At 42.8% G+C, this 144,179-nt stretch overlaps 3 protein-coding genes and 1 long non-coding RNA gene across 4 annotated transcripts; 1 reads left to right on the top strand and 3 right to left on the bottom strand.

Annotated features, from left to right (window-relative positions):
• Nucleotides 1-38,467: 38,467 nt before the first annotated feature.
• LOC148517706 (uncharacterized) lies at nucleotides 38,468-132,380 on the top strand. The gene is made up of 4 exons (XR_015879256.1): nucleotides 38,468-38,534; nucleotides 112,164-112,257; nucleotides 131,244-131,554; nucleotides 132,284-132,380. It is a non-coding gene; the product is annotated as an uncharacterized LOC148517706 (long non-coding RNA).
• LOC148517709 (hepatitis A virus cellular receptor 1 homolog) lies at nucleotides 40,862-63,671 on the bottom strand. The gene is made up of 5 exons (XM_088478321.1): nucleotides 63,598-63,671; nucleotides 61,967-62,305; nucleotides 58,794-58,883; nucleotides 49,387-49,448; nucleotides 40,862-40,969 (listed from the first exon to the last, which is right to left on the bottom strand). The coding sequence occupies exons 1-5, from the start codon at nucleotides 63,668-63,670 to the stop codon at nucleotides 40,862-40,864; spliced, it is 672 nt and encodes a 223-aa protein (XP_088334447.1). The 5' UTR covers nucleotide 63,671.
• On the bottom strand, nucleotides 73,541-93,540 carry LOC148517708 (hepatitis A virus cellular receptor 1 homolog). Its single transcript, XM_088478270.1, has 4 exons — nucleotides 93,492-93,540; nucleotides 86,878-87,213; nucleotides 75,811-75,886; nucleotides 73,541-73,669 (listed from the first exon to the last, which is right to left on the bottom strand). Exons 1-3 carry the CDS (start codon nucleotides 93,538-93,540, stop codon nucleotides 75,849-75,851), a joined length of 423 nt encoding a protein of 140 aa, XP_088334396.1. The 3' UTR covers nucleotides 73,541-73,669; nucleotides 75,811-75,848.
• On the bottom strand, nucleotides 103,598-129,673 carry LOC148517707 (polymeric immunoglobulin receptor-like). The gene is made up of 6 exons (XM_088478269.1): nucleotides 129,631-129,673; nucleotides 116,690-116,780; nucleotides 114,504-114,836; nucleotides 112,782-113,087; nucleotides 108,587-108,919; nucleotides 103,598-103,876 (listed from the first exon to the last, which is right to left on the bottom strand). The coding sequence occupies exons 2-6, from the start codon at nucleotides 116,733-116,735 to the stop codon at nucleotides 103,842-103,844; spliced, it is 1,053 nt and encodes a 350-aa protein (XP_088334395.1). The 5' UTR covers nucleotides 116,736-116,780; nucleotides 129,631-129,673; the 3' UTR covers nucleotides 103,598-103,841.
• Nucleotides 132,381-144,179: the final 11,799 nt, after the last annotated feature.

The raw sequence follows: 144,179 nt of genomic DNA, 5'->3' as shown, positions 1-144,179 counted from the left end.
AATAGGGGTAAAAAAATTGCGTAAGGTTCTCCCTAATTTTTAAACCAGCACAGGAGTCAATTCCAGCCAGGGTGTAATGCCACAGCCAGGGGACCCTTTCACCAGGTCACCCTGGCCAAAGCATTATCGCCCCAAGCCGATCTTCCCAAGCCAGGGATCTCAGGGGAGGTGGGGATCCCCCCAACACCTTAAGCTGACGCCTGGGGCTCTTCCCTGCGCTGGGCGGTTGGTGCAGGGGTAATAGTGGGAAATTAGAATGAAAACTATTGTATTTTACAGTGGAACTACAGGTGCCAGTATGCCTGCACTTTGGTACTTGTGTACTTTAGTACCCATACCCCTGCTGTACAAAAAAAATAGTTAAAGACAGAACACACACTGTAGATTTATGCTTTTTTGGGGGGGGTCCTACATAATTTTTAAAAATAAATGTAACCATTTATTTAACTTAAAGGACAAACAAGCAGCCTTCACATATCTCACTGATATGTGCAGGCTGCTTGTTCGGGAGTGTTTGCGGTCAGACACTGAAAACTCGGGTGAGAAAACTCAATCGCATACAGTCAGGGGCGTAGCTAGGGTAGTGCGGCCGGTGCCATCGCACAGGGCACCACAGGTCGGGGAGCGCTGTTTGGGCCTGTCAAATTTCAGTTTTTTATCATTCTCACTTGTAGCTTCCTCTTATTTCATCCCCAGCATCTCCTGGCCTCTCCTATCTCTTCCCTGGCCCTTCCCCATGAAGCCATGGCCCTTTTTTGGGTGCTTTATGTCCCTTTGAAAAATGAGGGGGGCGCCAATGCTCTTTCTGGGACAGGGTACCAAAAAGTCTAGCTACGGCGCTGCATACAGTACACCATCGGCAAACATGATCTCAGCTAAACACGTGGTAAATTTCAGTGTTTCAGAAGCTTAAAATTAGTTTCAGTGATGCAAATCGAGTTTCTAATCAGCAAAACTCGACCAGACACGATTCTTCGTAAATTTACCCCTTAGGCCCGTATTCAGTTAGATGCGAAAAGCCAAAATCCGTGGAAAAGTATCGCGGATGACGTAATTTCGCCAGTTGGAAAGTTTCCTCCACATTCAATTCCATATAGTTTTCGCGTACGCGTAATAGGTGAAAAACATTTGCCTATGAATAGGTGTCAGAAAAAAGTGCAGAGTTGGGGTTTTGGGGTGCAAACCTCCGGAAACCACCTAGCACCCTTAGGACAGCCCCCCACAGGTAAACTGTGTCAAAAAAAAGTTTAAAAAATACTTCAGAATACCCCCAAAAAACTTTCATTTTGGTTGTGAAAAGGACCAAAGTTGGCGGACAAAGCTAAAAACTAGTGAAATCGACTCCAGGGGCCCCCCAAGTATGACCCAGGTGTTTTTAAGTTTGCAGGTGGATTTTTCAAGTTTTTTTAAAACTTCACTTTATAACTTTAAAATATACTAGCACCCATTTTCATGTACCCCAAATTTGCTGGGACTAATTATTTTCACCAAAAAAACACTTCTAAATGCTATTCTTCACCACTTATGAAAAGACGCTAAATAGCAGCTGAGATAATTCAAGTACCCCAAATACCTTCAGCAGGGCTATTTGTGGGGATCTATAGTGATCCCCAATGTCAGTGCCTCTTTTGGGGGGTGTCAGACTGATGTCCCCAAATCTGACAGTACTTTTCGCCTGTTACAGTTTCACCAGGTACCGTTTTCGCTGATTTCTAATTGAATATGGGGAAAAGCGGGGACGAGCACTTTACTTTTTCGCATGGAAAACCAGCGATGTCGGCGAACAGTGCAGCATGCGAAAAGTACGGGACTTTTTGTTCCGAATTGAATACAGGCCTTAGTGTTAGATGTGGAAATAACATATCTATTATATAATGGGCGTAAATTCTGTCTAGCAGTTGCATATCTGACATGAGAGGAGGAGCCCCTCCCCCCCCTTCCTCAGAGCTCTGTGCTGCTAGACCAGGGGTTCCCAACCACGGTCCTCAAGGCACACTAACAGTCCAGGTTTTGAGGTTAGACATACCTGAGCAAAGGTGTCTTAATTAGTGCCTCAGATATTTTGATTTAACCATCTGCGCTCAAGCATGGATATCACTAAAACCTGGACTGTTAGTGTGCCTTGAGGACTGAGGCTGGGAAACACTGTGCTAGACAGATATAGACGGAGGTAAGGGGGGGGGGTATCCGGCCACATAGCCAATAGTAATCGTGGGGGCGGACAGACATAAGGACCATCATACTGTAGCTGTTTTGTAGCTTAAATAAATTGTGTGATACAATAGTAGACGAAGTAAGCTACCCCTCACTTTAACTTGCAAATCACACACCGTTATCATACCCAGTTTTTTGGGAACATATTCAAATCATTGGCCAATACTTAATGGCGTGCAGTTCCAGGCATATAAATTGCAGAACTTGTAATAAGTGTACTGTAGTCTTCCATAATATGAGGAGACAGACCGTAACAATAGAATAATATGACACAGATTATCATAAGTACATGCGTCATACTGCTGGGCAGAGAGGAGGGGGACAGAAAACATGGAGAGGAGAAAAACTAATAACCAAAACCACAGAAACAGTAGTAAAACGTAGAGAGGAGGAGGAATAATATGCTTTGGGCCCCCCATACCTCTGGTTACGCCCCTGCTCCATAGAATTGTAATTGTTCAGTCCCTGAATAGTTGCACTCTGTGAGATCATAACATGAGACCCATAATACCATCACTCATTAGTCATTACATATATATGTACTTAGGGCCTGATTCAGAGTCGTACGCAAGTGGATGATCGCTCGTTCGACGAACGAGCGAGAAAATGTAAGTTCAAGCGCTCGCTCGTAAGTTCGCTCGTAGCTAATCTTCAGCCCCAAAGTCTCCCAACCCCTCCTCTAGCTAACGAACGAGCAAAATTGCGACCATCCATCTCCAAATTTGGTTGCAGGGAACGCTCGCACAAGTCCAAACCGGAAGTGGGCCTGTCAGATTTCGATTACCTGCTCGTTCATTCTGCATACATACTTTAATCGTATCATGCCAATCAATCTATTAATTAGCTTAATTGCTCTTCACATGTTTGCAATCCGGTTTTTTTTTCATTTTCAATAAACTTTATTCTTGTCCGTGTGTGTCATTTTGCCCGCAGAATACGTACGGTTTCACCAATGGTTTACTTTTTCAAAACTACATGTTGTAACCAATGATCCTATTGTTTTCATGTGTTTGTGATAGGCATATTTTAGTTTATTAATTTCTTTATTTAAATTAGCTTACGCATGTCACTGCATCAAGCCTATCATAACTCACATTATATTTTTTAGGCTGGAGGACACATGACTCATACAATAACCAATAGAATGGTTCCTGTTAATTTAACAAATACATTATCCAATAACATTTTTTCTCAGGCCTTTATTAAAACTGTTTGGTGTAAAAAAAAATCATTGCCATCATGAGAGCCTCTGCGTTTACCAGGCGGAAGTTTTCGGTGCTAACGGAGGTGATGGACTGGCGGATCTCCAGCCAGCCTCCCCCCATCAGCAACCGCCAGAAGCGATCCGACTATGCGGAGGTTAGCCGCGGTCTGCGCTCCTTCGGCTCACGCCGAAATATCGGTCAGCTAGAGCGCAGGTGGTCGGATCTGCACTGCCGCACGCCAAGCTTGCTGGCCTGTTTTCGGCAGCGTATAGCTGAAAGTAAGCATTTGCTTATATTCTGGGCTTTTTTTGCGGCCCTATCTGCGTGTGCATATTTTTAGTCTAGCCCTGTTTGTTTATTGTGGTCCTATCTGCGTGTACATGTTTTCAGTCTAGCCCTGTTTGTTTATTGTGGTCCTATCTGTGTGTGCATGTTTTCAGTCTAGCCCTGTTTGTTTATTGTGGTCCTATCTGCTTGTGCATGTTTTCAGTCTAGCCCTGTTTGTTTATTGTGGTCCTATCTGCGTGTGCATGTTTTCAATTTTTAAATGTTATAACATTTGTGGAGTTGCTAATTTGTGGCCACCCCCCCCCCAAAAAAAAGACTAAACATTTTTCTAAACTCATTTAGGGGCTGAACGCAGAAGCCGACATCGCCGCAGTCGCAGACGCCGGGCTCGGCCCCTCAGTCCGACTCCCAGCACAGCATCAACTCCCCAACCTTCCCCCAATTCCCCCTCCACCCCTGACTGGCCTCTACCTGAGGCCCCTCCCTCTGGAAATTTGCCCCCCCAACATAATTCACCCTCCACTCCACCCCCCCTTCTCTTTTCTTCACCCTCCCCTCCCCCCCCGGCACTTTTCATCATCATCCAGCAGCTCCGAGATCTCCCCTCCGTGTAACCTAGAGCACTGGCCCACCTCCGAGGATTAGGAGGATGGAGGGCCTCCAAACACCCAAATCCCTATGACCGGTATGTTTCCCTTTAAAATTTTTAAAATTTTTTAGTGGTGACATTTTTATTTTGATAGACAATGTATTGGATTTTTACCAATGATACATATCACACATGTCCAAACACTCATACTTAGGTAGTTATTGTTTACCCTAACAAGGGTACTTTGTCCTTTTTGTGGTCGCCTTTTTGTGTGTTCATTTGTAATTTAGTATTTATCCCATCTTTGCATTTGCCAGTACTTTGTTTTTTTCATCACAACTGGATCTTTGATTACACTAGATTTTTTTTTTGAGTTTGTTTTGTAAACTTACAATGTAACGTATAATTTTTTTTTCCAACAGAGGACCAGAGGCGGATGCATTGTATGCAGGAAGGATTGGCCGCCTTGCGTGGCCACATGATAGCAATGTTAGTGGTCCTTGACCACATGGCGCCGGCCCTTCGGAGCTGATTTTTTTTTCAAATTATTTGTTTGAAATTAAAATTTCTTTGTATTTTAACGAGTCTCATTCCTTGTCTGAAACAATTACATTGTTTAACCTTCCATAAGTCCACTATTTGATCATGTTCTTTAAAGTAAGGTAAATTATATTGTACAAAGCGCTAGTAAGTATGTAAGCTGCCACATTAAACACCTCACCATACCAATAGGTTATTAGAAATTCAAACATTTTCTGGTTTTTCTTTGGGTGGGTAATGTAAATTTTCAAAAAAAGCTGCTTAGGCCTAGTTTGGCAAACCTACTGAATCAACATAATACCTTTGATGTTTTTTGAAAGCCACAAAGCATGTTCAAAGACTTAAACATTTCACACATTACAGGATTAGGCATTACGAAAGTTGGCCTTTTTTGTGCCAGGTTACACATGATTCTAATTTAGAAAAAAACAGTCTTTTTAATGGCAAACAAATATTTAATACACACCAAACACATACAAAAAGTGAATTGTGACAAGCAATTCACACAGTGAAAAGACACTCCGAAAAACAACCAACACCAAAAGCAAACAACAAAAGAAACAATCAAGAACTGATGAAATAAGTAGCAGGCCAACATAAATCCACAAATGAGGCAATGAAATAATTGATTCCAAAGTTAGACCAATGTGGCCACATGTACACAATTTAGTGGAGCAGGTAGTAGGCATCGTTTTTTTGAGGTTTGTAAAGGAAGACAAGAAAAATAAAAAAAAAAATTAAAAATTAAAAAAGGCACATTACAATGGTACATGTCGACATTGTGTCAATTAAGTAAATGTTTGACAATAATTACCTGAAAAATCTGGCCACCACATCATCGCGTATGGCCCCCCCCACATACTGACCTCCGACCAACCTCGGGGGGGCCATCCTCAGGCAAGGCATCCTCTGGCTGCATTGGGACACCACTCCTTATGGCGATGTTGTGAAATATCCCACACAGGACCACTATTTTCGAAACCATATCCGGCAAATACATGAGCTCGCCACCAGAGCGGTGGAGGCATCTGAATCGGCCTTTTAAAAGGCCGATACAGTGCTCCACGACTTACCTGGTGGCTGTGGAATTATACTCACTTTGTGGCCCTGGTGTGGGAGCCAAATAAGGAGTGAGCAGCCAGGGCGTGCAAGGGTAACCACTGTCTCCTGTGAAAAAACAAACACAAACATCAGGACCATTGTGTAACAAGCTTTGCATTGGTTGCCATGGAAGGTGTCAACTTACCCAGAAGCCACGCATCACCAGCTTGTAGGTTGTCTAATTTTTGCCAATCCCTGATTGCCAGATGACGAAGGAATCATGTGCACTCCCGGGGAATTTGGCATTCAGGGACAGGATCTGGAGGGAGGCATCACATACCACCATTACATTCAGTGAATGAAAGTGTTTTCGGTTCCTATAAATAGCCTCCAGCCTTGCTGGAGGCTGAAGTGGTATGTGAGTGCCATCCACAACCCCTATGATGTGTGGGAAGCCAGCTATTTGGTAAAAATTGGCCTTTGCCACACTAAGGGAACCCATATCCACTGGCATTTGAATAAAATGATGGAGGTGTTTAAAAAGGGCCTCCATCACTTCCCTCAGGATCCTTGAAAAGGAGGATTGGGAGATTCCTGCAGCTATTCCCACCGTGGTTTGAAAGGATCCTGAGGCACAGAAATGTAACACCGACATTAATTGCGTATGTGGTGGTATTGCTGTAGGACTGTCAATTTGCCGTTCAAGATCACTCTCTATTAATGAGAGAGTGTCTAGGATGATTTGTGGAGGAAGATGGTATCGTCTTAACACCTCATCATCTGGCATTCCAAAAAGGGTGACACGTGTTCTATATATCTTGGGCCTTGCACGCCTACGAGGCCTATGCCTGGGACGAAGTTGAGTTTGGTCGGGTTCGTGCAACATGGCCAAGATAATACGACCAACATCAACCTGAAATGGTAAGCCAGGTAGTTATTGTTTGAGACAAATGTGAACATAAAAAACAACTTATCTTTTCCAATCAATCCAAAGATGCTTACAGGCCGGGGTATTTTCATGATGTCAAAATCCTACATTTTAAAAGATGAAAAAATTTGTAATTTATTTTTCAAATTAAAAATTATTCGCAAAACAATTTTAAAACCATAAATATATAGAAGGGAGCACACATTAGTTAGGAAATGCACGCTACATTTACAGTGGTATTCAATATGGGATAGATAAGTCCCTTTTTGCATTAATTTCGCAATTCAGACGTCATTATCTCAGGTTTTACTTTTACACCGTAGTCAATATCAAAGACTTTTTGCATTTTTGTAAAGGCGAAGTGATAAAATGGGGAGAAGTTTTCACCATTGAATAGGTGTGGCAAAAAAGTGCAGATTTGGGGTTTAGGGGTGCAGACTTTAAAAAAATAGCCGGCACCCCTGAGATTGACATTTAACAAAGAACTGTGTAAACCAAAAAAATTACACAATAAATAGGGACACCACCCAAAAAAAATTTAAAATTTGGGGTGATAAAATAAAACATGATAAAAATTTGCTAAATAAAATGCAAATATGTTCAGGGCTATTCTGCATGTATGCGGCAGGTGTTTTGAAGAATAGAATTATAGCGGCTGGTGCACAAATGCTGAATTTTCTAAACACTTACTTTAGGGACACCAAAATATGCTAGTACCCACTTTCATGTTCCCCAAATTTGATGTAACCACTTAAAATATTTTTAACAAATTCCAAAGTGCTCTTCTGCATCACTTACTCAATGTTTGTAAAAAAACACCTGCTGCGTCAATTTAAATCCCCGAGTTTCAATTAATGGCTAAAACGGGGGTACCCACAGTGTGCCCCCATTTTTTTTTACCAACTTTAGGGGGGTCTTACAATTTTTTAAAGGAAAACTTCTTAATTTTACGCAAATCAAACTAAGGAGTTTCCCTTTTTAGCTAATTTTATATTGAATAGGTGGATAAGCGGGAGCGCGCACCAGACTTAACGATAAAACATATTGCCTATTGTTTTACATTTTTTATGTTTTTTTTTTTTTGGGACCCCCAAATTTACCAAAATTTTTTTGAGGTATCCCTATTTTAAAAACCTTTTTTTAGCACAGTGCTTTTTTAAAGGACATTCTCAGGGGTGCAGGCTATTTTTGTTAAAGCCTGCACCCCTAAACCCCAAATCTGCACTTTTTTAAGACACCTATTCAATGGTGATAACTTATCCCTGTTTTTTTACTTCGACTATGCAAAAATGGAAAAAGTCTTTGATATTGAATACGGTGTAAAAGTAAAAACAGTGATATTAATGCAAAAATGTAAAAAAGTGCGATATTAAGGCCAAAAAATACTTAACGCACCCATATTGAATAGCCCTGGTAGTGGTAAAACATGATTTGAAATTTGTTACAGGCAAAAAACATTACTGCGCTAAATAGTTTGCATTTTTGACTGGTTAAGAAGGAAACATTACTGCGCTAAATAGTTCGCATTTTTGACTGGTTAAGAAGGAAACATTAGTGCACTAAATAGTTCACATTTTTGACTGGTTAAGAAGGAAACATTAGTGCGCTAAAGAGTTCGCATTTTTGACTGGTTAAGAAGGAAACATTAGTGCGCTAAATAGTTCGCATTTTTGACTGGTTAAGAAGGAAACATTAGTGCGCTAAATAGTACGCATTTTTGACTGGTTAAGAAGGAAACATTAGTACGCTAAATAGTACGCATTTTTGACTGGTTAAGAAGGAAACATTAGTGCGCTAAATAGTACGCATTTTTGACTGGTTAAGAAGGAAACATTAGTACGCTAAATAGTACGCATTTTTGACTGGTTAAGAAGGAAACATTAGTGTGCTAAATAGTACGCATTTTTGACTGGTTAAGAAGGAAACATTAGTGTGCTAAATAGTTCGCATTTTTGACTGGTTAAGAAGGAAACATTAGTGCGCTAAATAGTACGCATTTTTGACTGGTTAAGAAGGAAACATTAGTGCGCTAAATAGTACGCATTTTTTAAAAATTTAAAAATGGAAATATATTTCGCAAAACAGTACGCTATATTTAGTGTTTATACATGATTTTTAAAATTAAAAATAAAACATTACTTGGCAAAACATATGCGAAGACCAACACATCAAAATTGTAAAATCATGAAACAATAAAAACTTACCGAAAAGCGACAAATAAGTCACAGTCCAAAAACTTCAATGGGGCACTGCCTAAATAACTGTTAAAAAAAAAAAAATAAGTAAGAACATTTGGTTAGTAGATCCATTAATTTTTCAAAGAGTTTTTAAAAAGACTTACTCAAAAAATAACCAAAAAAAAAAGCGAATGTAATATCCAAAAATCAAACACAAAAAAACAACTCCAACAAACCGCCTCAAACCACTAATCACGCCAACAATCCACTCCTCCAAGCTAAACCTCCAACATTCATCACCCGCCACCTCGACTCGAGTTGCAACAAGCCATAGTCTTTATTTTCCCGCTCAAATTTAGGACGGATCATAGGAGCGCACAATCAGTGATGCGGACGAATAATGAGGACGCATGTATAAATACATCACGGAAAGTCACAAACGGTCTGCTGTAGTTCAATTTGAGGTGCTCATAATGGCCACAATTCACAAGAAAGGAGATGGAGGTTTTGGTCCAAATGTGTGTTGACACCCGGCCACAGGCAGAAAGGAATATGGGTGCAAGCCAGAAGTGGAGAATGTGGGATGAGATAGCCAGTGCTGTCAATAGGGTGGGTGAGTTGGACCGTCTAACCCGGGATGTCAAACGCCGGTACGTAAAAACTACCTTTTAATAAAAAGTGGTTACAGGGCCAAATACTGCAGGAATAATGCCAACTTTTTCACCCACAGATGGACCGATTTTAAATATCGCCTGAAGCAAAAACTGGCTGACAGGGCTAGGCATGCAAGGGGGACAGGTGGGGGTCCCACCCCTGTGTCATTGGAGCTGAATGACTTGGAAGAGCTGGCACAGGGGTGTGTGCAGGAAGAGGAGGTGTTTGGCGTGTCCAACATGGATACGGACATGCCAGACTTTGCGGCTCCTCATGTTGTCCCAGGTAAATGTTGTTATGTTACCAACTGTGAAATGTGTTTGTGACAATATGTAGATTCTAATGTTCCTCTTTTCTCTTTTTTCTCACAGAGACACAGGCGGATGAGTCTGCTCCAGAGGGGAGCCTTGGCCGCAGAATTTCTGCTGGCTCTGCAGGAGCGGAAGCAGTAGATCCGGCTGGGGACCCTGCAGTAGCCAGTCCAGGGCAATCCCCCTCGCAGGCAGTGGCCCTCCTCACAGATCTCAATTTTAAATCGATCACCACACGGAGATTCTGCTGAGGATGGACGCCAGTCTGCTACGGGTGGCTGAGGCCATGGAGCAAAATGCTGCGGCCAACGTGACCATTGCTCAGGCCCTGGCCGAAAATACCGGGGCCAACATCCGAATTGCCAATGCCCTGGAGCAGCTCGTTCGCCAGCACATGGTGGAGCCGGCCTCCCTTCCTGCCGGAACATCAGGATCCTCCACCTCTGGCACAACAGCCATCCCTCCAAATGTGCCTAGCCCTCTGCCTAGTCCAGAGGCCACAACATCTGCCTCTGGACAGGCCAGCCAAAGGACATCCGGGACCCGGTCAGGCTCCCACTCTACCCTGGCCAAAACGGGGCAAAAAGCGATGACAGCACTGGCTAATTTTCCCACAATCCTTCTGTGCTTGCCCCATATTCCTTAAGGGCCAAAACTTCCCTCTCCTTTCTTGTGAATTGTTTTTAATGTGTGTTATTTTCTTTTGGGCAAATGCCACTATTGTTGTGTTTGTAATTTTAATTTAAAATTTTTTTACGTTAGCCAGAACTGAAAACTGGCAAATGCACATGAAAAAATAAAAATTTGTCTAAAAAATAAAAATATTTCAAAATCTGCTCCATTGTATTGTGACATTATTCTAAAAATGGTTTATAGGTAATCCCGGCCACAAAAAAACAAAAAAAACCACATTAATTTTAATTCAGATTCCAAAGGGTTAAAAACCATTTAGGAGTTTTAAGGAACACTTTGCCAAAACAAAATGGATGCGAATTTTCCTGGCCCATTAAAAATGTTGCTAAAACATAAACATGATGACAATATTGTTGCAATAACACAAAACCCCCCAAAAAATGCAAAAAAAAAATAAAAATGTAAAAAATTGGTACGCTAATTGATTGTCTAATCCAGAAATAAGCAGCTGAGTATTTCACCTGCGTACGGTTTTGTGCTACTAAAAAAAAACTATCTGCTAAACACATTACAAGCTTGTTTTCAATTCTAAGTTGATTGCTTTTCGGGCAAGAAATGATAAATCGATTAAACATCGAAGAGGCACGGGAAGGAGGACGAGACCATCGTCATTGTGGTAGAGTATACCAGACCACAAGCTGTGCGAGCAGTTTGAACGGAAAGTGGATCCGACAGTGACGTATGACTTGTTCCGATCACATTGGCCATTCGCATGAGATAATTTATGTACGCCCAAAAAATGCCTCGACACGCCTGCGTTTTCCCATCTCCACCCCGTCAACGCCCAAAAACGGCCTGTTCTGTCAATCACATTTGACATGTCACTTCCTGTTCGCTATTCAAAGAACGACTAAAAAAAAGATCGCAATCAGCCGTACGCACATGCGCAGTGTAACACCGGCGCATGCGTGGTTTCACAACATCGGAATGCTACGAGTGTACTGCCGCTTACGAGCGGCTCTGAATGAGGGCCTTAGCTATAGGAATTCCTACAGTATAGGTCCTTTAGACTGTAAGGTCTCACGAGCAGGGCCCTCTACCCTCATGTGTTTTTCCTTCCCTCACTTATCATTTCCCATCATCTCCTCCCCACTGCCTACAGCAGCACCTATCCCTTGGGTTCTGCCACCCTGCTGCTTATTTGGGTATAATGACCGCTGATGCAGCAATGTTTAAACACTGTGTCCATGTCCTGGAAAAGTTATTTTTCATCCAACTATGTACTTTAGTTTTTAGGAGCTGCAGGGCCCTTGTGGCACCATATAAATAAAGGATAACACAGTACTACTCACATTTCTGTATCTGCACAGTCACGTCCCCCCGTAGGTCACCGAACCAACCTGGGGCCTCCACACAGCAGCAGTAAGTTCCCCCATCTTCCTCGGTCACCTCAGTGATGATCAGGAACACGTCCCCCTGTAACATGTTCCCCAGTAACTGGTATCTGTCAGGGTATGCAGTCGGGAAACCGGCTGCCTTAATACCAACAGCCAGCTTCCCGGCTGCTTTATCCCGGTATCTATAACTAGACGCCTGTCATTTACCCGACACCGGGAGACCGGCGCCCGGCATCCCGATCGAAGGGATGCCGGGCGCCGTGAGCGGACATCCGCGGCGGGGAGGGTTAGGTTTAGGGCACCCGGGGGTATTTAGGGTTAGGCACCCCCCCGGGAGGGTTAGGGTTAGGCTAGGGGAAGGGGGGGTTAGGGTTAGGTACCCCCGGGTGGAGGTTAGGGTTAGGCACCCCTAAGGAGGGCTAGGGGGTTAGGTTAGGTTAGGTTATACTTACCTTAGGGATGATCGGGATTTCCAGCGCTATCGGGCTTCCGCTGCCGGGCTCTGCTAATCTGTCGGGCTGCCGCTGCCGGGAATCGAACTGCCGGCCATGCGGCAGCTGGGATTCCATACTGATTCCATGGACAGATATATCTGCAGATATATCTGTCCATCGGCAAGTGTGTATAAGCGATGAGCAGACCGGCCAAAAACATGCAGCGGCAGCCGAGGGGAGGGAAGCAGACGCGTCCCCGCGGCTGCCCCCAGGCCTGCTGGACCCGCAGCTGCCTGGAAGATGATGGTCATTCAGTGTATATGAACGACCATCATCTACAGATATATCTGCTAGGTGTGTACCCACCTTTACTCTGCAGCTCCCATAATCCTCAAAGGGCTCACACTCCCATAATCCTCAAAGGGCTCACAATGTACAGACTCATTCACAGGTGTGCTAATAGGCCTTTGTTCAATAGTTTTCTCCCTGGTTACTCCTCTGTGATGCATCTCGCTGAAGCTCAAGTTCACTAACTCATAGCGGCATAGCCAACTGGGGGTGAGGTTTAGCGAGGTAAAAAACCTCACATCCCTCGCGCCCAATTTTAGATTACTGCGGGTATGCGTGCTCCTGATACCCGCGGTATCTAATAAAAAAAAGTTGTCACATAAAAGAAGAATATTATACTTTCGTGTCTCCCCTCCATCTTGTCACTGGGGAGGGGGCTGCTGGGAGTCCAGGGGGCTGCTGGGAGGCTCCAGGGACTGCATGGAGGTGCAAGGGCTGTAGTTCTCCCAGCGCCCGCTATGGGGGAGGTATACACTTACACGAGGAGGGGAGGGGGGGTCACTTGCACACCCACACTCACTCATACACACTTACAAACACTCACACATACTCACCCTGCTGCAGAAGATCCGGCTCCCCACGCTGGATGCAGAAGACACAGCTTCGGAAGGTGAGGAATTAAGGACTAATTAAGCTAAGGGGGAGTCCCGCCGGGGTCCCAGAGCAAGTCCAGCTGATTTTTCCTAAAATTAATGATTTTAGAAAAAATCAGACTTGCTGTGGAAGTGTGAGAAGAAAGACGATGTGATTTCTATAGTCGCCTTATTAAATAGCAAAATCCAGCGGCTGCGGGAAAAGCCCATCTGCAATTGGATGTGCCCCATAGCCTCTCACTAATGCTGGGTACACACTGGGACAATGTCATTCTGATTTGGGAGTTTTGCGGTCGCATACGTCCCTATTTATGTTAATGCAGGACAGACTGAATTATCGTTCCGTTGTTCATTACATAGTTCTGACGTGTACCCACGGTACGATATGATGGGCCGGCATACTATATCAGCCTGGTACACATGGTCTAGTGTGTACCCCTCCTTTAGTCTTTGCAGCACCTCCACTCACATTTTGAGGCTTTTCTGCTGCCTTCTTGTTAGGGCTTTTCCCCTCCTTTACTCTATTATAGAGCTTCTAACTTCCTTCTAGCCATGGTATATCCCTTAAATAATAATTGATAAATAGTCCCCAATGAACCACCCTCTTTTTTGAGGGGGGGGGCTGCAAAAAAGAAGTTTTCCCCAATGCATCTACGGTGAATCTCAGCATATACACTATCTGAGATATCTGATGCGGCAGTGTTGGCTCCAGGTTGAGCTGCGCCCTGTGCCAGTAACGGATGCTGCCCCCTCACCCCCGGCGTGTGGTGAGGCCGCGTGCGATCGAAAAAGAGGCAGGGGCTAAGTTCCATAGACCACGCCCCTATATGACATCATTTGGGCGTGTCCGTATGCAGGGTGACGGTTGCCCCCAGCCGTCTACCTGCACTGAATGGACGTCGCGTGCATGCTCGCGGCATCCATTCAAATTCACCGTCGATGCGCGTCCCCAACTTCCCGCAGAACACTTCAGTCTGTAGGTGGAACAGCGGGACCGTGCCCAAACAACGAGACTGTCCCGCTAAAATCAGGGCGGTTGTGAGGACAGCTCCTTCTATGGAGTGGCGCCCCTGTTCAACCGCACTGGTCAAACACCCCAAAAGCCAGCCCTGTATTGTGGTTCCCCGTTTACTATTAAAATTATTTTAATCAGGCACTCACCAGCGAGGTGAAGAAGATATAGACAGATTGTAGTGGAGATCCTTCTCATGTCTGTGTATTACATTACCTCTCACACTTCAGTATACACGTAGTTCCCTTATCTCTGTGTCTACACGAAGGCTGCCAGTGGTGAGACACGTTCTGCAGCAGACATTACCTGACACAATATTGTGGGGACTTATTCATTCTTTGAGTGATAAATATGAGACCAAAGTAACCACAACTTTTCACAAGTACGTCAGGTCATCTTGTATCACTATGACTGTCAGCTATTATTCTGGTTTTTGGTCACATTGTGCACTCTGTAAATGTGACAGCTGATTCCCGCACTAATAACACATATAGGCATATCTATAGTTACTAGATATATTCAGAAATTGAAGCCCATAAATCCCAAAATAGTTTTTTGAGGTAGTTTTCTTTAATAATTATCTTTTATTTTTTTTGGTAAAAAATAATCTGCCCCCTTTATGGCATCCATATGAAATGTTTCAAATCCAAAGTGAGATTAAACCCTATGTTATGGGCACAAAGTCTATATGCACCTGTATTAGGCTGTGAATAGTGATGACCTGCAAAATCCAGGAATTATTCCACTCAGAATGACTTACTTGTCACTGTAGTCAAGCAGTTGCCTAGGGCATTACTGGCATGGGGGTGCCCAAAAACTAGTTCTGCCCTCAAAACTGAATTATGTATCTTTAGCACAGATGTACTGGGAATGGATGTACAGTATACAACTCACCTGATTAGCGTAATAGGGTTTATATGTGTCTCTGATAGGGCAGTCCTTCCTGACACGGAATGTCAGCTCAATAACCGAAATTGTCTCGGCAGCAACTTTTTGTTTTTCACATTATTTCATGATCCAAATTGTCATCGACTTATCAGAACTGACAAATTGTCCGTAGTTGGCAAATAACATTCCTACTCACAATGTCCCAGATGTGTTATTGTGTTATGTAGTGCTGATTGTATATATATTGCACTCTGTGCTTAATTTAAGGATTAATAAGTTAAAGGTGGTTAGAGGAGGGGGGACAGAGAGAGACGGGGGGCAGAGAGATGGGAAAAAGAGAGACACAAGGAAAGGGTTGTAGAGACCGGGATAGAGAGGGGGTTATGGCGGTATAGAGACCAAAAAGACAACCATGGGCGCAGTAGCTAGCAGCCCGGCCAATACTGTGTCAAAAATACTAGTATGCAGTAAACAAGTTATTTAATAAATATTACTATTGTTTGCTGTAGTTGTAATAGAAGTCATCTATGAACACTCTTGATATACAACCCTGTAATTTTAAGTCACGTGTGAGCAGCATAATTCAATTAACAGGGAATCTCTCACTGACTAAACATCACATAAAAAAAAAATGGGATGTAGTCAGAATATCAACCTCACAGTGTCAACGGTTATGATGTCATTGTTGAAATGTCGACATTGAACACAGTATTCATTCTAGCACCCTGCACCTGTCACAGCCCGTGCAGTTCCTCTTTCCTGCCTGGGGTGTCGCTCTCTTCTCTGGTGCTTCTAGCACACTCTGGTCTGTATCTCAGCAGTTTGTTGCATCAGCTGAGTGAGCTAAAAACAACAGAGCATAGAGCGACACACCAGGCAGGAAAAGGGATTGAATGAACACTAGAACATATCAACACCTGCAGAATGTCGAAATGCGAAATGTTATATGAAATGTCGACATTCTGCATGGACCGACAGTGGCGAGTTAGATTAACTATCTATGGGGGAAGTTTAGGCTACGGGAGGGGAGGCTTAGGGTTAGGCAATAGGTGGAGGGTTAGTGTTAGGCTATGGGAGGGGAGGCTTAGGGTTAGGCAATAGGTGGAGGGTTAGGTTACAGGAGGGGAGGGTTAGGGTTTAAAATGATCAAAACTCACTGCCAGATGTAAGGCCCTAACCACCAGACAGAGAGGACAATGCTGGAGCTGCCAGACCCGCTGGACCAGGTATGTCACCACTAGATCACCAGGGACATTTTGTCGACATTCAAATCATGTTGATACTTCATTATTGTTGACATGATGAACGTCGACGTGGTCAATGTTAACACGCCAAGCATGTAGACATGGTGCATGTCGACATTATGACCATGTTGACGTTCTCATGTCGACATGATGAATGACAACATAATATACCACATCTGGTCAATACAGCCGGATACCAGATGGGAACTCACAGGCTATATATCTTGCATTGACATATTTGTAAAATTAAGTGGAGTCTATTCTCTAGTTCTTTATTGTAAATGAAGATGCACTCACTAACGTTACTCCAAGGACTGATAATAATGTCACCTCTTTATTGAGAATACATGTATCAATATTGTGTCATTCTGATTATATACAGTCTGGGGGGCCTATTCATTAAACCTAAAAATTCTCTGGAGATAATTAGCTTTAGAACTCGCATGGAGTTCTAGCTAATTATAGGTGGAATTCATCATTCCACCTCTCCATAAGTATCTATTCCGAAAAGCTGTCATTTTTGCGATGACAGCTTTTCGGGAAATAGATACTTTTCCCTGCCTACACTAACTTATCGCATCTGGAAACAGTTCTGCGCATGCGCTGTTACATCTGTAAAACCAGCGCATGCGCAGCACTGCCTACAGATGCGTTAAGTTTGTGTACCCCCACGACCCCCCCCAACCCCCTCCCCCCTCCACTCACCTCCCCCCACCCCGACTTACCTGTCCGCGCAGCAGCCTCTGGCTCCGTCCTGCTGGTCTGTCATGTGGTTTCCCAGCAGACCACATGACAGATTAGAAAAAAAAAAAACTTTTTTTTTTTTGTCTAAACTTTCTTGTGCTCTGCTGGGGAGCACACATGTCCGACCAGCCTCCGGAGCCTGAGGACGGAGCAGAGCGCCGGAGGGACTCGTCGGGGGACCTGCACACGCGGATACAGGTAAGTTTCACCTACAATTCGCCACCTCACAGTGGCGAATAGTAACTGCATCAAATTCCGAAAATTGATAATTTTCGGAATTTGATGAATACCACAATTTCCACATCCCCATACTAATGTATGGGGAGTGTGGAAATTAACGCAGGGGAACTTAGCAAGGAGATATCTGTGATATCTCCTGTGCTAAGTGGCTACATGAATACCAAAATAACGTTATTTAAGGAAAATGTCCTTAAAAACGTTATTTTAGTGTTGATGAATAGGCCCCTCGGAATGGTGATGATTGGTGAATCAGTGGAGAAACAGGTGATTTCACACTGGACTGTGATGTCATTATGTTCAGCACCATGGACAGAGTAATCAATTTACCACTAAGGAAGTGCAACCAGACACACTCACAACTGTCACTGAACTACACCTCCCATGATGCTCCACCAGTCAGTATTATTGCTTATAATATATGTAGTGATATTACGAACTGATTCATATATCAGTTATAAGCCAAGTTTACCTTCTGTTGTGGAACCAAAAGTTCCAGCATGTTGGAAAAACATGAGTTATCTTATTCTGTCTTAGGTTACATTAAGAGCTGTATCTCTTAGGCTCTGCAAAGTGACATCTGTGCATTTGTTAGGGTACACAATTTAAAGAGCAAGAAAGTTATTATAGTCTACATTTGTCACTTAAACTTACTTGTTCAAGACATGTGTTATTATGTATCCCATCTCATTTACAGCCTCATTTATCAACGAGTCTATCACTCAAAACTAGTGATAAAATTCACTTTTTATGATAAATGGTGCTCCAGCCAATCAGCTCCCAACTGTCATTTTTCTGACAGTTGACAGTTGGGAGCTGATTGGCTGGAGCACCATTAATCATCCACAGTGAAATTTATCACTAGTTTTGAGTGATGCACTTGTTGATTAATGAGGCCCTTAGAATGACAATCCTAAAACTATTGTGTCGAGTAAAAGATGAGTCCTGTAATGTAAATTTCAACATAAACCTTCTACATTAATTATCCCCCCTGTTGCTTAAGGAAGGGTTATTTCAAAACGCATTGCAAGACGCATACAAACTTCAGGAAACCTGATTCTACCTGGTTCTGGGCTGCCTGAAGCTCTGCTGTGTGTATCGTCTACAGAAATTGTATGTGCAAAGTTATTTCCAGGCTTTCTATATCCAGAAAAGGGGGCGAGATTCCAGAGAAGCCAAATGATTGCTCATGTGCCCAGGCTGTACCAAACAGGGCACTACTGTAATTGTCTAAATGGCTTAATAAAACAAAATTGACCATTTATTTTTAGATTCGAGAGCCCATCCCTCATCTTGACTCTGAATATTTTTGAGCTGAGAATTCTTTACTATTAGTCCACATGGGCAGTTTTTGGCAAATTTATTTTGCGTTACTAGAAATGCCCCTAATCCAAATGAAGAGGCATCAGCTTCCAAAAAGAAAAGTAGAAAAAAAAAATATATTTTTTTTTGCTAAGGTCGGGGGCAGCCAGTGGGGTGAGTACTATTATCGTACTATGGGCCTGATTCAGAGCCGGACGCTATTTGCGCTCTCTCATTCTGAAAAAGAGGTCGGATATTTTAATAGAGCGCTCGCTCTTTGCGGTCTGTTGGCGCCTCTTTGTCTGAGCGAGCGAACAAAATATGCGCTCGCTATTTTGTAAAAACGCCCCCTGGCCGTTCGCATCATACGTCATCTCCGGTATTTATTAGATTAATCGAGTACATCAAAAAGACGTCTGAACTGCTCGCAGTGCTTGTGGTTGGATTTTCCTACCGCAATCATGCGAGCAGTTCAGGCTAAGAGACAACCAAGTGACGTGGTCGATGACGCTGCTTTGTTAATTATGCACACCCTTAAAATGCCCGTTTTGACCGTTTGGCACGCCTGCGTTCGGATCTCCACTCCCCGTTTTCAAGCACCTTCCCGTTACCACCCACAAACGCCTCATCCTGTCACTCAAATTAGCAGGTACTCGCTATTTTGCGAACGCACGATTTCCGACCGCACTGACTGGTTGGCGCATGCGCATTCCGACCCATACGCATGCGCAGATGTGCGAACGTCGCTCGGAGCGAACGAGCGGCCGCTTACGAGCGGCTCTGAATCAGGCCCTATGTACTATGAGCAGAACATAATTCTGTGTAAAAGAGGAAGTTTGGTTTGTATGGCTATTTATTTATTTTTTTGAAAGGCACATTTCTGTATAAGTAAAATCAGGTTAATAATTTACCTTATGTCCAGTATTCTGTGTATACTGATACATACTACATACATACATACATACATACATACATACACATATATATATATATATATATATATATTAGGGGTGTGCACCGGCCACTTTTCGTGTTTTGTGTTTTGGTTTTGGATCTGGATCTTTCTTCGTGTTTTGGATCTGGATTGGTTTTGCCAAAACCACCCTTCCGTGTTTTGGGTTCTGGGTTTTGTGTTTTGGATCTGTATTTTCTGCTCCTATGCTATTATTAACCTCAATAACCTTAATTTCCACTCATTTCCAGTGTATTCTGAACACCTCACAATAGTGTTTTTATATCCAAAAGGTTGCACCGAGGTAGCTGGATGACTATGCTAAGAGATACGAGTGGGCGGCACAAACACGTGGTCCATCTAGGAGTGACACTGCAGTGGCAGACAGGATGGCAGTTTGAAAAACTAGGCCCCAAACTGTACATAATGCAAAGAAAAAAAAGAGGTGCAAGATGGAATTGTCCTCGGGCCCTCCCACCCACCCTTATGTTGTATAAACAGGACATGCACACTTTAACAAACCAATCATTTCAGCTCCAGGGTCTGCCACACAACTGTGGCTGAAATGATTGGTTGGTTTGGGCCCCCACAAAACAAGCTGGCAATTAATCTGTCCCTGCACAAACTGGCTCTACGGAGGCAAGATGTCATCCTCATCCTCCTCATCCACCGATTCCTCACCTTCTTCAGTGTGTACATCCTCATCCTCATAAAGTATTAACTCGTCCCCACTTCAATCCCCCCACCACAGGTCCCTCTGTACGTTCTGGAGGCTGGTCTCCCTGGAAGAGCTGATAATTCATTTTGATGAACATCATCTTCTCCACATTCTGTGGAAGCAACCTCCTACGCCTTTCGCTGACAAGGTTCCCGGCTGCACTAAACACTCTTTCGGAGTACACACTGGAGGGGGGCAACTCAGGTAAAATAGAGCCAGTTTGTACAGGGGCCTCCAAATTGCCTCTTTTTCCTGCCAGTACAGGTATGGACTGTCTGACATGCCTACTTGGATGCTGTCACCGATGTAATCCTCCACCATTCTGTCAATGGTGACAGTATCATATGCAGTGACAGTAGACATGTCAGAAATTGTTGCCAGGTCCTTCAGTCCGGACCAGATGTCCAAACTTGGTCCTGCCTGCCCTGCATCACTGCCAGCGGGTTGCTTAGGATACCTAAGTATTTTCCTGGCAGCCCCAGTTGCGGGAGAAAATGAAGAAGGAGCTGTTGACGTGTCACGTTCCGCTTCAGCTGACAGTGTGTTCACCAGCAGGTCTTTGCACCTCTGCAGGCTTGTGTCGGCCGGAAAGAGAGACACCACATAGACTTCACGTGTGGCAAGTTCGAAGGGCTGGAGAACCTTGCACAACACGGAAATCATTCTCCACTGCGCTTGAGTCAGGTGCATACCCCCTCCTTTGCCTATGTCATAGGTGGATGTATAGGCTTGTATGGCCTTTTGCTGCTCCTCCATCCTCTGAAGCATATAGAGGGCTGAGTTCCACCGCGTCACAACCTCTTGCTTCAGGTGATGGTGGGGCAGGTTCAAGAGTGTTTGCTGGCGCTCCAGTCTTCGGCACGCAGTCGCTGAATGGCGAAAGTGGCCAGAAATTTTTCGGGTCACCCAAAGCGTCTCCTGCACGCCCCTGTCGCTTTTCAGAAAATTCTGCACCACCAAGTTTATTGTGTGAGCAAAACATGGGACGTGCTGGAATTTGCCCAGATGTAATGCCCGCACAATATTGGTGGCGTTGTCAGATATCACAAATCCCCAGGAGAGTCTAAGTGGGGTAAGCCACTGGGCAATGATTTCCCTCAGTTTCTCTAAGAGGTTGTCGGCGGTGTGCCTCTTACTGAAACCGGTGATACACAGCGTAGCCTGCCTTGGAACGAGCTGGCGTTTCTGAGATGCTGCTACTGGTGACGCTGCTGCTGTTGCTGCGTAAGGTGATACATCTACCCAGTGGGCTGTCACAGTCATATAGTCCTTAGTCTGCCCTGTTCCACTTGTCCACATGTCCGTGGTTAACAGCATTTTTCAGGACACTGAGGACACTTTTTCTGACGTTTCTGTACAGTCTCGGTATCGCCTGCCTAGTGAAGTGGAATCTAGACGGGATTTGGAACCGGGGACACACTACCTCCATCAATTGTCTAAATCCCACTGCACTAATGGCGGATACCGGATGCACGTCTAATACCAACATAGCAGTCAAGGCCTCAGTTACATGTTTTGCTTCAGGATGACTGCTGTCGTACTTCATCCTCCTCGCTAAGGACTGTTGGAGGGTCAATTGTTTAGTAAAAGTAGTGGTGTTCCTACTTCCTCTCTGGGATGATGAACGACTCCCAGCAGCAGCAACAGCAGCAGCGGCAGCAGTAGGCGTAGCAATGCAGGATCCTCCGGAGGAATCCTGGATAGGAGAGTCAGTCATGCCAGTGACATGGCCTGCAGGACTACTTCCGATCCAGACTAAGGAGGAAATTGACGAGGAGGGAGTTGACGGTGTGGTTTGCAGGCGCTTGGATACAACAGGACAACGGGATTTAGGTGTCCCTGGACTGCTTACGGTTCTGAACTTGACAGTAACTTTTTATGAACGCGCTGCAGGTGCCGTATAAGGGAGGATGTTCCTAGGTGGTTGACGTCCCTACCCCTACTTATTTCACCTTTACATATGGTACATATGGCAAGACAGTTGTTGTCCGGATTTGGATAGAAATATTGCCAGACCAAAGAGGTGGAATGTTTGGTCTTCTGCCCAGGCATGACCGTGATGGGCTTTTTCATCCCACGGACAACAACTGTCTCCCCCGGAGCCTGATTTAAACAAACCACATCACCATCAGAATCCTCCTCGCCAACTTCCTCCTCAGCGCCAGCTACACCAGTATCCTCATCCTGTTGTACTTCAACAGTGACATCTTCAATTTGCATATCAGCAAGTGGACTGTGGGTGCTCCTTTCAGCACTTGCAGGGGGCGTGCAAATGGTGGAAAGATCCACCTCTTCCCGTCCAGTGCTGGGAAGGTCAGTCATCGCAACCACCACCACACTTGGACTCTCCTTGGGATTTGTGATATCTTCTTAGAAAGCACAGTTCTTCGCTGTGCTTTTGCCAGCTTAACTCTTTTGATTTTTTTAGTGGGAGGAGGGCTTCCATCGTCATGTGAAGCTGAACCACTAGTCATGAACATACTAGGGATCGACCTTAGCCGTTCCTTGCCACTCCGTGTCGTAAATGGCATATTGACAAGTTTACGTTTCTCTTCAGCTGATTTAAATGTTTTTTTCAAGGTCATTTTCCTGAACTTTGTCATTTGGGATTGTATGTGCCCTCTATTATGACATTGGGCATCGGCCTTGGCAGACGACGTTGATGGCATGTTATCGTCTATGTCATGACTAGTGGCAGCAGCTTCAGCACTAGGAGGAAGTGGTTCTTGATCTTTCTCTATTTTATTTTTATCGGAGAAAGTTTGGTCCTCCATTTATGTTATATCGATTTGATATATACGTGCGGCTAAACACAGAAAGTATTTTTTTATTTTTGCTGGAGAGTAGTGCACTTTGTGGGTTACACCAGCCTTTAATAAATGATCCAGCCGGCCCTTTACTTAAGGGACACAGGCGCACGCTTGGCGCTGCTCCTTTGTTGATGCACGTGCGGCTACTGCGCATACAATTCACAAACACAGAAAATATTTTTTTTTTGGTTTGGTGTGTTCTTTGGGAGTTACAGCACCCTTTAACGGTCAAGCCAGCCGGCCCTTTACTTATGACACAGGCGCACGCTTGGCACTACTTTGTTGATGCACGTGCGGCTACTGCGCACACAATTCACAAACACAGAAAATAATTTTTTTTTTGGTTTGGACTGGAGTGTACTTTGGGAGTTACAGCACCCTTTAACGGTCAAGCCAGCCGGCCCTTTACTTATGACACAGGCGCACGCTTGGCGCTGCTCCTTTGTTGATGCACGTGCGGCTACTGCGCACACAATTCACAAACACAGAAAATATATATTTTTTTGGTTTGGAGTGTACTTTGGGGGTTACAGCACCCTTTAACGGTCAAGCCAGCCGGCCCTTTACTTATGACACAGGCGCATGCTTGGCACTACTTTGTTGATGCACGTGTGGATACTGCGCACACAATTCACAAACACAGAAAATATATATTTTTTTGGTTTGGACTGGAGTGTACTTTGGGGGTTACAGCACCCTTTAACGGTCAAGCCAGCCGGCCCTTTACTTATGACACAGGCACACGCTTGGCACTACTTTGTTGATGCACATGCGGCTACTGCGCACACAATTCACAAACACAGAAAATAATTTTTTTTTGGTTTGGACTGGAGTGTACTTTGGGGGTTACAGCACCCTTTAACGGTCAAGCCAGCCGGCCCTTTACTTATGACACAGGCGCACGCTTGGCACTACTTTGTTGATGCAGTTGCGGCTACTGCGCACACAGTTCACAAACACAGAAAATATTTTTTTTTTTGGTTTGGACTGGAGTGTACTTTGGGGGTTACAGCACCCTTTAACGGTCAAGCCAGCTGGCCCTTTACTTATGACACAGGCGCACGCTTGGCACTACTTTGTTGATGCACGTGCGGCTACTGCGCACACAATTCACAAACACAGAAATTTTTATTTTTTTTGGTTTGGACTGGAGTGTACTTTGGGGATTACAGCACCCTTTAACGGTCAAGCCAGCCGGCCCTTTACTTATGACACAGGCGCACGCTTGGCACTACTTTGTTGATGCACGTGCGGCTACTGCGCACACAATTCACAAACACAGAAAATATGTTATTTTTTTAGCACTTGGGGGGAGCACCCCTGATGGACAGAGCACCCCCTGGACAACACTACAGCACCCCTTTAGGACTGGGACACTGCACAGGACTTTGGAGTGGACACAGCCCCTATGGAGAACTGACTGCACAACACAGTCCAGCCAGCCCCTATGGACTTTGAAGTAGTGGACACAGCCCCTATTAACAACAGCAGCACAGCACAACACAGCCAGCCCCTATGGACTTTGAAGTAGTGGACAACAGCAGCACAGCGCAGCACAGCACAGCACAACACTACTCTGCACTACACTACACTACACTACACAGCCCAGCCAGCCCTAACTCCCACCCTCCCTCTTCACTGTCCACAGCCGAGTGAGAAAATGGCGCCGACGCGGGTACCTTATATAGGGTCCAAAACCCGCGAGACTCGGAAGGCGGGATGATGACGTTTTGCCTCGGTTTCAGATCCGAGTCAGGCGGGAAAAGTCGAGCCTGACTCGGATCTGCCTCAGATCGGGGGGCTCGGGGGGGTTCGGATTTCAGAAATCCGAACCTGCTCACCCCTAATATATATATATATATATACATATATATATATATACCGTATAATACTGTTCATGATCTCTTCTGTTTCTTGCTGTGGATCGCTGTGTGACCTTATCTGGATGTCCTGGGGGCTTGTGATCTGGAAAGTGGTGGTGGTGGGTGATTATAGACTTGGTAGTACTCATTCTGATTAATACAAATACAATATATCAAATATCTAAATTAAATTAAATATTAAAATAACTAATAAGGTAATAAATTACAAAAATACTGATTATTGCAGAGAAAAAGGGAGAATATAGGGAACAATGTAAGCAAGTACAGCAAATGTATAGGACGCTGGTTCCCAAACTTTCTTGCATCACGGTGCCCTAGAGTATCAGCATGTTTTTCATGGCACCTCTAGGCCAAAGGTTTCTTATTGAGAAATTCTATTAAATTAAGTAAATTGTGCCTAAATGTCATCGTTAGGCTCAGTTATGTGGTGGTGTGCTTCTGTTTGTTCAGGCACTGGTTTTGCCTATCACATTGACCATAAATCAGTTGATTTGGTCCCGGACCAACAACTCGTGGAACCCCAGCAAGTGCCCCGCTTCACCCCACGAACCACTGGTATAGGAGATAAAGTGAAATATTATTATTATTATTATCCTTTATTATATGGCACCACAAGGGTTCCGCAGCGCCTTATACCCCTTTTACACCAGAACAAAAACCTGGGTTTTTGCTGGGTCTACCCAGGTCGCAGCTCAGTGTTAAAGGGTCCCTGAAAAATAACCCAGGTCAAGTGACCCAGCAGTCCAACCCAGGTAGCTACCAGGGTTGGACCCAGGATGGACCCGGGTAACGGTGCAACCCGGGTTATCTGACCTGGATCATGCCTAAAATGAGCTGATTGGTGGTTGTGGGGCATTAACCTCACACTTTTTATTATCTCACAGGTTTAGCAGGGCAAACCTGAATTCAGTGTGAACAGGGCTAACCTGGGAGTAACCCAGATCGAAGGTGCAGTGTAAATGGGTCTGACCTGGGTCTGACCATAGTTGGAGCTATGTCCAAAAACCCAGGTCGGACCTGGGTTTTTGGTGGAACAGAGGTATTACAAAGTACACAAGAAATAGTTATTAACAGTACAAACAATACAGGACAAATACATGATTAATAAACATTGCAGCATAACACTTAAATAAGCAGCATTGTGTCAGCAACCAAGTGTTAGGTGCTGTTGTAAATCTACAGTACTATATAAAAGCAAAAATTTGCCCTTGCCCTGTCTGACTATACCAAATTACCCCGGGCAACGCCGCATACTCCAGCTAGTTAAAGTATAAGTAAGGGAAGGAGAAGCACATGAGGTAAGAGGACCCTGCACGTGAGAGCTTACATTCTAAAAGGGGAGGGGGCAGACAAAAAGGGTGACACAGATTGGCTGGATTGAAAGGAAGGAACATGGAGTAGTGGGTTAGGATGAGCGCTGGAAAGCTTTGAGGAAGAAAGGGGTCTTGAGAAACCATTTGAAGATTAGGAGCTAAGAAGCAAAGTTATCAGGGAATTTCGAACCAAGTCCAGGGGGACGAAGAAAGGCAGCTACTCGAGGAAGCTGGAAGAGCCGACTGATATGATCATTGAATGGAAATAATGAAATGGAGAGTTTAGAAGGTAAGAGTAGGTGGGAGTGACCAAACAATAGAAGTACCGCAACACTATGGCAACCTCCAGGCCAGGGAGCGTGAGGCTCCCAAAGGAGATAGCTGCAGGAGAGGTGGTGTCAGATGGGTAAGTCCAGGATTTGGTGATGGCTGGGAGATTCAAGGACTTGGAAATGAAACCGTCATGGATGGGGACCAGTTGATTATAGTTGAAATACTGATGGATATAATAAATCTTGCTGAGTCTGCTGGTATATTCTCTTTTCAGTACTATATAGCTTTAAGGTTAACATTTTAAAATGTATTAGAGATGGTGATGGTAAATAAATTTTAGTATATATAGGAGTACATGATTAAAGGTTGCATATATTGAAAGATAAAATCTAATCAGTACTACTAGTGAACCAGAGAATGTTAAATAAACTGTAAAGGTAATACCATATGCTGAATGATGAAATATAGTGAATGAAAAAGATGAATGTACTGTATATTAAATCTATATTGGTGATAATAAAATTATTAAAATTAAAATTTTTACAATAATGATAAAAAAGTAAAAACAATGAAATGCAAAGAAACTATGAAAAGAAAATTATAAAAAAGAAAAATGTGGATTTCAGTGTTAATGCTCCGTGTTGTTTTCTTTTCTCACCAAACGCATTTCGCCACTGGGGTTTTGCTTCCTCAGTGGGATCCTCCAGTAAGGAATATCCCCTGTGCACTTAAGTGACAAACAAAATTACTGTGTTCTAGTGTATAAGGGGTATATATATATAAAATGGTGCTTTTTCAAAGCCACCAAATTTAAGTGGTTTTTCCAGCAGAATTTGAAACAGCAATAATAATATATGCAAAACCAGACATATATTGCATTTAATATTATTGCTATTTTAACTCTGCTGACCAAACAGGTGACAATCGCTTTTTGTAAAACTGACATTTTAGTAAGTCTAAAATAATCTTCTGGAGGATACCATGTTTTTAGCACACACAACACATTAAGCAGCACAGTCAGGGTTATATATCCCAGTTTTCCCAGGATGGTACCGATTTCCAGCCTTCCATCCCAGCGTCCTGATTACTGCCTTTGGGACACACAAATGTCCCTGTTAGTGGTAGGGCAGCCGCAGAGGCCAGGGCTGAAGAATCGTAAGCCGATGGAGCCATACTGGAGGGTGATGTGGAACCTGGAGGTGAGCTGACAAGAGCAAGTGTTTCCTGGTAGTCTCGTAGCACCCAGCAGTTCCTACTATTACCCTGTCAGTGTGTACTATCCCACACACACTGACACCTAGAGACACAGCAGGACTCCCCCACACTTACAACACGGACACCGGACAACTACTTACTGAGGACTGCTCACCAGGAGGTAATCACAGCAGAGACTTAAGGGTAAGTTTGCGAACCTGGGGGACATGGCCCTCCAGAACACAGCACCCACATATAAACTGAAACATTGTCAATACCTTCCTCATTTTTTGTGCATTCTTTTTTTTTTGGACAATCCTATTATTATGTGGCAGAATTTATGTGGACCTTTTTAACATGGTGCATCACACATCATTGGCACGCCCTGAATTATATGGAGCACTGTGACTCCGTAATAAATTACAAAATAAATCCTTGTCATAGTTTTATGTCCCTTAGAACACCCCAAAATTGTTTTCCAAGCACAAAACCCCCCTCCTCTTTTATTAATGTATCATGTAGGCAAGGGCTTGAGTTCATAGCAGGTCCACCCACCCTCCTCTGGCGGCTCTGGCTTGCGCATGCACCAATGTCTGCTGGCACTTGTGCAGTAACACAGCTGAGGGGGCAAAAGAGAAAGTTATGTGCCAGTAATCCTGCCAGTTGTGGAAAATCTCCAGCCATACCTACTGGTACCCCTACCATACCTCACAAAATTTGCAGTGAATGAGTCGGGACCTGTGCACGGTGAAGGAGCTCGTGCCTGAAAAAGGGCATGGCCGGATCATAAAGAGGGCGTGGTCTGATGACACCCCCCGTTTACATCACTAATGGGGCGTGCCCAGCATCTCCGAGATGCTGGCCTGCCCCCGGGTTTCACCCATACTGTGAATAGATGCTGTGCACATGCGCACAGCATCTATTCTCGCTCTGCATACACGCTGCTCTGCATAGCAGAGCAGCGGTGTATGCTTCTCCCAACTCCCCCCCCCACCGCGGGACACTGCGGCCCGTGGGCAAGACAGCGGAACAGTCCCAGAAAAAAGGGACTGTCCCGCTAAATGCAGGACAGTTGGGAGGTATGTACCTATCATACAGGATTACATGATTGTTTTTGTATTGTTCTTTTCTGTCTGTAAATGTAACGATTGAATAACTTATTTGAAGGAAGTGGTTCTCATTAACAGGGGAGTACTTTTGTATTATTTATAAGTGCCATTATATCTGATACAATTATATATATTATATATATATATATATATATATATATATATAATGAATGACAAGACATGTTTTATGTTAATCATACTTTCAAAGGAAGCTTTATTGACAACCAGCCACTCAGGAAGCAACACAATAGGCTTGCCGTGTTCCACTAGGCCTAGGAATATAATGTTGAAACTTTGGGGAGAAATTATAGAGGGTGCTACACATCTGCTGCCACAGGGTGTTAATATTTTGATTTATCTAATAGGATTATTGGATTTGACAAAGCCACTTTGAGAGCATAAACTGTTGATAATTATATAAAACAATACACCGTACAATACACTACAATACAAGTATATCTTTAATATGACCTTCATTCAGATAGCTGAGAGTGGTAACACTATTTGGCAATGCCTGGGCCAACAAGGTATATGCTATGCCATAAGGCCAATAATGAATCTGTCATTTATAAATGGCTACAAAGTTATAGCATTCACGAGGAGACCAAACCTGTCATGGTACTCTACTAAATGGCAAAAGGATAACCTGATGCCTCCTATGGAGTAGCGGCCTAGTTCGGCTGCTTGGTAGGAACAGCCCTCGAGCTGGCCCTGAGTGTGTGTAATTAAAGCTGCGTACACACCTAAAGTCACCCATCTGCGATTTCATGCAGGCCCTTACCTGGGGCACATACGCGCTTATGAATGTGCAGGGACTGAGATAGTCACTGTCAACATCTGTACTTGCTGAAATAACCATTTGTACGTCTTTAGACCCCACCATCAGTCGCACTGTTGAACCGTGCTCCAGCCCTATGGTAGGTGCTGTTTCTCCCTTCGAGTATGGTCTCCTATGTCTGTGGTTGAGTGTATCTGTGTACAGTCGCTTTCAATGACACACTTGCGACACTCCCATAACACGCCCATAAGACGGTCCATCGCCGTGCATGTGCTAAGCCACCTCCCTCTCACAGCTCAGGAAAGCCCAACACATATTCAAATTATTTCTGAAACCGCGTGTCTCCCGTTTGTTTTAAATGCAAATCCGACTCTGTGCGCACGCTATCTGACCGCAAACGCAATGCGACTGGATTAAAAAACAAATAGCTCCTCTGCGTCCGACTATGATTTAGGCCCAATGCCTTCCATTCTAATACTGTTTCTAATACCTGCTACAATTATAAATTGATTTTGTGCATCTTCCCTTTTGCATATCACTGTTTAATAACATTACATGAAATGAATGGCTGCATTGGCCAATAAAAGGTCCGGTCGCATGAAGTCACTGTCAAGTAATACAGAATATAAACTGAAATAGATAAACAAAATAACTGTATAGGAGTGGAGAGGGTTAAACCTCCTAGGCTGGGGGCGGACCAGTGTGGGGAATCATGTGACAAGTAGGGCCTATGGGTTGTTAGGGTGGTAGGATTTTAGCAGGGATATTAGAGTTTGTTGGAGGCGGAGTGAGTCTCTTTTGTTCCTGTCTTCCCACCCTCCCTCCCTACATTTTACCTTATGTGCTCTCTTTGATTTGGGTTTGGTGATTTCTTCATTGGCTATTAGGCGGGAAAGAACGGCAGATTACCTATTAGCGCTGTGAATATTGGTTTACTCTTTGTTTCGCTCACCTTCGTTGACTCGTAAAGTCTGCTGGACCACCCTGCCGGGGGCAGCATCATCACCTGATCGGGTGGGTAGTCAAGGTAGAAGGCATGAGTGTATGTGTTGTGGTTGGAGTGTTTATAGTGTTAGGCTTAGGCTGTTGTTAGCCGTTCTTTCTTTGCCACCATATTTAAATTAATTTAATTAATTTTAGTAATTAATTCATTATCTGTTAATTAAATAAAATAGCTAACAAGTTCTGCCAAATACATGTCTCTGTGTCTTTATTTCAATTGAGTTTCTTTTATTGTCAATGATTCACGCACTGGTCAATCCTCAGACGATGGGAGGTTTATAATAAATGAATAAAAATATTGCCTATTGAACCAGCCGACTGTTAAAATAAAGGCTCATTTAACTGTCACAAAGGTATGCAGTAACACAATATTGTGCAAATTGTAAAAAAAAAATGATCTTAGGGTCTGATTCAGCAGCGGACGCAAATGCAATCGCAACTGCAATCACCTACAGATCGCAATTGATAAAGTACGCTAATGCCTGCACAGCCGACATACAGACGCCCACTGCTGCCTTCTAATATCCGTCCAATGTCGCACTCCTGCGTAAACATCGGTACCATCCACGCACATCAGTCACACAGCATGTACGGCAGGTCTGACCAGGCACAAACACTGCAACTCTCCCCACACGCAGAGAGATCTCGTGCTGTGAATGCAAGTGCTATGGCTAATTTATGCACGCCCATGTAACGGTCAGACATGCCTGCATTTACTTAACCCCCCCCCGTTACTTCCCCAAATGCTGACCACAAGACCCTTACTTTGTGAATGGATCCTCTTTACATACATAGTCGCAATGCAATCACGACGCGTGCGCAGGGTGACTTACACGCATGCAGAATGCCAAATAATCGCTCACTTTGCTTAAACATCGGCTTTGTGTCCGCTGCTGAATCAGAGTACACACATTAACTACAGTAGTAAAAGCACGGCCATGAAAACTACATTTTCTTTATTAATTCTTTACTATCAGTCATCCACTGTGACAGCTGTTGGACACAGTTCAGGCCTCAATCATGCGTCCTGGTGTCTGTAACCTGGAGTAGAAGAATAAATGAGAAAATTGTATGAAATGGCTGGGCTGGAAGGTAGCACACAAATTAGCAGACCATATGGTTGGCTGGGCGAACAGTACACCAATTAGTGGAATATATAATATTACAAATAGATGCCATTTCTGGCCAATTGGTAAATGTCTAATGAGATGGGCTGCACTGACGGAGAGAGGCAGATTACTGTATCATAATAACAGTCTATTTGCATGGCACAAAATGAGTAACAACATTAAAGCGAATTGTCCTGTCTAATGGAAACGCTGGACGCTTGAGATCACAGTCCTGTAATATACTGTATATAAACTGCAATATAATAGACAAATATGTTATAACATAATAAATTGAGCAGTCTCCCAAACCACCCTTTGTTTAATAAACTTGGTTTCAGATAGCTAATTTTATCTGAGCTTACTGTACACCTTACTATGTACCTTACTGTACACACCTTACTGTATGCCTTACTGTACACCTTACTGTACACCTTACTGTATACCTTACTGTACACACCATACTGTATGCCTTACTGTACACCTTACTGTACGCCTTACTGCACACATTACTGTACGCCTTACTGTACACCTTACTGTACACCTTACTATGCACCTTACTGTACACACCTTACTGTACGCCTTACTGTAAACATTACTGTACACCTTACTGTACGCCTTACTATGCACCTTACTGTACCACACCTTACTGTACACCTTACTGTATGCCTTACTGTACACCTTACTGTACGCCTTACTGCACACATTACTGTACGCCTTACTGTACACCTTACTGTACGCCTTACTATGCACCTTACTGTACACACCTTACTGTATGCCTTACTGTACACATTACTGTACACCTTACTGTATGCCTTACTATGCACCTTACTGTACCACACCTTACTGTATGCCTTACTGTACACCTTACTGTACGCCTTACTGTACGCCTTACTATGCACCTTACTGTACCACACCTTACTGTACACCTTACTGTATGCCTTACTGTACACCTTACTGTACGCCTTACTGTACGCCTTACTATACCACACCTTACTGTACACCTTACTGTATGCCTTACTGTACACCTTACTGTACCACACCTTACTGTACACCTTACTGTATGCCTTACTGTACACCTTACTGTACCACCCCTTACTGTACGCCTTACTGTACACCTTACTGTACGCCTTACTGTACGCCTTACTATGCACCTTACTGTACCACACCTTACTGTAAGCCTTACTGTACACCTTACTGTACGCCTTACTGTACACCTTACTGTACACCTTGCTTACTATTCAAGCACTGCGGATAACTGCTCTGTGTGATGAATGCACAGACAGTATAGTCCTGTAAACACGCTCAGTCCCTAGTACAGGGAATAAACTAGTCACATCACGGAGCAGTGTGCAATGGAATCTTATAGATTAGTTCACAATGGGAGTGATTCCAAGAAGTACACTAATGGCATTGCAGCTGTGTATGTGTATGCAGCTGCTATATGAAAATATGCAAATGTCGCAGCTGATTAGTATTGAAACCCCCCCATTGTTTTGACAAATCCAAGCATCGGCGTAAAAAGTCGCAGCCTCGGTCGAAGATCATTATATTGTCGTAGTCCTGAGTATGTCTATGGTACCTACAACAAACCAAACAAGAAAGGAGTAGTATGTGGGTGCACTAGTTGAGAATTGAATAATAATTCTTAAAAATTAACTTTTATTAATAAATGATTAAAATAGTCCCTCTAAAGATTCATGAATGGCAAAGTATTAAAATATAGATTAAAGAAAGAAATAAAGTTAAAAATGATATGCCAAGGGCTCCGTCACCAGATGGCAGACCTATAATCTTCCTCTCAAGACATCTACTATTATGTCTGTAAATGTATAAACCTTTATTGTCTGAGTATTTTGTGTGAATAAATATTATTTAATTCGATTGTTATTTAATTCATTTATTTGTGTCATCTAAATATAAAGCACTGTGATCACCATCTGCTCCAAATTGATATTTATAAATGCTTATCAGCACAATTCTGCCAAATGAATAATAGTAATCCTGCCGCTATCTAGTTGTTTCAAAATGTAGCAACCTAGATTCTCTCTGCAGAGTTAGTAACAACGTATCAGTCTATCTCTGTTATTCAAATAGTTAATAGTTAGTTGGTATGTCAGTCAGTAGTGTCACTATCAATTTGTATTTCTAATATTTATTTTACTTCACTCTTATAGTGCCAATTAACATACAATCAGATGCATATTGATCTATTTATGACTTACTCCACTAAAAATTATAGACTGATGTCGATGCAGCGTGTATATGGACAGTGCTTCTGAATACTGCAGGACCTCAAAAACGTATATGTATTTTTTCAATGGTCATAGATGCCACAGAGCATCTAAAACTAAAACAGTGTGAAAACCTTGAAGAATTTCAGAAAACTTACCAAAAACACATTGTGGAAGTAGAAAATATGGAAAAACTTATAATAGAACGGAAAAGACGCAAATTCCAACGATATACAAAGGAAATCAAAAATAAGGATGACAAAAACTGATTATAATTATACCACATCAGAGGTGGATTCATCAGACTCTGACCACGGTGATATGTCATCAACTTCAAATAAATACACTCTTGGTCAGAGGGATTTTTTAGGGAGAGGACAAGAAATCCAAAATCCCAATATAAAAGGACCAGGAGAGGGAGGAAGAAATTTAAGAACACTGAATACTGAAGGGAGATGGGAGAAATCCAAAACATACAGGAAGAGATATTAATGGATAAACAAACAGAATTGCAGATTATTAATTTATCTAATAGGATCCTTACAGAACCTCAAAAAAGAATCCTGAGCAAAGGATTATCCTATTCTCCAACGCAAACCATGAATAGATTCGAATTGGAGAAAGATATACATCTTTTTGCAAGGAAACTATTTCTTAAAAAGTTCTTTCTTAACAAAGAAGATCTTCCTAAAAATTATAATCCTAAAGATAACACACTATGTACCAGTGAAGAACCACCCCTCCTGGTACACCAATTTGATACTAGTGAAGAAAGAGAGGCCTTGCAGACCTTAATTGAATTACAGAATAATAATGAAATATCTGACTCCTTGAAAAAAATCTCTGATAAACCCCCCTTAAAGAAAAAATCAACGTTCTTTCCCGATATTAATAGTAATCCACATATCAAATATTCATTGATTTAGTATCACGAGATCTTGATAAGCTAGTAATGAGGAAAGAGAGGATGAAACGCAATGTCAGTAAAGAAGAACAAGATGCTCTCAATGACATACAAAAGTGGCCAGATGTCCTCATAAAACCATCCGATAAAGGTGGAAATATAGGGCCTGATTCAGACCCACTCACGAGCGGCTGTCCGCTCGCAAGTGGGTCGATGTTCTGCACTGAGCATGCGCACGACGGAGGGAGCTCCGTCGTGCGCATGCGCCAGACGCGACGAGCGAAGGATTTTCCTTCGCTCGTAGTGTCTCTTCAAAGGGGGTGTGCTGTCGATGTTGACTGACAGCACGCCCCCTTTGGTGGGCGTGCCGGGGTCGTGCCTCCCTGACGGGGGCGTTCCCACGGGAACGCCTCCCATCAGAAGCCGGCCCACTGACATCACTAGTGATGTCAGTGGGAGTGATTTTGGCTCTGATAGAGCCAAAATCACTCCGAGCCTTGTGGTTGAAAAACTCAACCACAGGCTTTTGTATGCAGTTTCGATGGTCGCGATGGTCTCGACCATCGCGGCCATCAAACTGCACGCTCGTATAGGCTGTGGGTGGTGACCCACAGCTATACGAGCATCCAGGAGGACGCTCCATAGTTATGGAGGACGGCCCTCATTCAGAGCGTGCGCTCTGCTTAGAGCGTACGGCTCTGAATGAGGGCCATAGTTCTTTGGCCTTGTGAAATGTACATTAAGGAAGCGGAAAATCAACTCTTGAAATCTCAATGTTATAAAAAATTAGCATGCAATCCAACAATTGAATTTTTGAAACAATATAACAACCTAATTCAACAAGCAAGGGACATAGGTACAATAGACAAAACTCAGTTTGAATATTTAGAGACAAAGGGCGACATTTTATATGTTACCAAAAGTCCACAAGGCAAATTGAAACCACCTGGTAGACCTATTGTCTCGGGTATCAATAATTTAACTGAGAAGGCGAGTTGTTTTATTGACCAACATTTAAGACCATATGTTGTAAGTCTACCATCATATGTCAGGGACACCATGGACATTCTGACAAAAATAGAAGATCTGACTATTTCTTCTGGGACATGGTTGGTCACATGTGATGTGGAATCCCTGTATACTAGTATACAACATACTAGAGGATTGCATGCAATTGAATATTTTTTAAATATGGACATTCATTCAGAGTTTAATAAATTCCTGCTTCAACTTCTTGAGTTCATATTGACAAGGAATTTTTTCACCTTCAATGGCAGTTTCTTCCTGCAGCAGAGGGGGACTGCAATGGGGACAGCGTGTGCACCAACCTATGAAAACTTATACATGGGTTGGTGGGAAAAAGAACATGTCTTTACAGACAGCAATGAACGCTATACCCCGCATGTCCTCCTCTGGCTGCGTTACATAGATGACCTCTTCATAATATGGGATGGAGACAAAGATACATTTGAGAAATTTACAACTATTCTCAATTCCAACAATTTAAATTTGAAACTCACCATAGAGATGAGCCAACAGTCCATGAGTTTCTTAGATCTATTAATCTCAGTTAAAGAAGATGGTCATTTGATTTCTGATATGTATAGAAAACAGACAGCGACAAACAGTATCCTGCATGCAACGAGCTCCCACCCAAGATTGGTAATATCTGGTATACCTAAAGGAGAATTTTTGAGAACTCGCAGGAACTGTGCTGAGGAAGAAACCTTCAAAATAAGAGCTAAGGAATTGGACCAGAGGTTGATAGCAAGAGGATATAGTAAAAGGTCCACGCGGAAAGCATTTCATCTGGCCAAACAGAAAAGAAGAGAGTTACTGATTCATCCTAAACCTAAACAAACATCAATGGGTCAAGAACAACAAACATTGAGATTCATTGGTACATTCTGTCAAGAGAATCAAAAGATTAGAGAGATCATTCAAAATCATTGGCATGTCTTAAGAGCTGATCCAGATCTAGCCAATATCATTGGAGACAGAGTCCAAATTTCCTGGAGGAGATCCAGGAATTTGAGAGACTCCTTGGTACACAGCCATTATAAATCAGAATCCACTGTTAGATTAACCACCAAAGGATTCTTTAGCTGTGGTCATTGTAAAGCATGCCAACATATGATTAATACAAAACAATTCTCAGACAGATATAATCACACGTGGCAAATTCAGGATTTTCTAAACTGTAATTCACGAAATGTCATTTATTGTCTAATGTGCCCCTGTAATCTTCGATACATAGGCATGACCAGCAGACCTTTTAAACAAAGACTGCTTGAACATGCAGGAAATATTTGGAATGCGGATGCTGATCAGAAGAAATTTAAAATATTAACCACGGTAGCCAGACATTTTTTAATTCATCATCAAAGTAACCCACGTTTACTTAAAGCATTTGTGATGGAAAAAATTAAAACAGTTGGTAGAGGAGGTGAAATAACTGAACAACTTCTCAGAAGAGAAGCATGCCTTATATTTTTGATGGGATGCGTTCATCCTTGGGGTCTAAATGAAAAGAACAATTATTCTGTCTTTCTATGAGTTAATTGATTTTTATCATTTATATATTTTAGATAAACTTAGATTTCTTATTGAACAGTTCAAGAAACTGACATATCATGATATCCTATCTACATAAGGGGAGTATTCACATATTGGATACATTTTATTTATTTCTTAACACACTTTAGTTTAGGGCATGAGAGTCATAAGTTTTATTTTTTTTTCTCTCTCTTATAATTTTCACAATTATTTTCTTTTTTTATCACATAGCACATTATCACTTTATTTATTATTTTTAAAATATAGGGCTATAGATCATATATGAATATTAAAATCTATTTATATTTACAGATGATTTTCAAATGGGGATAATAATTTATAAATTGATATTTCACGGAGAAATAGACCAGAATATACACTTATATAATTTTTATAAAAGATATTAGTCCTAATGAGAAGGACTTCTAATTAATTATTGTTTATTTCATTATAAATTAAGTGTGGGATTATTATATCACTATATAATATATAATCACTTATTACATCACTAGGTTAAAAATAGATGTGGAGATCTGATATATGTACAATAATCAGCATAAGGAATCTTATATATGTGAAAAACATACTCTATTCATATAAATATAATTGGACTCCTGTATAGTATAATATCATAACATCAAAGATATTATGATCCTCTATCTGATCTATGTATGAATTCCATTACAGCTGGAATGCATAAGATCATCTTTTCAATGATCCATTACTTAGGTCTGGTACTAAAATCGGCAATCAACTTGAATTCCTGTCTCCATTTCCATAGAGCACTGACTTGCAGTAAGGAAAGCTGGAATGCATAGGATCATTTTTTCAATGATCCATTACTTAGGTCTGATACTAGAATCGGCAATCAACAGGAATTTCTGCCTCCATTTCCACGGAGCACTGATTGGCAGTAAGGAAAGGTAAGGGTATTTAAACACCCTAATCACCCCCATCTGGTTGATTCCTTGACAAAGCCATAGGCGAAATGCGCATCGGGTCTATGCTGAGGGCCCCGTTCATTTTATGTTTAAAAACAATTCCGATTTCGGCTTAGCTGTTACACGCAGTCTGGGCAGCAACCTCCGATAATTATAAACTGTCTACGTATGCCTGATATTATTACAAGTATTATATGATTCACATTGTGGCGTCCATGAGCACTAATGTAATGTGCTCTGCAAATATGTGCATGTTTCTGTGCCGTCTAGGAGCACTAATCTAATGTGCCCTGAAAAAACATATATGCTGTTTGATTTATTGTGGCATTGATAAGCACTGATTTAATGTGCTTTATAAATATACATATCGATCTGTGTTACTCAATAGAAATCAAAAAGAGTGCCCTTATTTATGAGATAGTGAGTGACAATCCTATTATTGATGAACAAATAATGAGACAAAAGACAGTCTTATAACATTGAGGATCACTATATGAAGCATACTAAGCAGCATATATATTAAATCAATTTAGGTGTGACAGTATTGCAAGCACTACATATACTAAATTGTGGCATTTATAAGCACTGTCATAATATACCCCATGGATATGTGCGCTGTCTGATTATTTGTGGCATCTATGAGTAATAGAAAATATGGGTGCGACTTGACAACTTATATCATCCATATAGTATTAATTTAATGTGTTTTACGAACATACACACTGCTCTGCACTATTGAATGTGACCACAATTCATTCATAAACCTTCTTATATGTGAAAGATTATTAAGAGACATAATCGGATAGAGCAGCATTCACTGGGATTATTGTGTGGATGAATTAATTAATTCGGATGTTATTAAAAGTATCATATGTATTTAATGTGCCTGATTTGATGCTCTGCGGCATCTATGACCATTGAAAAAATACATATACGTTTTTGAGGTCCTGCAGTATTCAGAAGCACTGTCCATATACACGCTGCATCAACATCAGTCTATAATTTTTAGTGGAGTAAGTCATAAATAGATCAATATGCATCTGATTGTATGTTAATTGGCACTATAAGAGTGAAGTAAAATAAATATTAGAAATACAAATTGATAGTGACACTACTGACTGACATACCAACTATGTAACTATTTGAATAACAGAGATAGACTGATACGTTGTTACTAACTCTGCAGAGTGAATCTAGGTTGCTACATTTTGAAACAACTAGATAGCGGCAGGATTACCATTATTCATTTGGCAGAATTGTGCTGATAAGCATTTATAAACATCAATTTGGAGCAGATGGTGATCACAGTGCTTTATATTTAGATGACACAAATAAATTAATTAAATAACAATCGAATTAAATAATATTTATTCACACAAAATACTCAGACAATAAAGGTTTATACATTTACAGACATAATAGTAGACGTATTTCTTTCTTTAATCTATATTTTAATACTTCGCAATTCATGAATCTTTAGAGGGACTATTTTAATCATTTATTAATAAAAGTTAATTTTTAAGAATTATTATTCAATTCTCGACTAGTGCACCCACATACTACTCCTTTCTTGTTTGGTTTGTTGTATGTATAATTAATAGTAGTAGGTAGCACCCCCTTGGTGTATTTAATATTATCAATATAGAATATTTATTCTGCATTTACAAGGTGGTTGTTGAGTTAAATCTGTGCGGTGCTTTATGTTTTTCACTATGTCTATGGTACCGCAAGAAGTGAGACGCCGTAGCCATGTCTCCTGCATATGGGATTGCAGATGCAGGCAGTGACACACCCAGAAAATCGGTGCCTGTGTTTTTACCGCCACTCCCCGTTATACAGCATCCCCCAAATGCTGATGGCCTGTCAATCACACTGCGAGTAAAAAGTAGCTGCGAGTGACTACGGTAAAGTACTTTTATACATGCGCAGTGCAGCTTAGAAGCATGCGCAGTTTACCGATAATCGCTCAACTGCAAATAATCGGCATAGCGTATTTCTCTGAATCAGGCCCGATGTGCCGTAAGGGTCCAGCCAAAAATCATATTAGAATGATGTGTAGAAAAATACAATAATTTATTAATGGAGCAGTACAATAAAATCATGATTCTATAGGTGTCACCTTAATGCTCGCTACTTCTGCATTTATATTAGAGCCTATCAATAAATGCAATGAGGAGACTGTCTTGTTTAGTAGGTAGATGGATATGCTACATCAGCCAGACTTGGAGTGTGATGAGAACTGGCCATCTAGTGGCATGTACTCCTGCAGGTACACAATGACTTTAACATCTTCATGTTGTAAGACGGAATCACTTACATGTGAATAGAACGATGACCAACAAAAAGAATAGGATCAATATGACAAAACCAGCAATTCTATATATCTGGTAATGCGTAAATGGGGAGTCTTTAGTCTTCTGTAAAAAAAAAGAGGCAAATTATTAGAAAGAAAGAAGGATGCAATGAATTTATTACACTATGTAGCGTTCAGATGTGTTCTTATTTGCTACCTATGTGCCTGGTTCAGAGATGGTTGGTTAAGCAGCCGTGGTCACAGCCGTTCTTGAAATAGAGGTAGCGGGAATATGTAAATGCTAATCTCTGCCTTCCCTTTGTGTTCGATAGTGTGATAGAGTGTATGAGCAGTGAGACGTTCACTTTCAGGCTCAACATCGGTCACACCATTTACATTTGTGATGGCTTAGGGTCCACTCATGCTACTCTCCTCAAATGCAACTAAACATGGCCACTGAAGCTATGGATTTGTGATTAGGAATGCAGCAGCATTCTTAGACAGGCCCATGACACTCCTCTAATGGCCATGAGGCAGCTCCTTTTTGCAATCACTTTAGGTCACCTCCCAGTCTCCACCCTGAAACATCAAGGGATTGCAAACTCCTTCTCAAGTGTTAGCGATGGTGTATGGAAGTGCAATTGCCATCAGACACCTGCATTTGCACCTGTGCAGTAAGTGTTTGTGTATATTCGCGCATACACAGTAGCAAAAAAAAATTGATGAACTATGGGAACTTTGAAACTGTGTCCATCTCTGAATCAGACCCTATATACAGTATACTAAAACTCACATGGGACATTGATCAAAATGTCTTTATGGCCTGAATTTTAGGTTTGTGGCATACCTTATAGTGCATGGAATGTACAGGTAACCACCAACATAAAGACAGCACTTGAGTAAATGCAGGATGCGGAATATATTGGAATCCGTTGCATAAATGCAGCTACATAATCAGTATCCCAACATACTTATGGTCAGAGTTGACAGTCAGTGTAGCCCTTAATTGAAATCGTACCATAAAGGCAAAAATACATTGTGTAAAATATGAAATGTTATATATTGTATAAATATATTATTTTATAATTTATATGCATGAAAACTATAATGATATACCTTGTATTCACACTTATATATAGTTCATGTATTTACAAAATTATGAAGTAAAAATATAATAATTTATATATGTATATTATACTTGAAATAATTCTTATGTATATGAAGATTTTGAATGTATGTATGTGTATCAGGGGAACATGTTTTAATTCCAGGGCCAAAATATTATTATTTTTGGTTCCCCTATATATTTAAATCTATTTATCTATCTATTTCTATATATCTACTGTATATATCCATGATTAATATATTTCTTATTATTATTTATTAATAATAATAAAAAAAACTAATTTCCCCCCACATGAAAAATATAAAACAAAACAAACATGTTGTCATTTGCAGAGAAAAAAACTTGTCCCTCTCTGGAAATAAATAAAACTTTATTATTATTATTAATTTTATTATTATTATGAATAATAATAATAATAATAATTATTATTATTATTATTATTATTAATAATAATAAAAACACAAACATTGTCCCCCACAGGAAAAATCTAAAACACATTGACCCCACAGGGAAAACACACACACACATTGTATTCATAGAAAAAAATATAAAACACATTTTTTCCATCAGGAAAAAAATAAAACACTTTGTCCTCTGCAGAAATATATAAAAAACATTGTCCCCCACAGAAAAAACAAACATATTGTTCCTTGCAGAAAAAAAATAAAACCCATTGGACCCACAGGAAAATTACACACACATTATCCCCCACAGGAATGAAGAAAAAACATTTTCCCCATCAGGAAATAAATAAAGCACATTTTCACAAGCAGAAAAAAACAAACATATTGGGCCAAATAAAACAGGGTGAGAGTTTAGAAAATGTGAGAGTTTAGCAGTAAACTCTCACACTTTTAAACTCGGCCAATGTAATGGAGTCCGAAAACATGCTAACTTGCATGTTTTTCAGACAAAAAATCTGGCGATTTTAACTCTCATTCAGATGTTCTCCCATTTTTAAGAGAAAACTCAATCAATGTTTGCTGCTAAACTCTCACATTTTCTAAACTCTCACCCTACATTTGGCCCATTGTTTCTTGCAGAGAAAAAATAAAACACATTGTCCCCCACAGAAAAAAAATAAAACACATTAGCTCCCTCCCTCTGGAAAAAAAATAAAACATTATTATTATTATTATTATTAATAATAATAATAATAATAATAATAATAAAAAAAAACACAAACATTGTCCCACACAGGATAAATATAAGACACATTGCCTCTATAAGAAAAAAAAACACACACATTGTCCCCCCACAGAAAAATCACATTGGCCACCACAGGAAAAATATTAAACACATTGGTCACATAGGAATAAACACACACATTGTTCCCCACAGAAATAAAAATAAGACACAATGACCCCCACAGGAAAAAAATTTGATTGGGGGGCCTCAATGGGGTGATCAAGGGTGCTGCAATTTAGAGGGGTTCCATAGGGGGACATTTGGGACAATTTGCAGGTGAGCTGAAGGGAAGGGGGGGCAGTCCACATGCTGGTGGGAGCAAGTTTCCTGGGGGGAGAAGGGTCCAGAGATGGGCACAGAAGGGCTTTGGGGAGCGAGGAGGGGGAGCAGCCAGAGAATGATTATATCCATCCAGATAGGGGGTGTGGTTGGCAGCAACAGAGAAAAGTTTAGCAGCTGTTGCGCCCTTTTGTAAGAAGAAGGCAATGCAGCATCAGAGGGGCCAGTCTTCCCAGCCGTCATGAAGTGACAGCCGCATAAGTTAATTGACAGTGATCTCTATCTGACAGCAACGGTCAGCAGCAGCTAATTGGAGCCTAAGCAGCAGAGGTTCCCTACTATAGTAGGAGGTGGTGAACTTTTCTATATGGGGATATACACCAGTATAGCACCACTGTAGCTGCTAGCCAAAATTGAGTAAGTAGCATATAATACACCACTAAAGCTTCCAGCCAGAAAGGAGAACTAGGGAGGACATTGAGCAAAGGAAGCTTGTATCTATAGCAGCTATCAGTGTATTTCAGAATATACAGTACTCCCACAGCTGCCAGTCAGAGGGCAGAGATGTGGAAGGTATAGAGACACAGCTGGACCCGGAGGCGAATATTGTCTTATAACAGAGACCCTCACTTTAATGTACATTATATTATAAGGAACTGCAGCTACAACTTATAGGGCCATTTGCCACTGCAGTTAATATTGGAAGCAGAAGCAATTTATATTAAATTCCACTAACCTCTCACACAGCAGTGATAGATTCTGGTTCTACTGCTAGTTAAATTCATGAGATATACGGTTTCTTAATAGAAACCAGAAGTAGAGTTTTTGTATCTGTTTATACCACATTTCTTGGATAAAGGTAAATATGTACTTATCAGCTGCAGACAGGTCTAAGAAGAGATCTTGTCAGACTATAAAATGGTACTTGCAGCTGGCATCCTAACTTTCTCCTTACTACAGTAAGATCTTAAATGAGGAATTTTTACATTCTGAGAGTTTTATAAACAAAGTGTACTCCAACTGTATTGTAGTGTGCATTTCATGGAAACAGTTTACTTCTTACACTTCCCTATGTTGATTCTATGTAAACAAAAGTATATAATATTTGTGACCATAGTATATTACTTCTGTTCATGCTAAATGGTATAAAGAAATGTGTTAAACAATGTAATATATCCCCTTAACTTTAAAATAGCCCGTACCAAAGTTATTTCCATGCTAGATAATTGGAAATTTCTTCCTCTATCTGTAATGGGTTGTGCAGCAGTTATAAATAATATTATATTCCCCAAATTATTTTATGTCATGCAAATGATTCCTCTGCGACTTCTTAGGGCAGATCTGAACCTGAATCCCGGTTTTTGTGGCAGGTTAAAAAACCAAAGATTGCATTATCTAAGCTTATCTACACTCGTAAATTAGGTGGAATAGGAATACCTGATTTTCATTCTTTTTCTCTATCAGTCTGCTATAGATACATTAATGACTGGCTTAAGGCAACGAGCATATATAAACGGATTATAACCTCGACCTAGCATTATTCGCACCCTACTCTCCCAGTGCTTTACTCCATGCAAAACAATCTGAGATACCCCCCCTCTATTCAAAACAATATAATAACTAACAATTAATAAGAAACTAGGCAGATCATTACATAACTTCTCTCTTGTTCCCATATGGGGCACCCCCCCCCCCCAAATCTCTATCCATTTATAATTTTCTACTGTGGCGTGACAAAGGACTCCAATTGACATTAAATGTCTTTGATCCTGGAGGCACTATCCTCCAATTTTCGTCGCTACAGGATCATTATCAGTTACCTAATACTCACTTCTACATGTACTTACAAGTTCGTCATTGTGTAAACTCATTACCTCCACTGGTACCCTCTCTGAATAATCCAGACCCCTTACTTACCCTCTTCAACCTCACGTCTCAATTCCATTTTAAATCACGGTTTCTTTATCCCGGGATGCAGTCAGGAAGCCGATGGTCGAAATGCCAACTGCCGGCTTCCCAACTGTCCAATCCCAGTAAGGTAGTAATGACAGGCGTTGAAATACCGACGCCTGTCATTAGCCCTACGCCGGGAGCCCGACGACCAGCATAACGAATGAAGGTAAGCCGGGCGCCGGGCACGGACAGCCCGGGAGGGTAGGGTCAGCTTTTAGGGCTCCCAAGGGGACTTAGGGTTAGGCACCTCCCCGGGAGTGTTAGGTGTAGGCTAGGGGAAGGGGGGGGTAGGGATAGGCACCCCCGGGGGGGGAGGTTAGGGTTAGTCACCCCTAAAGGAGGGTTAGGGGGGGGAGTAGGGTTCAGCAATACTTACCAAAATAGACGATCGGAATCTTCACCCCTGCCGGGCTGACGCCATGCGGCCAGCGGTATTACATACTGATTCCCTTTATCCCACCCTTATCACCATGTCACCAAACACAAAATGGGATAAATTTATCAAGTCCTGGAACAAAGACATACCTACTATTTCAGACATCTCAATCTTGACCAAGTATTATGATCAGACTAAGAAAATCTTACAGCCTGCCTATTTGTACATGAACGCACCCTTCACAGAGCATATATCTCTCCTAGTCGTCACAGACATATGATAGCAACAGGACCAGGACCTTGCCCCAAATGTCACCATCATGATGCCACTTTCATACAATGTTTTTGGGAGTGCGGTAAAATTAAGAGGTTTCGGAATAAAATATTGCTATACATTAGAGAACTATTTTCACTTCCCCTACCCCCGGATCCTTTGGCTTCTGTATGTGCTGTATTTATAAACTGGGACCTTGGTCCTGAAAAATGTAAGATAATTCCATTAGTTACAATGGCTAAAAAGCAAATCTTACAACATTGGATATCTCCTTTATCACCTTCTCTTTGTGTATTAAAACAGAAAATGTTACAAATAATGTATTTTGATAGAAGGGCTACCCTTCCTGATGTGGAAAAAAGAGTCATACACTTTTATAAGAAATGGGGTTTATTTATTGATAAACTGGATACTGCTGTTCAAACACAAGTCTTCAAGCTCTTCGAGAACACAGAATGGTACTTGCATCGACGTCTCCTAATGGATGAAAGCTAAAGATACTCTACAATACAGAATAATGATAATCTGGTTACCTAGAAAGATATAGACATAATCACTGGTTTCTATTTCTTCCCTCCCCTTCACCCTTCCTATTGTGTATTTCTTCCATGTTTGTTTGTTTATTTGTCGGCCCATTAGTTTGTCTTAATCTCATTGTATTTTTCTATATACTATACAGTATAATGCTTGAGTTTGTTATTCTTCTAGGTCACTTATATGTGGATAATGCTATTGGATATATAATGTGTACTCTTTTATTGCTCACACATTGACTGCTTACTAACACAATGATTTATTTCTATGCAAATTCCTTCTCATTACTTACTACTTGAATATGATATATCTTTGATTATCTTTCTATTGTATGTAAATTGATTTATGAAAATAATAATTAGACTTCAAAAAAAACAAAACTAGGTATTTATATTGTGTATTACCTGGAAAACAGAGGTGGAAGCATCAGCTGAAGTGAGATCCTGTACGGAGATATAGAATGAATTAACGATAAAGTATAAATTGTGGGACGTAGTAACACAACAAAGTAACACATATCATTCAAACTAGATATCTATTTGGGTTTAGCCAAGCAGACCCACACAATAAATATATAAGGAGAGAGTAGCTTGGGTGGAGGCACAGTAAACTATAACCCTATGGGAGGGTTACATCAGTCTTGCGGATGTATCTTGCATGTTTTTGGTAGATTCTTTCTATACATGTTTGTTTGTATGTTGGATGCAATAAACCAAATCAGAGGGATATGCACTATTTAGAGTCTATCCCTTTTGTTTGAGTAACTATTGGAACTTAGGCCCTCATTCAGAGCCGTACGCTCTGAGCAGAGCGCACGCTCTGAATGAGGGACGGGCTCCATTTTCATGGAGCGTCCTCCTGGACGCTCGTATAGCTGTGGGTCACCACCCACAGGCTATACAAGCGTGCTTTGCGATGGCCGCGATGGTCGAGACCATCGCGACCATCGAAATTGCGAGCCGGAGCCTGCGGTTGAGGTTTTCAACCGCAAGCTCCGGAGTGATTTTGGCTCTATCAGAGCCAAAATCACTCCCACTGACATCACTAGTGATGTCAGTGGGCCGGCTTCTGACGGGAGGCGTTCCCGTGGGAACGCCCCCGTCAGGGAGGCACGCCCCCGGCACGCCCACCAAAGGGGGCGTGCTGTCAATCAACATTGACAGCACGCCCCCTTTGATCGGACACAACGAGCGAAGGACTTTCCTTCGCTCGTCGCGTCTGGCGCATGTGCACGACGGAGCTCCCTCCGTCGTGCGCATGCTCAGTGCATAACATCGACCCACTTGCGAGCGGACAGCCGCTCGCGAGTGGGTCTGAATCAGGCCCTTAGGCCTAGCAGGGATTCCATGAGTGACCCAGATAAAGACGCTATCTGATATACAGTGATGCAAGAACATATTGGGACTGATACAAAGTCACATGTTTATGCTAATGCTAGTATCAGCCCCTCCCCTGGTGTACAAGCCGGCGTCTGACTGTGCGAGGACTGAGACGCCCACTTTGTGCACTTGTAGATGCAACAACTGGTGCATCTTTATAGCCAACCATCGGTAGCACCATGTTAGGTGCAGAATCTCCGTCAGAGTATGGTCTCCAATGGCAGCGATTAAGGGTCTGAATTCGCAAGTAGTCATGTGACAGGTTCACGACACCCCCATCAGACAGTGCATCTCTGTGCTTCTAAATAGCCACCTCCCAGTCACCGCCCAGGAATGTCCAACACATCTCCAGTACATGTCTCACCCGCTGCTGCGCCTCTGTGCTTGAACTTAGACAACATTCATCTATGTGCTAAGACTCCGGATCAGGTTTTTGGGGGTTTTCGGCATGCGACCAACATAAGATTATTTCTTCATGTTAATGCCTGAAAGTCCTGTTGTCTGCTCTGGGCATTTGGCATTTGGTTTGGTTACCATGATTAGAGTAAGAGCTGCCAGTAGGAATCTTGGCTGGAGCTGCAGGGAGCGAACGTTCAGCTCTATGATGTCTCATGAGGAATAGTGGTGATGTGTTATGATGATTGTTAAGGTGATGTTAAGGGACAATACCATATAATGGGCAGCTATAGATGTTATATTATTGATTGGTGCCCAGTGTCGGACTGGGGCGTGAAGGGCCCACCAGGGGAATGCAGTGATTGGGGCCCATACTTAGGGATGTGACCAGCCTGCAAATTGGGTCTGGGCCCCTTAAAATATATAGAATATGGTAAATATTGCTAGTGAATGCATAATAATGTACTAAACTAATAACAGCAATACATTGTAGAAAATACACCAAAGTCCTGTGCAATATAATACAAGTGCACAGTCTGGAACCTGATCCCTTGAGGAGGGGATGGGCCCTCAGGCAGTGGGGCCCACTGGGGGTTTCCCCTGTACCCCTGTGGCTAGTCCGACCCTGTTGGTGCCTATGTGCTAGAATGTGTATTAATCTCATATGTTACCCCCACATCATACTTCCTCTCCCAGAACTTCTGGGAGACTTACAAAATACTGGGAGTTCTCCCAGATTCCCAGGAGAGCAGGTCGCCCTCCCCCATCCCGACCACTTCCTAGTGAAATAGGCAGCACAGGGGGTGTTATGACACAATTCCCTTGAATCACGTCACTATGACTCCACAACGGTGCAATGACGGGCACGGGTCACTTGTATTTCCTCTCTGGAGTGGAGATAGAATAAGTAGAAGTATATAGCACGTGCTTTTTGCTTACATTTTTGCAATCTTTATGTTTTGGCTTTTTATTTGGGTACTTTCATACTTTAATACATGAGGCTTTAAGTAAAGACTTATTGAAAAAAAAAAATTTACCTTTAGGGTGAAGGGAGGTTTCTCCAGAGGAACAGTTGTAAGAATGTTGGAAAAATTGCTACCTGGAAACGGAAAGAAGTATTATAATTATATTCGCTTAATCTCTTGCTGAATTTAATGTTTGGCGGACTCCCTATTTAGGTCGAGACATCCGGGACTACCCAGGACAGCAAATAATTCTCCCAAGGGGCGCTACCAGACACGTGGTGGATGGAGAGAGGATGGAAATCACATCATCCATCCCCAATAGGTTTCAAGTGCTAATTAGAAGCACTTCACTCAAGTCTTAAGGGATATAGGCGACGTAGCTTGAGGTATTAGGAATGAGGCATATTGGGCATACTGTATGCCCATTAAAGGTGCATACACACTAGACAATGGCCCTCATTCAGACCCGGTCACAAGCACTGAGCGCTTGCAACCGGGTCGATGTTTAGGCCCTGCACACGTGCAGCGGCCGCAATGCGTGTGCGCAAGCCCCGGAGCGAGAGAGAAATTCTCTTGCTCTGGAGCTCACTACAAAAGGGGCGGCTGTCGATGTTGATTGACAGCTCTCCCCGTTTTGTAGGCGGGGCGGGGGGGGTGGTTTCACAAACGGAGGCGTGCCTGCCATTTTGTGGGTGGCCGCACTGACATCAGCAGTGATGTCAGTGGGGAGCTTCCTGCTCGATCAGAGCAGGAAGCTCCCTGGGGCTTGCGGTTGCCAAGACCCAACTTTAGGGTCTCATCGCAAGCCTCGATGGTCGCGATGGTCTTGACCATCGCGACCATCAAACTGGTTGGTTGCTAAAGCTGTGGGTGGTAACCCACAGCTTAGCTAGCGACCAGGAGGCCGCTCTTGGAAAGGCAAGCGGCCGCCCTCATTCAGAGTGAGCGCTCGCTTCTTGCGACCGCCTCTGATTGAGGGCCAATGTGCTCATGATGCGATATCGTGAGCTATGGGCCTGATTCAGAGCCGCTCGTAAGTGGCCGCTCGTTCGCTCCGAGCGATGTTTGCCCAACTGCGCATGCGCACGGATTGTTATATGCATGCGCGAACCAGTCAGTGCGGTCGAAATTCATGTGCTTGCAAAATAGCGTATGCCTGATAATTTGAGTGACAGGAGGAGGCATATGTGGGTGGTAACAGGGGAAGGTGCTTGAAAACGGGGAGTGGAGATCCGAACGCAGGCGTGCTTAAAGGTCAAAACGGGCGTTTTATGGGTGTGCATAATTAAAACGTCATTGACCACGTCACTGGGTTATTTTACAGCCAGAACTGCTCGCAAAACTGTGGTAGCAAAAACCAACCCCAAGAATAGCGAGCAGTTCATACCCAGGTCGATGTACTCAATTAATCTAATAAATAGCAGACATGACGTAGGATGCGAGCGGCCAGGGGACGTATTTTTTAAAAAAATGACCGCAAGTTTTGTTCGCTCGTTCAGACCTTGAGGCGTGAACAAACCGCAAAGAGCGAACGGTTGATTTGAATAGCCACCCCTATTTTCTGGACGAGCGAGCGCTAATTGCGTCCGGCTCTGAATCAGGCCCTATTTCCCTTGGACTCTCCCCGGCACTCCAGGACACGATGTACAGCAAAAGCTGCACAAGGTGTCACAAGATCTACCGTGCACGATCTATAGATTTGCCAATCTTTAGATCGTGCAGAATAGCAGACAGATGCTTGCACGGATCAGGGAGATCCGTGATGCATGCATCTGTCTGTAAAAAAATTTATATCAAGCAAAAAGGAAGCGCTTAAATGATCCAATGTGACATGCACGTGTGGCCAATTCCTGGACACAATTTGCAACATACGTTATGGAAAAAATGTAGCAACAAATGTAATTCGATGTAACACTGAAAGTGTTATGTGAAAAAAATCTTAGATGACCATCAAATATGTAATCAAAATAAATGGAAAATATAAATAATAAATAATAAAAATGAAAATACAAATAAAATAGATAACGAAATTAAAATGAAATGTAAATGCTTGAATGATTAAAAATTAATAGACACTGATGTGCTAATGGTGATGTATAAGCTCTTTTGCACAGGTGGGTACCTGCTGCTGAAGTGCAATGCAGCGGCTGCTGTCCCTACCTTACCCTAAAGCTTGACCAGATGTGGAGTTTCTAATCCTCTCCCCCGTGCCGCTGATGTCTTTGCCGGCGTTCGTAGAGGTTGCAGGAGAACACTCAGCCCCGTCTTCTTGTGCGGCGTGGACGTCCGACTTAGACCTTTTCCGGGTCGGCGTCCTTCCCGGCTTTTGGCTCCTGAATGTACAGAGCCGTCAGCCGTGGTGTGTAGAAAAGCTCCAACGCGTTTTATCCATTTCCGGACTTTATCAAGCTACATTTTTTCCATAACGTATGTTGCAAATTGTGTCCAGGAATTGGCCACACGTATATGTCACATTGGATCACTTAAGCGCTTCCTTTTTGCTTGATATTATCCTCTTTCTATTTGTTTAATAGTTAGTACGGAAGCAGCTACATTATTTTCAGGTGCGCTATTGTTATTTCTCATTCATTCTGTAAAAAAATTAACACAGATGCACAGACGGACCAGAGAGATCCATCTGTGCTGCTGTGTTTAAAAAAAAAATAAAAGCCTTGGTAAAATAAAATAAGAAATGGCATGGCCCCGCTTCCCCAAAAGAACAACTAGCATCGGGCTTTGGAGACCCAGTCCTGGTTGTGCAAAATACAGGGGACAAACAACAAAGATGTCCCCCGTATTTTCCGCAACCAGCACTGGGCTCTGATCCGGTCCTAGTTCTGGAAACCAGAGTGTAGTGTAGTGCATTTGAAAGTGTTGAAAATATTGTCTTTTGCTGTGGAACTATAGGTCCCAGCAAGCCTACCTTCGCTAATGGTATTTGGAGAACCACAAGTACCAGCATGCGGGGCATTATGGACCCGCTGGTACCTGTAGTTCAAAAGCAAAAGCAATATTAAAATAAATACAGTACACAGACACCGTACAAAGTAAAAGTTTAATAAAGATATATGCACACACACATGTACGCACTATCTCACATACTCACCTATGTATCCCTGAAGCCCATCTGTCCTCTTCTCCAAGTAGAATCCATAGGGTACCTTTATAAAAATATAGCCATACTCACCATCTCCTATGCGAAGTTCGGATCCTCTCAGTTCCATGTAGGCAATCCATAGGGTCTTGGCAAAACAAAAAAAACAAAAATATGCGAGCCACCGACACATTGCCGTCCTCTACTAACTGTACCACCCGAATGAGAGCTCAGTGGCGGGATTTCATTGTGGAAACCAGGGTGCTGAGCGCACATTTAGCTGAGAGAGGCGAGCCTTCCACCTCTCAGCCAATTAACATTTTCCACCATTGATTTAAATTGTGGGAGCAGCTAAGAATACTTAACTTTACCTTAGAGGTTCTAACCATTGACTTGCACTACACTACACTATCAACCGGGCAACCACAGCTCCATGGGGTCCCGGGGATAGCTCCAGGCTACCAGCCTAGGCCTGGGGTGCCCTGGAGAGGGGGACCCCTTTATTGGTGGGTCCCCAGCGATCCTCGGCCTGGGCTTGCTAGTGGTCAAGTTTGATGCTTCGGCTGGGGGACCCAGTGAAAGGGCTGGATAACACAGGGGAACCCTACACATTTTTTGCCCCTGTATTTCCAGAACCAGGACCGGATAAGAACCCGGTGCTGGTTGTGCTTAAATACAGGGGACCACTACGTCATTTGTTCCCTGTATTTTGCACAACCAGCACTGGGTCACTAAGCCCGGGGCTGGTTGCTCTTTTGGGGGGGGGGAACACGCCGGTTTTTTTTTACAGGTTATTCATTTTTTAGACACAGATGCAAGGACGGAGATCCATCCATGTGTTTGTTTCTTCATGCTTGCAGCACAGAACTCCCTGATCCATGCCTGCAAGCATCATATGCAGATCTGAATGACATATTGTACAGGCATAAACACTGTACAATATGCCACTGGATCGTGTACGAAATTGGCAGATCTTGCCTGCTGTAGGCAAGATCTGAAGATGCGATGTACGACCTGCGGACACGTGCCTTGGCATCGTGGACACTCACGATTTGGACATATTTTTTACGCGATCTGTTGTTCGGATGCGTCAGATTCATGCAAATCATGTAAAATATTGTCTAGTGTGTACGCACCTTTAGTCTCCCCAGTGTGATACCCTGTAGAAAGCTGTTAGCATCAGCTGTATTGTCTGGCTCATCAGAAGGGTTACACTGTCCCCCGTACTTAGACCAGTTGAGATAATCTGATTTGTAACCCAAACAGAGGTGAAGAGAGTCCTCAAATAGAAGGGGAGTGAAGAACACTGTCCAGTACAGAATCTTATCTATGCAAATTCTTCTTAACGCGTTTCAGTGCTGCACGCATTTTCAGCAGAAGAATACCTACTGGCCAGTATTTAGGAGGAAATTAGCCAATCAAAATCACAGGGCCTGGTCCTTTTAGTGACATGCTCAGTTCAACATGTAATAAATAAAAAGGTTCTGAAATATACCAAGTAAAAATAAAATGTGATATGTAAAAAGTTTCTGAAATATACCAAGTAAACATAAATTGTGATATGTAAAAAGGTTCTGAAATATAAAAAGTAAAAATAAAATGTGATATGTAAAAAGTTTCTGAAATATACCAAGTAAACATAAATTGTGATATGTAAAAAGGTTCTGAAATATACCAAGTAAACATAAATTGTGATATGTAAAAAGGTTCTGAAATATACCAATTAGAAATAAAATGTTTCTTGGTAATTTGTTCATTATATACTAGAATGATTAAATATGATCCGATGTGCTTCAAATAGATTTAAACACATACAGATGTGTTCTCATATCAAATTGTGATGGTAATAAGAGGAGGGGTGTATGTGTTGGGGAGCAGGGTGTTATAGGGGTATAGGTGGGGGAGTGGTGGAAGATGAAGGGAATGGGAGAGTGATATGTGTATCTGTGTGTGTAGGAGGGGATCTACAGGAGTGCTGCACATTCTACAGGAGTTCCTTGTCCTTATTTGTAACTAGATATGATTATGAGGGTCGGGTGTGCTCTTCTCTTTGGGGTGGAACGATGTGCTGTGATATGTGTGGTGGAACTCGTAATGTAGATTGAAGACAGACAACAGTATAGAGGGGCCAAACCATTTATTGAGTAGGCACAATGCTGCTCCGGAGTGATGCTGTGGGAAGAAGGGTGAGGGGAAAATGGGGGGAGAATAGGGGAGGGGGTGAGTGTGGTGTATTTGCTCTAAGTGGGAAGGCGGGTGGACACTTTCAGGGGACTCCTTGCCATGTGGTTCTTGACCAGTGTGTCTTCCCTGCTGGACCTTTGGTCTACGGTCTTGTGAGCAGTCTGGGTGTAAAGGGTGCCAGTGTAAAGTCACGGAGGGCAGCGTCCCACACGGTGGTGTTGACACCCGAAACACAGCTACTGCTCTCAGTGCTGCAGATCACGGGCCAGGTGGATGGTGTACTGTGGCTTGTCCCCTTGGGCAGTAATCCCCTTATCGGGTGTGTGGCTTCTCCTCTATGCGTTTCGGAGAGTCCTCTCTCCTTTTTCAAGATATGCCGCCCTGTTCTTAAGGCCCGGTTTATCAGTTGAAATCAGAGAGATAGTAGTAATGAACAAATAAATGAGAGAATGAGAAGTAGAACAAGATATCAGAGATATCCTAGAAAATGAAAAAAACAAGATATAGACAGCTGTATATTTTAGAGGAAAGAAGACTTTCAAGAAACTACATATAGTGCAAAAACAAAAGAAAAAAAAAGGTTGTAGGGCTGGAATATACCAATATCTCTAAAAGAAAAGAGTTAGATTATCTAAAAAGAAAAAAGACATTAATCAAACTGACCAAAGTGGTATTACTGGAGATACAGAGCCAGGGAAGGCTAAGATTTAAAACTTCAGTACATATGAACTCACCAAAGATGAAATGGACCTGTTAGAAAACGGGTTGAAATGTGCCCCCTCAAATAAATTAGATTATTTTGAAGTATTTGCGGATCTCCAACATTTTATAAGAAAGCTATCATTGAAAAGGTTTTTTTCAGAGAAAAAAGAGGATAATAAGCAAATCATTACCTCTAATGTCAACACTAAGGTGTTCAAGAAAAAAATCGACCTTCTTTCCCAAACATAAAAAAGGTTGTTTTTGGTGGAAACTTTTGAATGCCTAGTAAAGGAAAATTTAGAAAACGTACAGTTGAAAATCCAAAATAAAATTAATCTAACGTCAGGTCAGAGAAAAGCCATAAAAAGCTTGAAAAATAATGACCAGATCGTTATTAAACCCGACAAAGGCGGCGGGGTGGTCATTTTGGATAGGGATGATTATCATGGTGAGATACTACGCCAATTATCTCACAAATGACAAAGAAACATAAAAAATTAAGAGGGGATCCATCTTATACACAGGTTCTCAAACTCGGTCCTCAGGACCCCACTCAGTGCATGTTTTCCAGGTCTCCTCACAGAATCACAAGTGAAATAATTAGCTCCACCTGTGAATCTATTAAAATGTGTCAGTGAGTAATGAATACACCTGTGCACCTGCTGGGTGACATGGAAAATGTGACCTGTGTGGGGTCCTGAGGACCGAGTTTGAGAACCACTGATCTAATAGTATACAGAAATAATTAGAGGTTCTAATAACTCTATATACAACACAAAATGATCTTTCAGAGGAGGAAAGTAATTATAGAAGATTAGAGAATCCTTCTATACCAGTACTATACATACTGCCAAAGGTGCATAAATGCATTAAAAAAAATGCCAGGATGCCCAATAGTGACATGGATAAATTCTATTACTTCAAACCTCTCTTGCTATTTGGATTAAAAAATTCAACCATTAGTAACACAAACAAAATCATATATGAAGGACACTATATCCGTGATCAATAAACTCAAGGAGTACAAATGGCAGACCAATTTCTATTTAGTAAAAGCAGACGTAAAAGCACTTTATACCATCATACAACTTAATTTAGGTCTAGAGTCCTTGAAATAACATTTAGATAAAGAAAATATGAATGATAAGCAAAGAAACTTCATCTTGAGGGGTTGTCTTATATCCTCAATAACAATTATTTTCTGGTATGAAGGGGATTTCTATTTACAGCAGTCCGGTACAGCAATGGGCACCAGGCTTACACCGAGTTATGCAAACTTATTCATGGCCCACTGGGAAGACCAACAAATATGGATGGGCCATGAATGGGATGCCAGCCTGGTGCTATGGATCAGCTATATAGATGATGTGCTGTTTGTGTGGTGAGGAAATGAAGCATCATTAAAGAATTTTGTTTATATCTAAATACAAACAATAAAAACATTGAATTATCCTTTCAGTTAAGCCAAATGGAAGTAAACTTCCTAGAATTAAATATATATGTAGAAGATGCAAATTTATTAACAAAGAATTACACTACGCCCACAGACTGCAACTCATATATTGACCAGGAAAGTAACCACCATGACAACTGGATAAAAAGCATATCCAACAGTCAATTTCAACATTTAAGAAGAAATTGTACCAAATTAGAGGTCTTTGACAGCAAAGCTGAAATTATGCAGAAACAATTTTTAAGCAAGGGCTATAATAAAGATATGGTTATAAAAGCAAAAGAAAAAAGAGATTAAACTCTGACAAACAAGGAAAGGAAAATACAAAGGATAGATAAGGAAGTATTATTTGTTACATAAACAGCTGGAGAAAATCATCAAGCAACATTGGGATTCTAATTCGGGATCCTGCACTTAAAGAACATATCACCAATAAACCAATAAACCAAGAATATTATACAAAAAAGCAGAAAATCTAAGGCATCTTCTGGTAAAAAGTGCTCTGCCCATTGATAAATGAATGAAAATAAGCTTACACAATACAAGCCTAATATAACCTCACAAGTATACCCCATAAAATATTGTATAACATGTGGGAGTAAGAATGTTATTTATCTTCTAGAATGCAGTTGTGGGTCTCAGTATGTGGGGAGGACAGGAAGAAAGCTTAAGGAGCGTTCAGCTGAACATCTAAGGAACAAAAAGGGTATGATAAGCATAATGTTTCATAACACTTCAAAGATACACACTGTTGCAATGTAAAAGAAATTAAAAGCTTTTGTGGTATTAAAATCCGCAAGAAAAATTGGAGGACAAAAGATATAGAAACACTTTTAGCAAAACTAGAAATGAGAACAATATTCCAGCTAAAAACCTTAATACCGGGCGGATTTAATGTGGATTATGAATCCAAATAGTTTTTATGAGTTGAATGTTCTCTGCTAACGATGTATATAGTTGCAACTTGGTATATTTCATGACTAATATATATTCCTGTTTTCCCCTCTTTTTCCCCGGTGTGTGTTACTATGATGAAATAATGAGGATGGATTATCCATATATAAAATGCTATGGATAATAAGAGAATACAATATTAACTATAGAAAATATGTTAACATTTCTATTTATATATTTAATTTGTTTTTATTTAAAAATTTATTTTTAGAAGACTCTATAGTCAAATAATGATATAGTGGGCTCTATAGCTGCATTGCAATAGTCAAAAACACCTGTTGCCAACCTTTAAGAACTTTTATTGGTGAAAATATGATCGACCGGCTCCGAGTGATTAACCCGGCCTTATGGTCAGGGGGGCATATCTTGAAAAAGGAGAGAGAACTCCCTGAAACGCGTAGAAGAGAAGCCGCACACCTGATAAGAGGATTCCTGCCCAAGAGGACAAGCCGCAGAACATCATTCACCTGGCCCGTGATCTACAGCATGGAGACCGGTAGTGGTGTTCCATCCTTCCTCTGGGATTATGGTATCTATTTCCTCTTTATGGGACTTACTTTTAATTTACTTTTTTTTTATCAAGTTCTTAATGATATATGGCTATCGATGTGGATTTTATGTGTGAAAGAATAAACCTACCTTTTTATGAGAAGTGGAGCGTCTTGACAGGTTGTATCATCCAGCTGAAGGGATTTGAAAGATACCTTTACATGCACTTGTGACAGAATGATAATGTAAGTGTCCTTCTCTTCAGGATATTGCATCCTAGCTGGCCATGATAACAGTGAGCCAATGGAAAAGTCACATGCTCTATTGTGTAAAGAATAGAAATTAGGATACCACTGTATGAGGGAGATTTATCAAACCTTCAGAAGAGGACAGGTTTGTAGTTAATTTTATGAAATGACAGCTAGAATATCTGATTGATTGGTTGCTATGGGAAATATCTCCATTTGTCCACTTTCGAAGGTTTGATAGATCGTCCCCTAAATCTCAGAATGGCGGGTGGTTCCATATACCGTATATATAGCAGCATAAAATAGCAGTGTTTTCCTTTTTCAATGAATTAAAACCCCAGCTGATATAACCTACCTGTATGAAACACTTCTTGCCTCATAGTCGCGGATTGCATTTTAACGTCTACATGGTAAATGGATTTTCGAACTTCTGCTACTACCGGACCTGGAAATAAAAAATTACTATATATTTAAATATGAAATAGACATCCTAAGCTGGAAATCCATATTACAGACAGGTAATCCTAAAAAGGGGGGCAAAAAAAACCAAAAGAAAAGACTCTTATGATTTAATGAAAAGTGAGATTAGTTGGTGCACACCTGGAACCATGAATGTAAGGCTAACATCAGAATTAAAACAACTTTTTTTTGACTGTTTATCATTTGCATGAAGAATAGATTAACATCAAGAGAATAGTGAAAAGATTGAATATAAAGTGACATAAAAATCATGACCTCTGTGTCTCTTATTTGTGTTTTAATAATTATTGTTCATGTTTATATGTCAGTATGTTTATTCTGATTCAAAGGGGAAAAGACCCCGTTGGATTATATTTCCTTCAGAATAATGTTATTTTTATTGTTGTGTTACATAGAGCAACAATATAGACTCCATCCAATACTGTGGCAATTGCCACAATATTTGTTATATAGTTTGTGAAATCTCAGCTATCTCAGGCAACACTGTTGCAATCTTCTCTTTTTATTGAGATGTATACTGATTCTTCAAACAAAATTCTTTACTGATCTTCTAATATTATGGAGATATGTCATTGCTCAGTTATTTTAGACACATATTGACATATGCATATGCACATTTCTCCGGATGTCCGGCTGATGAAGCCGGACATCCGGGGAAATGTGCATAGGCAGTTGCACTTACTGTGTCTCCTTATGTGAAAATTGAAAAACAAATGTGTTAGTTCAAATATGTCAATATGTGTCTAAAATAACTGAGCAATGACATATCTCCATAATACTAGAAGATCAGTAAAGAAATTTGTTTGAAGAATCAGTATACATCTCAATAAAAAGAGAAGATTGCAACAGTGTTGCCTGAGATAGCTGAGATTTCACAAACTATATAACAAATCTTGAGGCAATTGCCACATTATTGGATGAAGTCTATATTGTTGCTCTATGTAACACAACAATAATAATAACATTATTCTGAAGGAAATATAATCCAACTGGGTCTTTTCCCCTTTGAATCAGAATAAACATACTGACATATAAACATGAACAATAATTATTAAAACACAAATAAGAGACACAGAGGTCATGATTTTTATGTCACTTTATTTTCAATCTTTTTCACTATTCTCTTGATTTTAATCTATTCTTCATGCAAATTATAAACAGTCAAATAAAAGTTGTTTTAATTCTGATGTTAGCCTTACATTCATGGTTCCAGGTGTGCACCAACTAATCTCACTTTTCATTAAATCATAAGAGTCTTTTCTTTTGTTTTTTTGGCCCCCCTTTTTTGCATTACAGGTATACGTTAGTATACCATGAGAAAGGTAGCACCCAAGTATCTCATATGAAGAAATATACATCCAATGGATTGTATCCCAGGATGCAATTTGATTAATATTATTAACATATAGAGGGCATAAATAGATACAAGGGAACCTGGTTTTGTTTTGTCTTTCATGTGAATACAAATGAATAAATACATGAATATAATGCAAATTCTGTGCGGAACTATTCCCATTGTTTTTCAAGACAGGTAATCCTGCCATTCCAACTGTTACTCTATTAGTTTGCTTACAGGGAGCTGCAGTAATGATAGCTCTGGAAGTGACATCACTGAAACTGGTGGGAGGGGTAAGAGGTCCCACCAAATGACATAATTTTTTTCTTCAACCCCTAAAATAGGACAAAAGTGTCTTTTTAAAAAAATAAATAAAGACCATTGTGTGTGTGTGTATACTGTATATGTATATATATATATATATATATATATATATATATATATAGTCAAAGGAAACAGGGTGCTCACCATAGTGAGTAAAAAGCCTATGGAGTCTATTTACTAAGCAGTGTTAGGAGACAAGAGTGACAAGTGATAAGAAAGTGATAAGGTGCTAGCCAATCAGCTCCCGACTGTCATCTCACAGGCTGTGTTTGAAAAATGACAGTTGGGAGCTGATTGGCTGGCACCTTATCACTTTCTTATCACTTTTCACTCTGTCTCCTAACACTAGGAGTAAATAGACCACTATAGATTTGATAGCAGCACACATAAAAATTTGCATCTAGGGAAAAACACGTCAGCATCAATTATGCCAGCCAGATTGGGGTGCAGTGTTCATAGAATTACAGCATCAGCAAAATGGAGTAGTCTAGCAATGTTTGTGCTGTCTGTTTGAAAAGCTCGCCTCCTCACCCATCCAAAGACACAGCAGTGATGCTAACAGCGTAAACTCTGAATGAGGCCCAAAGTTCATTACTCCACCTCATCAATGAACTTTTGCTGTTTTCCCTCTCTACTGTGGTCATTGATACAGGAGGTCCAGAGGTAGATTTCCTTCCTTTTGTTTCATGTTGTATGTCTGGTGTGGTGGCTCCAGGTTTTGTTGATATGGCCTATTGTTGTAGGACATTGGGCACCAGTCAAATGTGAAAAAGGAAGTTAGTCCAGACAGTTTATCCTTACGCAGGATTGGAAGTTTATTCTGGATAACAGCTGTTGTCAGTGGTAATAGCGGTACAGGGTTAATGAAGATAATGTAGGGGATAATAGCAGTGGTATGCACACAGCAGCGTAAGGACATACAGAGGCAGCCTGGAGCATACAGGGTGTGCCGACTGTTGTAGCGCTGCTTACATATGGTGGTTCTACAGCCCCTGGGCTGTAGCATGGTCCAAAGCACTAGAGTGTCAGAGGTGTAGAGTGCGTGGCAAAGCCATGTATCTGCAGTAGCGCATTCAGCAGGAAGGAACTGCTGTGAGAGCCGTGGCGGGTCCTAGGACGTTATGGCGTTATGGGCACTTACCTTGTCTTCGGCAGTAAGAAGTAGAGCACATGCACGACTGGCATTCATGTGCAGTATGGATACATTGTAAAGGGTGTTATGCTACATGCAAAGGCTATTTTTAAAAATCACAGAAGGGAGGGGGGTAGTTTTCATGTACTATTTCATGGATGGTCTACTTTCATAAAGTGTGGTGGTACCACATTGTGCATGGTGAGTACTGCTGCAAAAAGAGGTTCTATGATAACTAGACCTCTAAATGTCTCACGTTTCTGTATCTGCACAGTCACCTCCTGTTTCAGGTCATTGAACCATCCTGTGATCTCCACACGGCAGCAGTAAGTTCCCCCTTCTTCCTCGGTCACCCCAGTGATGGTCAGGGACACGTCCCCCTGTGATATGTTCCCCAGTAACTGGTATCTGTCAGATCTCCTCCAGGTCACTCTGCTGCCATCTGTCTGTATGATCACAGTGTTACATCCTGATGATGGACAGCTGCCTCGTCCCCAGCACATATGGTGTGTGTATTTATGTACAGTGTATGTACAGGGCAGGATCACTGCATCATTCTCATATCCTGTCACACTTCCTGCTGATACTGACAGATCTGTGGGGAAAGTAAGAGATTGGGGAGGTTTATCGAATTTTGGAGCGAGATAAAGTGAAGTAGTTGCACATACCAACCAATTAGCTTCTAATTAGAGATGTGCGAGTCTGGATTTCTGGAATCCGAACACACCCGAATTTAGGGGTTCCGAGTAGAACCGGGTCAAGGTTCGCATTCACTTTTGAGGCCCCGGTTCAGATCTGTTGCCTATTTGTAACCCATATTTAAAAACCTAACTCAGGTTTTGGATTCGGTCATTTTAGCTGTTTTATCGTTTTTTTAATCGATTTATATCAATTGAGAACAGTTTTGCAAAACCAAAGCTAAAACACAAAGATGAATCTAGATTCAAAACCAAAACACAGGGGTCCGCGCACATCTCTACTTCTAATGCTGGGTACACACTGTACGATATATCGGTTGTGCGGCCGACAAACAATATATTATTCAGTGTGCACACGAAAAATCTCTTTGAATGACGCAAATTGAAATGCCTGCCCAGTTGTGATGTCTGGCCAGACATACTGAGCATCCCATTGGTAAGTGGATACACTTACCAAATCGGTCGCTCGTTCAGCAGGGTGGTTGGCCAGCCGCTGGGTTGGTCGGGTGTCTACCCTACATAAATGAGTTTTACCCAAAGAAATGATAAATCAAATTAATACAACTATGTCACTAATAATGCAGGTTCTAATATTGTAACTTGTATATTCGTTACCCAATAGGACACTTAAAAAAGGAACCGACTATAATGATACCACCAATAGGAGTGCAGAATTCAATAAAATACTGACAGTAAATTAAACTCATTTATTAATTACTCAAAAAAATGCACAAAAAATATATAATGAAAATCACAATAGCAGAATACTACTCACCTAATAAATAAACTTCACATAAAAACACTACAATACTGGCACAGATATAGAGAGCCTCTAACGGTAATAACAATAATTAAATTGTCTCATTGTTTGCTTAACATAAACAATTCCAAAAAAATTTATCTAAATTCTACATTTATCCAAGACAATGTTATAAGGCTCAGCAATGCATCAAGAATTAATTAACCATTTTACTTTTAAAGGTAGAAGTATTCCTGTGCTAATTCCCCTGAATCAGAGTGCTAGAATACAAGATGGACTTTGCCAGAAATATGGTAGTATTCACTGATCAACAAATAAAAAATAAAACAGAGAAAAATGTAAATGTTAAAATGGTCTAAAATATCCATCTGCTTCAAAATAAAATAAAACATGTTCCTGGTTTATTTCCAGTTTAATTTATACACTCACCAGTGAGCTGGAGGATATAAAGCCAGACTGCAGTAGGGATCCTTCTCATGTCCGGCAGGCTCCCAGTGGGCATCTTGCTGTGTGTATTATATTATCGCTCACACTCCAGTGTGCTGTATATTGTTCCTTATACAATTAGTCCCTTCATCTCTGTGTCTCCAAGAAGGATGAAAGTGCTGGGACCCTTTCTTCAGCAGACACAACACCTCCCGGAAATACTATACTATAGGCTCTGTTACCATATAGAAATTCTGGTGACCACCTATATAACATCTGGCTATCATATAAGTTTCACTGTGACTGTTCTCAGCTACTTATTGTATGGTTACCGTGCTTGTAAACATAACAGCTGATTTCCTGCACTGGTAGGAAATAATGAGAATCTGCAGTTATTTAGAGTTTTCAGAGATTGAGGACAACCCCCCTCCTCCCATGTATAACTAATATTTGCCTTATAACGCCCTACTCATAGGATTAAGGTATATGAGCAACTGTAGAGAGTAATAAAGGACATTATACATTTAATTTATCCTTTCCCTCCTCTAGCCATGTATTCACATCATGCTAACTGAGACAGAGTGTGTGACTAATACTAAAGACTTAGCAATGACCAGGCCTCATGTATATGTACAGTAACAGTTTTTTCCTGAAGACAGGCACTGCTCTTAACTCTCCACATATTACATACTTGTCCGCCATGATTATAACTATAGATGAGCGGGTTCGGATCTCAGAGATCCGAACCCATCCGAATTTCGGGGATCCGGGGCGATCTGAGTGACGCTCGGATCTCCCTGTCTGCCCCGGATCCCTTACCCGAGGCAAAACCTTTGTATTGAGCGGGCTTAATGCTGATTGGCTGAGAGAGCCGTCTGTCACAGCTCTCAGCCAATCAACGTTAAGCCAATTGAAAATGAACACTAACGAAGAGGAAGATGGCACCTGCCATCCCCCGCCGCCTGACACCGCCGGCACCCCCCACTGCCAACACCACCAACACCCCCACTGACAGCATCCCCCACTTCCGACACCACCGCAGCCGACACTGTCAGCACCCCTGCACTGCTGCCTCTCGTACTGAGGACACCGTCAGCGACCCCCACACTGCTGACACTGCCGACACTCCCACACTGAGGACACCACCAGCACCCCTGTACTGCCAACACTTTCAGCACACATGCACCGAGGACACCGCTGGCACCCGTGCTCTGCCGACACCGCCGGCACCCTGCATTGAGAACACCCCTGCACTGTCGACACAGTCAGCAAACTTGCACTGAGGACACCGCTGGCAGCCCCGCTCTGCCGACACCGCCGGTACCCTTCACTGAGAACACTGGTGGCACCGCAGCACTGCCATTCTATGTACTGAGGACACCGTCAGCAACCCCGCTCTGCCGACACTGCTGTCACAGTAAGTGCACTATTGGTGTATCCAGCCCACACTGTATAACACACTGTATCCATGTTGGAAATTACAATCTGGACTGCCACATGTTAGTGCCGCCCACTGTGTCGCTTAGCTTAGTCAGCCAGCTAGCTGGATGCAACCTTTTGGCTTTAACTAGATGAAGCAAATAATATTGTGAGGTGGTCAAAATTGATTGGAAATTACTGGAAATAAATGTTATTGAGGTTAATTATACTGTAGGAACAAAAACAGGTCCAAATTATGTGATTTTAGCTGTTTTTATGATTTTTTAAGAAAAAATCCAGATCCAAAACCAAAACACGAAAACAAAATACGGAGGTGAGGTTTTGGCAAAACCAATCCAGATCCAAAACCAGGGGGGATCCAGATCCAAAACCAAAACACGAGGGACGGCGCACATCTCTAATTATGATGGCTGTAAATTACATTGTGCCTAATGTTCTAATGCTATGATGTTCACAATCTTGTCTGCGGGAGAAGATGGATTGAAAGCTGGAAAAGAGCTGTAGGATAAAAGCATTGTGCAAAATGATTGAAGCTGCCCACACACATACCGATTTTTTACCCGATTTGGCCGATTTTGACGAATTGGGAGGACAAATCGTGTAAAATATGGCCAAATCGTGAGTTTCTACTCACGATCACGATGCCAATGCGCGTCCCCGCTCGTCGTACTTCGCATCTTATCTGCCATGCTGTAGAGCAGATTTGCCAATCTGCGACACAATACACTAGATTCACGATAGATCTTAAGTCAGATTGGACATTTTTTAACTCCAAATCATGATGATGATGGCCGGGGAGCTCGTGTACATCGGCTGATCGGGAACACATTGCTACAGTATGTGTGTGGGCAGCTTTAAACAGAGATGGTGCTTAAGCTGGCCACACACCAGAACAATATCGTTCCAACCAGCCAGCTAGATGGCCGGTTGGAATGATAATCATACAGTGTGTCAGAGCAAATGATAATCATTAATTTGCTCCCACTTAATGAAAAACGCAGACTAGTTGGGAAAAATCAACTATTCGTTCTAGTTTAGGGGGGACTTTGCCCGAACTGAACAATAAGTAGGTACACTGTGGTAGGAGATGGAAGGCAGGTCGTGAGAGTGCTCCCTGCATATACAGATCACTAGGAGATTGACCCTCTGACGAAACCGCAAGGACTTGCAGCGGAGAAACGCGTAAGGGATTCCCTATTCACCATCAGCTGGTTCTTCACTATCTGAAAGAACGAATGGCCTCAAGACTGATGAGTGGTTCAGCCATAACATCGGGAGTCCATGCACAAGATTACTACTAGCCGGCAGAGCTAGAACACCTGCGGGAGTAAGGTCCGGGACATTCTCTTTACAACTGATAGATCAGTACATCTACAACCAAAATCCGGCCGGCGGTAATGTATCATTATTGAGACCAATTTATGTCAAGTAGTCTCTATCATTCTCCCACTTCTGTGTGCATGGACAGTGCTGTTATTATTAGGACTGCGAGTCCTCACTAATGAACCCGTGTTCAAGAGACTTTTAAACATATTTAGCATACCAGTGCTTTTCTACCTGGTGCTAATTGAACACATCAGCACTAAGTACTTATTCTAAGTGAGATTACATCAGTGTGTGACTCTGAGTTAAACACGAATGGAGACCATTTTTGGCCAAATGGAGGAAGGTATGTATTAAACTTGCATTCATATACATGTGTGAAGGAACCTTGACACAACTGGTGATCTGTATCAATTACTTATCTGGAGGCTGATGTTCATTGTGGAATCACATTGAAATAGTGCTACATTTAATATAGGACACCAGAGATACCTTCTGCAGGGGTTATCTGTTGTGACTTTTAAAACAATACTGAACCAGTCTGTATGTATTTGTTTTGCATTGTGTGTGATATTTTATATTTTTATTTGCTTCTTGTCTTTTATGCATTTATATGTAATAAATTGTTTATTTAGCGCTCTTTGTCTGGATATAGTCATAAGCTTCAAAATACCACTGGGATAACAGATATATTAATCTATCTAGTGACGGTATATCCAGATCTACATATTTTGAATAAGTAGGCGGACACAGGTCGGCAGTGCCCACCTACTTTTGACATAGTCACCTGACAGCCCCGGAGAGCCACTACCGCTGCTGTATTTCTGTGGACGAAGGTCAGTGTTGTGGAGTCTCACAGTCTGGAGTGCCAGTTCCACAGACACATGCCGGGAAAATCCTGATGCCGAGTTCTGTGTGCTTGCCGCTGACCCACTGACTCCCGGCACAAGGTGAGCGGTGACTGCGCAGTGGGTAACTGCGGGTGAGTGTCCCCTACCAGCACCGATGCTGAGGTTGCCTCTAGTGGGTACAGAGTAGAGAAGAAGTTGTTCTGCGGCGGAGGAGCCTGGTTAGCTACCCAGCAGAACCAGAGCTCGGATGTCCACAAAGAGAGTGTTCGGAGGATGGCAACATTATGGAACTGCCCCGGGATTGAACGCAGCCCTGTGTGGCGATGACCCCCATACACATCGGATGAGTAGAGCATGACAGTAAAGTAGTGGCATAAATAGGGTCTTCAGAACCCAGGGCAAGTTTAAGATTGGCGCCTCCCCCACCATACAGCAAAATATATTTTGCGCAACTTTAGCATGCGGCAGACAATGGTCATGGTCACAACCCAGAAGAGGAGTGACTACTGAAAATGAGGCATGCCAACTTGACACGCCACCCATTTCTTATCACTCTGGGAACATTCCTTTCCATTCCATATGCACCTTACCTATACGGTGGTTTCTAACAATGTGGAACCTCTGAAGAAATATATACTCCCTGGGACAAAGGCATCTTCAGTCGGTATTCACTGTTCATGTAGGTCACATTGTCCATCATCATCATCATACAACAGCGGTACAACTAGACTAATTTCCCCTGTATAACTTCCTGCCCCCTGCATCTCTCAGCCACACAATCATCTCCCCCTGCATCTCTCATCCACCCCATTATCCCCCTGTTTCTCTCAGCCACACCATCATCTCCCCCCTACGTCTCTCAGCCTCATCATCATCTCCCCCCTGCATCTCTCAGCCACACCATCATCTTTCCCCTGCATCTCTCAGCCACACCATCATCCCCCATGCATCTCTCAGCCACACCATCATCTCCCCCTGTGTCTCTCAGCCACACCATCATCTCCCTCCTGTGTCTCTCAGCCACACCATCTCTCCCATCATCTCCCCCCTGTATCTCTCAGCCACACCATCATCTCTCCCTGCATCTCTCAGCCACACCATCATCTCCCCCTGCATCTCTCAGCTACACCATTATTTCCCCCCTGTGTCTCTCAGCCACACCATCTGCCCCCTGCATCTCTCAGCCACACCATTGTCTCTCAGCCACACTCATCTCCTCCCTGTGTCTCTCAGCCACACCATCTCCCCCTGCATCTCTCATCCACACCATTATCTCCCTGTTTCTCTCAGCCACACCATCATCTCCCCCTACATCTCTCAGCCACACCATCATCTTTCCCCTGCATCTCTCAGCCACACCATCATCCCTCTGCATCTCTCAGCCACACCATCATCTCCCCCTGTGTCTCTCAGCCACACCATCATCTCCCTCCTGTGTCTCTCAGCCACACCATCTCTCCCATCATCTCCCCCCTGTATCTCTCAGCCACACCATCATCTCTCCCTGCATCTCTCAGCCACACCATCTCCCCCTGCATCTCTCAGCCACACCATTATTTCCCCCCTGTGTCTCTCAGCCACACCATCTGCCCCCCTGCATCTCTCAGCCACACCATTGTCTCTCAGCCACACTCATCTCCTCCCTGTGTCTCTCAGCCACACCATCTCCCCCTGCATCTCTCAGCCACACCATCATCTCCCTCCTGTGTCTCAATCACACCATCTTCTCCCCCTGCATCTCTCAGCCACATCATTATCTCCCCGTCTCTTAGCCACACCATCATCCCCACTACATCTCAAAGCCACACCATCATCTCCCCCAACGTCTCTTAGTCACACCTTCATCTCCCCCCCTGTGTCTCTCAGCCACATCATCTCCCCCTGCATCTCTTAGCAGCACCATCATCTCACCCCTGCATCTCTTAGCCACACCATCATCTCCCCCTGCATCTCTCAGCCACACCATCATCCCCCCCTGCATCTCTCAGCCACACCATCATCTCCCAGCATTGTCTCTCAGCCACACCATCATCTCCCTGCTGCGTCTCTCAGCCACAATATCATCTTCCACCTGCATCTCTCAACCACACCATCATCTCCCCCTGCGTCCCTCAGCCACACCATCATCTCCCCCCTGCATCTCTCAGACACACCATCATCTCCCCCTGTATTTCTCAGACACACCATCATCTCACTGCATCATCTCTCAGCCACACCATCATTCCCCCTGCGTCTCTCAGCCACACCATCATCTCCCTGCATCATCTCTCACACCTTCACCTCCCCCCTGCGTCATCTCTCAGCCACACCCTCATCTCTCCCCTGCATCATCTCTCAGCACACCATCATCTCCCCCCTGCATCATCTGACATACAGTATGTACACACACACACTGACACATACACACACACACTGACACATACACACTGACATATATATACACACACACTGACATATACACACACACTGACATATATACACACACACTGACACATATACACACAGTGACATATATACACACACAGTGACACATATACACACACTGACACATACATACACACTGACACATATGCACACACACTGACACATATACACATACACACTGACATATATACACACACACTGACACATATACACACACTGACACATATACACACACACTGACACATACACACACTGACACATACATACACACGCATTGACATATATACACACACTGACATATATACACACACAGACACTTACACACACTGACACATACATACATATATACACACACACTGACATACATACACACACACTGACATATATACACACACACACTGACACATATATACACACACAATGACACATACACACACAATGACACATATACACACACTGACACATATAAACACACACTGACATACAGTATATACACACACACTGACATATATACACACACACTGACACATATACACACACTGACATATATACACACACACACACTGACATATACACACACACACACACACTGACATATACACACACACTGACATAATTACACATATACACTGACATATATACACACACATACTGACACATACACACAGACACATATACACACACTGACACATATACACACACACTGACACATATACACACACACTGATACATACACACACATTGAGAAAGTCTACACACACACACACACACACCTCTTTCACACAAATGCAGCCAGAACCCCTCCCTCACCACCACACATGAAAAAACAAACACACATCTGCGGTGAGCAACCGACAGCTTAGGTAACCCCCCTGTGCACACCTGCACTAAGAGGAGACTGAGAGAGCGCAGGGGAAGGAAGAATCACTCTTCACCTGGCACAGGTGGCAGCTCTCAAGTCAGGAAGAAAGACAGTGGGAAGAAGTCTGCCAGGGAGAAGCTTCGCGCTTCTGCTGTGCAGCTCCCCCTACAGGCATCCCAGTCAGCACTAGGCTAGCAGGCACACTTGCCTGCTCGTTAAAGTAAGTCAGGATGCTATGGTGGCGGGGGGGAAGGCGGGCGTGCAGGTACGATGCCCTGGCCAGCAGCGCCCCCCCTCTGCTGGGCTTGCCGCGGCACCCAGGGCACGAGCCTCGCTCAAAGCCCCTAGTTATGCCACTGCAGTAAAGGTAGTATAGCACTGAAAAGGCAGTGGCTAAGACGTTAAGAATATGCTAGTTACATCACCATGGATACAAATATGTTAATAAACATTTAATAGTAAACACAAGTAGAAAAAATTCAATATATTTGGCAAGTTACAATGTAATCATACTATTCAATCCCCACCTGTATGGAAAAAAACAAGCGTCCTATGTGTCAGACTGATTCTAAATTACCTACTTGAGATCCGGTGCATTGCTTATGCTGTGGTGCTGGGAGACCCGCTAAAGACGTGTGCTGTGGGCATGTTGGAATGGTAGGTCGGGATGGGCTGGTGGGTACAGGACTGTGCCCCTATGCCTCCCTGGCTGCCCCCCTCCATCATGTAGCTGTAATGTTCTATAGGTAGTAGAGTTGTGGCTTAGATGTCCCAAAGTGAGGACCCATGTAATAATGCTGATGTCACTTCGTGTTACATCGGTGACACTGCAGATGATGTATAGTATGGTGCACAGCAGACGCACCTTGCACTGGGGTGGCACAATGGCCGGGGCGCAGCCGGCCCTCCTAAGTAGTCCAATGGCTGGTAGAGGGTGAATAGGTCTAGGTGTATGGTGGCTCCTTCTGTATACTACAGACATTGTGGGTGGGTGCATGAAGCATCGCATTTTGCATGCAATGCATACCGCCACTCATTGCATGCATCCCAGCATTAATAGCATCTTATTCATGAAGATAATCGCAAATGACAGCTCTCCTGATAAGAGGTGTCCTTTGCAAGAGAGGCACATCCTGGTTTATGACTCAGAAGTCCCTCTGTCCATGTGTCATATGACACGCGCTGCCGGTGGTGCTGCGAGGGATCCAGATGGTATTGTTCACTGGCTCCAAATTGCGGAAAGCTTTGCTTTCCAGAGCTTGGTGCATATGAGAAGTGCAGTCAGACCCCCAAAAATAGCATTGTCAGAGGTCTGACCGCATAATTAGATGACAGTACATCCCGCCCTGTATCCCAGACCACCCTGGAGTAACAGAGGTATAGCATGCACTCTAATCTAACACATTGGTTTTTTTTACACCCTGGTTACAATGATTTGAAACTCATAATAGTTGAGCGCAGGGATCCAGCACTCAGTGTTTATCACAATCCACATTTGTAATGCAGCTGTGATAATTGTTTTGTGTATATTTCTGCAGTGTCTGCCTACTTCTGCAGGTTTTGAATAAATATGAATTTATTAAATGAATATTGGGTGGTGTGATGAAAAAGTTGGTTAGGTGTGTAGGCCAGCATTTTAGTTGGATAAACAAGTTGGTCCTTTGGATGGTTGGAGGAAAGTTGGTCTGGTGTACGGCCATGTTTAATCTCCTTATTGCTCCTCTAAAGCACCCTACTCCTCCTCCTTCATGTCCATTGGTTAATCTCTTTATCATTCTTCTAAAGCACCCTATTCCTCCTCCATGTCCATTGCTTAATCTCCTTATTGCTCCTCTAAAGCTCCCTCCTCCTCCTCCTCCTCTTAAATGTCCATTGCTTAATCTCTTTATCGTTCTTCTAAAGCACCATACTCCTCCTCTGCTTCCATAGCTTGATCTCCTTATTGTTCTTTTAAAGCACCCTACTCCTCCTCCAAGTCCATTGCTTAATCTCATTATTGCTTATCTGATGCACCCTACTCCTTCTCCACGTCCATTGCTTAACCTCTTTATCATTCTTCTAAAGCACCCTACTCCTCCTCCACGTCCATTGCTTTATCTCTTTATAGCTCTTCTAAAGCTGCACACTGCTCCTCCACGTCCATTGCTTTATCTCTTTATAGCTCTTCTAAAGCAGCACACTGCTCCTCCACGTCCATTGCTTTATCTCTTTATAGCTCTTCTAAAGCAGCACACTGCTCCTCCACGTCCATTGCTTTATCTCTTTATAGCTCTTCTAAAGCAGCACCCTACTCCTCCACGTCCATTGCTTAATCTTGCTATTGTTCAAGCAGGGACTTACTCCTCTCTCTTTATGTTCTTGCTGTAGTTATAGGTCGGCACCAATAACATTTAATTTAGACATTATAAAATACAGGGTGTTCAAAAAGTTACACAGCCGTATGGAGAAACAATTTATTGCACAGTAAGTGCTGAAAGTGGTCGCTGTTCTGTGCTTCACACAAATGGACACACGACTAATCATGTTCTTGAACATAGTTCTGAATGTTCGCTTGCAATTCTGGAATACTGTGTGGGTGAGTTGCGTAGGCAGCAACCTACAGGGACCCACACAAGAAAAAGTTGAGGGGTTTTAAATTTGGATATTGCGCTGGCCACAACCCCCATGGAAAACGCTCTTCCAAGTAAGCCATAGTGTTTCTGGCTGTTTGGGCTGTGGCATTGTTGAAAACCATGTGTTCTGCAATCTCTCTATGGCAAAGTGTTGACAATCCTTGCACCATAGTCGGTCACTATTCCCTGTGTCTTGGAAGAATGTTAGGAAAACGTAACTACATGACATGGCACACCAGACACCAGAAAACAATTACATGCATTTCCCTATACGGTTCCCTATACAGTTGCATAACTTTTTGAACACCTTGTACATATGACACGTGATAATGAGCTTTGCACAGGACACCCCATCATCTCTTGAAAGTTAGTGTGCACTGCTTGCATTTGTTAATGAAGCTATGATGCTTTGTGGTATATGCCTTGCAAAGGTATTATAGGAAGTTTCACTATGCTATGCTGCCACTTATACAAAAGCCTGGATTAATCATAGGTTATGTTGAAAGTTATTCCAAAAGAGTCACTGCATTCTTCAGTTTTTGCATCATATGTGTGAATCAGCCCTGCAAAGAGAAAGATAAATATATTAGTAAAAGTATATTTTTCAATATTTGTGCAAATTATACACATAAAACAAATAATATTATTATTATCGTTGATATGGAAAGAACCACACTATCTAAAACAAGGACATAAGAGGTAGATAAAATAAACGCAGATGTGAAAGAAAGAGGGGGAGGGCCCTGCTAATGCTACAGCTTACACTCTAATTGAAAGAGTTATCAGCTGGAACAAGAGGTGTGAGTCTGACTTACAGGACGTGACTCAGTGGTGGGCGCAGTGTTGATGTCGGGCTCAACCACCCAAAGTTTTAAGTCTGCGCCAGAATCTGAGTCAAGCTGCCCATGTGGCCCACTGGTTACTGTCGGGTGAAGCAGAACAAATTTGGACGCAAAGAGGGGCAGTTTCAGTTGGTGGTATTTGGAGGTTACAGGGGTAGCTAGCCAGACGAGGGCACATCGCGGTCAGCGACTGCGTCTTTTTCTGAAGCTGCACTGATTTCAGCGGCCATGTTTAGATGAACACTCCGCTCCTCCATGGGGCTGGTGCAATGCCTGATGATACGACCGATGTTAAGTTTTTTTTTTTTTTTACACAAAACTCTTTACACTGAAAGGCCGGGCAGCAAACACTTACAGTCAATTGGCTGGTAATTTGGGCAGGATAGGTGAAACTTAGAACTCAAGAAGTTGCTGCATTTTTATGTGAGCAAAAAGTTCCACTATGGACCTGAATAAGAGGAGGATGCAGCGTCTTAGTCAGACTGCCCATGCGTCCAGGTGCTTTTCGTACAGGGATGCTGTACAGATTCGGAAGCATGCACAAAGTACTGTATAGGTAGTGTATCGGGCATTCCTGGACAGTGACCGGGAGGCAATGGGATTGGCAAATCAGACACACGCAGGGGTAGCATCTTCTGGGAGTGTCGCAGGCATGTTGCGTGTGTGACGCTGAAGTGGTTGCATTCAGAGGGGCTCAACTGTTCGCGTAGGAGGCCATACTCAGAAAAACTGCACCTAGAATAGGGCTGGTGCAAGTTTAGATGGTGCGACCGTCTAAAGACGCACAGGGACGCCGAGGGGGCGGAGCAGGTACAAATTACCCAGGCCCGGGATTCCTGAGGGGCCCAGGTCCGACGCTGCCCCCCCTTCCCCACAGCAGCCCAGGACACAGCAGTCTCCTATGCCTGTGGGGGGGAGCGATCACACTGATTGCGACCCCTCTGGCTTTGCACCGGGCTGAGGGCTCGGAGCGCCCCCCTCGCCAGCGCAGCGGCACTGAATTTTTTTTTAAGGGGGCGTGGCCGCACCTCCCGCGATTAGGCCACGCCCCCTGTTACCCGGGCCACCCGCGGCTCTTGGCGGGCCTGAAGAAGCACCAGAGGGCAATCCAGTGCCTATAGGCGCTGATAGTGGGCGTCTCAGTCCTTGCACATTCAGAAGCACAAAAGTACACCAGGGAAAGGCTTTGTAGTGGCATTAGCATAAAGTCGCAGGCATGACTGCAGCAAAACACCTACAGATGGCTGCGTCCGATTAAATTAAGATATTTAAAAATTATTAGAATGTAAGCTCTCATGAGCAGGGCCCTCTACCCTCTTATTCTTCTCCTTATCTACTCCTCCCCACTCGGGCACCTTACACTTACACCCTGCTGCTTATTTGAGTGTTACGGTCGCTAATGCAGCAATGTCCATAAACCTTCCCCGTGTCCTGCATTGTATTGTACCATAAGTCACTGGATTCTTGTTCACTTATTTTTTTATGTACTTTGTAAGGCAATGCGGAACCCTTGTGGTGCCATATAAATAATGGATAATAATAATAAAAATAATAGTAATAATAATTCTCATTCAGGGGAATCAATCATTAGAGAATTGATGAGGAAACTACAGAAAGGCAATAGATGTCCAAACATCAGGCACTTGATGTTCTTCTAATAAAGGGGGGTTATTAAAATGTGATTGGCTGGACATCTCCTGTCATATCTGTCCAGGTGTATTCATCTAGGACATGGCCGCATAGAGCTAAACCAATCTGTATCCGGTGGAGCAATCAGACCAATCTATCATTCACCAACAGTTCTGTTAAACACTTCTCCAACAAAGTCCGTATATACAGAATACATTTCTAGGGATACGTACCTGCTGTACCTGGTGAGTCTGTAGGGGGAGATTCAGTACTAGGGATCTAAATCTGTATCATCAGGACAGTCTTTAACTGGGAAAATATTAAAACAAATATTGAGTGGTGAATGAATGAATGAATGTGGCAGAGATGGTATAGAAACTTTTTATATTGTGTTCATTTTATTACACATAGAATCCAACAATGCTGCATTATTCACATAATGGTCCATCATTTAGATAAGGTGTTTTCAACCTTCTTGTACCCGGTACCCCCTTATGACTGTAAATATCCATCATGTACAGCTAATGTGTGTAGATGTATTGCAAATAGTCCCTACTATGTATATTGTTGCCCAGGCCATGCCCTTTGTCCTTAAAATACCCATTCTAATAATTTGCAGATAGATTTTAATAATTACAAAGCAGTCTATTCATTCTCACTTAATTTCTACAAACGCAGGTGAAAAATAAAATTTTCACCTCCTTTTGTAGAAATTAAGTTTTGGGGCCATTCCTCAAAAAGGTAATGCAGGAGACATCACAGATATCTCCGGCTTACCTGTCTCTCCCGGAATGTGCCGCTGTCCCCATACACTGGTATCACAGATATCTCCTGCTTATCTTCCTCTCCCGCAATGGCCCACTGTCCCCATACACTAATATCACAGATATCTCCTGCTTACCTGTCTCTCCCGGAATGTGCCGCTGTCCCCATACACTGGTATCACAGATATCTCCTGCTTACCTGTCTCTCCCGGAATGTGCCGCTGTCCCCATACACTGGTATCACAGATATCTCCTGCTTACCTGTCTCTCCCGGAATGTGCCGCTGTCCCCATACACTGGTATCACAGATATCTCCTGCTTACCTGTCTCTCCCGGAATGTGCCGCTGTCCCCATACACTGGTATCACAGATATCTCCTGCTTATCTTCCTCTCCCGCAATGGCCCACTGTCCCCATACACAAAGTATCACAGATATCTCCTGCTTATCTTCCTCTCCCGCAATGGCCCACTGTCCCCATACACTAGTATCACAGATATCTCCTGCTTACCTTTCTCTCCCGGAATGTGCCGCTGTCCCCATACACTAGTACCACAGATATCTCCTGCTTATCTTCCTCTCCCGCAATGGCCCACTGTCCCCATACACTAGTTTCACAGATATCACCTGCATACCTTCCTCTCCCCGAATGTGCCGCTGTCCCCATACACTAGTACCACAGATATCTCCTGCTTATCTTCCTCTCCCGCAATGGCCCACTGTACCCATACACTAGTATCACAGATATCTCCTGCTTACCTGTCTCTCCCAGAATGTGCCGCTGTCCCCATACACTAGTATCACAGATATCTCCTGCTTACCTGTCTCTCCCGGAATGTGCCGCTGTCCTCATACACTAGTATCACATATCTCCTACTTACCTCCTCTCCCCGAATGTGCTGCTGTCCCCATACACTAGTACCACAGATATTTCCTGCTTATCTTCCTCTCCCGCAATGACCCACTGTCCCCATACACTAGTATCACAGATATCTCCTGTTTACCTTTCTCTCCCGGAATGTGCCGCTGTCCCCATACACTAGTATCACAGATATCTCCTGCTTACCTTTCTCTTCCTGAATGGTCCGCTGTCCCCATACACTAGTATCACAGATATCTCCTGCTTACCTGTCTCTCCCAGAATGTGCCGCTGTCCCCATACACTAGTATCACAGATATCTCCTGCTTACCTTCCTCTCCCCGAATATGCTGCTGTGCCAATACACTAGTACCACAGATATTTCCTGCTTATCTTCCACTCCCGCAATGGCTCACTGTCCCCATACACTAGTATCACAGATATCTCCTGCTCACCTTCCTCTCCAGGATTGGCCCGCTGTCCCCATACACTAGTATCACAGATATCTCCTGCTTACCTGTCTCTCCCAGAATGGCCCACTGTCCCCATACACGAGTACCACAGATAGCTCCTGCTTACCTGTCTCTCCCAGAATGGCCCACTGTCCCCATACACTAGTATCACAGATATCTCCTGCTTACCTGTCTCTCCCAGAATGGCCCACTGTCCCCATACAGTAGTATCACAGATATCTCCTGCAGAACAGATGTCCAGGAATGCAGGTAATGTGGGACAGGTATGTGGAAGTGTAAATGATGTAGGACAAGAAATTAGAAAATGTAAATGATGTGGGACAGGTATATGGAGGTGTAAATTATGTGGAAGTGTAGATGATGTTGGACAGGTATGTTGAGGTGTAAATGATGGGGGACAGGTATGTGAAGATGTAATTGATGTGGGACAGTTATGTGGAGGTGTAATTGATGTGGGACAGGTATGTGGAGGTGTTATTAATGAGGGACAGGTATGTGGAGGTGTAATTAATGTGGGACAAGCATTTGGATATGTATTTGATGTGGGACAAGTATGTGGATGTGTAATTGCTATGAGACAGGTATGTGAAGTCATAATTGATGTGGGACAGATATGTGGAGGTGTAAATTATGTGGAACAGGTATGTTAAGGAGTAAATGATAAGGTACCTGTATGTGGAGGTGTAAATGATGTGATTCATTAATGTAGAGGTGTAAAATATGTGGTATGTGTATGTGTAAATGATGTGGTATGTGTATATGGAGGTGTAAATGATGTGGGACAGGTATGTAGAGGTGTAAATGATGTGGGATAGGTATGTGGAGGTGTAAATGATGTGGGACAGGTATGTGAAGGTGTAAATGATGTGGGACAGGTATGTGAAGATGTAAATGATGTAGGACAGGTATGTGGAGGTGTAAATGATGTGTGACAGGTATGTGAAGGTGTAAATGATGTGGGACAGGTATATGGAGGTGTAAAAGATGTGAGACAGGTATGTGGAGGTGTAAATTTTATAGGACAGGTATGTGGAGGTGTAAATATGTGAGACATGTATGTGGAGGTGTAAATGATGTGAGACAGGTATGTGAAGGTGTAAATGATGTGGGACAGGTTTGTGGTGTTGTAAATGATGTGGGACATGTATGTGGAGATGTAAATGATGTGGGACAGGTTTGTGGAGGTGTAACTGATGTGGGACAGGTATGTGGAGTTGTAATTAATGTGGGACAAGCATGTGGATGTGTATTTGATGTGGGACAAGTATGTGGATGTGTAATTGCTCTTGTACAGGTATGTAGAGTCGTAGTTGATGTGGGACAGGTATGTTAAGGAGTAAATGATAAGGTACCTGTATGTGGAGGTGTAAATGATGTGACTCATTAATGTGGAGGTTTAAAAGATGTGGTATGTGTATGTGTAAGTATAAATTATGTGGTATGTGTATATGGAGGTGTAAATTATGTGGGACAGGTTATCTGGAGGTGTAAATTATGTGCTACGTTTATGTGGAGGCTGTAAATGATGTAGGACAGGTATGTGGAGGTGTAAATGATGTGGGACAGGTATGTGGAGGTGTAAATGATGTGGGACAAGTTTGTGGTGTTGTAAATGATGTGGGACGTACTGTATGTGGAGATGTAAATGATGTGGGACAGGTTTGTGGAGGTGTAACTGATGTGGGACAGGTATGTGTAGGTGGAATTGATGTGGGACATTAGGTGAAGGTGTAAATGATGTGGGACAGGTATGTTAAGGTATAAATGAAGTGGGACAGGTATGTGGAGGTGTAAAGGATGTGAGACAGGAATGTGGAGGTGAAAATGATGCAGGACAGGTATGTGAAAGTGTAAATGATGCAGGACAGGTATGTGGAGGTGTAAATGTTGTGGGACAGGTATGTGAAGGTGTAAATGATGTGGAACAGGTATGTGGAAGTGTAAATGATGTGGGACAGGTATGTGGAGGTGTAAATTATCTGGGGCAAGTATGTGGAGGTGTGAGTGATGTGGGATAGGTATGTAGAGGGGTATGTGATGTGGGACAGGTATGTGGAGTTGTACATGATGCTGGACAGTTATGTGGAGGTATGAGTGATGTGGGATAGGTATGTGGAGGGGTAAATTACATGCGACAGGTATGTGGAGGTGTGATTGATGTGGAACAGGTATGCGGAGGTGTAATTGATATGGGACAGGCATGTGGAGGTGTAATTGATGTGGGACATGTATGTGGAGGGGTAAATGACGTGGGACAGGTATGTGGAGGTGGAATTGAAGTGGGACAGGTATGTGGAGGTGTAATTATTGTGGGACAAGCATGTGGATGTGCATTTGATGTGGGACAAGTATGTGGATGTGTAATTGCTCTTGTACAGGTATATAGAGTCGTAATTGATGTGGGACAGATATGTGGAGGTGTAAATTATGTGGGACAGGTATGTTAAGGAGTAAATGATAAGGTACCTGTATGTGGAGGTGTAAATGATGTGACTCATTAATGTGGAGGCATAAAAGATGTGGTATGTGTATGTGTAAGTATAAATGATGTGGTATGTGTATATGGAGGTGTAAATGATGTGGCACAGGTCTGTGGAGGTGTAAATGATGTGGTATGTATATGTGGAAGTGTAAATCATGTGGGACAGGTTATCTGGAGGTGTAAATTATGTGCTACGTTTATGTGGAGGCTGTAAATGATGTAGGACAGGTATGTGGAGGTGTAAATGATGTGGGACAGGTATGTGGAGGTGTAAATGATGTGGGACAAGTTTGTGGTGTTGTAAATGTGGTGGGACGTACTGTATGTGGAGATGTAAATGATGTGGGACAGGTTTGTGGAGGTGTAACTGATGTGGGACAGGTATGTGTAGGTGGAATTGATGTGGGACATTAGGTGAAGGTGTAAATGATGTGGGACAGGTATGTTAAGGTATAAATGAAGTGGGACAGGTATGTGGAGGTGTAAAGGATGTGAGACAGGAATGTGGAGGTGAAAATGATGCAGGACAGGTATGTGAAAGTGTAAATGATGCAGGACAGGTATGTGGAGGTGTAAATGTTGTGGGACAGGTATGTGAAGGTGTAAATGATGTGGAACAGGTATGTGGAAGTGTAAATGATGTGGGACAGGTATGTGGAGGTGTAAATTATCTGGGGCAAGTATGTGGAGGTGTGAGTGATGTGGGATAGGTATGTAGAGGGGTATGTGATGTGGGACAGGTATGTGGAGTTGTACATGATGCTGGACAGTTATGTGGAGGTATGAGTGATGTGGGATAGGTATGTGGAGGGGTAAATTACATGCGACAGGTATGTGGAGGTGTGATTGATGTGGAACAGGTATGCGGAGGTGTAATTGATATGGGACAGGCATGTGGAGGTGTAATTGATGTGGGACATGTATGTGGAGGGGTAAATGACGTGGGACAGGTATGTGGAGGTGGAATTGAAGTGGGACAGGTATGTGGAGGTGTAATTATTGTGGGACAAGCATGTGGATGTGCATTTGATGTGGGACAAGTATGTGGATGTGTAATTGCTCTTGTACAGGTATATAGAGTCGTAATTGATGTGGGACAGATATGTGGAGGTGTAAATTATGTGGGACAGGTATGTTAAGGAGTAAATGATAAGGTACCTGTATGTGGAGGTGTAAATGATGTGACTCATTAATGTGGAGGCATAAAAGATGTGGTATGTGTATGTGTAAGTATAAATGATGTGGTATGTGTATATGGAGGTGTAAATGATGTGGCACAGGTCTGTGGAGGTGTAAATGATGTGGTATGTATATGTGGAAGTGTAAATTATGTGGGACAGGTTATGTGGAGGTGTGAATTATGTGCTACATTTATGTGGAGGCTGTAAATGATGTAGGACAGGTATGTGGAGGTGTAAATGATATGGGACAGGTATGTGGAGGTGTAAATGATGTGGGGAAGGTTTGTGGTGTTGTAAATGATGTGGGACTTACTGTATGTGGAGATGTAAATGATGTGGGACAGGTTTGTGGAGGTGTAACTGATGTGGGACAGGTATGTGGAGGTGTAATTGATGTGGGACATTAGGTGAAGGTGTAAATGATGTGGGACAGGTATGTGGAGGTGTAAATGAAGTGGGACAGGTATGTGGAGGTGTAAAGGATGTGAGACAGGAATGTGGAGGTGAAAATGATGCAGGACAGGTATGTGGAGGTGTAAATGATGCGGAACAGGTATGTGGAGGTGTAAATATTGTGGGACAGGTATGTGAAGGTGTAAATGATGTGGAATAGGTATGTGGAAGTGTAAATGATGTGGGACAGGTATGTGGAGGTGTAACTTATCTGGGGCAAGTATGTGGAGGTGTGAGTGATGTGGGATAGGTATGTAGAGGGGTAAGTGATGTGGGACAAGTATGTGGAGTTGTACATGATGTGGAACAGTTATGTGGAGGTGTGAGTGATGTGGGATAGGTATGTGGAGTGGTAAATTACATGGGACAGGTATGTGGAGGTGTAATTGATGTGGAACAGGTATGTGGAAGTGTAATTGATGTGGGACAGGTATGTGGAGGTAGAATTGAAGTGGTACAGGTATGTGGAGGTGTAATTAATGTGGGCCAAGCATGTGGATGTGTATTTGATGTGGGACAAGTATGTGGATGTGTAATTGCTCTTGGACAGGTATGTAGAGTCATAATTGATGTGGGACAGACATATGGAGGTGTAAATTATGTGGGACAGGTATGTTAAGGAGTAAATGATAAGGTACCTGTATGTGGAGGTGTAAATGATGTGACTCATTAATGTGGAGGTGTAAAATATGTGGTATGTGTAAGTATAAATGATGTGGTATGTGTATATGGAGGTGTAAATGATGTGGTACAGGTCTGTGGAGATGTAAATGATGTGGTATGTATATGTGGAAGTGTAAATTATGTGGGACAGGTTATATGGAGGTGTAAATTATGTGCTACGTTTATGTGGAGGCTGTAAATGATGTAGGACAGGTAGGTGGAGGTGTAAATTATGTGGGACAGGTATGTGGAGGTGTAAATGATGTTGGACAGGTATGTGGAGGTGTAAATTATGTGGGACATGTATGTGGAGGTGTAAATGATGTGGGACAGGTATGTGGAGGTTTAAATGATGTGAGACAGGTATGTGGGGTTATAAATGATGTGGGACATGTACTCTATGTGGAGGTGTAAATGATGTGGGACAGGTATGTGGAGGTGTAACTGATGTGGGACAGGTATGTGGAGGTGTAATTGATGTGGGACAGTAGGTGAAGGTGTAAATGATGTGAGACAGGTAGGTGGAGTTGTAAATTTCATGGGACAGGTATGTGGAGGTGTAATTGATGTGGGACAATAGGTGAAGGTGTAAATGATGTGGGACAGGTATGTGGAGGTGTGAGTGATGTGATACAGGAATGTGGAGGTGTAAATAATGCAGGACAGGTATGTGGAGGTGTAAATGATGCGGGCCAGGTATGTGGAGGTGTAAATGATGTGGGACATGTATGTGAAGGTTTAAATGATGTGGAACAGGTATGTGGAAGTGTCAATTATGTGGGACAGATATGTGGAAGTGTAAATTATCTGGGGCAAGAATGTGGAGGTGTGAGTGATGTGGGATAGTTATGTAGAGGGGTAAGTGATGTGGGACAGGTATGTGGAGTTGTACATGATGTGGGAGAGGTATGTCGAGGTGTGAGTGATGTGGGATAGGTATGTGGAGGGGGAAATTACATGGGACAGGTATGTGGAGGTGTAATTGGTGTGGAACAGGTATGTGGAGATGTAATTGATGTGGGACAGGTATATGGAGGTGTAATTAATGTGGGACAGGTATATGGAGGTGTAATTAATGTGGGACAGGTATTTGGAGGTGTAATTAATGTGGGACAAGCATGTGGACGTATATTTGATGTGGGACAGGTATGTGGATGTGCAATTGCTATGGGACATTTATGTAGAGTCGCAGTTGATGTGGGACAGGTATATGGAGGTGTAAATTATGTGGGACAGGTATGTTATGGAGTAAATGATAAGGTACCTGTATGTGGAGGTTTAAATGATGTGATTCATTAATGTGGAGGTGTAAAAGATGTGGTATGTGTATGTGTAAGTGTAAATGATGTGTTATGTGTATATGGAGGTGTAAATGATGTGGGACAGGTCTGTGGAGGTGTAAATGATGTGGCATGTGTATGTGGAAGTGTAAATTATGTGGTATGTGTATATGGGGTTGAAAATGGTGCGGGACATGTTATGTGAAGGTGTAAATTATGTGCAATGTTTATGTGGAGGCTGTAATTGATGTAGGACAGGTATGTGGAGGTGTAAATGATGTGGGACAGGTATGTGGAGGTGTAATTGATGTGGGACATTAGGTGAAGGTGTAAATGGTATGGGACATTAGGTGAAGGTGTAAATGATGTGGGACAGGTATGTGGAGGTGTAGTTGATGTGGGACATTAGGTGGAGATGTAAATGATGTGGGACAGGTATGTGGAGGTGTAACTGATGTGGGACAGGTATGTGGAGGTGTAAATGATGTGAGACAGGTATGTGGGGTTGTAAATGATGTGCGACATGTGCTGTATGTGGAGATATAAATGATGTGGGACAGGTATGTGGAGATGTAACTGATGTGGGACAGGTATGTGGAGGTGTGATTGATGTGGGACAGTAGGTTAAGGTGTAAATGATGTGGGACAGGTAGGTGGAGCTGTAAATTATGTGGGACAGGTAGGTGGAGGTGTAATTGATGTGGTATAATAGGTGAAGGTGTAAATGATGTGGGACAGGTACGTGTAAGAGTAAATGATGTGGGACAGGTATGTGAAGGTGTAAATGATGTGGAGCAGGTATGTGGAGGTGTAAATGATGTGGGACGGGTATGTGGAGGTGTAAATGATGTGCGACAAGTATGTGGAGATGTAAATGATGTGGAACAGGTATGTGGAGGTGTCAATTATGTGGGACAGGTATGTGGAGGTGTAAATGATGTGGGACTGGTATGTAAATGTGTAAATGATGTGGGACAGGAATGTGAAGGTGTAAATGATGTGGGACAGATATGTGGAGGTATAATTGATGTGGGACCGTAAGTGAAGGTGTAATTTATGGTGGACAGATATGTGGAGGTATAATTGATGTGGGACAGTAAGTGAAGGTGTAAATGATGTGGGAGAGGTAGGTGGAGGTGTAAATGATGTGGGACAGGTATGTGGATGTTTAAATGATGTGGGACAGGTATGTGGAGCTGTGAGTGATGTGGGATAGGTATGTGGAGGGGTAAATGATGTGGGACAGGTATGTGGAGGTGTAAATGATGTGGGACAGGTATGTGGAGGTGTAAATGATGTGGGACAGGTATGTGGAGGTGTGAGTGATGTGGGATAGGTATGTGGAGGGGTAAATGATGTGGCACAGGTATGTGGCGGTGTAAATGATGGTGGACAGGTATGTGGAGCTGTGAGTGATGTGCGATAGGTATGTGGAGGTGTAAATTGTGTTGGGCAGGTATCTGGAGGTGTAAATGATGGGGGACAGGTATATGGAGGTGTAAATGATGTGGGACAGGTATGTGGAGGTGTAAATGATGTGGGACAGGTAAGTGGAGCTGTAAATTATGTGGGACAGGTAGGTGGAGGTGTAATTGATGTGGTATAATAGGTGAAGGTGCAAATGATGTGGGACAGGTGTGTGGAGGTGTAAATGATGTGGGACAGGTACGTGTAAGAGTAAATGATGTGGGAAAGGTATGTGGAGGTGTAAATGATGTGCGACAGGTATGTGGAGATGTAAATGATGTGGAACAGGTATGTGGAGGTGTCAATTATGTGGGACAGGTATGTGGAGGTGTAAATGATGTGGGACTGGTATGTAAATGTGTAAATGATGTGGGACAGGAATGTGAAGGTGTAAATGATGTGGGACAGATATGTGGAGGTATAATTGATGTGGGACCATAAGTGAAGGTGTAATTTATGGTGGACAGATATGCGGAGGTATAATTGATGTGGGACAGTAAGTGAAGGTGCAAATGATGTGGGAGAGATAGGTGGAGGTGTAAATGATGTGGGACAGGTATGTGGATGTTTAAATGATGTGGGACAGGTATGTGGAGCTGTGAGTGATGTGGGATAGGTATGTGGAGGGGTAAATGATGTGGGACAGGTATTTGGAGGTGTACATGATGTGGGACGGGTATGTGGAGGTGTAAATGATGTGCGACAGGTATGTGGAGATGTAAATGATGTGGAACAGGTATGTGGAGGTGTCAATTATGTGGGACAGGTATGTGGAGGTGTAAATGATGTGGGACTGGTATGTAAATGTGTAAATGATGTGGGACAGGAATGTGAAGGTGTAAATGATGTGGGACAGATATGTGGAGGTATAATTGATGTGGGACCGTAAGTGAAGGTGTAATTTATGGTGGACAGATATGTGGAGGTATAATTGATGTGGGACAGTAAGTGAAGGTGTAAATGATGTGGGAGAGGTAGGTGGAGGTGTAAATGATGTGGGACAGGTATGTGGAGGTGTAAATGATGGTGGACAGGTATGTGGAGCTGTGAGTGATGTGGGATAGGTATGTGGAGGTGTGAATTGTGTTGGGCAGGTATCTGGAGGTGTAAATGATGGGGGACAGGTATATGGAGGTGTAAATGATGGGGGACAGGTATGTGGAGGTGTAAATGATGTGGGACAGGTATGTGGAGGTGTGAGTGATGTGGGATAGGTATGTGAAGGGGTAAATGATGTGGGATAGGTATGTGAAGGTCTAAATGATGTGATCAGCTTAATCTATAAAGCTGGGTACACAATATCAGATGTATAGTGTTACGCCCGATTTGCTGCTTCAGGCCGTCATTCATGGCATTGTCCCATCTGCTGTGCTTCAGATCAGATGCGATGATACAATGACTGGCACGGTGTACTTACATGTAGCATGTAACAATACATTGTCATATGCCGGAGCATGCAACTTGTACAGCGCGCATGATGTATTGTTACATCGGTCGCCGCATCACATTGCACATTGTGTGTATCCAGCTTAACTCTGCTTTTTTATTCCACTCATTCTTGGACATTTTCCTTTGCCTACTTTTATACAATTTGGGGGACTCTAGAGATACTATATGCAATTGTTTGTGCATTCTATGCACTTCTGTATCTGTCTGATTACTAAAAAAAACACACATACTGTCTTCTATCTCCAGTGTTATCTGCGTTTTTTTGTCATTCCACAGTCCGTTGACCTCCACACGGCAGCAGTAAGTCCCCGCATCTTCCTTGGTCACCTCAGTGATGGTCAGGGACACGTCCCCCTGTTTTACGTTCCCCAGTAACTGGTATCTGTTATCTGTCCTAATTTTCACTTGGTTGCCATCAGTCTTTATGATCACATTGTTACAATGGAGTACTGTGCAGCCTTTATTTCCCCAGCACATTGAGATTGTTCCGTCTGATACAGAGTAAGTGCAAGGTAAAGTCACTGTGTCAGCCACCGATCCCACCACAGTATCTGCTGACGAGAAAGCTGTGAATACCATGGAGAGAAAAGTAGATTATAGGCTGTGTGCACGTCATTGCCCATTGAGCGCTGCGGCAGATATATGTAGCGCCTTATACATAAATGATGATAAAAATAGTAATAGTATTAAATCCTTCCCAACAATAGCAATTAATCTGCAATCTCTACATAAAACCTCATGATTCTCCCATTCATGTCATGATTCAGAGCCGGACGCAAGTGGCTGCTCGTTCGCTCCGAGCGATGTTTGCCCAACTGCGCATACATACGGATCGAAATACGCATGCGCGAACCACTCAGTGCGGCCGAAAATCGTGTGCTCGCAAAATAGCGAATTGCCTGCTATTTTGAGTGACAGAATGAGGCGTATGTGGGTGGTAACAGGGGAAGGTGCTTGAAAACGGGGAGTGGAGATCCGATCGCAGGCGTGCTTAAAGGTCAAAACGGGCGTTTTATGGGTGTGCATATTTAAAACAGCAGCGTCATTGACCACGTCACTGGGTTATTTTATAGCCAGAACTGCTCGCAAAATTGTGGTAGCAAAAACCAACCACAAGAATAGCGAGCAACTCTTACCCTGTTCGATGTACTCGATTAATCTAATAAACAGCGGACATGAAGTAGGATACGAGCGGCCAGGGGGCGTATTTTTCAAAAAAACGAACGCAAGTTTTGTTCGCTCGTTCAGACCTAGAGGCGTGAACAGACCGCAAACAGCGAACGGTTCATTTGAATAGCCACCCCTTGTTTTAGAACGAACGACCGCAAATAGCGAGTGGCTCTGAATGAGGGCCATTATCTCTAATAGTGAAGTTATAGGGCCATATTCTGAGTCACCAGCAGGTCCGAATGAGGCTGCATTCTAAGGTGAATGGATTGCAAATGCAGATTTGTAGCCTGTCGATAGGGTGCCCTGTGCTTGCCACGCCCCCTGAACATGTGACATAATGTCACTGGCACCAGGGGGAGAAGCCCAGCTTCTGGAACGTCCCCAGCATGCTGCGGGCAGCTTGCCATAAGAACTAGGGGAAATCTCCAGGTGGCATCTTTCTATGCAGCTGTTTCATGCACCTTACATGCCAAATACAGGTGCCACAGGGCCGCGATGCCGCTGCTCCCTAGAACCTGCACCGTGGTTGGTGGCAGCGCTCACCCAGCCCTAGTTACAGCCCTGTGCACATTAAATATTAAGGCAACTATACTAATGCATATGCATCTTGAATATGAATGTACTAATACATTTGCATATTTGCCACCACACTGCCCTGCTTATTTCCTGCCACCAACACTGTCATCAGCACTTACACTTACCCCATGCTAGGTGCAGGAGCTCCTTATGAATTTGGCATCCACAAGGCATACGCACAGCTCATAGTAGTTAGTAATTCTGGGTACACACCACAACGCACCCACGGAACAGTTCTCTTGTGTGTGTTCGCATTGCTGCCGCCCAGGTGCACCCATTTAGCGGGTACAGAGAAGCGGCTGCAATGCCTAGGACCCTGATGGTAATCACGTTCCTAAAGATGCATATGTAGCACGATACGCAAAAAGAAACGAGCTTGCAGCCACAGTTGCGTGCCGCCCAGAATCCGGCCATGCAGCAGTTTAGTTTGCAATAATGTAACATATAATCTGTATCAAATCTGTGACCATATGTAATAAGTGAAGCTGGGTATACACCTATACAATCATTGGCCCGATCACCCGAGGATTGTATAGGTGTGTAATTGTCGGGAAGCACGCACTGCGCAGGCATCCCTAAGGTCACCGCTTGGAGATGCTGATGGGAATTGCATGGAGATCTATGCTGTTCCGATGGGTGTTCCTTGACTGTGACTGGGGGGTGGCTTTCGGTGTCGGGTGTGTCAGGGGCATGCCGATGTCAGGGATACCACTGGAAGACACAGTTCCACTGGCATCACAGCCATGTACCATCGGACATTCTGAGTTACCATAGGGTTGCTTTAATGTCCGATGATTACGCAGGCAGACAAACAATTGTTGCATTCTGCACATGCACCGCAGTCCATCACGCAGACCCATCGCAGAGTGATTGACAGAAAGTGAGTGTTCAGGGATGGTGGTGGGGGTGGTCAGTGACATGCAGACGTGCCAGTGCATTTGAACGCCGTTACTGGGGCGTGCATAAATCAGCCATTGCGATGGCATATGCTACCTGAGCTCTCACTGCGTACAGGAAAATTTTGCAATTTCTGAGTAAGGTCTGACCTTGTGCAAGTGCGCGTGAGGCTCTGATGTTACTCGATGTTACCGATGTTTTCACAGACTTGCAAGATATTATGGTTGTGAGTTTAAACCTAGCAATTGAGTGATAACAACCGTAGTTATCGTTCAATCGCTTGGAAATCGTCCGCAAATTGTGCAGTAAAATGCCCTAAACGAGCAGCGATGTGCGATCCCGACAGTCATTTGCATCGTTCTGTTTTGCCCGTGAATTAGTCGTTATTGGGCATCGTTATCGTTCCATTGTTCATGCATCGGTGCACGTTTTCAAAGCCGGAATGACCAACGACCAACATATATAGATTTAAATAAATATTTGAGCCCACTGTTATTAACAACTGCTTAGAAAATCGTAGGTCTATGGTCTTTGGTCGTTTTGTGCAATTGTTCACAAATCGTTCATGCACATGAACGATAACGATCATCAGGAATTGATGAACGATTTGTGAAGATCTTTTGATCTTTCATCTTTCAGGGACAAGTCTGCTAGTGGATGGGCAGCATAAGGGGAAGTTAGGCTGCGACGGCATTGCGATAAATTACTGTACTTTTCTTTCAGGGTGTGTTTGACCAATCCTCCATTGCTTGGCATTCTGCAGTAACCAAGGCTTGCTGCTAGGTGGCGCTCCTTCACAAATTATACACAATCAAATTTACCATCCAATTGCAAATTCACTGTCCTAATACAACTTCTTCTTTCAATTATTACTACACATTAAACCATTAGTGGAAGTGCAAAACCAACATTTTGTAATGAAATGAAGCCACGGCAATACCTCTGGGTTTTACACCTGGAGCTATTCAATTTATCAGCATTTTCCCCTCACAGTAAACCATGGGTTAACTTGCTATGGAATCTATGGGTTTAATGATGTGTTAAATTGCAGAGTCTACATTTATCATACGAGGTACTTGCCAACTCTCCCTCATTGTCAGGGAGACTCCCTGAAATAGCAGCAATCTCCCTGTCTCCCTGAAGAGTCTAACTTTCTCCCTGATTACACCTTACCCCCATTATGAAGCTGTCATATTTAAAAAAAGCACAGAGATATATTCATTCAAATGGGATCATTAGTATAATTTCCCTGCACTGGGTATAAGGCACAATGATCCCTATGGCACCATGCATTGTCTGTAAAGTATCATTGTGTTTACATCAACAAATAGATCTTACTAACTGCTTTTGTGGCTCATTTACATTTGAATGTAAGTCAATTTTAGGACACGCCTCTCACATGTAGCAGTACACGCCCACTTTACCGTTTCGCTCATAGGTGCTGCTTCCACACTCTCCCTGAAATACCTTTTCAATAGTAGTCAAGTATGATTTTAATGCAGATTATTCCTCTCAGCTCCTGAGGCTGTAAATAAGGACGCGCCTTCTGGGGCTTAGCACGCAGGGATCCCCCAGCTAATTTAATCAGGTAGTGCATTCCATTAGCTGCGGCATAAACTCCGCCCCTAATTAAATCTCCCGCTACAATTATGACACATTCTGAATCATACATGCCTACACTCCTGAAAGTCGCGGGAGGCTCATGTTATTTCGGGTAACCCCCCCACACTCCGGCAGTGTAGTCACTTCTCCCGCATCACGCCCACTTCCTATTGAAGTGGGCAGAATGGGGAGAAACATACCTGAAATCCGCGGTCCGTCGTTAGGGGGCGGGGCTTAATGACGCAATTCTAGTATAATCGCTTAATTTGGCCCCACCCTCTATTAAAATATGTGAGATTCGCTGGAGTTTTGTCGTGAGGGGGCAGGGCCTAATGACGCGACTGGTCCAGCCCCGCCCCCTTCACAGCCCGACTGCTGCCTCTCCCCAGGCTTCTCCCAGGGAGGGCAGATTAAAAGTCGGCATGTATGTTCTGAATGTTGACCTGTTCGATCAGAGGGTTGAGGTGTTCATAATGTCGGCATTATGAAATTAAGGTTGGGCTTAAATTAGTGTTAGCGTTAGTTTAAAATAGAGCGTCCACATTCATAATGTTGACATAATAAACAGGTCGACCTTATGTCAGTGTTTCGACATTCAGACCATACCAGCATTATGCTGTCTACATCCTGAATTTTAACCTGTCGTGCCACTCCCCTTTTAATGCGAATGTGTGTTATTGTCTGCGGACACTTACAGGGGCTGCACCTGCCACACCCTGATGTTTCCCTCATAAACCCTGCTCCGTTCAACCTCATTTACAGAATAATTATCTTACATTGATAATGAGAGCCTTATATCACATATCACTGCACATAGCACATGCTGCCACAGGAGGTGACAAGTCCATCATACGTACCTTATAAATAATTACAATGAATCCAACTCCACATAACATACAATACTGTATACACCTGTATACACCTGAGATGCGTTCAACAACAATTATTAACAACGAATATCTATTGGAAACACTGAAACCATGTATATAACACAAAATCATCCAACATGCAACAGAGCCTCTGTGAATGAGAGAAAATACCCTGCCACAAATCATACTCCTAAGAGGGCTACACACTCGCAGATACATTTTATAGACCAGATAAACCCTTCAGATCCTCGGCGTGATTATCTGACCAGCGTGCACCATGTACCCCCGGAGCTATCTTTTTAGCTCACTGTGTTTTCTTCTACGGGATCGGGAGGTCGGGCATCTACAGTTTTAAGCAGCTCATAAGATGCGACCTCCCGATCCTGCATACACACTATACCAGGCTTGGCCAACTTGTAGCTCTCTATCTTTTATGAAACTACAAGTCCCAGCATGCTTTACCAGCTGATTGGTAGGAGGGTATGCTGGGACTTGTAGTTTCACAACAGCTGGCGAGTCAGAGGTTGCCCGTGCTTTGTTCTTTTGTCACAATAGTGATGCCAATAAGATGCATGATTTTTGTATGTGGTGGGCACATGGCGCGGCTTATGGGGCTGTTTGGTGCAATTTTAGGATAGGCGTATGGGGACACATTTGTAAATCTGACGTTCAAAAGGTCGACACTTTAAGTCCTGTGCCAGCATCTAAGAAATGCAGCATTGTTTTTTTTAAATGCTGATTGATAAAAGGTAACGGGTAGGTCCCTTAAAAAAAACACAATTTTGCAGTCATTTGGCAACTAGGGAGATAATAACCGACCCCTTCCTAGTGACATCTCTATCCCAGCGTAAAGTAGACGGACCTTATATGATGTTCTGACCATTTGCATATTTTTAGCCAACACCTGGGACAGGTTAAATTTACCGGGGAATAAGGCCCTCATTCAGAGCCGGACGCTCTGAGCAGAGCGCTCGCGACCATCGCCACTGCGAGCCGGAGCCTGCGGTTGAGTTTCCCAACCGCAAGGCCCGGAGTGATTTTGGCTCTTTCAGAGCCAAAATCACTCCCATTGACATCACTAGTGATGTCAGTGGGCCGGCTTCTGACGGTAGGCGTTCCCTTGGGAACGCCCCCGTCTGGGAGGCACGCCCCCGGCACGCCCACCAAAGGGGGCGTGCTGTCAATCAACATCGACAGCACGCCCCCTTTGATCAGACACAACGAGTGAAGGAAAGTCCTTCACTCGTTGGACAGCCGCTCGCGAGTGGGTCTGAATCAGGCCCTAAGTTCCAAGGTCCGGCTAATGTATGGGAACCTTGAATTGCAGCAGCCGGATAAGTGGGCCTGCTCATGTACAAAAAGACACATTATCGGTCCATAGTTTTTATAGTTCATAAATGGACCTCAGTGATTCCAAGTAAAAAATAAATGCAAAATAAAACCATGTAACATTTTTTGTTGTAATATTGGTAACAGGTAACAGTCATATCCCTACATTTAAAAGCATACAAATATTCTTTCTGTGATAATGTGCATTTAAGCAATATATCATTTATGGCAAATAATTGTCTGAAGTATAACACAGAGAGATGCACTATACTAATAATGTAAATATCATTCTTTCATGTAATAAGATACAGAGTGAAGGCAACTTTGCAGACTGAGCATAAACGGTTTCCCAGTTTTGTACCAAGTATATTTATGGGCACAGTGAGTTGCCTGGTACTTACCCAAGGGAGACAGAAGTAGCCCAATCATCCATGGGTACAGTAAAGCCATTTTGCACGATCAATAACTGGGAGTGCGGGTGTTAGTACTGGTTTACTTCCCACTGGTGTGAGCGGCCAGAGGAAATTAACTACTTATCAGATATCAGAAAAGAGGAAGTGCTGATGGGTAAATAATTAGCTTGAAATTTAGTTACACAATTTCTATTTAAAGAGAACAAGTCCTTGTAGTAGCCCCTCAGTCAGTGCATTGTGTTTTGGAGCACAAAAGGGTCAACGATCAAACAGACTCCAAGTTTAAAAACATAAATGAGCTTTAAATTGTCAGAATAATGACACTGTCATAGAAATAAAACAGCAAATCCATCCTCAGGGCTGACGCATTTCTCCATCCCTCTCCCTTTGTTCTGCTCAGTAATGGGATACAAGGTAAATGTAGATATTTTTTATGGTGTGACTGTGTACCAATTGGAGATTCAGGAGCATGAAATGTTTTTTAAATTTTCCCCCAATGTTTTTATTTTTACCAGGTGAGGTATTGAGGAGTCAATAGGTTTCGCTTAATTTCAGCACTAACCAAATCTATATATAATCTAATAGGAAATGCAGAAATTACTTTTAGATCCATAGTGCTTGGCTCTATTAGTAATGCTTTGTATGGGAATCCTGGGGGTCAATCTAATTAAGTGCGAGTTGCGAGTTTTTTTCATGAAACGAGTAGAATTCGCACAAATGCGCACACCAAAAATTTCCAATCCAATTAAAATTGCCTATTTGCGGTGCTCGCAGCAGGGGATTGCGAATTGTCAGCCAAATGCAATTTGAGAAAAGTGCAGGTAAAAGTGGCGTGATCTTCCTGGACACAAAAACACTGACAATGTTATTTGTTGAAACATACAGAAGGCTGTAATACCCCTTTCACATTTTAATGAAGGGTCGCACCCTGGATTTTGTGCATGAGTCCATCCAGGGCGAGACCCCTTTCAGATTGGCGGCCCGACCCGGCTTATTGCCGAGTCGATTACGTCACCGACATCACGTGCCAAGCTGGGACTTGGGGATGCTCTTTCTATTCTGTGAACAGCACACTGCATAGCGAGCCAGGTTGAACCTGTGTTCAACCCTGCTCGTTACCAGGGTTGAGATGCCGGGTTATTTTAACCTAGCCCTTTCACACTGCACAGTAACCTGGGTTGCTGTGCATTCACGTGCAATAACCCGGGTTATTGCTGCAAGTGTGAAAAGAGTATTAGTGGGCATAAGGAAAGTACTGAAAGTATTTAAACAGTGTTAAATGGCTGATTTGTGCATTTTTTAAATCAAGTAAAAAAAATTATAAAAAGCCAACTTTTTTTAATTTATTTTCATACAGAAAAAAATAAAAATGCCACAAAAGAAGTAGGAAAAATATATGCTTTTAGGGTTTTTTGAGGTGACTTTAAAATAGTTTTTTTAAAAATATAAAAGGCAATTATTATTTATTAAAAATTAAATACCTTTATTAAATTTGGGGTGCATAAAGCAATGAAATAGTTAATTTTAGGGTCATTTTTTTTAAACAAAAATTTGAGCCCTTTTTTACACCCCAAAAATGACATTATTGGACTAATTAAGCTAATTGGAAACTTCCAATTTCCTAATTAGACATTAGGAGGGTATCCAAGGTGTTATGCTCGGTGGCCCAACATTTTAACCTTAAAATAAAGATTTTCCCTACCATCTCTCAGGGAGGTGGGAACAGAGAAATGAGAGTTTACTCTGACTGGTTCAATGCGAGTTGCTAATCGGATTACAGAATTAATTTGCTACTCGCACTTAATTGGATTGACCCCCTGGTATAGATCTTCTATGCATCTATTAGGTTCCTTCTATCCATGAAAGAAATCCTTATGATGTTGCATGTTGAAGCTTATTATTATTATTTTTATTTTTTTTATAGGGCACCATATACATACATAAGCAATATTATGCAATGGGTTTTAACCTTTATGGACCCTTAACCTATAACCTACTTTGCTCGGTATTCACAGCTTTCAAGCAACTGAGCAAAGAAGATAAAGATTTTAATAACTAAACAACTAAACACCATATGTCAAATGTATACAAAGAGTGCTTTTAGGTTATGCTTATTTGTTGTTCTGGTCTATATGTTTAAGATATCCCTAGCAATGACATTTTTTAATAATGGGTGCAGGGTGTGCAGTGCACCCATACTTTTTTTCTTTCATACTTACCTCTCCGATGTCCCAAGGAGTAGCGCTACAGAAATCACCGGGAAAATGGCTGCCGCGCCATTTCCCCGGTGAACTGCGCATGCGCAGTAGACTCTAGGTACACTCTAGTGCCCAGAGTCTACAGCTGCTGTCAGTTTGCTGATTGCAGCCGGGGAGAGAGGAGGGGGCCCCAGAAAGGAAGTGAACACGGCCCCTCCTCTCCCTTATTTTCTAAGTTTTTATTTTATTATATTATATGCTTATGTATAGCAAAAACAGCACATCTTTTTTTCTATATATATTTATTGATTTACTTGTTCTTGATATGTGGTTTATAATAATCTTATATAGGTTTAATGTGGTTTATTGTGTATTTATTGTGTCCACACTACCAACAAGGGCGGGCACAAATTAGTGCAATTAATGAATCATTGGTTACCACTGGCTCAGGTACAGTCCCATGGATGCTTAGTTCATTCATTGTTACCCTCTGAAGAATCCGCCACAGGGAATAGCGGAGAAACGCGTTAGTCCCCTTTACTGTGACTCCAGTGGCTCTCACTTGAACATTGTGGATCTGTGCACCTTCAATTTGAAATTAACAGCTCCCTTCCTGGTAAGTAGGCTCAAATCGGGCAGCTAATTTTGATTGTGCTAAGAATGTATAAACAGCGCTGATGACGGCTATCCGTCCTTACTGGGTAGAGGTGTGAGCAAGCTCTTCCTCTGCTCTTATGGGTCTCTGTACTAAGCCCAGAGCCGGCCCTAGGCATAGGCAAACTAAGCAATACCTAGGGCATTTGGAATATCTAGGGGCATCCAAGCCCATCTAGGGCGGCGATTGGCGGAGGCATGGGGCAGGCATGGGGCACCTGCTGCCGCTGGAGCAGCTGCTATGGCCTATGCGCACTGTCCACTGTTTGCTGCTGCTTGACCCGATCGGAGGTGTCAGCTGAGCTCCAATCAGGCCCGGCAGCAGCAAACAGTGAGTAGGCAGGCAGCAGTGGAACAGCCAGCGGCAGAAGCGGGGGGCATGCCATCTGGACGACAGGGCTATGCATCTCGTTAGGCGGCCACGATGGGAGCTCTCAAGTCCATTTGGGAAGCAGCTGCAGCAGGAAGCATACAGCCAGCAACAGCGGACTGCCGCTGCGGGAGCAAGCAGGTCCATGGAGGCTGGAGCAGAGTAGCAAACGGCATTTTTGTTTATGCACAGTGAGGCCCGAGAGCACTGGGCCGCTGGTGAGGCATGCCCCCCACAGTGAGGCCCGAGAGCACAAAAAAGGCCGCTGGTGTCTGAAAGAGGGCTGCTGCACATGCCCAGCCGCAGCAGCTCTTCCTTCCATGGGCCATAAACCAATGAGTTATTTTTTTATGTATAAACACTTTAGCGTGGTGGTGGGATTATCTGCTAGGGGGCACCATCAAAAATCTTGTCTAGGGCATCATTTTGCTTAGGACCGGCTCTGACTAATCCTTGGAGAGAGATAAAGTGGATGGAAATAAAGTACCAACCAATCAGCTCCTAGAGGTCATTTTTCAAACAACCTGTAAAGTGACTGTTAGGAGCTGACTGGTTAGTACTTTATCTCTCTCCTTGGCTTAGTACATAGACTCTTTTGTAAGTGACCTTCCTGGGTCCGATTTGTGGGGTCCTACAGTACTAAAGCATATTGCATATTGATAGTGCCTATTCCCCCTCTATTTTTATCCAGATCCGAGCTCTCTGCTATTACAGCAAACTGATTAATATCAATGGCTCTAAGTCAAGAGTCATCAATTAATACCCGGATCCCTCCAGGATCTATCATTATACCACGACAAACATGCAATAGACTATTATTATGGCACCATTGTTAACTGGTGGTCTTAATTTTTCACTGTGCAACAGTTAACTTTCTATCCTTACTAATACCTCTTTTCCAACAAAAACCCAGGTCCGACCTGGGTTTTTGGACATGGTTCCAACCCTGGTCAGACCCAGGTCAAACCCATTTACACTGCACCTTTGATCTGGGTTACTCCCAGGTCAGCCCTGTTCACACTGAACTCAGATCTGCCCTGCTAAACCTGTGAGGTCATAAAAAGTGGGAGGTGAATGCACGACAACCACCAATCCGCTAATTTTAGGCATGATCCAGGTCAGATAACCCGGGTTGCACCATTTACACTGCATCATTACCTGGGTCCATCCTGGGTCCAACCCTGGTAGCTACCTGGGTTGAATTGCTGGGTCACTTGACCCAGGTTATTTTTCAGGGACCCTTTTACACTGAGCTGCGACCTGGGTAGACCCAGCAAAAACCCAGGTTTTTGCTCTGGTGTAAAAGGGGTATAACTGAATTGCAGTGGTGAGGGTAACCTTTGGCTTTATAAGTTCTCTGGAGTTCATTTTTAGATTTATGTTTATTATATGTTTTATTTTTCTTTATGTGTATTTTAAATGATATTGTATATTAGCGTAATTCAATGTATTTTATTGTATGATTTATTATATAATAAATGCTTAATATTCTATTTACATGTTTGACATCTATTACGCTCTTTGGGTGTTTCCACTAGTTGTTAACACCATTATTTTCTTTGCTCGTTAGAATAATACAGAATTTATGTAGGAGCAGCGTTGATTGACAAGGAGATTATTAGTGACTCTAACAATTGAGTAATTGTGCCCGATTTGGTTGTATTTATTTTATTTCAAGCTGCTGCCCGGTGTTCACTGATCTGTATTAATTACTTTATACAGTACTGCATTGTATTGTTCATGTGAAAATGAGGCACAGGTGACTAGTGTACATGAGCTTAAATACCTATGTGCAGAAGACATCTAATATAAGGGCACATATGGTAAACTGGTTGTAAAAGTGGGAGAGGGAGAGGAGGAAAGAGTGGGGGGAGAGAGAAAAAGAGAATGAAAGAGTGAGGGAGAGGGAAAAAGTGAGGGAGAGGGAAAGAGTGGGGGAGAGGGAAAGAGTGGGGGAGAAGGAAAGAGGGAGGGAGAGGGAAAGTGTGAGGGAGAGGGAAATTGTGAGAGAAAGGGAAAGTGTGAGGGAGAAGGAAAGAGTGGGGGAGAGGGAAAGAGGGAGGGAGAGGGAAAGTGTGAGGGAGAGGGAAAGTGTGAGGGAGAGGGAAAAGAGGGAGGGAGAGGGAAAGTGTGAGGGAGAGGGAAAGAGTGGGGGAGAGGGAAAGAGGGAGGGAGAGGGAAAGTGTGATGGAGAGGGAAAGAGTGGGGGAGAGGGAAAGTGTGAGGGAGAATGAAAGTGTGAGGGAGAGAGAAAGTGTGAGGGAGAGGGAAAGTGTGAGGGAGAATGAAAGTGTGAGGGAGAGGGAAAGTGTGAGGGAGAGGGAAAGAGTGAGGGAGAGGGAAAGAGTGAGTAAGAGGGAAAGTGTGAGTAAGAGGGAAAGTGTGAGGGAGAGGGAAAGTGTGAGGGAGAATGAAAGTGTGAGGGAGAGAGAAAGTGTGAGGGAGAGGGAAAGTGTGAGGGACAATGAAAGTGTGAGGGAGAGGGAAAGAGTGAGGGAGAGGGAAAGTGTGAGGGAGAATGAAAGTGTGAGGGACAGAGAAAGTGTGAGGGAGAGGAAAAGTGTGAGGGAGAGAGAAAGTGTGAGGGAGAGGGAAAGTGTGAGGGAGAATGAAAGTGTGAGGGAGAGGGAAAGTGTGAGTGAGAGGGAAAGTGTGAGGGAGAGGGAAAGTGTGAGGGAGAATGAAAGTGTGAGGGAGAATGAAAGTGTGAGGGAGAGGGAAAGTGTGATGGAGAAGGAAAGAGTGAGGGAGAGGGAAAGTGTGAAGGAGAATGAAAGTGTGAGGGAGAGGGAAAGTGTGAGGGAGAATGAAAGTGTGAGGGAGAGGGAAAGTGTGAGGGAGAATGAAAGTGTGAGGGAGAGGGAAAGAGTGAGGGAGAGGGAAAGAGTGAGGGAGAGTGAAAGTGTGATGGAGAGGGAAAGAGTGAGGGAGAGGGAAAGTGTGAGGGAGAGGGAAAGTGTGAGGGAGAGGGAAAGTGTGACGGAGTGGGAAAGAGTGAGGGAGAGGGAAAGAGTGAGGGAGAGGGAAAGTGTGAGTAAGAGGTGTCGAAACTGGATTATTGGGTGAGACAAGATCAGTTTAAAATTGAATCGCAGCAACACCATCTTGCGACTGGCCGCAAGACACCATTTTGCGAAATGGCGGCCTAAGCGCCATTTTAGATAAACTCACACTTTAGTACATGTGGCGATAATACTATTAGCATCATGCGAATGCATCTGTGACCATCGCCATAAGTTACGGCGATTCACCAAAAGCCCATTTCATGACTTATATTTCAGAAATGGCTTTACAGTATGTCAAAATTGGATTGCATTAGCTGAACAGAGCAAATGGCCACGTGACAACTAGCTTGTGTAGATAAGCTTCCTGGATAACGTCTGCTCTCACTCCAGGTGGCCCAGCTGGAATACACACCTTACATAGCAAGCTTCTTGCAATTAAATAACTTCAAAGCCTAGAGTGTTATCTTAGGTTTGGGTCTTGTAGCTGGGTTAATTTGCATCCACACAAGAGTCTGGGAGAATGAAGAGCTTTTCTTTTGAGCCTAGGAAAGGTGGGGGGGGGCTGCTGAGAGAGGAGGCATGTGGATATATCAGGCTCAGCATTTCACACTGCTAGATGTTCACTTAGTAAGTGAGATTTAAGTGCACCATTTCTCATACACACATTAATACGCACAATTGCGCTGGTAACTAATCGCATATTAGCGAATGCATAAGATCCTGTATGAAAACACTGTTTTATTAGCTTCATGCGCACGCATCTGCCACAAGTTAACTAGCGTCTTTATATCAAACCCTGCATACTCACACATTACATATCCACATAAAAGGTTTAATAAGCTTTAAAGTATAAGATTTAAGTTGGTTCAGTTAGTATAAATGCTGTGAAATAAAGATATTTGATAACTAAGGTTTTATACATGCTAAGAAAGCCGTGTTTGGGTTCGTACTGATGCATACTCTTTCAACAGAATTCCAATATTATTGGTGTGGAGATCGCATCATGCATTCTCAAGTTATGGACCGCAGAGACTTCAAGCAACAAAATGTATATTATGAACAACTGTTAGGATATTGCATGGGGACGGGAGGGCAGAGACCCCCAGTTGTTAGAGGCTGGGATGAGTCTATTTGAACCAGCCTGTTAAACGCTCTGTAACAGATGCTCCCCCCCTGGGAACCAATAGCATCAGCAACAAACTTCTCTATTGTCCTGTCTATTCTGGTGGGATATAAATATGTGTGCTCAAACACTGGGTCTTTAGTCTTCTTGCTGAATGCTGAATGACGACGGGGTTTCTTGCTGATGCCAATCATCTGGTCCGGAAGCGCTGCGTATGTATACTGTACTTGGGTCTGTATATTTCCTTTGCGCCGAATTGTGTATGGATCAATAGCGTGTAACTGACTGTACTTTTACCTGAATAATACTTGTGCTTTGGAACCACAGATTCCAGGGAGTGGGAGAGAGAGGGAAAGAGAAATGGAAGGAGAGAGGCAGAGAAAGGAAGAGAGAGGGGTCTAGTGTGTACCTAATTAGCGACGGGACCAGGCTGGGGGTTGGCATCATCAAGTACATACAAACTTGCTGATGCCATCAGCGACAGAGAGACGGCAGGGGCCATGTTGCTTTCGGCAACATGGCCGGAGCTAACGATATCACTCATCGGACCTTCATGCAGGTCCGATGGAGGACGTCGCTGATGACGCTTGGAAGCGCGAATTGTCAGCACCATAGCAGGTACACACAAATGGAGGTGCCCGATATGTAGCTTGATCTGCCAGATAGGATGAAAATTGTCTAGAGTGTACCCGGCATATGGCCAGCATTAGTCCTGTGAAATAACTGGCATTAGTGTAAGATTTACATTGTATGATTGCTGAAGAACAAGAAAAGTTACAACAATTGCAATCAAGGTTATGATTATTACATCTGCTTTATTGAAGCTGGCAGCAAAGACCAAATGTTGTATAGAAGAAGGAACAGTGAATATTGGTTGTTATACTAATGTGAATGTCAATAAATTCTACACAGGGTTTTTCTTGTTTATCATACTGTACCTTATGCACAAATACCACGGGGCTTCCTGTGTTATGTGGTTCACCTGGGAGAGAGCATTTAATAAATATCCCAGTGGAGCTTGCCATCTATATTCTTTACCACACGGATGTACTAGTGTTTATTGTATCAGAAGCCAATGAACCTATCAGTATGTCTGGAAGGAACCCCTCAAAAACAGTGAGAAAATACAAACTCCACACAGACTCCATTGGCCCCAGAAAACAATGCTAAGCACTATGCTGCTGTGCTACTCAAATCAAGCTCTTAGCTGAGAGTAAGTTAAATTATGTTCTCTTTCCAATGCAAATGGAGGTAGGCTTTTGAGGACTCATTGACCAATATATATGGAATAAAGGCAGAGATTTTCAGGTGGGTGGGGACACATGTTAGAAGCCCATTATGGTTCTCATATTAATGGGCCCATGCTAAGACATGGGAGGCTTTACTACAGCAGAGAAGAGTATATGTTAATGTTGTTTTTTTATTTTATTTTAATTATCATTAATTCAGCCATGCCATGCTGGTGTGAGACGTGGAATTCACAAAGCCTTGTTCACTCACAATATCAACAAACACTATAAAGAGATTTTACCTGTTTTGTAAGTGAATGATGTTATAACGCACGAGGACAAGAGAAGGAAACGGCCATTACTTACACTACAGTTCCTGTGACGTTTACAAGACATACATAAGAAAAAGTCTTGATTTCCAGTTTCCAAAGGGGGGGAGTGTAAAAATTATCATTGTTGTGTTAGTAACATGGGGGCACCACGGGATGTACCAGGGGCATGGCCAAATAAAATGATGCCTGGTTAATTTGTTTATAATTCTAAGGTGAATGACCATTATCATTTATTTCATACTTACTGGATCACAATGGTTAGAGAAATTTGACCACACACAACCACAACCAAGCAAATACTAGTCATGTCACTTGTCTGTGGGTCTCCATGAATTTCAGACGCCATGATGCCCAGCCACTCTAAGCTGATGCGCAGCTATTCGTCATTTTCAACCAAACTGGCCCAACATGGGGTGGCTGCATCAAATACAGGTACGATCTCATTGCATACTTGCCTACTTTTGAAAAAGCATGTCAGGGAGAGTGTGAAAGCAGCACCAATGAGCGCAGCGGTAAAGTGGGTGTGTACTGCTACATCTGAGAGGCGTGTCATAAAATTGATTTACATCCACATGTAAATGAGCACTAAAGCAGTTAGTAACATCTACCTGTTGATGAAAACACACTGATACTTCTCAGAAAAGACATGTAACCATAGGGATCATTGTGCCTTATAACCAATGCAGGGAAATTATACTAATGATCCCATTTGAATGTATATATCTCTGTTTTTTCTTTTATATAACAGTGTCATCATGGGGGTAAGGTGAAATGAGGGAGATTGCTAGACTCTTCAGGGAGACAGGGAGATTGCTGCTATTTCAGGGAGTCTCCCTGACAATGAAGGAGAGTTGGCAAGTATGTCTCGTTGGCCAGGATGAAACATCTGGTATATGCCAGTAATCATAAGCTAATGACACCGCAAATGGTCACCCAGGCAATTCAGTGCCCTGATCACTGACACTCATAGATGTAAATGACCGGGTATGTACAATATATCTGTGGCCACGGATCCAGTGGTTCAGTGGCCAGGCCGGCAATATTAGGGTGTTACTGGGCTATATAATGTGTAATGTAGGTCTTCAGAAAAGCGAAATAATATTTATTTATTTTAATTGCAGAGAGGCACCAACACATACATTTAAAATGAAAGACAAATGAAGATGTAAAACAAAGTGGTTGAGGTTATATCTGCTATAAAAGAAAGACTCAGTAACACACCAGTGACACAATGTAATCAGATGCAATGTGATATATATATATAGATTTAGTCATCCTGTTGCTATTATACTGCGAGGCAGAAAAACGTGAATCTGTAGTATAATGGATCTGCAGGGTGAGTATCGCTGCTCATGTTTGGGTTAGTATCCGTTCTCCGGTCTATCTCCGGTCTATCCATGCTCTGCAGGATCATCTCTGCTGAAGGTTTAGTTAGTTATCTTATTTGAAGTGTCATCCAAGCCTGCAGAGAGAGTCAGTGTCAAAGGTTGTGTTAACATTAAGGTAACATAGCAGGAAATTGTATCCAACTCCTAAAGTTTGGAGAAGTGGAGGAGTTGTCCATAGCAACCAATCAGTTTCTCTCCCTGAAGTCGCAGGAGGCTCACAATTTTTCGGGTAACCCCCCCACCCCCGGTAGAGTAGGCATTTCTCCCACATTCCTGCCCACTTCCTAGTGAAGTTGGCAGAATGGGGAGAATTTCCGCTGCAATCGCGGGTCTCCATGTAGGAGGTGGGGCTTAATGAAGCAATTCTCCATGAATCGCACCATTTGACCCCGCCTCCTATTTAAATTTGAGCAAATCTTGACAATTTTCCACAAGAGGCGGGTCTTAAAGATGTGAATCATCAGGCCCCGCCCCTGTTGCCACCCTCCTGCTTCTCTTACTCGGGCTTCTCCTGGGAAGAGAAAAAAAAAGGAAGTATGCATTTATCAAGTACATTCTATAAGATGATAGCAACAGTAAAAGATGCTTGGTTGCTATGGCAACTTCACCACTTCTCTCTTTAGACGGTTTGATACACTTCCCCCATAATCACCAGAGGTGAATGCGCTTTTATAGCAGTATAATAATATGCAGTTTATGATGAATGACAAGGGGGGCTCACATTGTATAACTATAAAATACAGATCTGTTGTCTCTTTGTTCTATACTTTATGCAGTCCTTATTGTTAAACGTTTTGTTGTAAAGATCGTGTTTTGTTTTATTGCCATAAATTTGTATTAATCACTTTATTAAGCAGACTGTGTTAACACATGTGCACATATATCAATCAAACACACCTGTGATGTCATACAAGTTTTCACTGTATATCAAGCCATCTACTACAGAGTAGGCATGGATACTGTACCAGTAAAGAGGCTTTATATAATATCAGTAGGAGTGGTATATTGCTGTAACTGTCTAGGCAGACCTATTACGGGTTACACAGAATGTCAAGACTCCCTGAGTTAAGTATAGTGTCACATAGAAATCACTATGGAGGATTATGCTGGCTATTGTAAAAGCGCTCAATTTACTGTATAATGAGATATCGTCATGTCTGGATTCGGCTGGTACCGCTGTTCTCTTACCAGAGGAGTTCTTTTAAAAGTGTGGGGTTTGGGATGCCGGCACTCTGGACCACGGTGGTCAGAATCTCGATGTCGGCATCTCAACAGGGTTAGGATACCAACAGCTCTCGGTCAGTATCCTAACCCTCCCCCACAGTGCCTAAACCTAACCACCCCCTCCAGCACCGTAAGCCTAAGCCTGCCCCTTAGTGCCTAACCCTAACCTACCCCCTCCAGCACCATAAGCCCATGCCTCCACCCTTAGTGCCTAACCCTAACCTTCCCCCAGTGCCTAACCCTAAATTCTCCCTCCCCTAAAACCCATACTTACCGCTGGCATGCCGGTGCCAGGATTCTGACAGGTGTCGGGATTCTGGTGTTGGGATTCTGGCGGCGGGATTCTGACAGGTGTCGGGATTCTGGTGTTGGGATTCTGGTGGAGGGATTCTGACAGGTGTCGGGATTCTGGTGTTGGGATTCTGGCGGCGGGATTCTGACAGGTGTCGGGATTCTGGTGTTGGGATTCTGGCGTCGGGATTCTGGCGCCAGCATTCTAAGCACTGGAATTTCTGTGGTCGGTATTATGACCACATCCCCCTTTTAAATTGCAAATGTAGCACATTGCCATGAGAGTGACCTTATTACTGCCATTTTGTTATGATAAGAAGCATCTTATAAATTGGTCACTCTAATAAGCTGTGATGCTTGTTGTGAGAGCAGAGAAATTATAAGATTATAATTATGCCTGAATTAACTTGGTATGTATATTGTTTGGTTTCCATGTATAATCTGAGAATTGTGATGCCTGTGAGAAGAAATGTAATGCTCATAAGAGTACTGTAGACACTCTACTTTTTGCCATTGATTCAGATGTTCTCTAACCAGAGGTGATCTTTATAATCAGGAATGTATTGCCCTATTGTGAGAGTGGTTTTTTTGCTACTGTCATTTTGTTGGGACGGAAACTATCTCATAATGTAGTCATTCTAATAATTTCTAATGCCTATTGTGAGAGCAAGAGATTCTTTTCAAGGCATAAGTATAGTATAAGGTGTAAGGTTACAGTCATGCCTGTATTTAATCGGCATGTATTGGAATGGCCGGTCCTCAAACTATGAACAGCCAAGTAATACCCCTTTTACACCAGAGCAAAAACCTGGGTTTTTGCTGGGTCTACCCAGGTCGCAGCTCAGTGTAAAAGGGTCCCTGAAAAATTACCTGGGTCAAGTGACCCAGCAATTCAACCCATGTAGCTACCAGGGTTGGACCCAGGATGGACCCAGGTAATGATGCAGTGTAAACGGTGCAACCCGGGTTATCTGACCTGGATCATGCCTAAAATGAGCGGATTGGTGGTTGTCGAGCATTCACCTCCCACTTTTTATGACCTCACAGGTTTAGCAGGGCAGACCTGAGTTCAGTGTGAACAGGGCTGAACTGGGAGTAACCCAGATCAAAGGTGCAGTGTAAATGGGTCTGACCTGGGTCTGACCAGGGTTGGAACCATGTCCAAAAACCCAGGTCGGACCTGGGTTTTTGGTGGAAAAGAGGTATTACTTAACCAGTGTTGATTGTGCAAACAAATACCCTGGCCAAGAGTCCCATCAAGAGGATATGGACTTTACAGAGTGAGGGCCGAATGTAGTTGGTTCCCACTGGGAGAGCAACAGGGTACATAGCTGATATGAGGACTCTGTCTGGAAACAACGCAGATGAAAATGCGGGTGTGAATATTCTGCTGTTGAGGAAATTGAACACTGGAGTTTAAAACAACACTGGAAGAAAACTATACTGTCTGGAGAGCAAAGTTCTGGAGTGGTAGCACCTATGTAGAACACAATTACGCACTGGTGGAGTGCACTGAGCAGGGACTTATAGTGGCTGGCTAATAGATGATTCCCTGCATGAATCATCAGTGCTGGAGGTTAGTGGTAACACCTTAACACATAGTCACAGCCGCCACTGTGTCAAAGTTTTGTATTGATGCTGCAGCAGGGCAGCTTCACCTCCAGGCAGGGGAGTGAGCTAGGGCCAGCCGGCAAAGTACAGTCAGTCCAGCCCGAGGCCGTGGCACCCAGCTGGAGCAGTGCGACATACCCCCATCACAGCTCCTTCTGTTCCCTGCACTCAGTCTTTTGGAGGCCTTGCACACAGGATCTTTGAAAAGTGGAAACAGAACAGGAACAGTGTCTGCCAGATGTGCTGGCCTGTCAGCTGGTAAGGTTACCTTCCTCTCCCTCTCCTGCCGTAGTCCTGCTGCATCCATTCCAGCTCCTTGCAGTGAAAGGAGAAGGACTTTGGTAGCAGAGGGAGAGGAAGACCTGGTTCCCGGTCAGTGGTCCATCATTCAGAGCCATTCCTGACACCAGCAGGCAGTAAAAGCTGCCAAATTCTGTAAATATTGACAATATGGCTGAATGTAACATCTGTGCCAGGACACGAAAGGACACACGCTGAACAACCATTGTTTCAGTACATTGCAGGGGAATACATTGCACAGTAAGGTTCATTTTTAAGAAGTATGGCATGCTGATCATATAGGAAACATGAAATTCCCACGATAGATGTACTGATGTTACATGAGCTTGACCATTCTCCATAATAGGTGGTACGAATTTCTGTACACCAGTGAGGACAAAAATAAGACTTAAGTTAAGCAGAATGGTGACAGCCCAGAATGAGTAAGTTGGGACTAAAAATGGGAGGGGGCAGGACTGGAATTGGGAGGAGATATGAGTAGAGAGGGGAGGAGTCAGGATTAATTCCAAAACTGCCCCCCCTAAAAAAAAAGTCCGCCCCTGGATTGCACTGAAACTATGGGCCTGATTCAGAGCCACTCGTAAGCGGCCACTCGTTCATTCCGAGCGATATTTGCCCAACTGCGCATGCGTACGGATCATAATACGCATGTGCGAACCAGTCAGTGCGGCCGAAAATCGTTTGTTCGCTAAATAGTGAATGCCTGCTAATATGAGTGACAAGAGGAGGCGTATGTGGGTGGTAACAGGGGAAGGTGCTTGAAAACGGGGAGTGGAGATCCGAACACAGGCGTGCTTAAAGGTCAAAACGGGCGTTTTATGGGTGTGCATAATTAATACAGCAGCGTCATTGACCACGTCACTGGGTTATTTTATAGTCAGAACTGCTCGCAAGATTGTGGTAGGAAAAACCAACCACAAGAATAGCGAGCAGTTCATAGGCTGGTCGATGTACTTGATTAATCTAATAAATAGCGGACATGACGTATGATGCGAGCGGCCAGGGGGCGTAGTTATCCAAAAAACTACCGCCAGTTTTGTTCGCTCGTTCAGACATAGAGGCGTGAACAGACCGCAAAGAGCGAACGGTTCATTTGAATAGCCAGCCCTTTTCCTGAACAACCGTCCGCAAATTGCGTCCGGCTCTGAATCAGGCCCAATGTACCATCAGATGGCCATTAGAATGAGGTGTCCCATTGTTGGCAACCAATGCAATCCTGGCATCGAATGGAAAAACGATTCCTATCGAGCTGAGAACTTCGGATTTTATCCATACCTGCAGGATGTTTGAAAATGTGTTTTGGAAATACATAGCCACATATGTGATTAAGGGGATCAGCAGGAAGGGAAGCAACTTACCTGGCTTTACCTCTAAGGATACCTGTGTCGTCGGTTCAACGTCCAATCCTGGAATCTTAGCAAAGCAGCAGTAAGTCCCAGCATCAGCCAGAGTCACGTCACTGATGCTGATGCCCACCATGCCAATTCCTACGCTTCCCGGGAAGGAGTATCTGTCAGACTGTATCCAAGACACTCTGCCTGCTTCAACCTTAGCGATTGGGTTGTTACAGTCGAGAGCTGAACAGCTTTCTCTGCTCCAGCACGCGGAGATGCTGAAAATCATAGTGTATGCGCATGGTAAAACCACTTTCTCTCCCTCTATTGCTTTGACACGTAAAGTCACTTTCAGCGCTGAGGGGGAAAAAAAGACAGTAATTACAATTAAAATAAGATGAAACTAAGAAGTGTCAATGAAACTGCAAGTGATATATCCTCAACAGCATTTGAACAAAGCATTTCTCACCAGACCCAACGCATTTCTCAGACATTCTTCAGTTTAAACTTATTGTTTACAAGATCCTGCTGCATCATCCGGTATGTGTGCAGGTCTATCTGCCTGGTAAGTCATGTCTTGGCTACAGTCAGCCACTGGGCGAGTATGCAAAGTTGGTAGGGGAGAAACTTTCCTACAAGTGCTTCACGTAAAGAGGTTAGGTGACCCTTCATCCTACCACTAAGAATAAATTGTTTTATACATGAGAGCTAATAAAATTGTTCATATTATTATTATTATTATTATTAATAATAATAATAATAATAATAATATATTTTCCTATAGATACCTACATCTAAAGCTATATGAGTGCTCTTCCTGTAATGCTTTGCATGGTGCTGCCCTCACTTCATTGTTCATGCCAGTTTAGTGAACCTGAAAATATTATTATATAAATATGTATAGACTGCACTTTTTGCAAATGCCGGATGAAAGTTTTTGCCTTTAGGCGGCAGCTTTGCACAGCAATCAGTTATTGTGGCTGCAGGAGAAGTCAGGCTGAGCCCGGGCACACATGCGTGGTAAGGATGGCATTATTAATCATTCCCATGCAGAACATTGTGCCCCTCCATCCTGTGCCAATAAAAACCTTTGTCAGCCACGGTCAGCTATACTCCCTTGTTAAGTAGAGCTACAGTATAATATATTCTAATAACTAAACATAGCATATAGTGACACTCTACACCAATATGGGCCTCTAAGTAGGTTACCCGCTAAGGTATTCATTGTGTCTTCCAAAGGTCACATGACTAAGTTAGCTGGAGAGAGCTCTCCTAATTCATTGCACTGGGGCCCTCTTTCATCACGCCGGGAACTTATGATGGGTATACAAATAGAAAAAGAAAAGTAGACTCTTGTGCTGGGGCACTCATAAATACGTTAAACAATAGTAAAATATAATCTTTATTGATATGCATTAAAATCAGATGTCAACCATCCTAATAGCCAGACACAATAGCGCATAGACGCACATAGACAATATATATTTTTTATATTAAACGAATGTAACTGGAAATCACTGTAAATGAGGGCTATATAAATGGTTTTACAATAATATATATATGCACCTAAACTGTAAAGATTTTTAGTCCGGCAAAGTAAAAATTGTGAAGACCTTTGTGTATCAAAATTCAGGATTAAAATAGTGTGTCCCACAAAGCACCTGTTATGGTGATGTAATCGAGAGTCGTGTGGGGTGTGTGTAGATTATTATCTATTTTTTTGTGGGTGTGCAACAGAGGAAACAATGTATATCAGAAACAGAGTATATCAGGAATCATTCAGTATCGTATTCCACTCAGTTTCTGCTTCCCACATGTGTGCTGTGACAGCAGTGAACAAATGGGTGAGAGCACTAGAGATGGAATTGATTCTAAAAGAAGAAAGCTAATGTAGGTTGGATCTGCTTTTGTGTGGCAGGTTCCGTATAGTGAGGGTGAGTCAGCAGTGGACGGAATTGCAATGCTGGCAACGCATGCAGCTTTGCAATTCCATCCTTGCAAATGCTATAGGAGGTGAATGACACCCCCTGCTGTATTTGCGATCCCAACTCTGTGGCAGAGTTTGCAGGCAGGGTTCAAGAGAGCATCTTCCTATTGACCAGGATGGCACTCGCCAGGAACGCCGGTCAGTGCGGGGGGGGGTGCTTGTGCCGCCCGGTAGTTCCACCAATGGTCAGTTTGGGCTATCAAAAGTCTGTGCTGCTGATCTCTCAGTCAGAAGCATCAGTTCCACATGGTGAGGTAGGGGAGGGGGTGCATTCGCCTCCTATACAGCCACCATGGTGTCTGTTTGCTATCTGCCAACAGGGGGGGTGCCGGTCCCTTACTTTGCCAGGGGCACTCAGGCCCATAGATATACCCCTGGCTGGGATCACGGTGGAGGCTAAATGGTTACAATTAGTGCAACCATTTGAGTTTGTTTGAATAACACGCATCAAAATTTATTAATTAAAACACTTTCCTAAAGGAACTATTCTATTCATCCATTTGGAGGTTTACATAGGAACAGGATTACTGTTTGAATGCTGCTAAATCCCTATCTGGTGAAGTGACATAATTGAGGAAAGGTGTATTTTATTTAAATTCATTTATAAGTTTTTATTAGTGTTATGCAATCACAAATTTTTTATGTGTATGCTATAAATACAATTTATATGGGTGTTTTGATCTATTCCCTCTGATGATACATTGACAAGCTTTCTTTCCATAAAAGCGTTATTTATAAAAAAAATTGTTATACTTTATCATTTACTATTGTTTAACTTACAGTATATACGAGTGCCCCAGCACAAGAGTCAACTTTTTGTATTTACTGTATATAGTATTGTCTCCCCTTGACTCTTGGGAGCACCACCAACGAACGATATCACCCAATACAGGGCTTTACTGATGTATGTTGGTTCTATGTATTTACATATAAATTTAGAAATAGTCATAGGTTGATGCGGAATTAAAAAAAAACAGTTTCCTTGATGTGTCCCCCCACCTGGAACCAGATTTGCTTCCACCCAGCCTATAGTTGCCAACTCTCCTGAAGTGTGTAGAAGACTCACAAATTTTGTGAATGGTCAATAAAATTAAACCTTTTGATTTATTGGTACTTTCAATAAAATCAATGTTTAAACATAAACATGATGTAAAACGAGGATTATGGACTCCTCCTCCCTCTTCTCTTCTCCAGCTGCAACTGTGATTAAAGTATGGGGGGCACCCCCTGCCCTCCCCTGGGATGCAGGTAGAGAATGCATCCTGGCCACTCTGATAGTGTGTAATTCACAATTATATCAGCCGGGGAGTATCTTTCTCTACCTACCTCTCAGGTGCCGATCCGGCACTGCAGAGCAGCACGAATCACCGGGAAAATGGCTGCGGCCATTTTCCTGGGTGACTCACGCATATGCAGTACTGATGTCCTCGGGGATAAAGCGCTGTCGCCAGAATCTACTGCACCACCAGAGAGGAGGGGGGCCCACATTGAGTCTGCATAAGGGTCCGTTCCTCTCTTAAAATGCCCCTGCATACAATGCTGGAAGGTCTATGCAGTAAGTGGTGCCCATCTACTGTGTCTGAGCAGTAACACATCTTATTTTTCATTGTATAGCGGCTCTATAGAACTTGACGTCTTAGTGGACTGTGCATGGACTGGCTTAATGAGTACACTCCAAGTGACAGAGCAGGAGAACCTCTGATACAAGGTAAATTGAAATGTACTTGTCTTATGCTGCAAATGGCAGAGAATTACATTAGTGGATGGCAGAGATATGTCAGAGCGTGTATCAGGTTGCTGGGCATTGTGGTGCTTCTCTTTTGTAGTATTTTGCATGCATTTATTATATATTTATTTTATATAATATTACCATCTACTTTCTGATATTTCAGAATAATTTAGAGTGTACTACTCAACAGGACACACAACTTTTAGTTGACATAACTATATAATAATCCCAGATAAATAACTGTAATTATGTGTAACCCATTTCATATACAGTCATTGGGGCAGATGGATGAAGCACTGAAACGAGTGGAGGTGGGACAGTGGAGAAGTTGCCCATATCAACCAATCAGCTTTGAGGTTATATTTATCAATTACATTCTATAAAATAATAGGTAGGAGCTGATTGGTTTCCATGGGTAACTTCTCGACTTTTTTCACTGCATCATATATCTTCCCCAATTGTTAACTATTCCAGTATCTATAACAGCTAGATGGACAATTTACCATCATATATCTCCAGTACTAATTCCTTCTTCTGGTCATTGACTCGGCAGCAGTAATCCCCTTCTTCCTCCTTGGTCACCCCACTGATGGTCAGGGACACGTTCCCTTGTGTGATGTTCCCCAGTAACTGGTATCTACTAGATTCTCTCCAGGTTACTGTTTTGCCGTCTGTTTTAAGGATGGGGTCTGTACAGTTGGTGAGTCTGCAGCCGCCTCTTCCCCAGCACAACTCCTGTACGCCTCCTTTAGCAGAGTACTTGCAGGGTAAGGTCACTGTATCACCGGCTGTCCCACTCACAGTGTTGTCTGTTGTGGAGAGAACAGAATTATTGCCCAAAATAAGCTATGAGACGATCAGTTGTTTCCTATTAACTAAATATCGATGGAACAGGAACTATTACCATCATGTGACGGAGTCAGGCGCACGTTTGAAGGTGGACGCATCCCTGCATGCACCATCAAAATCGTTTGCAGGCTCCGCTCCATACATACGCTCATGGATGGAGATCGAAATTGTGGACACTCAGGGGCCTATTCATTAAACCTAAAAATTCTCTGGAGATAATTAGCTTTAGAACTCGCATGGAGTTCTAGCTAATTATAGGTGGAATTCATCATTCCACCTCTCCATAAGTATCTATTCAGAAAAGCTGTCATTTTTGCGATGACAGCTTTTCGGGAAATAGATACTTTTCCCTGCCTACACTACCTTATCGCATCTGGAAACAGTGCTGCGCATGCGCTGTTACATCTGTAAAACCAGCGCATGCGCAGCACTGCCTACAGACAAAAGTGATTGGACACCCCTGTGTAAGCGAATGGCGTGCTGTGCCGTGGGGCTGTTTAAGCTAGTTTGAAATTCTGTGAAGTATAGAGATATTCTCGATGACTCTGTGCTCCCTACATTGTGGCAGCTCTATGGGAACAACTAATTTTTTTATTAGGACGACAATGCCATCTGTCATGTTTCCTGGACTGTTATACAGAAAATTTGGTAACCCCAATGGACTGGCCAGCTCAGAACATCTGGGTTGAATTGGAGTGACAGGTGCGTTCTTGGCCAACTCGACTTTCTTCAGTGTCACAGTTGGTCATTGTACTTAATGGCCGAACATACCGCCAGCTGTTGTCCAGGAACTTGTGGACTGTTTGCCAAGAAGGGTGTCTGCAGTAATCACTGCACGTGGTGGACCTACAAAGTACTGATGTCAATAAAATCTTGTTTATCTATTTGCTTTAAGTGTCCAATCACTGTTGTCTACATAGTGTACTTAAACAACCAGGCTACACCAAACAATTATTGGACTTGCCCGATTTGTCTGATTATTTCTGTTTCAATAAACAAGATCTATAGCTTGTGACATCAGCTTGTTAGCGGTGGCCATCAAAACATGTTGTTGATGCTGCCATTGGTAAGGTAACATTGATGGTGTAACCATCTTTGGTTATGTAATGCGTTTGCGCCGTTGACGATGCACAAAAGGTGCTGTGCTGCTAACGATACTTCTTCGTTCACTGAAGTTACGCACCATCGGATGCCCATCAGAAGGAGGTGATTGTTGGCAACCATCAAAATCCCGGCATCGAATGAGAAAAAATATTCCCATCAAGCCGGGAACTTCAACTTTTATTCATACCTAATGCTTGTCTGAAAAAGTGTTTTGTAAATACATAGCTACAGTATGTAGGTATGGGGATCAGCCAGACGGGAATGCGACTTACCTAGTTTTACCTCTACAGATATCTCTTTCATCTGTACTGCTTCCAATCCTGGAATGTTCGCATAGCAGCAGTAAGTCCCAGCATCAGCCAGGGTCACGTCACCAATGCTGATGCCCACTTCTCCAAATCCTACGACTCCTGGGAAGGTGTATCTGTCAGATTGTATCCAAGACACCTTGCCTGCTTCAACCTTGGCGATTGGATTGTTACAGCCGAGAGCTGAACAGCCTCCTCTGCTCCAGCACACAGAGATGTTTGTAATAAAAGGGTATATGCATGGTAAAACCACTTTCTTACCCTCTATCACCGTTACATCATAAGCCGATATCAGGGCTGAGGAGGAAAAAAAAAAGACAGTTATTACCATTAAGATAATCTATGAAGTAATTAATGAAATTGCAAGTGATGTATCCTCTACAGCATTTAAGAAAATATTTACAACAGTACCCAACGCATTTCTCAAATATTCTTCAGTGTAAACGTATTGTTTACAAGATCCTCCTGCATCATCCGGTATGTGTAGGTCTATCTTCCTGTTATGTCATATTTTACTGATAGCCACTGGGCGAGTATACATAGTGGGTAGGGGAGAAACTTTCCTACAAGTGCTTCACGTAAGGAGTTTAGGTGACTCTTCATCTTTTAATAAACCACTAAGAATACATAGTTTTATACATGAGTGCTAATAAAATGTTTCACATTATTATTATTATTATTATTATTATTATTATTATTATTATTATTGCTATTGATGTAATTTTTTCCTATTGACTCCTAACACCTCAGACTATATGAGCAGCTTAGTTTTGCCTGGTGCTGCCCTTACTTATTTTATTTTTGCCAGTTAAGTGAACCTGAAATATTATTATATAAATACTGAATAGACTGCAATTTTTGCAAATGCCGTATGAAAGTTTTTGCCTTTAGGCGGCAGCGTTGCACAGCTACCAGTTATTGTGGCTGCAGGAGAAGTCAGGCTGAGCCAGGGCACACATGCATGGTAAGGATGGCATTATTAATCATTCTCATGCAGAGCATTGTGCCCCTCCATCCTGTGCCAATAAAAACCTCTGTCACCCGTGGTCAGCTATACTCCCTTGTTAAGTAGAGCTACAGTATGATATATTCTAATAACTAAATATAACATATGGCGACACTCTGCACCAAACATGGGGCGCTATGTACGTTAACTGCTTAGGCATCCATTTTGTCTTCCAAAGACCACATGACTAAGTCACCTGGAGAGACCTCTCCTACTCTCCTAATTCATCACACTGTTAACATCATTTTGACATAGAGGCTGGTGATGAATGCCCCCAGCTGGGACCAGACTTCCTTTCAGCCAGCCCATACTTGCCTACTTTCCTGGAGTGTCTGGAAATTTTTGGGAGCTCACCCACACTACTTAGAGAGTAGACCATCCTCCCAGTTCTGGGGTCTCAATGACACTGGGCTTCATTCAGAGCCGCTCGTAAGCAGCCGCTCGTTCGTTCCGAGCGATGTTCGCACATCTGCGCATGCGTACGGATTGTAATACGCATGCGCGGACCAGTCAGTGTGGCCGAAAATCGTGTGCTCGCTAAATAGGGAATGCCTGCTATTTTGAGTCACAGGAGGAGGCGTATGTGGGTGGTAACAGGGGAAGGTGCTTGAAAAAGGGGAGTGGAGATCAGAACGCAGGCGTGCCTAAAGGTCAAAACGGGCGTTTTAAGGGTGTGCATAAATAATACAGCAGCGTCATTGACCACGTCACTTGGTTGTTTTTTAGTCAGAACTGCTCGCAAGATTGCGGTAGGAAAAACCAACCACAAGTATAGCGAGCAGTTCAGACGCCGTTCGATGTACTCGATTAATCTAATAAATAGCGGACATGACGTATGATGCGAGCGGCCAGGGGGCGTTTTTTTCAAAATTACGACCGCAAGTTTTGTTCGCTCGTTCAGACATATAGGCGTCAACAGACCGCAAAGAGCGAATGGTTAATTTGAATAGCCACCCCCTTTTTCTGAACGAGAGAGCGCAAATAGCGTCTGGCTCTGAATCAGACCCAGTGTTTGCTGTGAATGACATTATGCTGGATTGAGAGCATTTATTTCTGCCTGGAGTGCCACACCAAGACGGGTATATATATATATATATATATATATATATATATATATATATATTGTGTCTATCTAGATATTTACCTGGAGATAAGGACATGAGCGCAGACAATAGGATGATCAGACCCATCTTATGTAATTCTCAGGAGGACGCTGATGGTAAAATAACAAATCACTGTGGAGAGAGGTAGAGATATATAATTGGAAGAGGAACTGGAAGAACATGGGTGTAGTAGGTATTACTGCCGGCCGCATGGCCAGTGGTTCAAATCCCGACAGCGGCAGCCTGGCAAGGGTGAAGATTCCGATCGTCCCTAAGGTAAGTTTCGCTAACCTAATCCCCCCCCTAACCCTAACCTTCCCTTAGGGGTGCTTAACCCTAACCTGCCCCCAAGTGCCTAACCCTAACCCCACCCCCCCTAAGTGTCTAAACCTAACCAACCCTTCCCCGCAGCCTAAACCTGTCTCCGGGGGGGGGGGGCCTAACCCTAACCTTCTCCTGGGGGTGCCTAACCCTAACCCCCCTTCCCCTAGCCTAACCCTAAACTTCCGGGGGGGGGGTGCCTAACCCTAAGTCCCCCCCGGGAAACCTAAACCTAACCCTCCCCCCAGCGGTATGCCGGGCGTCGGTCTTCCAGCGTATGGTTAATGACAGGCTTTGAGTTTTCGACGCCTGTCATTAGTACCACGCCAGGATTAGAGAGTTTGGAAGCCGGCGGTCGACATTTAGACTGTCGGCTTCCAGACTACATCCCAAGGACATGTGAGAGGGAAAACAACAATAAAATGTTGTGATAGCTGAAGCCTCACAAGAAATAACTTCTTACTAGGTAAAAACAAAACACAGAATATTGGAAAAACTTCAGATAAACATTAGAGCAACATAATAAATTAGGGAAACAGCTGTACTGTTTAGTTACTTGTTTTTACATACTGTAACACACATTTACATTGACCTATGTGTAAAGGGTCATTATTGGTCTTTTCAGTCGGCACAAGTAGCTGGGTGACTTTACTAATACATTTCAGCAGTTATATTCTCTTTGTGAATAACACCTGCTTTTACCTGGAATTTTAAACTATGATGTTTTCACTTTTTTTTTTTATTTAAATCGGTCATGCCGTTAAACAGACATTTCTGCAACTTTATACCAAATGCCACACGCAATATAAAGTTGTCCACAATTTCTTGTTAAGTTGTTCCATGTAATAAAAAGCTGTATGTGTGACCGTATGCAAATTGGCAACTAAGATATAATCATAAACAGTAACATATCAGTGGCACACGCAGGGGGAGGTTTCTGAGTACAGCAAAATTCTCCCTGACTGACCACAATCGGAGACCTGACCCCTCTCAACATAATGCCATGATTCGTGGGTGTCATTTTGGCTCCGTCCCCTTCCATACACCCGTGAATTGTGGCATTATGCCGCATCGGGATGGGGCCAGGTAAATTGCATTTAGAGCAGCAGCATTAAAGGGGAGGATACTCTCCAAAGATCCTACTGATCAATTTCAACTGGAACTTGATGGTATACTACAGGATGCAGTGGAACAGGGGGTGATTACTTTAACCATCAAAGAAAGTTTACTAATTAAATGCCCTGTGGTCCCCCTGTTCTATATTATACCTAAGATTCATAAAAATGCACAGAAACCCCCTGGCAGACCCATCATCTCTGCCAGGGACTCTCTGTGTGAACCTGTAGCAGACTATCCTTATGCTTTCCTGCAACCAGTAATTCAGAATACCAGCACCTATCTCAAGGACACTAATACTCTGTTGAGGATGCTGTTAAAGATTATTGTTGTACCTGATGATTTGGTCTTGGCCAGTATAGACATAACTAGTTTATACACCTGCATCCCGCATGCAGATGGTTTGTTGGCGGTTAAAAAATGAATAAGCAACAATGAAAAATATGCAGCGCCCAACATCGATTTTTTTCTTGAGATTGTTGAATTTTATTTTGACCCACAACTACTTTTTATATGATGGCAAATTTTTCATTCAAAAAAGCTGGACGTGCCATGGGCAATCGGGTAGCACCCTCTTATGCAAATCCTTACATGCACATGGTGGAAACTAATTTATTTTTTAGTGACAGTAACACATTTTCAGATATTATCGATATATCGACGACATTATGTTAATGTAGAAGGGTGGAGAGAATGAGTTGAATCATATCATTACATCGCATAATCAATCCTCCTGTCCAGCTAAACTAACCAGCACAACTAGTACCAGTGAAATTAATTTCCTAGATGTCACCATAAGGAATTTTGAAGGTTGTATTACCTCCAAGTCGTTTGTAAAACCTACAGACAGAAACATGACTTTAAGATTTAATAGTTTCTACCCTAGAGCAACAGTCAATAGTCTGCCATATACTCAACTGTTGCGTGTTTGTCACATTTCAAGTGATCCTGCTGAAAAGGAATGACAATAGGACAACATGGTCCAAAAATTTGTCAACAGGGGTTATCCCATCAAAGATTTGTTAAAAGCCAAGGCAAAAACATTAGCTTTTAGTAGACAAGATCTATTGGCTTTGAAAACATCCTCTATAAGTAGTGATACCATCCCTTCGGTCAACACTTAAGGTGCCTACACACTTGGCAATCTGCACACGATCCCACGATGTGTACGATTTCCCTTGAACTTCTTCCCGGCAGTCCTGCACACGATTTGGTGTAAAAATGTGTCCAATGTGACAAACGATCTATCGTGCATCTTTCTTTGTCCAGTGCATCGTGTCTCAGAATGGCAGATCTGCCCTACAGCACGGCAGATCTGACGATGCGATGTACGACCTGTGGGGACGTGCATCGCATTGTGAGGGCTTACGATTTGGGCATATTTTACATGATCTGTCGTTTCGATGCATCGGAATCGGCCAGATCAGGTAAAATATCGTCAAGTGTGTAGGCACCTTTACTGTACTTCGAGCAAAATTACAAAGAAAATAGCTTACCAATTGTGGCCCATGGTGACCACAGATCCAGAACTCCCGTCTCTAAAAAAATTGTAAGCTTATGGCCAGTTACAAGAGAGGCTGGAGTATTAGAGATTATGGGGTCTATTTACTAAGTAGTGTTAGGAGACAGAGTGAAAAGTGATAAGAAAGTGATAAGGTGCCAGCCAATCAGCTCCCAACTATCAACTCACAGGCTGTGTTTGAAAAATTACAGTTGAGAGCTGATTGGCTGGCACCTTATCACTTTTCACTCTGTCTCCTAACACTGCTTAGTAAATAGACCCCATAGTTGTTAAAACTGACATCACAGGGATGAATGATAACAGCCAGTCTAATTTTCTGAGTAAAAAAGGTGATAATTACCACTGTTTGGGATGCACAACATGCAATTACCTTATCTCATGTGATAAATTCACGCATCACTATACAGGAATTGTTTTTTCTATCAAGAGATCTTCTGTCTTGCCCCTATGGTCTCCACTATGTGGGCAAGACAGAAAGGCAGTTTAAGGAGCGCATGGCTCAGCATAGGGCAGCCATCAGAGCAGCCCTTGTGTCTGGTAAAAGTGACCAAGCCGTTGCTAGACATTTTGCACAGGCTAAACACAATATGGTCATGTTGCATTACAGGATGATTGATCAGGTGCCGTTCAAAATTAGAAGAGGAGATAGATCTCAGCAATTGTTACAAACTGAGGTCATATGGATCTATACTCTAGATACAGTTAACCCCCAAAGGATTAAAAGAAGCTTTGAGTTTAAGCTGTTTTCTGTGTATTATTTAGCTATATTGTTCATCCATATGTAGGTCATCTCTTATTTTATATTAACTGCGATGTGTATTTGCAAATTTTGGTCATTACTGTAGGTCGAGATTATACACTGCATTTTTTACAATTTTTTCTGAACGTCAGCTACAATTACAGTATTACAGTGTATTTAGATTATATGATCTATATTTCTTATTTATGCAATAGCATTTTGTATTGTCTTATTGTGGTGATTTAAAAAAAATATATATATTTTCTTTTTTTGTGTTGTATAGGATGTGGTTATTTTATATTTATAGTAGTGTTTTCACTGTAGTAATATATGTGGTACACGTCACACATCATTCCTTGATGTATGTTATTTATACTATGTTACAGCAACTTTGCTTTTAAATGTGAGACAGTTACCAAACAATGTGGTCACATACCATGTTGCACCCCAAAACTAGGAATGGTGAGTGCCGTGGATTAGTGCTTTTTGTTTATTATGATTCATTTTTATAATTAATCATTTTTGTGATCACATTTTCTCATGCACCCCTTTTAACTAGTTATCTAACTTGTGTCAGCTGTTTTCCTAGGTGCTTTGCAACAGGTGTGCTTGGTAACTGTCTCACATTTAAAAGCAAAGTTGCTGTGAGCTTTAAACCTTGATAGCATACCCTGAGTTTAACACTAATTTGATGGCTATGTCCATGTTATAATTCTGAGCAATAGAGTAGGGACTTGCAGTAAAGTGGGGTCCCGTGATGATGGGCTGCAAGCTTAAATGCATTGATCAATTCATGAACTAAACCCCCCTGCTGTTTATTATGTTATTATTATTATTAGTTATTATGGTGAGTGCAGAGCCCCTGTGATTTCTATTTAAACAATGTGGTCACATACCATGTTGCACCCCAAAACTAGGAATGGTGAGTGCCGTGGATTAGTGCTTTTTGTTTATTATGATTCATTTTTATAATTAATCATTTTTGTGATCACATTTTCTCATGCACCCCTTTTATCTAGTTATCTTACTTGTGTCAGCTGTTTTCCTAGGTGCTTTGCAACAGGTGTGCTTAGTAACTGTCTCACATTTAAAAGCAAAGTTGCTGTGAGCTTTAAACCTTGATAGCATACCCTGAGTTTAACACTAATGTGATGGCTATGTCCATGTTATAATTCTGAGCAACAGAGTAGGGACTTGCAGTAAAGTGGGGTCCCGTGATGATGGGCTGCAAGCTTAAATGCATTGCTCAATTCATGAACCAAAACCCCACTGTTTATTATGTTTATTATTATTATTATTATTAGTTATTATGGTGAGGGCAGAGCCCCTGTGATTTCTATTTAAACAATGTGGTCACATACCATGTTGCACCCCAAAACTAGGAATGGTGAGTGCCGTGGATTAGTGCTTTTTGTTTATTATGATTAATTTTTATAATTAATCATTTTTGTGATCACATTTTCTCATGCACCCCTTTTAACTAGTTATCTTACTTGTGTCAGCTGTTTTCCTAGGTGCTTTGCAACAGGTGTGCTTGGTAACTGTCTCACATTTAAAGCAAAGTTGCTGTGAGCTTTAAACCTTGATAGCATACCCTGAGTTTAACACTAATGTGATGACTATGTGAATGTTATAATTCTGAGCAATAGAGTAGGGACTTGCAGTAAAGTGGGGTCCCGTGACGATGGGCTGCAAGCTTAAATGCATTGATCAATTCATGAACCAAAACCCCACTGTTTATTATGTTTATTATTATTATTAGTTATTATGGTGAGTGTAGAGTCCCTGTGATTTCTATTTAAACAATGTGGTCACATACCATGTTGCACTCCAAAACTAGGAATGGTGAGTGCCATGGATTAGTGCTTTATATATATATATATATATATATATATATGACCCCCCTAGAGCCTCCTACTGTGATCTTCTGCCTACCGTTGTTCTCATAGAGTTGAATACACTCACCGGTACTTAAGCAGGCACCAGGTCTTAAGCTCAGGAAGTAGGGGCTTAAACAATACAAGGGTGATCGCAGGATATTGGCTGGAGTAGATACAGTCACATTAAAGGGTCAGGGTAATTGCAGAACCAGAACCAGCATTAACAGGGTTAATTGCAGGACATATTGTCCAGATAGCAAACAGGTGCAAGATTTGTAGGTGTAACAGCATCACAGAATCCAACACAGTATATACATTGCAAAAATCAGGGAAAGAGAGAAATGGGGATGATGACGCACAGGCAAATATATATTATCAGACCACCATTCCTTTTTACTTGTTAGAAAATATGGGGAAATAAACAATATGTACATGGCATTGGCGGTGCTCACTAGATTTAAATATAATATTAGAATAGACAAGAGAAAAAGAACTCTATTTGGTGAGCACTCCTTAAATTCATGAATAATGAAGAAAACTAAAATTTAACTTTTAATATTATATGCTATAATATAGGTTTGATTTAATATATTTACGTATACAACATCCAATTAGCACTTATATTCACAAAATATGTAAAACATACATGACACAACAAAACAAAAATAATTTCCATAAGAAATTACTGAATCACTAAGATCACTGATTTCAAGATTATGACAAAAACTTATCTCAATGTGATTGTCGCTACCGATATTATTAATCCATCTCTTTATAGGGCGAAATATTTAGATCATTTGTATACATACGCATAAAGTCTTCAGATAGCAATATCATAAAGCATCAGCACATAGAATCTATAAATATTACACATCATAGTGCATCTAATTGTACCCTTCATTTAATCATGTCCTATTATGCTAGGAAATACTAGTAAAAAGGAAGGTTAGGGTATAGAGCTACTCCTCCTCATTCTTCTGCTCCTCACCTATGCAAAATTATATCTGTGGGGAGTAAGAGATTACCGGAGAGTAGTTTACCCTTAGAAACAATAGTATAACAGGGGCGTTACTCAAATTTTGTTTCTGCTGTTGGGTGTCATACTTGGCGCATAGGACACTGAGAGAACTACTCAAATGAGATTGTCCACAATTAATAGAGGTAAAGAAACCATAATCTTTACAGGAAATATTTGGATACATGAGACAAAAAACAGTGCATCAATCAAAAAAGTACATTCTTTTCTCTTATGGATGCATGAAATAGACAGACCATAAATTCAAGGTGTATAAAACACCTTTAGTTATCAAATATCGATTTTAAAAACTGTTTTGACAACCATAAATAAAGTGTCCATTAGGGCAAAAACACACATGGTATATCAAATAAATTTCATAGAGATTACACTCAATATGTTCAAGGTGAAATAGTGCAAAATAGTGTCAACCCAAATCATCAACCTGTATCTCTCTGTAAGATTACAGTCAGCAGATCTTATTTTTCATATCTCCTGTAGTAACCTTGTACAAGTTTGAATCATCCATGTAGATCAAATACATTATTTATGAACATCATTTCAGGATTGCACAGTATCAGCAGATCACAATTTAAATAACAATACCAATATATATATATATATATATATATATATATATATATATATATATATAATATGTGTGTTTCTCACCTGTCTATAGAATAAGTATAATATCCAAAAATGTATGTGGGAGGGGGAAGTAAGTTTTAGTCATGTATAATACATCTGTTTCTAACCGTGTCTCCACGTAAAGAAAACAGTGACCCATACATGTAAAATTGCTAGGGACTCATTGTATAAGGTCAGCAATCATTATACTTCTCATGTCCCATTCTGAAAATAATAGGAAATTAATCCCGCTATGGGGTACAAACTTGTAGCTGGGGTGCCTTGTGCTACGCAGCCACAGGCATCCGTCCTTCCCGACATGCGTTTCGCCACTGGAGCTTGGTCACGGGGGTCAAGTCCCCTCTAATGATATATCAATGGCAGCTGCGCAAAGGCACGTACAGCCAGACGCAGGTCATGGCCCTCAGACTTGGTTCCCTAGTACAGGTGCTGGTGTTCTCTGGATTGCAGTGGTGTGCAATGAAGGTGAACAAACGTAGTCAGAACCAAACGGACAAGACGGTACCAGGAATCAGACAATATCAGGGTCAAGAACAAAGCCAAGGTCAGAACTGTAATACTAAGCACAGTACCAGGGAGGAGACGTTATCAGTTCATGGACAAGCCAGAGGTCAGGAACAAGCAGGAATTCACTGGATACGGAATGCTGGAGTAAGGTTTAGGAGCCTGCACTCTGACACCTGTCGAGTGCCAGAGACTAACTCTTATAAGGAGGAGTTCAATTAATGTGCCAATCGTGACTTTAAATTTCCCTGGAGGTCGGTGCGCGCACCTCTAGGGGAGCCGCCGCTGCTGCAATTTGCAGCCGCATCATGAGACAGAGAGGAGCCGGAAGCAAAGACACCAGCATCAGGCGCCGGGACTCCCCTCCCGCTGCCTGCCACCTGCCGGTACCCCAGTGCTGCCAGACCCTTTAAGTAACGTCCGGTGTTCACCACACTGTGACATAAACCTTCATATCAAGTGAGCGCTACTAGAAGCCATATCAATATTCTTGTTGGGTGACACATTTGTAGATACAGTACTACCTTGGGTGCTGCTCCTTGTGTACACACAGTGGTATCTATATTGCCTTTTCTATTGTATTTCTGTTGGTAGCGTTGGAAGCAAACGCAGCCAAGTTAACTACAGAAATTGTCAGAACAAAACTGCTACCGTTTCAAGTACGTGTGCCGGTTGAGTTGATTGCCGAAAATATTGCATTACATTCTAAGAGAGAAAAGCCCAGAAAATTCAAGTACCAGTGTTGAGGGGCGCAAAATAGGTCACAAAGCGTTTGTATGTAAGCAAAATAATGTAAATACTATGTAGAATAAGAAGTATAACAGCAAAGCTGAGTCAGTATTGAGTATCACAGACAGTTGCAGAATGGATTCCTGGTATATTGACTCAAGAGCTACCAGGCATTTTAGCTGCAATAAAGAGAGGTTTACCACATTAACCACGTGTGACCCTATAAAAAATAAAGGAATTTGAAATTAATTACTTATGGCTATAAAAGTTGGGACTGTCACTACCCACTTGAAAATAGGGACTAAAACCATAACTGCAGAGATCTAAGAAGTGCTTTAAGTGCGAGATATGGGAACAAATATTATAGACCCCAGTATCCTTGAAGAGAGAGGTAACCTAGTCCATTTCACAAGTGAATAAATGTGCAACAGATTAGGTCACCTTGGTTATTACAGTTTCTCAGAAACTACTAGATGAGTTTAGTTACAGGAAAATTTGTAATGTTAGAACCCGTTTGAGGGGCCCAGTATTATTCAGGACTCTGTGGCCCAGAGGGAATCGGTATGAAATACCGCTGTCCAGGTCTCGCACATGCGCACGACGGAGCCGGCTCCTTCGTGCGCATGCGCACTGGCAGCGCCTGGCCGACAAAAGCAGAGTTCCCGGCAGCGGAAGCCCGACAGCACTGGAAATCCCGATCGTCGCTAAGGTAAGTATAAACTAACCTAACCCCCTAACCCTCCTTAGGGGTACCTAACCCTAACCTCCCCCCCAAGTGCCTAACCCTAATCCCCCCCCTCTAAGTGCCTAACCCTAACTCCCCCCCTTCCCCGCAGCCTACACCTAAGTCCCCTGGGGGGGTGCCTATCCCTGTCCTCCCTGGGGGTGCCTAACCCTAACAATCCCAGGGGGGTGCCTAACCCCAAGTCCCCCATGGGTGCTGTAAACCTAACCCCCCCCCACGCGGCTGTCCGCTCACGGCGCCCGGCATCCTTTCGATCGGGATGCCGGGCGCTGGTCTCCCGGTGTCGGGGAAATGTCAGGCGTCTACATCTAGACACCCGGCATTTCACCCTTGCTGGGATATGACAGTTGGGAAGCTGGCTGTCGGTATTAAGGCAGCCGGCTTCCCGATTGTATACCGCCCAGAGATAGTCTTCCTGTTTACATGCTGTGCATCCATCTGTGTGTTGCATGTAATTTTGTGCAGCTTATTGTGTGAGTCATAGGTTTGAGCCAGGTAAGTCACTCATGCACCTTTATAGCCTGGCCATAATGGACTCCTCAGTGCTGGTGATAGTCTGACCTTGCTTGTCATATGTCTGCAACTCCTGGACATTTGCTGTCATAGGGCCTGATTCTGACCTGGTCGCAAGCGCTGTGCTCTCGCAAACGGGTCGATGGTGGGCCAGTGTGCATGCGCGAGACCCGGATAGTGACGGGCACTCCGTCGCTCCGGGTCTCGTACCAAAGGGGGCATGCTGTCGATGTTGAGTGACAGCACGCCCCCTTTGGTGGGCGGGCCGGGGGGGTGGCTGCCCTAGCGGAGGCGTTCCCATGTAAATGTTTGGGGGCGGCCCCACTGACATCATGAGCGATGTCAGTGGGAAAGATTTCGGCTCTGTTAGAGCCGAAATCTCTCTGGGGCTTGCGGCAACGAGACCCTACCACAAGGGTCTTGTCGCAAGCCCGATGGTCGCAATGGTCTTGACCATCGCGACCATCTTCCTGTGGGTGGTCACCCACAGCTATGCGAGTGGCCAGGAGGCCATTCTAAAAAATAATAGCCCGGCTCTGAATCAGGGCCATAGTTTTCAGTCTGCTCTTACCTTGGTCTCAGTATTACATTGCATGTTTACCAGATCTCCTGTCTGCTACCATTCAAGGAGTCTATTCATCAACACTTAATTTCTACAAAAGCAGGTGAAAATTTATATTTTCACCTACAATTGTAGAAATTAAATCATAGAGCCATTTATCAAGAATGTAAAGCAGGAGATCTCACAGATACTGTATCTCCTGCTTACTTTTCTCTCGCGAAATGGCCCTCTGTCTCTATACTCTAGTATGGGGACAGAATTCATCAAGCTCCAAAATACAATCTTTTAAGAGCTTAACTGCAAGAGCATTTGCCATCGTCAGATGGTGAGTGCTCCTGCTTGCGGCTCGCAACCGAGTCCAGGGTTTCGAAGAGGGATCCGAAAGCCACTGTCCGGCTCCATCCGCCGGACGTCAATGCTCTTGTGCGCATTTACTGGATCTTCCGTCAACTGAAATTCATCTCTAAGTGAAAACATTTTCTCTCATTTACAATCACAGAATACGGCATGTTTACTGGATCTCCTCTCAGCTACCATTCATCTCTGCAAGTAAACACAATTTCTCTCATATATAATCACAGACCATGGCATGTTTATCGGAACTCTTGTTTGCTATTATTCATCTCTGCAAGTGAATGCAAGTTCCTTCAACTACAATCCCACACCTGAATGCATATTTTTGTACTTACCCTTATGGGGCTATAAACAAGAATATTTGATTTTGGGGTGAAATCAGGGCTGTTTTTAGTGTATTGCTGTTTGCGTTCCAACACCATTGCAATAGCACATGGCTGGCATCACAAGCATTTGAACCAAACCCTTTAAATCTTGTATCAAGTTGCAACTTTTAGGTGAGTACAGTACTTTTTTTCTGTGCAATGACACCTTTTTCTATAAAAGAAACACACTGACTGTAATTTAGCACAGATCTTGGGTCAGGGACGGATTGGGCCACCGGGACAGCGGGAAAGTTCCCGCTGGGCCGGTCCCATTCACCCCCCTGCAGGAACGGCAGACACTGCCTGCCAGGCCGGCTGCCGGCCCAGGCCAAGTACTATGTGCCTGCTGCTGCGCTTCCTGGATTTGCATTCCACGCAAACAGGAAGCTGTCAGCTGCTCCCACTAGAGGCCGGCCACTTCGGGGTTCCGTTAGTCAGGAGGAGCAGTGGTGATGCAGCGTAGTTACTGGAGCTTGTGCTCCAGCCAGAGTGAACCTCTCTGGGGCAGTGGCTGTGTTAGACGGAGCACTGTGAATCCAAGGGGTGGTCCGTTTGTGCACCAGACCGCCCCTTAGCACTGCAAGCAGCGGCTAGGTAATGCGGAGCCGGTCAGAAGTCGGACTCGTCACGAGGACAGTAGATTTAGCCGGGGGCAGAGCGCCTTCTCAGCTTTCTTTCTCGGCGGACAGCACTATGCACATACAGTGATCCTGGAGGACCCTGCGGCTGTTACAGCATAGCATGAAGTTCTACTTAAAAGTAAGACGTCCGGGGGTCCTACTGTATGCGCAAGTAAAGCTTTGAGTGCCTGTCCAGCTGTGATGTGACTACAAGTCCCCAGCACACTTTGTCAAATGGATGTGCTGAGACTTGTAGTGCCATCACTGTTATAAAGGTCATGAAAAGACAACTGTTTATATATATATATATATATATATATATATATCCTCTCAGTGTCCCAGCTCTCACCCTCCCTGCAATGTGCCCTCAGTGTCCCTGCCCTCAGTATATCTGTAAATCCCCCTTAGTGTCCTTGCTATAAGGTCCCCTCAGTGCCTAGCCCTCACCCTCACTGTAAATCCTCTCAGTGTCCCTGCCCTCAGGATACTTGTAATTCCCCTCAGTGTCCCTGTCCTCACCCACCTTGCACTCACTATTTCTGTAACTTCCCTCAATCTCCTTGTCCTCACCCCCCCTGTAACGTCCCCTCAGTGTCCCTGCCCTCACTATCCCAGTGAATCCCCTCAGTGTCCCTGTCCTCACCCACCCTTCCCTCACTATCCCTGCAACTCCCCTCAATGTTATTGCCCTCACTATCGAATTCCCCTCAGTGTCTTTGCCCTCACTATCCCTGTAACTCCCCTCTGTGTCCCAGCCCTCACCCTCCATGTAACTTCCCCTAAGTGTCCCGGCGCTCACATAAAAACATTGATGCTTTTTACAGATATTTTTGCGGGTGACTCAGAATCAGGCCCTATGAGGAGGGATCCTCCCCCATCGACAGACCCCATCCTCATTAGGGCTGCTTCCATAAATTTCCGGGCTGGTTTTCCATCCCAATCCGCCCCTGATTCCATTGCCCCTGGGAGTTATGCCACTGCACATGTAGCCATCAGTATTCTGGAGAGTGGAGGACATTTTTTGTAGCATACGTCCTCCTTATACTTCTTCCCCAGTGTTTTATCCATGTGTTGCACCCACTCAATCCTGGGATCTGCAGGTAATAGTGTAAATCGCGACTATTTCAGGAAATCTCTCTGATGTTCAATGAGAGTCAGCAAGTATGGTACCTACTGTACCTACCTTTTAATCCTTTTCTGCAGGAGATCCCAGCGAGAAGGTCCAAGTTGGAGATACAGGGTCATGGTGCCACAAATTGCTAATAAACTAGATAAAATCAAAGTAGGGTCTCTTTGTTCCAGCAATAGTTAGTAGTAATAATATTAGTGTCGACAATAAAACGTACCTGAGATGTTAATATGAATGAACACAATCCTCACAATGGTCTGTTATGGCTGAAGTCAGAATTTTGCAATCTAAGTATGAGCTTTTATACACCACATATCAAAAGAGCAATTCAACGGTATTGACACAGCTTGTTTGCTCAGTGATATCATATTAATTAAATAGAATTTTGGTTTTGAAATCTCTTGTGTAAATGTTACACAACACAAATAGAATGGGGCCTGTTCATTAAAGTGAAGTACTGTTTCCAAAGCACTAGATATAGAGGTTATATTTCCTAAAGTGCGGGTTTACAAAAGTAGAGATGTTGCCCATAGCAAAAAATAGATTCTAGCTATTGTCTTTTAAAAGATGCTAGATAAGTGATAAGTGAAATCCGATTGGTTGCTATTGGCAACATTTCCACTTTAGTAAACATGCACTTTAGTAAATATAACCCTATAGTGTCAATTTCAGTTGACCACAGATTAGGTCACATAGGAGCCTATTCATCATCACTTATTTTCACAAAATCAGCTGATAAATGACATTTTCACATACTTTTGTGAAAATTAAGGACCTCATTCAGAGTCGGTCGAAGCGGCCGCACGGTCGTACGATCAACGACCGCAAAATCCGATCGTACGGCAGGGCGATTGTAAACAAAGTGACGCCCATTCGTTAGCACTGCACCTCCTCTAGCTACCGACTGATCTGAACGAACGATCGAGTCAATCGTAGTCAGGCGCTGTCAGTCGCTGTATGCTATTTATGTTCTGATGTTTGCGGCCGTATGTGCTGTTTTGATGGTCACATGTCATGTTTACATGGACTGTCGATCAGCTTGTTATTAGCTTGTTGGCAATTATCGAATTAAGTGTTTAACTCTTGCTGTTCTTTCAAACGAGTTTTTTCTCATGTGTCAATAAACTTTATTGTTCATTTGGTGGTTGTTTTCTCCGTTCTTATTTTTTCACACAATGTTAAAAACAAAGTAAGGTTTATTAACTGTGAATGTCCGTTTGCTAATTGTGTTAACTTTATAAATGCATGTGCATTTTGCGTTAGGATCATTTGCACTCTTATGTTTGCAATTGCACACTGCGTGTTGTAGCCAATCAAATGTGACCTTATTTTTCGGGACACATGATTAAAGGATTGGCCAATAGTGGTGTTTTTGAGGAAAGGGTAAATATTTTAGCCAATCATATTTTTTGTACCCCATGTATATTTCATGTTTTCAGTAAAAACGCCTATTGCCATCATGAGAGCCACAGCGTTTACCAGGAGAGAGTTACTTGTCCTGGTAAACATCATGGACAGGAGGTGAGGCGAGCCCTCCAATCAGCGGGGTTTAGGCGAAACATTGCCCAATTAGAGCGTCGCTGGTCGGACCTGGGCCGCCGGTCGCCTGCGCTCCTCATGACTTTGCGGGCACAAATACGCAGTCGTAAATATGCGTTTGTTTAAAATTATTAATTAGTGGACTGTTAAAATTGTATGTTTCTTTGGCAATTATTTTAGTCAATGTTAACAAACCCTCTTGTATGTTGTCCCTATTGTACAGAATGTGTACTTGTATTGTGTAACCGAAATTCTAAACTTTATTTTTTGTATTTTATGTTTACATTTTAGAAGCCCAGCGGAGACAGAGAAGGGCACGCCGAAAGCAAAGACAAGCTACTGTCAACCAGCAGCCCTCACCTGCATCACCTCAACCCAGCCCTCCCTCCCCACCACCATACTCCCCCAGTAACCCTCCCTCTTCCAATCCTCCCCAAGTCTTCCTCCCTCCCCTGCACACTCATCCCAAATGTCGCAAATTTCCCCTCCCAGTGATCTTTCCGTCTCCATTTCCCCTTCAGCCATTCCCCCCACTCCCGAATATTCTCCCTCACCCGAAGCTTCGCCGGCACCATCTGTTGCTGTGTCGGAACACTCTCAGGGTATGTTTTTTAAATTTTTATTTTTTGGGGTGTTGTTGTTATCCATGTCTTTTTTCTAATTTCTGACAGTTTTTTGTTGTTTAGAAAATTTGCTGTATGGGGTTCAACATCATTGCGCAGTAATGCTGTTTTTCAGACTTACAACCTTATGTTTATTGGCTGGGCCTTTTTTTGATTTGGGGACCTCAAAAATATAGGTTTATTGGTTTTTCAAAAATGTTTTGGAGTTTGAGGAAATAATGATTAAATTTGGATTAGTATTTTACAATGTAAAAAAACCTGTCACCAAACTTGGCAAGGTGATAGGAACCAGACTACCCTTGTTGATGTTGTGTACACTGTGTTTAAAATTTACTAATGTACTTAGGCAAAGTGATGTTTTACATAGCAAAAAAATACATTCTATTTTTGGTTTATCAACAACATTCTAGAAGTGAATACGTGCATTGTGTTTTAAGGATATGGCCATCATGACTTAAGAATACACATCCCATTATATGTAACATCATCATAGTGGATTTTGGGTATAGCCACATAGTTAGGGTTTAAAATTAGTTGAACAACAGAAAAGTAGAAACCTATTAATAATTTTGTGTGTGTGATACTTTCAAACACACCGTAACATCAGTGTGTTTCAACACTTTTTGGTACATTGAATAATGTGTAATGTTCAAATGTTTCTAATTGTAATGAAGTATTTAATCCTCATTTTTTAAATATTTTCCACAGATCTAACCCACATCCTGAGGCAAATTCGGGAGGAGCTGCGAGAGACCTCGGGCTACTTAATGCAGGCCTACTGCTGCCTCCAAAGATTAGTGGGGCATTTGGAGGATGTGTAGTTTTTTTTGTTTTGTTTTTTTAAATTTTTGACATTTATAAAAAAAAATAAAGTTTTGTTATTTCCAACATTTGTCCTCTTTTTTGCCACACATTAAAGGGTGTAATTCTACATGTCCAAAAATTTAGGAACAAAGGCGGGTGCCTTTCCATAGTGTAATAACTTAAAACATGTATTAGTAAACCTTAAGAAAATTTGCAGTAATGTTGTTTATTTTTCAATTATGGGTTGGCATACATTATACACCTCAAAATGGCTTACAAATTTTTAAAACAAACAAACAACAACATTTTTCATTAATTTAAAACATTTATTACATAACAAACATGTTGCCAACAGGCTTTTAATGGTAACAAAAAATTCATAACAGATTCACACATAACAAATGTCCTCATGGTTTGGGCAAATTAAACATCTGGCTTAGTCGAACATAAACAACTATAGTAAAAAACAAACAGATTTTGGAATGGAAAACATCAATAACTAAAGCAAAAGGCAAATTAACTAAACATGTTGGGGGATATCCGTGCAAAATGTGTTAGTTGTCCAAAAACATACAAGGTATTGCCAATGGGTTCCATTTTTTTGGCATGTTTTGGAAAGTGTTGTGATTTTTTTGGTAGGAAATGAAAACAAAAGAAAAAGGGACACATTAGAATACATTTTGCAAAATTGTATTTTATTTACAAAAAAATGTAAATATGCATACCTAAAAACTCGTGAAACGACATCATCGCATCTGGCCCCCCCCGACAGCATCACAACACCTTCCTCCGGGGGGCCATCCTCTGGCAAGGCCTCCTCTGGCTGCATGGGTGCTCGACTCCTTATTGCAATGTTGTGTAAAATCCCACACAGGACCACAATGCGAGAAACCATATCCGGCGAGTACATGAGTGCACCACCAGAGTGATGGAGACACCGGAACCGGCCCTTTAAAAGGCCAATACAGCGCTCCACCACCTGCATGGTGGCAGTAAATACGGCATTATATTGAGTTTGTGGCCCTGGTGTGGGAGTCAAATAAGGAGTCAGCAGCCAGGGCGTGCAAGGATATCCACTTACACCTGATGGAAATGGGACAACAAAACATATACATTTACCATGAGAACCTGTTTACACTATTACTAGAAAGACATACTGGATTTTTACTTACCAAGAATCCACGCATCACCAGCTTGCAGTGTGCTTAATTTGGGCCAAATCCCTGAATGCTGGATCACATACGCATCATGGCTGCAGCCTGGGAATTTGGCATTCAGGGAGAGGATCTGGAGAGAGGCATCACATAGCACCATTACATTTAGGGAATGGTAATGTTTGTGGTTCCTATATATTTGTTCCCTGCATGCAGGGGGCTGAAGTACTATGTGAGTGCCATCCACTACCCCTATGACGTGTGGAAAGCCTGCAATTTCAAAAAACTTCTGCTTTACCACATCAAGGGCTTCCGTATCCAAAGGCATACTAATAAAATGTGCTAGATGATTGAAAAATGCATCTAGCACACGCCTCAGGATCCGTGAAAATGAGGCCTGGGAGAGGCCACCCACCAGCCCCACAGTGGTTTGGAAGGACCCTGAGGTGCAGAAATGTAACACCGCCAACAACTGTGTAAGTGGTGAGATTGCTGTAGGAATGTTAATCTGACTTTCTAGATCATTCTTTATTATTGAAAGAGTGTCTAGGATAATATTTGGAGGCAGGCGATAAGTGGTTACAACCACATTATCAGGCATTCCAAAAAGGGTGACACGTGTTCTATATATCTTGGCCCTTGCATGCCTCCTATGCCTACGCCCAGGAGGAGGCTGAGGAAGGTTGGTGGGGCTCAACATGGCCACTATTAGCTGTCCAGCATCGCTCTGTAAAGTTAAATGTATATTTTTAATTGGTTCTCCAGAGTGTATTTTGATATTTTGTGCAAAAATACTTAGCTTTATAATATTCTTACAGGGTCGGGCAGTGCCATCTTTGGAAATCACTACATGTGTATTTGTTGTACGATTTTAAAATGAGAGGGAAAAAAATGTAAAAACATTTTTAGAGGTCAAACCAATATTACTACTTTTAGTGTTAAAACCATGCTTAATTTGTAAACTTGCAAATATTAATTGTTGTTAAATGTACAAAATTACAATTTAAAAAAAGAACAATAAACAATATTCCCCAAAAATTTGGTTTAAAAAATTAAATTAAATAAAAAAAGTGTAGGTTTGAAAAAATAGACACTTACCTGATTCAAGTGCAAAATGGAGTGTTAAACACCTTTAAGAAATATTTAAAAAAATCAATTAAATAAATAAAAATGAACGATTTTTAGGATTGTTGATCCCAAAAAAAAAAAATGCAGTAGGCTGGCACACTTACTTGATTCTTTGAATAATGTTGGATTTAGGAATAAGACAAAAGCCCGGCCAACAAAACTAAAAAAGTCACCGGATCAAGCACCAAAACTAACGAGGTTTTTCAAAGTCCAAAGCAATCAAATTTGGCAACACAAAAACAACACAAAAAACAAACAGCACAAAAAAGGAACACAAAAAACAAACACCACAAAATAGGAACACAAAAAACAAACACCACAAAAAAAGGAACACAAAAAAACACCACAAAAAAGGAACACAAAAAACGAACACCACAAAAAAAGGAACACCAATAAAAAACAAACACTAAAAAAAAAAAACACACAACCAAAATAAAAAAAACCCACCACAAAAAAAACACACACAAGCACCTCTCAATCAACTTCAAACAAACACCTCTCAAACTACACACACAAGCACCTCTCAATCAACTTCAAACAAACACCTCTCAAACTACACACACAAGCACCTCTCAATCAACTTCAAACAAACACCTCTCAAACTAAACACACAAGCACCTCTCAATCAAATTCAAACTATTAAACTATTAGCAAACACCTCCTGCACCACCAAACACTCCAACTACAACCCACAAGTAAGGGAACATTTGGCTTTGCCTTAAATAAACAATTGTTGAAACATGCAGGAAAGGTGTGCATCTGTAGTTATGGAAATAAGGATGCACGGGTAACCAATCCAGGGGTGCGCTCACATCTAGCCCAACCCACGCAGTGATTACGGAATGCAAGAAAGGTGTGCATCTGTAGTTAGGGAAATAAGGATGCACGGGTAACCAATCCAGGGATGCGCTCACATCTTGCCCAACCCACGCAGTGATTACGGAATGCAAGAAAGGTGTGCATCTGTAGTTATGGAAATAAGGATGCACGGGTAACCAATCCAGGGATGCGCTCACATCTAGCCCAACCCACGCAGTGATTACGGAATGCAAGAAAGGGGTGCATCTGTAGTTAGGGAAATAAGGATGCACGAGTAAACAATCCAGGGATGCGCTCACATCTAGCCCAACCCACGCAGTGATTACCGAATGCAAGAAAGGTGTGCATCTGTAGTTAGGGAAATAAGGATGCACGGGTAACCAATCCAGGGATGCAATAACATCTAGCCCAACCCACGCAGTGATTACGGAATGCAAGAAATGTGTGCATCTATAGTTAAGGAAATAAGGATGCACGGGTAACCAATCCAGGGATGCGCTCACATCTAGCCCAACCCATGCAGTGATTACGGAATGCAAGAAAGGTGTGCATCTGTAGTTAGGGAAATAAGGATGCACGGGTAACCAATCCAGGGATGCGATCACATCTATAAAAAAGTCTGCACAAGCAGTATTCTTCATGCTCTCTCACAGGTTAGCAGAATGTCAACCGAGGAGCATGGTGAGCAGAGGCCAACTGAGCCAGGTAAGTGCAAATCACATTTTTTACACAACACAAGAATTGGTCATATTTCCCTAAAAAAAAAAAAATTTGTACTATTTTAAAAATTGTTGTAGGTGCTGGGAATCAAAGTCCACCAGTAGAGGAGGAGGAGGCGGGCCCAAGCAGGCCAAGGCCCAGAAACCCTCCATTTTCATGGATCGAGCTTGAGACATTGGTGACCATGACAATGGAGAACCTAGTCAATGCACCCAGAAATATGGGGGCTGGAGCCAAAGACAGGATTTGGGAGGAGATATCCAGGGCTGTTAATGCTGTGGGGACAACCTACAGAACCCAGAAAGTCATAAAAAAAATGGTAAGAAAATTATATTGTGAGTGTACTGAAGTCCAAAGCTTGATCTTCTTTAAAAAAATGAACACTTTAAATTTCAAAAATAACATTGACAGCTGGACGGATTTCAAATACCAACTGAAGAGGAAGCTACGGAGTAGGGTGGACCGTGCTGCGGGGACAGGTGGTGGTCCCATCCCTGAGGAGCTGGCCTTAACAAGGTTGGAGACATTGGCTCAGGAATGTGTGACGGAAAAGGAGATAGTCGGCGTGTCCAATATGGACACTGACATGGCCGACTTCAATGCCCCACATGTGCAAGAAGGTAATTTAATTTTGTTAGACAAAAAGTATAAAGCTGAAACGTCTATGTTTTTTTTTGGGGGGGGGGAAATAACATTTTTTTTTTTTTTAAATTCCAGACTCAGAGGAGGTAGTGCCTGCTCCTGAGGTCAGGTCTGGGTCCAGCACAGATGGAGACTCTGCAGGGGAGGATCCAACTACTACATCTGGGGACCCTGTGGAGTCTACTCCAGGTCAACCAGCAGACCGAGCAGTGCCTCTCCTCACCAGGTTGGTCTCCCAAACTCAGGAGAACACATGTGTTCTTCTGAGGATGGAGACCACTCTGGTGAGGGTGGCGGTGGCCCTGGAGACCATTGCTGGGGTCCTAGATCGTTTGGCCAATACCAAGGAGCAGGCCAACCCACCTACCATGATGGAGCGAGACTCCCTTCCTCCCAGAACCACCACCTCTGGCAGCCCAACAGCCGTCCCCGCAAGTATGGAGAGCCCTATGCCTAGGCCAGAGGAAATCCCACCTACCTCTGGCCAGGCCAGTCGGCGTGTTACACGCCAGTCGGCTGTCCGTAGCTTACCTCTTCCTCCGAGCCAGCCCAAACGACGCAAGTAGCCCTGGATATCTCCACCCTCACCTATTGTCCAGTCCCCATATTTCTTGTTACCAATGTCCCAAGCTCTTTTTTTTTTGTTGCCAAAAAATGTTTTTTTTTTATTTTCATTATTTTAATTATATACAAATGTTGCCTAAACAATTATTCTTTACATTGTGATGAAAGGCAAATTTCACAAAAATAAAAAAAATTCATACCAAAAATGTCTATCTTTAACTATATCAATGTATACAAGGTTTAAACAGTGTGGTATCTGAAAAGGCTGCTACGCAAAACACAATGCTAGATGTTTTAAAAACTGTTTTATATAAAAACTGTTTAAAAAGCACAAAGAAACATTTGTGTTACGAATTCCCTAATGCTCACGCAAGTGAAATGAGTTACAAGGTAATTAGCAGTGTTAATAGTTACAATGCAGCAATCTTAGCTGCTTGGTTTGTGTGGTTCCAAATCGAAACATCGCAGGTAACATCAGATTAACGATTCTACTGTTGTGGCTTACGGACGCTTCTTGCCTACCTTAGCCTGGACGATCATCCTGTTCATAGAGTGACGTTTTCATGCATCCGCAATTCTTAGTCGTACGAAGCAGGTAATTTATGCACTCCCCTAAAACGCCTAGAAATGCTGAAGAACGCCTCCATTTCCAGACCACCACCCCCGTATACTCCCACAAATGGTCTTTCCTGTCAATCAACTTTAGCAATCCACTTCCGTGTCGGAAGCCCTACGACCGACAGTATTTTTGATCAGTAGAGCTTGTACGCACATGCGCTCTGCTAGCCGTGCGCAGGCGCAGTAAGAAAAACATCGTATGCGTACGACCGTGCGGCCACTTCGACCGACTCTGAATGAGGTCCTAAGTGTCATGGTCACTTATCAAGTTCCGAAAAAGTTTTGTTTTCGGAACTTGATGGTGTTACTGAATGCCATCCTGAGATGGCGTTCAGCCCCGGATAATCTTCACAGGATGCTATTTACATGACAGCCTGTGAAGATTTACAAGGCAGCCGCTGCAGCTGTTATATCCTGATTAAACCTTGGTACAATCCTGCCTATACCTTCTAAATCCTGCCTATACCTTCTACATCCTGCCTATACCTTCTAAAATTGTCGCAATTTAGAGTAATGAGTCGCACAGTAAATAAATGCCTTCAGACTTTGAATGTGTTTCCAAAGCACAAAAAGTTATTAATCAACATAAAAACAGATGGTTACACGCTGTGATCTAAAGACAATTAGCGCAAATCATACAGACCCAAGGTACAGTTGTTATATACGCACGCGCTCTGGCCCAGATACCGGCATCAGCAAGAAACCTCCGTCAACAGCATCAGCAACAAGACTCCCGACTGGGGTCAGAGAGCGCACATATATACCCTTGCAGGGATTTGGAAATACAATAGATAAGTTTGGCATGATTCCATTGGTTCTTCTTAAAGGTGTCTTGGTTACAGGATCGTTTATTGGACAATTTCAAATGGACACAACGGCCTACGACCGCCCTTTGTATCCTTTTTCCCCCTGCAAGCAAATCTAAGCTGCTAACATTACAGAGTACATTTTTAATATTTTAATATAGTCCATAGTTTGCAGACGCAAGTTACCATCTTCTCACCGATGGTACCGGAAATCTGTGGAGACACAGTGGATCAGCACAACACCAGACACGGTCTGCTTACCATGTACTAAACCTTAGATATCAAATAACCTTTATTACACAACATTAATAATCACTGAATAAACCTTGAATATTACACTTTAATACTAGGAACCTTTCATGTAATTTGTGTATGTGTAAGTGTAAGAGAATATTGCATAAAGTTGCTAATATGCGTGGTATGTTTATTTGTAGAGTGAAACAGCGCAACTGTGCGTAATGTGCGGTGTTTATGCATGTGAGTCTATGTGTGTGTGTGTTTTATGCATGTAAGTCTATTTATGATGGATTTAATATATGGACTTGAAAAAGTCCCATTGGATGAAACGCGTTGGGAAGCTGCGCTATTGCCTCTGAGTTACCAAGATAAGCATTTTCAATTTGCTGCTGTTTTAAAACCCGATTCTCTGCATATATTTATTTGCTTTTAGTATATATTATTGGGCTTGTGCAATATGTACTACTGACTTTCTGCACTTTATTTAAACATCATGGTGCTGAGACGTTTTTATGACTTGTATTTTTAATTAAGCACATGGCTAAATAGTTTAATTTCATTGCTCTTTCATTATATTAAGGTTCCTTTAATATAATTTTGAACTAGATTGACACTTTTAAAGGATTCATTTCATATTTGTGTATTATTCAGTGCGTTTTTATTTATTTGTCTGTGTTACTATGTCTGTATGAATTTGGAATAAATTGCTTTTATTTTCATATATTTATTGCACTTTGCACTTTTATTATTAGAGACGCCTGTCGCTGTATCTTTCACTATATATATATATATATATATATATATATATATATATTCTATCCCTTACTAACATATTTTTAAATCTATAATGCTAGGTGTTACAAACAGCTAGGTTCACTTTCAAGCAGGGTGGGGACCCCCAGCTGATTGTCGTTGCCACTGCGTCTGGTAAGCAAAACCTCTGACCATTATTAACTCAGACAAATTAATTTGTGCATATCAATGTCTGGGTTATATTTCAATTGCCACAGAGATACTTGTCTATATACAGGGCTTCCCAATTTATATGTAAAACACTCACAGTATCCTGGTGTATTGTTTTTTTAATTACTTTTCTCAGACATTTATACAGAAGCTATTTCTTGTTACTAACTAAACCCTGCATGAATATTGTGTTTGTCAGTGTGAGAGTGTTGTATATTATTCACTATTTAGTGTTGTGCGAATGTATGGACACATGCACACACTGGGTGCATGCGCACGCAATGTTACATCATGGATTGTACCAACATAAATCGGGCAGCGGATGACCAAATCGTCCGATAATAGTTGAATTGCGGTCGCATGCAATCATTCGACTTCGACACAGCAGAGGGATCTTTTCAGATCCCTCTTGCTGTAACTCTCTCCTTAACTCTGTCTGGTTTCCCAAGCAGGTCCGTCCTCTGCTTCTCCAGCAGGGGCGCCGGAGGACTGTAGCGGTGGGGGAAAGGTGGGAGGTAGGTGTACATACAGCAGTGGGATGGAGTGATCTCCGGGGAGCGTCAGTAATGTCTGGTGGGGGAAGGGCAGCCACGGGGTCATAGATACCGAAGGAGGATTTACAGTGCCACATGATGGTATCTATAATGGGTGCAGGGTGTATGGGGCACACGGGTCCCTTGGTCCTGGGGGGCCCCACACCGTACATCCTGCACCCATAATATACTTACCTCTCCAGAGTCCCACATTGGTGCAGGGGTCCGGCGCTGTAAAAACGTCTGGAAAATGGCCGTAGCAGACATTTTCCTGTCGTTTGCGCATGCGCAGTATAGGGAAAATGTACAGGGAAAATATCAATGTGCTATAGACTCTGGGCACACTCTAGTGCCCAGAGTCTATAACTCCGTCGCTGGTCGCGCACAGCTCAGAGCGCTGCCGGCTGCCAAATGGAGAGAAGGGGGCCATGACGGAGACTGTACCTCTCCTCACTAGAAATGCCCCTGGTGCCACAGTCTATAAAAATGTGCAGTTAGATTCTACTCGGTTCTTTTTACCAAATTAGTGCAAGTTCGGATTTATCCTATTGGTTATACAAAACACGTGAGAGCCGATAAGATGCCGTTTCTTAGATCTGATCGGAACTGAGTAGAACCGAACCGCTCATCTCTACTTGACTACTGCAACAGTGAGGGGGAGGGAGTGTAAGGAGACTGCAGATGGGACCCATCATCTCTTACATTACCCCTGAGCAGAAATGAGCGCCAGCTGCTTCCTCTAGGCTGCTCACGGGTTAATCGCAATTCTGTAATTGTATAGTTCTAGGCATTCTACCCTCTGGAACATGGCACAACCAGTGTTCTAATTGAAATCCCTTATTGTTGCAATTCTCTTCTGTACAAGAACAAACTCTATATTAGGTTGGGGCTTTCAGCTGCAGTAATTAAAAAAACATTGGCCAAACATTTAATGAAAAAATTGCTTTGTCACCGCAACACTTGCTAATTAGGCAACAAACCTGTTTTTGGTAGCAATAAGGGTTTTCACCCTTTAATAAGTTTACCCCTTTATCTGAAGTCTTGCCACTAGCTCAGATTCATCGGATGGTCAGACCGAGTGACAGTAATTATTTCCAATACTAATTTTGGTTATTTATATTGCACCACCAATTACGTTAGTATGTTTTTGGAGTGTGGTGGGAAACCGGATCATCCGGAGGTGCTGCGAGGTAGCAATGCTAACCAGCATGTCACCATGCTATCATACTCTAATATAGAACTACTGTCACAGATTATTTTGACAGGTAGATGAAATAATAATAAAAAACACCACTCACTACAGTCTTCAATATAGATCTTAAATATATGGAAAAATCGTATATGTTTATATTTTCTATTTTATGCATTTTGTTAAAATACATGTACAAGTTTGTACATTTATTATTTCTCAATGTGTATCTTGTTCAGTAACATGAGAACTTCTTTAGTAAAGAAGGGACTTTTGTTTCAGAAAAAGAGGATTTATGGTCTTTTCTTTAACTCCATAGGGGGCACAGGGAGGACGATTGGTATAGCCTAGAGACAAAAGTCTGGGCACCAAACAGTTAATATAATCACTCAGCAGCCCACGGCTCCTTCTCCCCTATACCCCTCCACCAGCTCACAGCCAGTCAGTTAAGTTAGCAAGCCCATGGCAAGGAGCGAGGACAAAGAGTGGAAGAAGAAAGATCGGCACACACAGAACACACACAGAGGCAAGGTGCATTGAAAAGCGTTATCACAGAAACTAAGCTTGCAAGCCAGGTTCTTCATGGTGGGCCACCTGTGCCATCTATAGAGCCAAATAAAATGTTCTAACAAGGTAAGACTATAAATCCTCTTTTCTTCTTCCTCCACTATTTGGCACAGGGTGGGGATGCTTCTGTGCTGAACTATGAACCTGTCACTCAAAGGCTGCTTCTTCAGAGGTGAAGGGATCAAAGGCATAGAAACAAATGAAAGTATGGCCAGAGGACCACATAGGAGCCTTACAAAGCTGCACTGCAGAAGCACCACGTTCTGCTCATGAGTCTGCCACTCACCTAGTGGAATGAACAGTTACCACGGCAGGGGCAGGAAGATCTGTCACACAGTAGGCATGGCATATAATCAAGTGGAGCCACCTATCCAAAGTCTGTTTAGAAGCCACCCAGCCCCGCTTGTGAATTTCATACAGGACAAACAGAGAATTAGATCTGTGGAGATCTCTGTTCCTGTTTCCGTAAATCCGGAGAGCCCTGACTACATCCAGAGAGGCCTCCTCTCTCAAAGAACCCAGAACACTAAAAGCTCCTGGTTAATGTTGAACTGAGATACAACCTTTAGTGGGTAACCCGAGCGAGTCCTCAAGACAGCCTGATCTGGAAGATCAGAAAGGGGGAGCGACAAGACAAGGTGCTCTAGTTAGACAATCGCCAGGCTGACACAATGGCAAGTAAGTAGAGAGTCTTCTATGTAAGCCAACAAATGTCCACCGTATCAAAGGGCTCAAAAGGAGCAATCTGGAAAGCTTGAAGAACCAAGGAGAGATTCCATGGAGGCACTGGAGGAACAAATAACAGCTGTGCATGGAGAATGCCCTGAAAAAATGTACATACATCTGGTAAGAGCTCAATCTGCTGCTGAAACAGTACAGACAGGACCGAAAGAAGAGAGTCTGAGGCCCAAATCTAGACCATCTGCAGTAAAGAGAGGACTCTTGGAGCCGGAAGGACCGAGGATTGAAATTTTTGCCTGAACACCACACAAAGTAGATCCTCCAAACACGGTGATAAATCTTTGCCAAAGAAGGCTTCTGTGCATTAAGCATGATATGCATGACTCTCCTGAAAAACCTGTTTGCTCTAAGGATGGATGTTTCAAGAGCCACCCCATTAAAGCGAGGTGGGCCAGATCCAAAGCACAGACCCTGAGACAGAAGATCCGGCTGCAGAGGCAGAGGAGCATTGATGGAGAGGCCCAGAAGATCCATGAACCACAGCTGCTGTGGCCAATTTGGAGCCACCAGGATCACCATGCTGCCTTCCAATGTAAACCTGCAGAGAACCCGGTGGATCATCGAGATTGGAGAAAATACATTCAATATACTTACCTTGTACGGCCACCACAGAAGAAATCTGAGATTTGCATTTGTAGTCTGTGGATATGAAGTAGGCTCCCGCAGAGTGCCAGATAATGAGAATGCTCTGGTACAAGATACCCCTAATAAACAACATAAAGATTTCCACTGAACAGGACATGCTGGATCATCGACATTGGCTGAAAGACATAGATGAGCTCATACATCCACGTCACTGTCAGAGTGTCCACCAGGAATGCTACGGGATTCCTCATGTGGGAACACTATCTCGGCAGCTGGTGGTTGTGCTGAGACACCATAATATTTATGCCTGGTATGCCCCAACAGCTGCCAAGTAACTGGAAGATGTCTGGATGCAGAACCCACTCCCCCAAATTAATGTGCTAGTGGCTTATGAAATCTGCTACCCAAAGATGCACGCAAAAAATGAAAACTGCTGACCGAGCCGTAAGATGATACTCTGCCCTTTGAAGTATGCGTCTCAACTTGCCTCGAGGAGTCACGACTGTGAGTGCCAACCTGGTTGTCTATGTAGGC

The sequence above is a fragment of the Taudactylus pleione genome, unplaced genomic scaffold, assembly GCF_031769625.1.
Source record: "Taudactylus pleione unplaced genomic scaffold, aTauple2 ptg000212l, whole genome shotgun sequence".
Taxonomy (NCBI): Eukaryota; Metazoa; Chordata; class Amphibia; order Anura; family Myobatrachidae; genus Taudactylus; species Taudactylus pleione.
The sequence above is the reverse complement of the archived record's forward strand: the minus strand, read 5'-3'. Positions and strand labels throughout refer to the sequence as shown.

Coding starts and splice junctions, on each gene's coding strand:
- LOC148517709 (XM_088478321.1), bottom strand. CDS start 63,670: ATGCCCACTGGGAGCCTGCCGGACATGAGAAGGATCCCTACTGCAGTC. Junction 62,306..63,597: donor TTATATCCTCCAGCTCACTG/GTGAGTGTATAA, acceptor CTTTCCCCACAG/ATCTGTCAGTATCAGCAGGA. Junction 58,884..61,966: donor GACTGTGCAGATACAGAAAC/GTGAGACATTTA, acceptor TTTTATTTCCAG/GTCCGGTAGTAGCAGAAGTT.
- LOC148517708 (XM_088478270.1), bottom strand. CDS start 93,540: ATGGCTTTACTGTACCCATGGATGATTGGGCTACTTCTGTCTCCCTTG. Junction 87,214..93,491: donor GCTACTTCTGTCTCCCTTGG/GTAAGTACCAGG, acceptor TGGTATTCACAG/CTTTCTCGTCAGCAGATACT. Junction 75,887..86,877: donor AACACTGGAGATAGAAGACA/GTATGTGTGTTT, acceptor ATATTTTCCCAG/TTAAAGACTGTCCTGATGAT.
- LOC148517707 (XM_088478269.1), bottom strand. CDS start 116,735: ATGGGTCTGATCATCCTATTGTCTGCGCTCATGTCCTTATCTCCAG. Junction 113,088..114,503: donor ATCTGTAGAGGTAAAACTAG/GTAAGTCGCATT, acceptor TCTCCACAACAG/ACAACACTGTGAGTGGGACA. Junction 103,877..108,586: donor ATCCTTAGAGGTAAAGCCAG/GTAAGTTGCTTC, acceptor CTCTCTCTGCAG/GCTTGGATGACACTTCAAAT.